The sequence below is a fragment of the Poromitra crassiceps genome (genome assembly GCF_964638095.1).
Source record: "Poromitra crassiceps genome assembly, chromosome: 4".
In the NCBI taxonomy this organism is placed as follows: Eukaryota; Metazoa; Chordata; class Actinopteri; order Beryciformes; family Melamphaidae; genus Poromitra; species Poromitra crassiceps.
In genome coordinates, this window is record NC_139626.1 from 55,331,205 (window position 1) to 55,475,383 (window position 144,179).

At 44.0% G+C, this 144,179-nt stretch overlaps 1 protein-coding gene across 1 annotated transcript; it reads right to left on the bottom strand.

The window, feature by feature from the left end:
- Positions 1 to 13,196: 13,196 nt before the first annotated feature.
- On the bottom strand, positions 13,197 to 108,057 carry LOC310775850 (venom factor-like; the record flags this gene model as incomplete). The annotated part of the gene is made up of 40 exons (XM_083635977.1): positions 13,197 to 13,880; positions 14,631 to 14,778; positions 15,492 to 15,572; positions 16,551 to 16,639; positions 19,959 to 20,043; positions 20,582 to 20,687; positions 21,653 to 21,742; positions 25,471 to 25,558; positions 28,955 to 29,006; positions 29,359 to 29,449; positions 29,726 to 29,785; positions 30,066 to 30,221; positions 31,301 to 31,464; positions 39,261 to 39,405; positions 40,451 to 40,558; positions 41,262 to 41,424; positions 41,843 to 41,918; positions 43,522 to 43,725; positions 46,142 to 46,225; positions 46,384 to 46,444; positions 47,834 to 48,046; positions 48,289 to 48,428; positions 49,302 to 49,387; positions 55,534 to 56,026; positions 56,799 to 56,867; positions 62,242 to 62,371; positions 62,917 to 63,072; positions 64,047 to 64,247; positions 65,375 to 65,590; positions 67,433 to 67,582; positions 67,969 to 68,084; positions 68,238 to 68,352; positions 79,961 to 80,063; positions 80,869 to 80,956; positions 81,194 to 81,276; positions 85,855 to 85,889; positions 86,374 to 86,444; positions 88,771 to 88,936; positions 90,349 to 90,538; positions 108,047 to 108,057. 40 exons carry the CDS (start codon positions 108,055 to 108,057, stop codon positions 13,736 to 13,738), a joined length of 5,028 nt encoding a protein of 1,675 aa, XP_083492103.1. The 3' UTR covers positions 13,197 to 13,735.
- Positions 108,058 to 144,179: the final 36,122 nt, after the last annotated feature.

Here is a 144,179-nt window from a genome sequence, read left to right on the forward strand (position 1 = left end):
GTATGCAGAGAACATTCATCATTTTACAGGACACAGGTGTAAGAGAGGGAGGGAAAGAGACCCAGAGAGAGACACACACATACAGGCGGGCAGACGGGTTGTCATGCCGTTTGCGATAACCCCCCCCCCCCCCCCCCCCAATAACAAAACTCCACAATACAATGCTGATTAACATTATAACCAGTGTTTTAAATACTATAGCGGCAGTAGCCTATTTATAAGCCTACCATTTACAAGTACTCACAACAGTTTATCTGGCAACAAGAATGAATGCAGGCAGCAGCCCAGAGCAGCAGAACGGTGAAGTTTCACTTTCTCGTCCTTCCAAACTTCAGCTTCAAAACGATATTTAGCGTTCAAATTTCACAATAATCTTTATACAGAATGAAAGCCCAGGCTTTATTTGACTAAAATCAGGTGAAACCCGAAAACAGCCGACATCAATATTTTCTCATAAAATCGCCTGTCTAGACAAACGGCAGGTTGCGACATCCGACTCATTTTGATAGCGATTTTGATTTACATATTGTAAAGCTCTTTGGATAAAAGCTCTAAATAAATGCAGTCCATTTACCATTTGTACAGATATTGATGAACATCAGGCAATGATCTTTCTGAACAGCTGACATGACTACAGTGAAGCTTATTCCACTGTTCCACTCAATGTAAATTGTTGTGGCTTAACACATTCAGTGCCAGCGACGCCATATGGCGTCATTAGAAATTTACCGTACAGTGCCAGCGACGCCAAATGGCGTCATAACTCGATTTTTTTTTTTTGACGGGGGGGTGTCGATCTATGCCTCTTACATCGCCTCTTACAATATTCAGAGGTATTGAATGTGTCTAACCTATTTTACAGAACCCTTAGGTGGCGACAGCGCTCTCCAGATGAGAGAACGTGGAGTGAAACACACAGAAGAAGTCATTGGGGGGAAGGAAATCGCATCGCATCCGTCCGTATGCAGCGGCTTCATTGAAGCAACGTTTAGCTGTGCCCCTGCAGCAGCCAATCTGCTATCACAATTGAGCACCTCGATGTCCGCTGCAACAGCCTCCGTGTCCGCTGCAACACATGATCAGCCGTGGATTTGTTATTATTCTCAACTCGAAGCATGGGAGCTGGTACACGCGGCTGTAAAAAAGCAGGATCTAGCTGACTTTTTCAGTGCTGAGCACAGGCAGAGAAAACGAGAAAACAGCAGAGCAGAGAGACACTCCGCCCACAACGGGGGGGGGGGGGAGGAGGAGGGGGGGAGGTGGGCACGCAGAGCCAAGTACACAACACAGACCCAGACAGCAGGACAGGGTTGGCAAACGCAAGCCAGAATATCCGATGCCCACCAGCAGCAAAAGATCAGCAAGAAGCTGCAACCAGCAGCGCATGCAGGCGCCAGCGCTGCTGGTTTCAGCTAAAAATATTATTCTTCCAAACAAAATTCCCTTGCCTTCACTGTTTTATTGAAGGAAATTATTTTTGAGGTGTGACTACATCAGAAAATTAGCTTCAGAGTCAGTGATGTGCTTGAAATGTTTAATTTCACAAAAGGCTCATTATCTCAGCTCGTAGAAAAAAAGCTCTGTTTTTCGTTCGATCAAGCTATCTTCTCCGGCTCATAACTAAAGAACGGAAAATGGGATCAATAAACTTTTTTTTGCAGGTGATAGAAGAGAGTCTCATCGTTATTTGTGCGTGTTCAGTGTTTACATAGTAATTATTAAAGAAATTATATGACTGTTTTAAAATGCATTGCGGCCTATGTGGCACAGCAAGCAACCTTTTGCCCAAGGGCCGTGGCACTGAAAGTGTTAATGTAAGCAAAATGTATAAAGTGGGAATGTAATGACACGATACCTGAGACAGACAGAAGGAAGAGAAGAAATCCACTTCCTGCGGATCGGATCTCATAGCTGGTCATCTCCTCTCTTTGTTCAGGCTATGGACAGTCAAACACATCACCAGGCACATCATGGACATAACATGAGAATATCAGTCACATCAAAAACACACCTCTAATATTTAGCTGGCAATGCCCTGCCCACTCTGCACTATGAAGGATGTGGTCTTGCAGAGGAAATTGTTGTGCGCACATTGGCCCTATCGTTGCATCGGCGCTGTTTCTAGGCCGAGCGCCTGGCGCAGCGCAAATCAGTGGGCGTGGACCAGCGCACTTGATATCGTCGTGCTGGCGCTACACGCAGCCTAAAGCATTACAACCACGCCTTTTAAGCGTAAAATTATGCACCGTCATGCTCATTGGATAACTGCAATAAACGAATCGCACGCTTGCCTTTTTAGCTCCAATTCCAGTGATCCCGCAAAACCAGACGAAAGCCAAACGCTCTGCCCCCCCCCCCTCCCTTCATCCAGTCTGTCTGTCTCCATTATAGGCTATTATTCCATATTATTATGCTTCTCAAACCAATCTAACTGCAGTTTAAATACTGCAAGCATGTAAATACGCTACACTATAGCAAGATCAAAGTGAAAAGAATGTTCTAAAGGCATCAGCTAGAAAAATATAGCCTATCCCTATATGATGAGATTAATTTTATATTGGTGAAAGTTTGTTCAGAACGATATCGTTTTCTCTCCCCTGCTGCAGGTAGAATGATGCACATAAATATACCCTACATTATGTAAAGTCATTGCATAAATGTGTTTTTATTGTAAAACTAAATGTGAAGTTGGGCCAAGTTATTGGAGCGGACATCACAGTATAGCACATGACAGTAGAACCGCGTTCCGAAGCGTGTTCCGCTAACACTTATCTAAATGACGTTAAATCGACAAAGGATATATATAGGCCCAGGAGGACATAATATATGTTTCACTTAGGGTGGTGTTTAATTTCGATGATTTATTTGGTCCAATATTGAAATGTTCTACAATTGCAGGCTGTGTTACCATTACACATTATTTTAGATCGACCTTTTATATCTATTTCGCCTCATTTGGTTGCTATTTAGTAGCGAAATGGAGTACCCAATTGCATGCTGGGACATTCACAGGCAGTCAGAGAGAGACAGTCGTATTGTGCCTGTCAGACTGCCTGCAGCCTCAAAGCGGTACACGGAGTTGTTTTACCCAGGCTGGACGCGTTGTCACACAGGCTTGTGACAGTAACTCAACGCGGAAGGATTTATTTCACAATAAACTGGTAAACGCACACCAATGCCTGCTCCTGTCAGTAGGAGAGAGGGAGAGAGTGACACAGAGAAGGGTGACAGAGGAGAGAGCCAGAGGGGAGGGAGAGAGCCAGAGGGGAGCGCTCCGCGCAACTGGCCCACTGAATAGGCCTGCTTTTCAAAGGCGCAAGGCGCTAAATTAACGCCAGGTCGGAAGATATCAGTAGGCCGGTATTTAGCGCCGACACGCCCACTTCTGGGACTGTGCCACGCCCATTCGGCCTAAAGCGCATTTGGCAGCGTAAAGCCATATTGATATCGTCCCAAAACAGGCGCAAGGCACGTTTTTTTGCGTTTAAGGCCCGCTTTAGCGCCGAAGGCCTGTGGGAGAATAGGGGCCGATATGTGCTCAACACAACTGCTAGAATACAGGTTTCCTTTCTGAAACAGTGAAGGTGACTGCATGCATCACTTTGTTGCAGACTGTGTGTATGTCAGAGAGACACACAGGGAGCCTTGCCTTGGTTCCAGCATCACATCAGTATTGTAGCCGAGTATTCTGGTCCGCCTATTACTCACAATTGGATAATAAAATAATAAAAAGAGAGTCAGACTGTAACAGTATAACACGCGTCCATCTTGTTGTTGTAACTGTACTCACATTACTTTTGTCGGTAACGAGTAGTGTAAGGCACTACTGTCCCTAAGTGCAGTGATCACATTACAGTTACTAATCAAACACTTAACTTGTTACTTGCGTTACTTGCGTAGTAGCAAGATAAGTATAGAGAGAAAAGGGTAACACCTTACAATAACGTACACAAATAATGTAGTAGCTACTAGTAAACTAATCATTAACTAATAATAATAATAATAATAACTTTAATTTATATAGCGCCTTTCATAAAACCCAAGGTCGCTTCACAAGAGTGGGATACAGATAGGGGAGAGAGGGGGAGGAAAACAAACAAACAAACAAAACAAACAACAGGGATGGTTGAACTAAACTGAACTAACTAATGTGGAAAGGCCATGGAAAAGAGGTGTGTCTTGAGGTGTGTTTTGAAACTGTTCAGGGTCGGGGCATTACGGATTTTGGCAGGGAGAGCGTTCCAGAGGGTGGGGGCAGCCACGCTGAAGGCTCTGTCCCCAAAGGTTTTGAGTCTGGTACAGGGGATGGACAACAGTCCTGTGTCTGAAGACCGCAGGTCCCGGGATGGAGTGTGTTGGTGAAGGAGGTCGGACAGGTATTGGGGGGCGAGTGCGTGAAGGGATTGTAGGTCAGAAGGAGGAGTTTGTACAGGATGCGGAACTTTACCGGGAGCCAGTGGAGGTGGATGAGGGTGGGGGTGATGTGCTGCCAGGGCTTGGTGTGAGTGAGAACCCTGGCAGCTGAGTTCTGCACATACTGGAGCCTGTCCAGGGCTTTGCTTGGAACCCCGGACAGGACTCCATTACAGTAGTCGAGCCGGGAGGTGATGATTAACTAATAGTTAGTTGGTAGTTACCACAGTTGGTAGGCCTCATGAAAAATGATTTAGATTAATTCCCGTGAAGATATTGTAAGTAAGTGGTACCTTGAGGTTGGATAATCTTTACTGGCAAGGTTCTCACCAAGTGAAACGAAATGATTATTGAAGTTGTTGGCTAGACGGTGAATATTTTTACTGGCATTTCCGTAGGAGTCAGGAAGCACAGTGTCTTTGAGCCCCCTGTCAAGTACTTCGTTCAGTATCTGCCAAGTCTTCTTGGAGTCACCCTGAGTTGATATCATGCGTTCAGTGTAATGATCTCTTTTACTTTTGCGTATGATTAGTGTGAGTTTATTCCTATTGTCTCCATTCACTGGACACTTTGTATCATCATGGTGCTCTGAGATCTGTTTTATAGTGTTTTAATCCTGTTTCGCCTAGTACCAGCCCCGACTAGGCAAACTGTTAGCGGATAGTCTGATAGGCTAATCTGCTAACGCGTGGACCCAGAGCCGAAATCTCTTTGTTACAGAGCGGAACTCTCTATTTTTATCGCCGGTTTTCCCTCCATTGCTGGCCTGCCTGTCTGCCCTGCTACGGCCGGGTGTTTGTGGTGTCCTCAGCGGTGGGGTTTGCCCTTAACCCAGGATCCGTGGAGGACGTACCGCTCCTTTTCCGACTACAGCAAGCAGGGCCCGACGCTGAAGCTAAGTTGAGCTAGGTTAGCTCATGGGCTAACTCAGGCGGCTTCCCCCCGGAGCTGCCAACTAAGACCTGCGGCGGGAAGACACTGGCCTCTACAGCAGCGGGGTCTACCCTGCCCTCGACCGGGAGTTTGCAACGTCTACTATGGTGGGGTTCGCCTTCAACCCAGGATCCGTGGTGGACGTGCCACTCCTATCCGGCAACATCAAGCGGGGCCTGTCGCGGAAACTAAGTGGAGCTACCTTGGGGCTACTAGCTCAAGGCGGCTCCCCCGGAGCAGCTAGCTTCTACCAGCGGCAGGAAGTATCGGCTCCTGCATCGGCGGGTTTCGCTTTCAACCTACAGTAGATCCGTTCAGGGTGCCAGCGCCATAAGTTGGGGAAGAGCCGGAAACCTCTGATCCCCTCCCAGAGCTGGAACCCTCCTCCCAGTAGCCGCTATCCTAGCGAGGTGGCGGGCTACCTCGTATCGGCTCCAGCGGCCTACTCCGGAGGCTATAGCTAGCCTCGTATCTTTTGATACATCCCTGGTAAGAGGCTAAAGCTAACGACGCACCTCAGCTACAGCCCAGCACACCCAGGCTTCAGCCGGACTTGAGTGCCACACTACCAGCATCGCTTTTCGACAGTTACCGTGGTCTAGCTATGGCCCAATTCAACATGGTTTGCTTTATTTTAGCTTTTCTCACCATGATTTCTCCACCCGTTGTGCATATAAATTATCTGTACGTCCCTGCTCATTTACCTAGTGATAAAACGGACACTGTCAGTCAAGTTAACTCTAACTTTACAACGGATGGTCTTTTTAATTTACTTATAGTGGATCACATAAGAACTGTTTGTCCTCCTGCTCTACTGGTGTTAAAATCTATTATCCTGCATGAATCTGTGTCTGTAGGAACATGTATTGCCAAGGTTAAACGGCCAAATAACGGTATCAAAAATGCCTTAACCCGATCCGCAATTTTATTACTCCTGTTAGTATCTGGTAACATAAATGTTAATCCAGGCCCCTTAGCTCAGATGGAGAGCCTAACCCATTTTTCCACCCCAATCCCCCCACCCTCGTCAGACAGTTTGTGCATGTCCATGGACAGGCTGTGGTCGGCTCGAGGGTTGCATATTATCCACCTCAATGTTAGGAGTCTTGTAAACAAGATAGATGAAATTAGGCTGCTGTTTGCGAGCAACAAGGCTCATATTATTTTGTTCTCCGAAACGTGGCTGGATAGCGATTGGGAGATTGAAATACAAAATTATTCAATTATAAGGAAAGATAGAAACAGAAGAGGGGGTGGGGTGTGCGGGTACATTCGATCGGACATTTGTTTCAATGTAAGGTCGGATCTGGAAAATGCCCATTTAGAGGCGGTTTGACTGGATATTTTAATGCCCAAAACCAAACCCCTTTTAGTCTGGATTTTATACCGTCCACCGACCCAGTCAGACTTTTATGAGTATCTGGAAGAGTCTTTTTCCAACGCTATTGACCACGGTAAACGCGAAACAATTCTCATTGGAGATTTGAACACAAATATGCTAAAACATGACTCCTCTAGTTTCAAAGCCTTTAAGGCTTTTTGCAAACTTTTTAGTCTCCACCAGTTAACACGTTCACTGCCAATGACGTATTAATACGTCAAAAAAAATCCAACCGTTCACTGCCAACGACGTATTAATACGTCAAAAAAATTTTTTTTTTTTTTTTGACCGTGGGATGTGCATCTAACCCTTTTACATCTCTTATATAAGTATTGGACGTGTACAACGTGTACAACCCATTCCACCGACCCACTAAGTGGCGACAAGGAAGGAGGAAGGCAAGCAAAAAGCAGTGTGACGAAGCCATTCTCATGAAAATGGATTGGCGAAAACGCTTTCGTTTTCGCGCTGATTGCTGGCAGTGCGGGATTGCAAATTTGCATAATAGATTACGGATGGAACACACTTTGAAACACGCAGCATAAATATGACCAGAATCGCAAAAGCTTCATCAAAGCTCTCAACCAAAACTCTAAGAAGCGAGCGAGTCCAACCAGACTTCCTCAAAGAGCGGCCGCGCAGACAGGCACAGCCGCACAGCAGCAGCAAAGCAGTGAGACTGGTGACAAGCTTGTGACACGGCCGCTGCAGCCAAGAAGAACGCCCACGGAGGGAGGAGTTGGAAGCAGAGGGGAGTTTCCTGCTGTTATGGAAATTACTGTTCAAAACTATTGTTTAGGTCTTACTGATGCCAAAAATGAATGGTTAAAGTGACTGTTCTATCGAATTTCACAAAAAGCCGTTTATCTCTGAATAATTTTTCTGACGCTGAAACCATGCTGTATTCAACTGCTAATGCTTACATAACTACTAACTCTACAAACTAACTCTTTTAGACAGAGAAAGCACACATTCTATTAGTTCTTTTGAGATATTGTGTGTTCACAAAATCTTAGCAGAAAAGAATCCTCGGGTCTTGAAAGATGAGCCAGAATCCTCAAAAAAACCCTCTGGCAGAACCTACCTACAGTAAAAAAAAAATGGCTGGCAGTGAATGTGTTAATTTCTCAGTTTACTAGAGTATCCCCCACGTCACAATCTATTATTGATCTTGTGCTTACTTCTGACAAGTCCAATATTTCCAACAGCGGTGTAATTGATTATGGCATAAGTGATCATTCATTCATTTATTGTACACGTAAAACTCAGAGACCGGTGATAAACTGCCACCACACGGTCAAAAGTAGATCCATGAGGAACTATAATAAGGAGTCCTTAGAACACGAGCTTGGAAAATCGGACTTGTCACGGGTGCTCAACATGTCAGCGGCAGAGGATGCATGCTTGTTTAAGGGTTCATTTCTAGGGGTTATTAACCAGCTGGCCCCGGTCAAATCGGTCAGGTTTAAAACTAGAACTGAACCCTGGATCAATGCAGCAATCATTGAAGCCATTACGGTTAGAAATGATAGCCTGCAGAAATTCAAGAAGATAAAACATGAAGCTTCTTTCGGCTTGTTTAAAAAGCACCGAAATGAAGTAAATAGGTTGATCAAAAAGGCCAAATTAGAGTTCTATAATGAGGTTATTGCATAAGGAGAATAAGGATGATCCTCAAAAGCTCTGGAAATCTTTAAAACAATTGGGCTACAATAACAAACTTAAAACAAGATCACTCAACTTGAACTTAAACTCTGAAGGCACCCTAACATCTGATAAATCCCTTGTCGCTGGCATCTTTAACCCTGTAAGACCCACGGTTGTAATATTACAACATTTGTATTTTATAAAAAAAAGGGTATAAATCATTTGTTTTCTTGTTCTTTTTTCACCTAAACATCATCATTGGATCCTATTGTTTAGTCTTGCAATGCTATTGGCCAGGATATTTGCATATAAGTACCCCCCACAGGGCCAGGACACATCACAACTTCAAAATTGTTGACGGAGCAACAACTCTCTTTTTCACTGGACGGAATTCCTCACAAAGAAGTAAGTAAAATGCCTGTAATATTTTTTTGGGTGATCATTAGAATGTCTAGAACATGTACATATGTTATTATTGTGAAACATATCCCCCAAATGTAAATTAGAGCATGTTTTATAGCGGTTGCAATTTTACAACGGTGGGGCAGTGTGGTAGCAAATATCCAGGTGGTACTGTTAGTTTACATACCTGGCTAAGTGGAGTCTTATAGTTTTCACAATACATTTATACAGTTATATGTGTATTTTCCCCACATTGCATACCTACATATATATATAGTGTAGGCTATATGTGCATTTTTACTTTAATTTCTAATTTCCAATAATATTTGTAACCAATTGTACTCAAAGACAAATATACTGCATAACATGTAATTGCTTACAATGTTTTAGTATTCACTTTCAACAGATCAGTTCCTACTTCTGTTTGTAATCATGTTTATTTGGTTTAAGTTAGTTCCTGGAGGATTCCATGTGGTAATTGTTCATGTGGGGGTTGCACACATAGGACCATCATCATTGTTCATGTGAGGGCTGGTGGGGGTTGCCCACTTAGGACCATCATCCCTTTGTGAGGATAAGCAAAGCACAATAGGTTGGCCAGACAGTATTGTGTGACTTGTGAAATGTGTACTGCAGTGAGATGTGTAAACACTACTAATGTACTAAAGTTATTTCTTTATTTTCATTTCAGAATGCCACAAGCAAGGAGACTGGAAGAGAGTCCAAACCGCACTCCACCCAAGGCACCACGTCAACATCCGCCATCGGATGTGCGCCAGGACCAAGTTGGACATCTCCCACGAAAGACACAGAGAGGGCGCTGCAGGAATGGTGGCTGTTCAGGGTACACCAACTTACTATGCCACAAGTGTGATGTTTGTCTGTGTATTTCAGGTGACAGGAACTGTTTCTGGGACTATCACTGCAAATAAGCGTAAGCAATTGATTGTAAATGGTGTTCAAAGTGATTTGCAGTCACTTGGAGTATGAGAGGGGGGTGCCTGTTACATTTTGCGGAGTAATTAGGTTTCTTTAGTACATTTATTGTATGTATTGTTTTTCATTTTGTTGTTCTTTTAATAAAATCACAATTCTTAAAAATATGGCTTACATTGATGTTATTATTCATAATGTATACTGTTCTGAGGCCAAATATTATTCATAATGTATACTGTTCTGAGGCCAAATAATAAACCATAACCATATAAATTAACCCTTACATTGTTTTAATGAAGTATATATACATTTGCCATGTTATTCTGACAATGAGTAAAAATGGCCTATAGGAAATTCTGCTACCCGATTGACCCTACGTTGTGATATTACAACATTTCCATAAAACCTTACAAAAACTTTTTTTTTTTTTAAACACTATATTTTCTTCTCCAAAGTACTCCTACAACACCATCAGAAAGGTTGATTATTTTTTTTTGCAAGTAGAAATATATCCGGGTCTTACAGGGTTTACAACCATTGCGAGCACCTTGGTTAGTAAACTACCCTCCCACTCTGGACGGTATGGTAAAGACCACATTGAGAGCTTTTACTCGAATTTAGGAGTACGGTCGGACGACTTCCAGTTTCAGGAGGTGTCAGAGGAGGTGGTGCTGTTGAAGCTCAGGGCCTTTAAGCCGTCTAAAGCTACAGGTATTGATAACATCCCAAGCAGGTTCATCCGAGATGCAGCTGATTTGATTTCACCTTATATTACTCATATAATCAATCTGTCTATTAGAGAAGGTCATGTCCCCCATGATTTCAAACAAGCCAGGGTAATCCCCCTTCATAAAAAAGGAAGTAAACTAGAACCAGGAAATTATCGCCCAGTCTCAATTCTCTCTTCCATATCTAAGTTAATGGAAAGAGTCATTTTTGAACAAATTGACAGTTACCTTGCATCTCGGGAGCTCCTGTTTAAATTTCAGTCTGGATTCAGAAAATCACATTCAACTGACACCTGTTTGCTTTTTCTAACCGATCACATCAGAAAGGAAGTAGACTCTGGTAAATACTGTGGTATGGTCATGCTGGACCTTCAAAAAGCTTTTGACACCGTTAACTCATTCATGGCCAAAGACGTCTTTAACGTGTTATCAGGAATGTGCCTCCCAGCCAAAGACGTGTTTGACGTGTTTTTGTTTTTATTAGTGCAGCGCGTAGTTCAAAGACTTCCCCAGCCTGTGACATGGTATCAGGTCCCTGGCCTCAAAGTCAAGCCGACAACACGTGAACAAACACATACCGCAGCTGTTGTTTTGAAATTGAGCAGGAGGAAAGAACAGAAAACGGAGAAACGCTTCCTTGTGCAGAGAGGAGAAACGCCATTGAAACGCCCCTCGGCGCGCTGCACGAGCTGGTCGCCTTGCTGCAGGGCAGCGGACATGGATCAGTTGTTCGCGGTAGTCAAACCCGTGACCAACATGATCGATCCTGGTCCCTGGACCCCGTTCCTGTGTGCCAGCCCGAAAGAGACGAGACAGAGTCACAACTTTGTGAGGAGGAGAACAGCAGCCTCGCCACAGAAATTGCTTTCACACAGAGCCAAGCAGCACGGCCACTTTCCATGTGAGGGCGAGGAAGACTGGACTCCAATGCAACATTTTTTGTTGTTATTTAAATAACCATTCAGTCAATGACTAATCAGTCATTGAGTGTATGGTTGTGTTGTAAAATGTTTTCATTGTTTGTGTTTGTTGCCCGCGCACACACGCGCTCATACCTGCACACATATTCACTCCACTTGTCCCACACAAAGGACCACAATGGAAACAAGCCCTTGGGCTTTATTGTGTTTTATTCCTTTTGATCAATATTTTTGTTGTTTTGTCTTGTACAATTCTGCTCTTATTGAATCAATAAAGTTATCAATCAATCAATCAATATAAGCATGCCCCTGTGTATTGTCTCCATTCACTGGACACTGTGTATCACAGTGCTCTGAGATCTGTTGTATAAACATGCCCCTGTGTATTGTCTCCATTCACTGGACACTGTGTATCACAGTGCTCTGAGATCTGTTGTATAAACATGCCCCTGTGTATTGTCTCTATTCACTGGACACTTTGGATCATCATGGTGCTCTGAGATCTGTTGTATAAACATGCCCTGTGTAGTGTCTCCATTCACTGGACACTTTGTATCATCATGGTGCTCTGAGATCTGTTGTATAAGCATGCCCCTGTGTATTGTCTCCATTCACTGGACACTGTGTATCACAGTGCTCTGAGATCTGTTGTATAAACATGCCCCTGTGTAGTGTCTCCATTCACTGGACATTTTGTATCATCATGGTGCTCTGAGATCTGTTGTATAAACATGCCCCTGTGTATTGTCTCCATTCACTGGACACTTTGTATCATGGTGCACTGAGATCTGTTGTATAAACAAGTCAAGTTTATTTGTATAGCCCTAATTCACAAGCATGTCTCAGAGGGCTTCACAGAAAATATGTTTAGCTAATTCTAGCTGACACAATAGTAGCAAATTACAGTAGTAATAATAACACATTGAACAATCTAAAGCAAAGTTGCCCATCCATGGGTTACGGCATGACAATATTTATTCGGCCCCCGGCAACAATCTGGGTATCTCATGTGGCCCCCCATGAAAAATAGTTGCCCACCCCTGCTTTAGAGTGTGAGAGAGGAGAAAGCAGGAAAAGGGGGGGAGCAAATCAGACAATCTGACTACTCTAGCCATTAACCGGAACTAACTACTAGAACACAGGGATCTAGCTAATCTACAGCCTAGTCTGCCCTGGCCTATTCTGCTCGAGTCTGATTTTATAGCCTCAACACTATAACAGGTCAGTGGAACTGAGGGGTTCCACTGTTTTATCCTATCCAGCAGAATCCCTTCTAACTTTCACATAAGCTGGCCAAGCTATGACCTATTAGATGTGTAGGTTACTTTACCAGCTTTGACCTTGATGACAGCATGCCATGATTAAACTAGTAAACAATAGCAAGGAGAGGAGCCATCCTCAACATGAAGGTGTTCCAGCAGAAAAACGACTAGCCGCTAGTTTTGTTATCGAATATCTTGTTCATGCTCTTCAGGGGGGACTCGGCAGACAAGGAACTCTAACAGACTGGCCATTCCAAGATGTCACACGGAGAAATACAGAAGGTCACCTATCCACTATTATGTGTATTCTCCTAAATCAAGGGTTCCCAAACTCTTCAGGCGCCGACCCCCAAAACAACGGTGCCAGGCCCCCACTATCCCCGGAGGTGGTGCCAGACCCCCACTATCCCCGGAGGTGGTGCCAGACCCCCACTATCCCCGGAGGTGGTGCCAGACCCCCACTATCCCCGGAGGTGGTTGGAGCATGCAAACATTTATGTGCACATAGGAATTTCATAAACAAAACACACACAAAACGAACAATTAGGATTAAAATGTGCTCTTTTTAATCACATGTATTTGTATTTGACACATTTTGTATTTAACACATTCTTTAGGCCAATTTCACACATTCTGGAAATCAGAACCCCCCCGACCCCTGCTTTGGGAACGACTGTGCTAAATGACAGTGGATTTTCGACTTGAAACATGATGAACATTGGGATTTTATACGGAAGCGTATTGCATTCACTTGAGAAATACAAAATCACCCAGTTTTTCTGAATTAATGAGATAAGTTTTCATTAAAAAATATATTTTCTGCTCTGTTTTTCTGGATTAACAAGTCTGTCTGTCTGTCTGTCTGTCTATCTATCTATAAAAGCCATAATATTATTGAGGACATTCTTAACTGTGATTATGGGTACTGAAGTGTTGTTGGTGGTACTCAGTACCACCTCATACCAATTGCATCAGTTCTCTTTTTCCCAAAGACACAACAAAAACGTTTAAGCTGTCAAGATTTCAAATGTCCTTGACTGAATTCAAACTGATGTGTTCAGCCTCTACAGCCTGCAGGCGTTAACAGACAGTTCAAACTGATGTGTTCAGCCTCTACAGCCTGCAGGCGTTAACAGACAGTTCAATGGCAGTTTCCTCCAGCGCCGTGCATTTAGCCTGGAGGCTGGAGTTGCTGGAGCACTCTGCAGATGAAGGCCAGCGCTCCACCCAGGTGTTCTTACCCAACATGTAGATGAAGCTGACGGACAGGAAGAGAGAAAGGAAGACGTTCATTTCCAAGGTCCTTGATTCAACAGATTTGAGTTTGAAAGATCAGAGGGGGCTGAAAATGTAATAACATAATAACTTGTGTTTGTGTTTACTGAGTCATATAGGAGCTCTACTTAGTTGACTTGCTCCTCTGTATTGTGAAAATGTGTCTTTATCATAGGGCTGGCTGGGCGATATGGACAAAATCAAATATCACAATGCTTTTGACCAAATACTTATCGATATTGCGACAATATTGGTGCTTTCACGACATATTGACACAATGAGATTTTCGATAAATAATCGTCAGTAATGTGGATATAATGAATAAGTGGGTAAAGGCAAATGATACAACAGCTAAAACATTCTGCTAGGTTCAGAAACTTACATCGGTTTACTGTAATGCAGCCTTTAAAACCAGGAAAAGACAACACTTATGGCATATCACAATATGATATTCAAAACCAAGATGATATCTACTCTCATGATATCAATATAATATTGATGTATTGCCCAGACCAACTTTATCATTTTCAGGTTCAGGTTCAGGTTAAACTTCAGTTGTCAGTTACAAGTCGCTGCATGTCACTCAAGGGCACAGGAAGGAACGGGGTGTGAGTGGATGTTAAAACAGGATGTGGGGGCAGGACATAATGCAGGGAGGGATCATTCAAAACTGTAAACCAATATCTAATATCTGGATTGAAATTTGCTGATCTCTGACACTTCTCCTCCTTACCTGTTGGTGTCGCTGTCTACGGTCCACTGGTCCTCTTTGGGGCCGATGACGAGGTACTGGGAGCCCTGCTGCAGGTTGAGGCCATCTCTGCAGCCTCCATGAGACATAAAGAGCCTCTTCTGACCTGCCTCCACCCCAGCCTCCACCCCTGGGTGGAGGGAAGGAGAGAGTTGGAAATATTTACAACATAACTCTGCATAACTAAACACTATATAACACAATATCAGATATTTACAGTCATGCTGTCCACTGCTGATAAGATGGAGGTGTCATTTTCCAACAATCTGGAAAATGTGCAGTGAAATCTGGTTTTCTTTGTTCTTTCTTTCTTTTCTTTCTTTATTAAATGAATGTGTCAGTGTTTGTTTTTCCCACAGCGCAGCCGAGAGCATCACAAGACTAATTCTGGTCAGACAGGCAGTCAGTTTCCCATACAGAGGCTTCTTCCCAACTGCCATCGGCCTCTTCAACTAGGCCCGAAAGCCCCCCACAGCCGCCTCAACAACAGACCAGAACCCACTGACTGACATTAACCAACCCCCCCTCCCCATCATATGTCACTATGGACTCCAGCTTAGATCTTTGTGTGTGTGATTGTCTTTCTGTATCGTCTTTGTCTTCTGACTAATTGATGTGACCGCTACACGGCATACTGCATACACACACTAAATCAAATTCATTGTATGTAATCTGATTACCTACTGTTTCTATTAAAGTGCATCTGAATCTGAATATTAAGTTGGTCAGTGTATAGACATTGGTCTAAATGGATCTCTGATGTGCTCCTCATGTCATGTGGAGATGCACAGAGCAGCAGCATTGTACTCGAGCGTGTGTAAGAGACCAAGTCCAGTGACTCACCCAGCTTGATAACGTGTGTGATCTCCATCTCGTACTGGTCATAGTAACTCTGGGTGACATTCAGCACCTTCACCTGGAAGACTGGAGGACAGGAACACCACTGTCATTTTTTATATCACCTCCTAAATGGTTTGCCATGTAGTTTATGATCCGATGCTGGCGTTGGAGTTGTCATGACAACACTCTGCCCTCCATGAAACCAGAGCATCATCAGCATGCTGGACAGTTTGGCCTGTTCACAATCAACAACAATGAAGCGTCTATCATGTTTCACAAAGTTACCTAGTTCCTTTTTGTTTGATGGGCACTTGCCATGATTAGGATCCTGACACTTCTAATGTTCCCCTGTTGTCTGTAGATTGCAGGAACATCTCAAAGTTAAGGAATCATTATTTAATATGTGAAGTAACTCCACTTCCCTGCTGAATAAAGGGGCAGTTATGTTAAAATTCAAGCTGTTTGGAGGATTATAACATGCTGAATTTAGCACAACACCCGACAGTAATAAAATGTCTAATTGTTCCGTTAATGTGCTGATAATGAATTTGTTTTTGAATGCAGGAATGTCTGCAGCATGCGCTGCTGTTCACTGTGTTTCAGGAAGCTGTGCTGATATTCCTCTGCAACTCTGTTCTTCATCTACAGCGTCTTCTGTTTATTTCTCATCTTTCTTCCCCCTCTTCTAGCCTACTTCCTCTCTGCGGTATCAATATGAGTCAAGATAACGTACAGGATGTGTGTGTGCGTGTGACGGTGTGTGTGTGTGTGTGTGTGTGTGTGTGTGTGTGTGTGTGTGTGTGTGTGTGTGTGTGTGAGTGTGCGTGCGTGCGTGCGTGCGTGCGTGCGTGTGTGCGTGTGTGTGTGCGTGCGTGCGTGCGTGCATGCGTGTGTGTGTGTGTGTGTGTGTGTGTGTGTGCATGCGTGTCTGTGCGTGCGTGCGTGTGTGTGTGTGTGTGTGCGTGCGTGTGTGTGTGTGTGTGTGCATGTGTGTGTGTGTGTGCATGTGTGTCTGTGCGTGCGTGTGTGTGTGCGTGCGTGTTGGTTGAGGGTGCATCGTACCATGGTGTAAGGTCTCACAGGCAAACGTCTCTCTTGTATTGCTGGGGAAGGTTTGGGTGTCGCTCTTGGAGACGCAGCAGTCACCTAGAGATTAAAATACAGCCAGAGTTAAAACTTAATTTGTATTGATATTGATGCCATTTTCGAGTCTGCTTAATGAACCGGGTCCTTATCGGGTCCACTATCCATACTTTTCTTTTGTATTATTTGGTGGAAAGACATGACGGCAAATTTTGTTGTTGTTACCGTAAATTCCGCACTATAAGCCGCACCGGAGTATAAGCCGCAGCAGCAAAATTGCCTGTTTGTTACATATATAAGCCGCACCGGACTATAAGCCGCAGGTGTTTTAATGTTTTTTTTTTTTTTTTTTTTTTTTTTTTTTTGGGTTTTAATGTTTAATTACCATATGTAAGGGTTCATGCACAGAGGGGATTGTCGGGAAAGAGATGGCTGTTTGAGGAAGCTCCCATTTATTAACATTTCAACAAAACAACATAACACAACACCACCTGTGTTTTTTTTTTTTTTTTTTTTTTTTTTTAATCCATAGATAAGCCGCACCGTTATATAAGCCGCAGGGCCAAAAAACGGGGGGAAAGCCGCGGCTTATAGTCCGAAATTTATGGTACATAATTGTTTTTTGTATTGCTTAACTGTGAGTCTGTGTCTGTTTTATTTGTGAACGGAAGGATTAGCCTCGCCTCCAATAAACAAAAACTGCTGATGCTGTTGCTGTGCATTTATTTGAAAAGGAATAGGGCCCACATGATGACATGCAAATAGTAAAATAATATCAGCAGCACAGACATCAGCACTCAGCAACAATTTTTCCAACAATAAAGAAAATAAATGTTATTCACATACCGAGTAACTGTTATCCTTACACCACTATGATTTGTTTCCAGACTTTTCAAGATGTGCTCTGTACTGATACTGAACCAGTGGAAACAACTATTATGAAATGAATGGTTGTATTTTAATTTAAATATTTGCTTTGATTGAAACAAAAATCTTGGCATTAGTATTATTTTTATAGCCTATAACAAGCTGTTAGGAGTTAAACAGGTCATAATTCCCTCTCTCAATTTTATATTGCTGTGAAAACACAAGCACTGCAAACTATTTGGGCTTATTTTTTTTGTTTTTTTACGGAATACACGTGTGAATATCCACACTGGGTAGACTAGCCTCTATACCTAATATATACAATCAATGCTCTATAGCCACGTCACCTATTTAGGGTGACCAGATCCCAGCAAACCAAATGTGGGACAAAGATCTAGAGTATACTTGTGTGGGACATTGTGGGACAGCATTACCGATGCTGCGAGGTAGTCTAAATTGAGAGATATATACATGACAGGACAGGTTGCTGATATGGGATGCATGGCTTCTGTTCAGATATGAAAGACATGTTTGTGCCTTCCAACCATAGCATTAAAGTTAGTCAGGCTTTTCTAGTAGAACAATGTACTATAGCTTATAGTGAAGTAGAACCATACCTGTAGTAGCCTAGGCTACATTACTGGTTAATTTGAACAAAACATTAAGAATATGAGCAGCTTATGGAATTTATAAATGTCCTTTGTAACAGCAGTGTAGAGAAATATCTGCAAATTACATCTCTAAGACAGGATGCTGTTGAGAAATATTTGAGGCTGTCTTCAATTAACAACATTAGAGAGCTTTGTGCAAAGAAGACACTGTTGCATTAATATTGGTATCCTATTTTTTATCCAACTTTTTTTTAAAGTAGCCTATATTTGCATGCCATTGGTATTGTTATTTTTTACTGGGAGTAGCCTACTCACGGCTGCAGTAGCTAGTGTCGTTAAGTGAAGTTAACGAGCAGGCCTGGGTGCTGTGTGCTCTCTCTCCCTGTCTCGTCTCTCTCTCTCTCCCTCTCTGTCTCTCACGCTCCCTCTCTTCATCGCTCTCTCCCTCTCTATCTGCCTCCATCTCTCGCTCTCTCCCTCTCTATCTGCCTCCATCTCTCGCTCTCTCCCTCTCTATCTGCCTCCATCTCTCGCTCTCTCCCTCTCTAACTGCCTCGGTCTCGCTCTCTATCTCGCGCAAATGCGGGACATCGTCTCAATTTGCGGGACGCGTGAAAAGTGATGAAAATGCGGTGCAGTCCCGCACATAGTGGGACATCTGGTCACCCTACACCTATTATGCTACATTGCCACCTGCCCTCCTAATATGGTCGGACAACGGTACATGTCATGACGTGTCACAGAGCAGGACGCATGGCACAAGGAACTTTCATCACTGCCTGGGCCCGCATATTTGGGGATTATTTTATCAAGTGCATTATGTCAACGAACGGGACTTGCGTGGCGTCCGTGAACAATGCATACATTGGGTGGCATTTGGCTCCAGGTTTGTCTTTCACTTTGGTGAAGGGTATCCAAGCTTTTGATCATTTAACGCGTTCAGCATCCTGTCGCTTGTGTCGACTGGTCTGTCACGCAAGTTCACAACCAAATGAAATGAATGATCAAATGAGCAGTGAACAAGGGGGCGTGTCGCGTCACGCGTGATGCACGTGATTCAAGTCTTAATCAAATGAAAAGTGTTATTTAGACAGTCACTCACTGCACGGCACGGCAGCACACAGGCTTGAGTCAGTGACAGCCTCAGGGCGCTTGACAGCGAATTCAGCACACAGATCCGAGAGGGGAAAGACCAGCGGGGGGGAATTCATGGACCAACGGCCGCTACTCGATAACAGTATCGATAAGGTCGGACCTTATTGATTTTCGCGTTATCGATACCCGGGTCCCATCCCTAACACACGCACGCACGCACGCACATGCACACCCACACATGCACATGCACGCCCACACAGGCACGTGCACGCCCACACAGGCACATGCACACCCACACATGCACGTGCACGCCCACACAGGCACATGCACACCCACACATGCACGCCCACACAGGCACATGCACACCCACACATGCATGTCCACACAGGCACGTGCACGTCCACACAGGCACGTGCACACCCACACATGCACACACGCACAGGCACATGCACACCCACACATGCACGCCCACACAGGCACGTGCACGTCCACACAGGCACGTGCACGCCCACACATGCACGCCCACAGGCATGTGCACGTCCACACAGGCACGTGCACACCCACACATGCACGCACGCACAGGCACATGCACACCCACACATGCACGCCCACACAGGCACGTCCACGTCCACACAGGCACATGCACACCCACACAGGCACGTGCACGCCCACACAGGCACATGCACACCCACACATGCACGTGCACACCCACACGTGCACATGCACACCCACACATGCACATGCACGCCCTCACAGGCACATGCACACCCACACATGCACGTGCACGTGCACACAGGCACGTGCATGCCCTCACCCTGTGTGGCAGACGTTGTCCCTGCAGATCTGAGTGAGCTCCGCCCTATCCTCGCTGGGCGTGTAGGTACGACTGCAGCGATGATCTGAGAGAGAGAGAGAGAGAGAGAGAGAGAGAGAGGGAGAGAGGGAGGGGGACAGAGAGAGGGAGACAGAGTGAGAGAGGAAGAGGGAGACAGAGAGAGGGAGACAGAGTGAGCGAGAGAGAGAGAGAGAGAGGGGAGGGAGACAGAGAGGGAGACAGAGGGAGACAGAGAGAGAGAGAGAGAGGGGAGGGAGACAGAGGGAGACACAGAGAGAGAGGGGGAAAGAGAGTATGCAGGGACAATAGACTTGACACCAAAATATTCAAAGTAGCAAATTGCGCAACATTTTCTGTGGGCGTGGCCAGTGGTGGTATCCTGCAGCTCAGGGGGAGGTTAGTGGGACTTCCTGCTTCAAGGCAAAAAGTAGAGCAAATAACTTTAAAAGAACAGCTTCAGTTTGTGGTTTAGCGGTGGCTACAGTAGCAGCATATCATGCTGTCTCTTTTGGGCAAAAAAAGGCAGCCTAATATTGACTGACTGATTTAGTGACTTTCATCAGTGAATCTTTTTCAACAGTAACTTCTGTGTGTTTTCCTACCTGGGTTGTAATACTCATAGACAGTGACTGAGGAAGGCTGCAGGAGGCCGACCTTAAAGTTCTGCTGAAGCCTGAAGATCAGGATCTCTGGCTCTTTGTGAGACACCTGAGAGGAGAGGAGGGGAAGGAGGGGAGAGAGGGAGGAGGGGAGAGGAGAGGAGAGAGGGAGGAGGGGAGAGGAGATAGGAGAGGAGAGGAGAAGAGAGGAGAGGAGAGGAGGGGAGGGGAGGGGAGGGGAGGGGAGGGGAGGGGAGGGGAGGGGAGGGGAGGGGAGGGGAGGGGAGGGGAGGGGAGAGGAGAGGAAAGGAGAGAGGAGAGGAGGGGAGAGGAAAGGAGAGAGGAGAGGAGGGGAGAGGAAAGGAGAGAGGAGAGGAGGGGAGAGGAGAGTAAAGGAGAGTGGAATGTCAGGGAGTATAGTGGAAACAGTGTAAAGTAAAAGATTAGAAGGTCATAGAGCAGAACAAAACCATAGAGTAGAGCAGAGCAGATAGAGAAGAGTTGAGTAGAGTAGAATAGACCAGAGTGGAATGTGGCAGAATAGAGCGCAGAGCAGGGTGGAATAGGGTAGGCATCAGTAGAGTATGCACAACAGAGTAGAGCGCAGTAGAGCAGGGCAGAAGAGAGTACAGTAAAGTAACACAGTAGATTACGCAGAGTAAAGAGAGAATAGAATGGTGTAGAAAAGAGTAGGGCAGAGCAGAGTAAGGTTGAGCAGCGTAGAGTAGGACACAATAGAGCAGGGTGAGTAGAATAGAGTTGATAGAGTAGGACAGAAGCAAGCACAGGTGAGTAGAGTGTAGAGCAAAATAAAGTAGAGTACAACAGAATGCAGTAGAGACACAAATACATAAAGCCTGATTTATATTCCAGTCAAAGCCCTGATCCTGCTTCTGTACATTCATATAAATAACCAAATAAATAACCAAATAAATAACCAAATAAATAAATAAATAAATAAATAAATAAATAAATAAATAAATAAATAAATAAATAAATAAAATAATTTAAAAAAGTATACCATGTATACATGTAACGTGTTGTAATGTGTTATAACGTGTTGTAAGATGTTACCTTGAAGAGGTGTAGGATCAGGGAGCCTCTGTCACTCAGGTTGTCAACGATCTGGAAGTTACTGATGTAACTATCTACTGAGTTGGACAGCTGCACACACGCGCACACACACACGCACGCACGCACGCACGCACGCACGCACGCACGCACACACACACACACACACACACACACACACACACACACGCACGCACGCACGCACACACACACACACACACACACACACACACACACACACGACAGTAAGCAGCACTAGCCTGGATGTGATCAGGGCAGCACTTTAGAGAACATATAGCTATTGCAAGTCAACTTGTCTAGTATACTATAGTATACTGTAGAACATGTCTAGTATACTATAGTATACTGTAGAACATGTCTAGTATACTATAGTATACTGTAGAAGTCAACATGTCTAGTATACTATAGTATACTAGACATGTTCTACAGTATACTATAGTATACTGTAGAACATGTCTAGTATACTATAGTATACTGTAGAACATGTCTAGTATACTATAGTATACTGTAGAACATGTCTAGTATACTATAGTATACTGTAGAACATGTCTAGTATACTATAGTATACTGTAGAACATGTCTAGTATACTATAGTATACTGTAGAAGTCAACATGTCTAGTATACTATAGTATACTGTAGAACATATCTAGTATACTATAGTATACTGTAGAACATGTCTAGTATACTATAGTATACTGTAGAACATGTCTAGTATACTATAGTATACTGTAGAACATGTCTAGTATACTATCGTATACTGTATAACATGTCTAGTATACTATAGTATACTGTATAACATGTCTAGTATACTATAGTATACTGTATAACATGTCTAGTATACTATAGTATACTGTAGAACATGTCTAGTATACTATAGTATACTGTATAACATGTCTAGTATACTATAGTATACTGTAGAACATGTCTAGTATACTATACTGTAGAAGTCAACATGTCTAGTATACTATAGTATACTGTAGAAGTCAACATGTCTAGAATGCTATGGTATACTGTAGAAGTCAACATGTCTAGTATACTATAGTATACTGTAGAAGTCAACATGTCTAGAATACTATAGTATACTGTAGAAGTCAACATGTCTAGTATACTATAGTATACTGTAGAACACGTCTAGTATACTATAGTATACTGTAGAATTCAGCATGTCTAGAATACTATTATACTGTAGAAGTCAACATGTCTAGTATACAGTATACTGTAGAACATGTCTAGTATACTATAGTATACTGTAGAAGTCAACATGTCTAGTATACTATAGTATACTGTAGAACATGTCGAGTATACTATAGTATACTGTAGAAGTCGAGCATGTCTAGTATACTATAGTATACTGTAGAAGTCAACATGTCTAGAATACTATTATACTGTAGAAGTCAACATGTCTAGTATACAGTATACTGTAGAACATGTCTAGAATACTATAGTATACTGTAGAAGTCAACATGTCTAGTATACTATAGTATACTGTAGAACATGTCTAGTATACTATAGTATACTGTAGAAGTCAGCATGTCTAGTATACTATAGTATACTGTAGAAGTCAACATGTCTAGTATACTATAGTATACTGTAGAAGTCAACGGGCCCTATCTTCGTACAGGTGATATCCTGTGTATACTAGACATGTTCTACAGTATACTATAGTATACTAGACATGTTCTACAGTATACTATAGTATACTATAATGTTCTACAGTATACTATAGTATACTAGACATGTTGGGCCCTATCTTCCGACAGGCGATATCCCCTATTAGCGCTTGCCCACCTGTTTGCGCGTGCCTTAAGGCAGGAAAGATACCGGTCTGCCTTGCGCATTTGTCCAAGTGGTATGCCGAGTTTTGCACCCCCGCCCCGGCAGCAAAAAAAAAAGCATCCTTACCTCACGGGAGCATAATTGTAATGATTTATACAGAAACATAACTGTTTAAAAATGATAACAGGCATGCGCTTGTCCCTGCCCCCAATTTGCATTGCGCACGGTATTAAACAAGTGCAAACGCTAAATTACCGCTTTTGGGAAGATAGGGCCCCTTCTCTTTTCGCCTCGCTCGGCGCGCCTTGGCCCCCACAACTCCCATTGACTTCACGCCTGGCAACTTCAGGCTTCACGCATCATGCTTGGAAGATAGGAATGAATCCTGAATGATCGCTTGAGCGTGCTTTGAGGAAGGCACATGCACGGCTAGGTGTGAATGGCTTCGCCTGTTAACAAGGATGGCGAAATGAAACTTGTGGGTTCAGCGTAGGTTGAGCGTTGCTTCGGCGTATGGTGTGAACAGGCTGTAATGCTGGATATGGCTTACTCTGTATGCTAGTCACCAGGGCTGGACTGCAATGTAATTCTACCGGTGCAATGGCCGGTGGGCCGCTGGCTAGTGGGCCGGTCAGGTTGGTGAAAAAGTATGTATTATGTATTTGATTGGGCCGGTAGCGGCCCATTCAGGCGTCAATAATGAATGATTCTGGAGTGAGACCGGCCCTCTAACCAATCAGCGTTGGTCCACGTGGGTCTGGGCCGGCCGTCAGCGGCCCATTCAGGCGTCAATCATGAATGACTCTGGTCTCTGGAGTGAGACCGGCGGCCCTCTAACCAATCAACGTTGGTCCACGTACAATTGGGCCAGCCCATTGCAACTGTCTGTCACTTCAATCACAGTGTTTGAAAAGTGGCGCTGCATCATGGCACCACCGTCCACCTAAACGGATTAAAATCACTGACTTCACATCGACGTCGTCGTCTGCGTCTCACTCGTTTGAGGTAAGTGTGGCAGCTATTTGAATTTGACCAAGCGATAGGATTCTGGCTTGTAGCCTTGACGCGGTACACGCCAAACTCTATTAGAAAATGTGGCAATTTAACACACTGCCTTCCTAGATATCGGCAATCGCACCTACCTGGTAGAAAACTACCTAAAGGCCTTCACAAATTCGTAGAGCCTGCTGGTAAATTCGGCGTACATATGATCGACCAAGCACTACTTAATTTCAACAAAATGACAACTTTTAGGATTGGTGCACACTGCTAGGTAATCGATGAGTGAGCTAGCTAACGTAACGTTATTCATGGTGGTAGCCAGGTGGGTTAAACGGCAACAACGACGTTATGATTTTCACGTTTTTATAACGTTTAGATTAATATCTAAACTGTGCTTATTAGAGTAACTTATAAACAATATTTCATTTCCAATGACTTGCTTGCTTGCTCCATCAAACACAGGCATGGAATGAGTTGAGTTGTAACAGACTATGGGGAAAGATACATCAGACATATGGGAAATGTTTGTGTGGCTATATTATGTCTAAAGTAATCTACTCTATATTTTTTGGTTTTGAGTATCTAAGTTTTAGTTTTATAGTTTCACCTATAACAATACTGATTCCTAGTGGTAGGGACGCCAACATGACAACAATCAATACACTTGTATTTGCGTAAAAAAAAAAGATCAGTGTTGTTATGTTTAGTACTGTACTTATGTCTATTTAATAAGTAAACGTTGAGTTCTCACTGGGCACGTTTATTCAATGCTGCAACATCATTACACCTAAAACCCCTAGACCGGGTCGTAACATGTGGCTTTATAAGTAAATCCCCAACCCATGTGAGCGCGAGCGAAGCGAGCGCGAGCTTGAAAAATTGGGCCGATTCGAAATTGTGGGCCTGTCTGAGCCACATGGCAGGTAGCTTTTTTGGTCCCAGTCCAGCCCTGCTAGTCACCCACTTTACCTCTCTATAGGCATTCTTATTATTTAGAGCACTAGTGGGCGGTGTTGCTTACCATCTCCAGGTCAGAGTTTTCTGGGGTGAAGCCGGTCGGCAGGTTGATATCCAGAACCACCATCCTGACATATCTGGGTCCTAAAGCCCTGTGGAAAGAGAAGGGAACAGAGATGGGTCAGGATACCAAACATGAGAGGAACCACATGGAGAGATGACAAGCCTCCTATTTAGTGTCAACAGAGCAGCATGGAAAGATTAGAATATTCAGGGCATAATAAGAATAGCACGGGTAAATCGAGTCGTAAGTTAAAGGTGTGCTCACTAATGATACAAGAACCCATTGGGACAATCAGTAACAACTAACAAGATGCATCATCATTCCTCCAAGCAGTTATGGCCTTTCAAAAGATTTTAAAATGTTGCCTCTGTAGCACCCCCATTTGGCCAATCAGTGTAATGTCTTAATGCCAGAAGAATGGCTCAATGCAGGGCCAGTTCCAGAACAAGATGACTAGGGATGCATCCTAGATAGGAAGGGAGATGCCCGGCTGGCCGCCCGAAAAATCTGACATGTTATTTTACTAAAAATAATGCATTTTACCATCATTTCAAGTAGAATGATACCACCCAAGCAAGAATATTTCAAGTGTTTCAAGTGCTTTACTGAAATATTTGGACCATATAATGATAAAACAATTATCTCAACCTTAAAAGGTTACATATAGGTGCCAAAAAGCCATAAATTCACATCAAAGAACAAAGAAAAACAACAATTATAATTCAAGTTGAAACAGTAAGTTTGCAGCTGCAGCATTTATTATTATTATTATTATTATTATTATTATTATTATTATTATTATTATTATTTTTTTTACTTTTCAACTGAGCATGCAGACAATTAAAATAAGGGTGCAATGCATGCTTTTGCACCCCCGTAGAACCAGGCCTGGCTCAATGACCAAAGGCCTGTGGTTATACTGGCTAGTTCCTGTTTGGTAACGTGTGTACTTCTGAGAGTGTGTCTCAAGTCACTGATGAAAACATTTCAGTCTGCCAACTCATGTATTGAATGCAAATATAGTTGCAGAGACTATTGTAAGTCACTTTGGACAAAAAATATATTTTCAAAGTGGGGGCCGGGGCCCCAGGGACCGCCAGAGGGCATTAGGGGGGCCTCAGCAAATTCATGGAAATGCTTAAAAAAAAACATCTTTATGGGGAAGAAAATAACCCTAATCCTAGTTACATTTGTTAAAGGAGAATTTCGTTTTTTTTTAACCTGGACCCCTCTCCTCACATTAATTATGATCTGACGACTCACCCAGTGATCTCCGCGGCGTTTTTGTCCGTCCTACGCGTTGTTGTGATCGAAATAGTGTACAAGCCAGTCCTAGAATGTAGCTCCGTGGGGGCCAAGTGGCAGCGTGTTTTCCTCTATCTAAATAGACAGTTTTATTCCCGTTTTCGACGCATATCGTCATAAACTGTTCCCTAAGGAACGATCAGACTGCAATTCCCCCCCGGGGTCTTTTCACTGGTGGTTGCAGGCATCCCATTTTTGCCTGTCGGGTCAGTGAGACACAACTCTCCTCAGGAAAGTCTCACTGACCCGACAGGCGGAAATGGGATGCCTGGAATTCCTGGCATGCCTGTAACAACTACCGCTCGGCGCTCTTTACCGCTGTAAAGAGCCCGGGGGAAAATAGCAGTCTGGTGGTTGTTGAGGGATGAGATTATGACGATATGTGGTGAAAACGGGAATAAAACTGTCTATTTAGATCGAGGAAATACACGCTGCCACTTGGCCCCCACGGAGCTCCATTCTACGCCTGGCTTGGAGAGTATTGATCTCAAAACAATGCGTAGGACGGCCAGAAACGCTGCGGAGATCACTGGGTGAGTCGTCAGATCATAATTAATGTGAGGAGAGGGGTCCAGGTAAAAAAAAAACGAAATTATCCTTTAATACTACAGTTTAATAAATAAAGATCATATATTTGTATTATTATAAATATATTTACTGTATTGTTTACAAACAAAAAAATCATATTTGCCATGCCCATCTGTCTGATTGCCTGCCAGTCATCACATTCATTGTCATTTCCCCCTGGTGTGATACAGTAGTCTGAGTCTGACTCTGGAACAATGTTTATAATGGACAACAGAAAAGACAAGATTATTAGGTTATTACATTAATAAAAGTAAGGAAATATATTCATAGGTTGTATGGATGTGATTTTTGACATCTTCAATAGTATTGTCAATGGGTTTTTAAAAACATCTTGCAATGGGGGGGGGGACAAAGGCTAATGCTATTTGGGGGACCTTGGTATGGAAAAGTTTGGGAACCCCTGTGCTAAATGACATAATGTCATGTCATGTTATGTATTGTAATGTTGTGTCATGTCATGTTGTGTCATGTCATGTTGTGTCATGTCATGTCATGTCATGTCATGTCATGTCATGTCATGTCATGTCATGTTGTGTCATGTCATGTCATGTCATGTCATGTCATGTCATGTCATGTGTCTGATCCTGTCATTCCCTGCAGCAGACAACTAGCTAGACAAATGAGAGCAGGGAGTGATGATTACATGGCTTAAATACACTCATGTATCTGTGAGCATGCATCTACAGGATGTAGGATGCGTGTGATGTGAATAACTATACTTTTGTAAATGTTCATGTGTACTTATTTGTGTATAATTTCAACCCGATATTTTACAATTGTCTGTGAGACTGTGATGATAATTTACTCTTTTACTTGGCTTTTAATTGTATTCTATGCTTTCTCTCTTGTACAGCACTTTGTAACTATAGTTTTCGTAAATGATTTATTTACTTACTTAGGGGACATTCACACCCAAAGCGCTTTTGGAGCTGCCAGTGTCTTTCTGCAATTCATTCTCTGTGTAAAGACGCGCTAGACGTGCTCCTTTTTTAATGAACGCACCTGGCGTTTAAACGCTGTGGCGTCTCGTCTTTTTGGCGGAGCGCTCTGGGCGTTTTAAAGCTGAAAAAGGTGAACATTTGGAGTCTTTTTACTCCTCCTACATTTTCTCCTCCCAGAGGGATCCTCAACCTCGCTGCTGCCAGAATTGGCAATAATCTGGCTTTCATGTTGACAGTGAACAACATCAAACAAGACAAAACCAGGTAGCTCCCGTCCGTGTGGTCGTTGTGTGCTCAACTCTAGTGCGCGCGACTGCAAGGGGAAATAAAACTAAGCGCAAAAAAAAACGCTCTGTGCGCTGTGTTTTGTGCACAATTGAAGCGCTCTCAACATGATTTTCATAGCGTTCTGTCCGGAAAAAAAATGCTTTTGGTGTGAATGTCCCCTTACTAGACTGCCTTATTGAGAGGGGATACTGGATACAGTAAGAGTGGCTGTGAGTATCACGTATCTGCAGTGTGACTTGAGTTGTCCACCTGAACTATAGTCTCACAGGCTTCACTTCATTTCCTCGTTCTCAGCTTTGTCCGTTTAAATAAAATGTAAACCAAACACACAAACACAAATGAGTCATGAAGCAATAACTCACCTCACTCTGATGGTGATCCGGTAGGACTTCTCCACATCTGCTGGAGGCTTCTCTGTTATGGGAGGAAAACACAAAATATGCTTTGGTCTGTCATGGATGAGGATCTCGTGCTGTGAATGTACATTAGGTTAGGTCACTGCTGCACCCTCCACTAACTATCTGCTGGGTTTTATTGTCATTGCACTACAGTTTGTTATGCTATTGTAATAATATTGTAATAACTTGTCAATCACTGGAATTAAATTGTCTTCTCACTTGTATCACTTGATGTAGGTTACATTATATTTTGTACATTATTTTATGTCATGTTTTAGGTTATCTTATGCTACATTATGTCACATTATGCTATAGATTATGTTGTTGTTATAAGTTGTGATATGGGGAAGTGTGAGAGTTGGAGCTACCGCTGGATTCTTCAATAGTGACGTTGAGGTAAAAGTCCTTGCAGGGTCTTTTCTCATCCACCTCGTGCAGCTGGTTGTAGTAGGTCACGACCTGAGGTCAAAGTTCACAGGATCAGGAAGTGAGCCCACATGTAAAACAAATGCGATGAAATGATTAGTATCAGTAAAATATTGGTAGAGCAGCTGAAAATAACACCCATTCAAGTATTATAATGCCCCCCTGTCATAGGTTTCTAATGGATTTCATGAGCTTCTTGGTCATGAAACTAGCTCTACCTCCCAGCAAGGACCATCAAAATAAAAACATCAAAAGTTGGAGTTGTAACAGCAGCAATATTGGTCTACAAAGGTGTTCATGTGCTCAAACCTCCAGTATTCCCTGTCCGTTCCCTCGAGCCTCCACTTCAAACTCCTGGTCCAGGGCCACCTAGAAAAACACCAGAGAAGAAGAAATTGCAGATGAAATACAACTGAACAAAGAGACGTAAAGTTAGCACCAACTTATTGTTTATTAGAATCGCTGTTAAACTACAAGGGCGTTTGAATGCATGAAGGATGATGGCAACTTCCACACACATGCACACACACACGTGCACACACACACAGACACACACACACACACACACACACACACACACACACACACACACACACACGCTCAGCTAAATGCCTGAAATATGAATGTGAAGCAGTTTCGTCTCTCTTACCTTGGAGGAGCGAGCCATATAGGAGGTCTTGGGGTCAAAATGGTAGCGGGCGTCACTGCGCCCCGCAATCTTGAGGTCCACCTGCAGGCTGAGGTCCTGTGGAGGAGGCTTCTGGACCAGGTACTCTGACAGCGCCTGGAGCACCACCATGGTGGACTGGGGGGGGGGGGGGGGGGGGGGGGGGGGTAGGGAAGGAAGGGGGAGCAGATGTTTTTTTATATTTATTATTATAAATGTCTCTGTGGTGACAAACTCAAAACAGATATTTATGTTTGGTTTCCAGGGTCAGTGCTCTTCAGCAGATTCCCAATATTGTGAAACAGAGATTGTTGGCATTGGTTCCCTGAGCAGGTAGCGATCCCAAAGAAGATCTGAGGGTCTCATTGCTGCTTTGATACTTTTTACCAGCTTGGATGCACTTTAGCCATCTTTTTGTCCGAGCTAAAATCTGTCATCATTTCATCATTGCTATTTAGCCTAAACAGCTATGAACCATTTAGACAACTGAATCTATCCCATTCAGTCACAATCAATGTACATCACATCTCTCACATCTCCAGCGTCGCACCCGGCTGTCCGCTTTTCCATGTCTTCACAATTGCACAGCCTATAGCACAGTTTTGCAAGCAGAAGCACTGTAAGGATGATCTGTCTCATCTTCACTCAAATTGCTCTTTTTGGTGTAAACGCTTATGTTGTTTGCAAAACATTAAAAAAAAACATTTTGGAGAGAGGTTATAGTATTCATAAATGTATCAGCCACTCACACAGTTGACCACCTAAAACGTCATCCCTGTAACACAATCTTCACACATTTTACTAGTTACAGTATATTATTATTATTATTTTGATAGCTCATAATTCAATAGTCAGTTGTGAATGGATTTGAATGGACTTCGGCCCCACCATGACATGACAGAATAGTCAGTGCTGAATGAGGTTTAAGGAATTATGCACTAATCCAAGCCTGGAGGACAACGGACATGAGTTAACTTCAAGAGACTGTTCTTAATATTCTGTTCCATTAACACGGCCATTTTGCTGGAGAGATAACGGATGATTGTAATAAATCAACAAGTGATTATAATCAAATGAGAGCCACAGCCAATGAGCTGCGTATATTGTAAAGCACTGTATTGGTAGTTAAATGTGTGTGACGCTGTGGGAATTCTATGAATAACAAGTTGACTGAGCTGCAGCTTCCAGCTGGGCTACCCGGCGCCCCCTGCTGGTACCTGAGTGGAACCGAAGCCTCCTCCTCTCCTCCGCTGGCTGTTCAGCCATTTGAAGGGTGCTTCAGCCTCTTGCAGCCGCCCGCTCTTTAACAGGGCCAGCAGGGCGTAGCCGGTCGCCTCCAGAGTGAACAGGTGGTTTCCTGTGTCAGGCCACTGGCTACCTCCTGGAGGGGAGGGGGGGGAGAGAGAGAGAGAGAGAGAGAGAGATGTGGGTGGGAAAGGGAGGTGGTGGGAGAGGGAGAGAGGTGGGTGGGAGAGAGAGATAGACACAGAGAGAGGTAGGTGGGAGAGAGATGAATGACTTCAAAACCGTCATCTAGTTTGACAGTTATTGAGAGTTGATTTGAGTTAATGAGTATTAATTGGAGTTAGTGTGGACCAGTGATGTCACTGGTCCACACTTTAACACTCAATAACTGTCAAATTAAATGACAGACTTCAAAACCGTTTACAGTTTTCTGATATATAGTCCATGGGCCAGACCAGATATCGGTATCACTCAAGGTGGCAAAATCTAGTCACATTTTTTGAAAAGGTACATGTCCATATATGATATTTTGGTATGATAACCTTTGCTAAGTGGTAGCTTTGTCACAGTTATCAGCACATGAAGTTAACCACCCCCTACAATAAATTGGTATCTTAGGCGCTGGTGCATATCCTACTTTAGGCTCATTTTCAGGACCTTTACTCATGTTTTATGAAGGCATGTTTGGTCTAATTTTAAAGGGTAGACTCATACATTCATTTAAGCACAGTTGTGAGTTTGTCTAATAAACATAGAGGTCACATGGGCTCTTCAAAGTGTCAACAACATTCGTTTTTGCACCATTTCCGCCTAAACTATAGTCTTTATTTGAGCATTATGACATGTAGGAACATCACTGACACAAATAACAAAACCTGAAATACTCACAGGACTGTAACAATTGAGGAAATGTATAATCTTCCCATATTATCCCACCATGAAGGCTGATTGTGGGCCTTAAAGTAGAATATGAACCCGGGCCAGAATTTTCACTAATTGGTACCATCCAAGTTGACAAATTCTAGTTTTGTATTTTGAAAAGGTCTGTACCTTTAGATGATATTTCAACTTGATAAACCTTCCCAAGTGGTATCTTAGTCACAGTTAACCCTCAATTACACCAAACGTTGATCCAAAGAAAGAGACAATCGTGTCCCTTTATTTGAACAGAACATGTGATAGAAAAAAAATCAAGAATTCTAACTTATCATTTATTTAACCAATGATCTTTATCATCACCACTATCACAAATATAATATTAAACAGTATTCATATTCTGTTTTATTCATCATCATCATTATCATCATAGTCATCCAGGGTCACGGCCTCCTCATGGGAAGACTTTAGCTCTTCAACATTACAATCTTTTTTGTTGAGACAATAGCATGTCTCTCCACAGGTTGCAAATAGCTGCTTGTCCTGAAGCTTTGCCCAGTTCTGTGGTAGCTTTCACTGGTCCACGATGAATGTTATCAAGGCAGTTTTGCTGTCTGGATTACTAAAAAGCTTTCTCCACTGCACGACATTGTGTCCTGGGGCAATGTTCTTCCATTGAGTGCTACTACTTGCTGAACCACAACTGCATCTCTCGGCATTCTTGATTGATGTTTTCCAGTACACATCAAACACCACATCTATTCAGTTACTGAGTAACTGAAAGAAAGGGAAAGAGTAACTACACTTTCTCCTTCATGCAACGCTAGGTTCAACACAGAACCAGCAATCTCTCCAAAAGTCTTGCCATCATCTTTCAGCATGAGTGTCTCCAATATCCTCAACTGCTAATGTTGATTTCTCTAACTCGCTAGCGAGTGCAGCGGCTTTGTTGGTTTTCCGCAATGAGACATCTGGGTTGAAAGTGACCAAGGCAGTGGACCATGAGCCAGGACATCTTCAATGTGCAGATCTTTACTTTGCGAAGCAATGATCATATGCCCAAAAATATTTCTATCTTCTTTCAAGACCAGCTCCTTGTTTTGTGTTTGGTTTCCTCTATCTCTTTTTGTGATGCCTGAGAATGTCTTCAGATTTTTTTTTCCCACTTTGTCATGGAACTTGGTTGCTGGTTAGTCTTTCTCTATCATATGATTGTTCAATGTGTTATTATTACTACTGTAATTGCTACTGTTGTGGTAGCTAGAATTAGCTAGACATATTTTATGTGAAGTCCTGAGACATGCTTGTGAATTAGGGCTATACAAATACACTTGACTTGACTGACTTGACTTGGTGACACAGCAATTCCTGTGGAAAGGCTGATGATATTAGACTGATCTGGACCTAGAGGGTTTACCCAGCTTTTCTCCATAAGCTCTACAAAGGAATTCACATCTGCCCTATCCTTCTCTATTCTCGGCTTCTGTAGATCGTGATGACTGAAACAGTCTGTGGACTTGTTGCCTGTTCCTGAGCTGCCTCAGATACTGACTTCTGTCTGAAGTGACTGCACCAGCTTTCAGGCTGAAACCCTTGGTTCCTCCAGCAGTCTGATTGTCCTTGTTTATGGTCTCCTCAATTGTCTGGTCTACCATAATCTTTCCAATATGGAATAATTTGTCTGCAGGACGTATGCACCGTCATCCAGTGTCTGTGATGCCAACAATCTTTGCTACCTGCTGTTCTGCACCAAATGTCCTCGAGTGCCCACCGCCTGGGTGGGGTCGTCAAAAGGGCCTTTCTGTGTGGAGTTTGCATGTTCTCTCCGTGCCCCCTGGGAGTTTCCTTCATATAGGAACCCCTCACCAAAACATGCAATATCCTGGTCACTGAAGTGGTGCCTCCTCTGGTCGTTCGGAGGGAGGGGAACTCATTGGAATAGCGTGATCATCCCACGTGCTATGTCCTACCGGTGAAGCTTCCCCTGTCAGGTGAAAAGAAGCGACTTGCTACACTGCCCATGTCTCTGAGGAAGCATGGAGCCAGTTTCAGCTCTCCCCAGATCGGCAGAGGGTGGAGCAGCAACCAGGATAAATAAATTAAAAATTAGCACTAATGGGGGATACAAATGTTGGGAAAAAAGAAATAGATAGACTTAGATAGAAAAAAAATAGACTGTTTAATATTATATTTGTGATAGTGGTGTTCTGTTCAAATAAAGTGACAAGATTGTCTCTTTCTTTGGATCAACGTTTGGTGTCATTGAGGGTTAACTGTGACTAAGATACCACTTGGGAAGGTTTATCAAGTTGAAATATCATCTAAAGCAGGGGTGCCCAACCTTTTTTGACCGAAGATCTACTTTTCAAGTAGCCAGCCTCCCAAGATCTACCAGTCCAGTTTCAACATCGCTAACGCACACACATCGTTTCCAGCCTGCAGTAACTAACCTCGCAACACTTTCTCGTTGTTCCACAACCACTTGACATTAGGGCTGTGAATATTCACTGGCCTCACGATTCGATTCGATTACGATTCAGAGGGCTACGATTCAATTCGATTACGATTATCGGTGCATCTCGATGCATCTCGATGCATCTTAAATCGATGCATCACTTTTTTTCCCCAATACATGATTTATTTTTTCTCACTTTATTTTTTCTCACTGTGTGGCTACTTTTAATATGGAATTGCATTGTATTATGATCCATAATTAAAATAAACAACTGCATGTACTTCCATTATATTTTATTTGATTATTATTTTTATTTTTTTTAAATAATCGATTTTTGACGCGATCGACCTGGGGTCAGTCCGCGGTCGACCAGTAGACCGCGATCGACTGGTTGGGCACCACTGATCTAAAGGTACAGACCTTTTCAAAATACAAAATTAGAATTTGCCAACTTGGGTGGTACCAATTAGTGAAAATTCTGGCCCGGGTTCATATTCTGCTTTAAGGCCCACAATCAGCCTTCATGGTGGGATAATATGGGAAGATTATTCATTTCCTCAATTGTTACAGTCCTGTGAGTATTTCAGGTTTTGTTATTTGTGACAGTGATGTTCCTACATGTCACAATGCTCAAATAAAGACTATAGTTTAGGCGGAAATGGTGGAAAAACGAATGTTGTTGACACTTTGAAGAGCCCATGTGACCTCTATGTTTATTAGACAAACTCACAACTGTGCTTAAATGAATCTATGAGTCTACCCTTTAAAATTAGACCAAACATGTCTTCATAAAACATGAGTAAAGGTCCTGAAAATGAGCCTAAAGTAGGATATGCACCAGCACCTAAATACCAATTTATTGTAGGGGGTGGTTAACTTCATGTGCTGATAACTGTGACAAAGCTACCACTTAGCAAAGGTTATCATACCAAAATATCATCTATGGACATGTGCCTTTTCAAAAAATGTGACTAGATTTTGCCACCTTGAGTGATACCAATAAGTGAAATTTTGGGCTTTGGCCCATGGACTAATACTACTGATGTTCTAATGATACAAAGCTGGTTGAAAATGGGCAGAGTGTTCCTTTAAGAGAGTAGATAGTAGTGTAATACATATGCATCCACCTGTAGATGTTAAGAGAGTAGATAGTAGTGTAATATGTATGCATCCACCTGTAGATGTTAAGAGAGTAGATAGTAGTGTAATATGTATGTAATAGTGGTGTAATACATAATGTAATAGTAGTGTAATACATATGCATCCACCTGTAGACATTAAGAGAGTAGATAGTAGTGTAATATGTATGCATCCACCTGTAGATGTTAAGAGAGTAGATAGTAGTGTAATATGTATGCATCCACCTGTAGATGTTAAAAGAGTAGATAGTAGTGTAATATGTATGCATCCACCTGTAGATGTTAAAAGAGTAGATAGTAGTGTAATATGTATGCATCCACCTGTAGATGTTAAAAGAGTAGATAGTAGTGTAATATGTATGCATCCACCTGTAGATGTTAAGAGAGTAGATAGTAGTGTAATATGTATGCATCCACCTGTAGATGTTAAAAGAGTAGATAGTAGTGTAATATGTATGCATCCACCTGTAGATGTTAAAAGAGTAGATAGTAGTGTAATATGTATGCATCCACCTGTAGATGTTAAGAGAGTAGATAGTAGTGTAATATGTATGCATCCACCTGTAGATGTTAAAAGAGTAGATAGTAGTGTAATATGTATGCATCCACCTGTAGATGTTAAAAGAGTAGATAGTAGTGTAATATGTATGCATCCACCTGTAGATGTTAAAAGAGTAGATAGTAGTGTAATATGTATGCATCCACCTGTAGATGTTAAAAGAGTAGATAGTAGTGTAATATGTATGCATCCACCTGTAGATGTTAAAAGAGTAGATAGTAGTGTAATATGTATGCATCCACCTGTAGATGTTAAAAGAGTAGATAGTAGTGTAATACATATGTATCCACCTGTAGATGTTAAAAGAGTAGATAGTAGTGTAATATGTATGCATCCACCTGTAGATGTTAAAAGAGTAGATAGTAGTGTAATACATATGTATCCACCTGTAGATGTTAAAAGAGTAGATAGTAGTGTAATATGTATGCATCCACCTGTAGATGTTAAAAGAGTAGATAGTAGTGTAATATGTATGCATCCACCTGTAGATGTTAAAAGAGTAGATAGTAGTGTAATACATATGTATCCACCTGTAGTGGACTTTTTTCAGAGGCAGATCTGCACTGGAGACAGAACTCATTTCATGGGTTGAGTCAAACCACAGTGCACAGTGGGAAGGGAGGAATGGAATGGAGATGTATGTTCTTGAATGAAATGTCCAAAACAGTATAGTAACTTTAGTCCTTGGTTGACAAAATCTTTATAGGTGATATCCTCTTCATTTCCTGAGTGAAAAGATGCAGAGTGAACAGATACAGTACCTTGAGATGCAGCTGAGAGTAAGACAGAGTGAACAGATACAGTACCTTGAGATACAGCTGTGAGTAAGACAGAGTGAACAGATACAGTACCTTGAGATACAGCTGAGAGTAAGACAGAGTGAACAGATACAGTACCTTGAGATGCAGCTGAGAGTAAGACAGAGTGAACAGATACAGTACCTTGAGATGCAGCTGAGAGTAAGACAGAGTGAACAGATACAGTACCTTGAGATGCAGCTGAGAGTAAGACAGAGTGAACAGATACAGTACCTTGAGATGCAGCTGAGAGTAAGACAGAGAGAAAAGATGCAGAGTGAACAGATACAGTACCTTGAGATGCAGCTGTGAGTAAGACAGAGTGAAAAGATGCAGTACCTTGAGATACAGCTGTGAGTAAGACAGAGTGAACAGATACAGTACCTTGAGATACAGCTGTGAGTAAGACAGAGTGAACAGATACAGTACCTTGATATGCAGCTGTGAGTAAGACAGAGTGAACAGATACAGTACCTTGAGATACAGCTGAGAGTAAGACAGAGAGAAAAGATGCAGAGTGAACAGATACAGTACCTTGAGATGCAGCTGTGAGTAAGACAGAGTGAACAGATACAGTACCTTGAGATACAGCTGAGAGTAAGACAGAGTGAACAGATACAGTACCTTGAGATACAGCTGAGAGTAAGACAGAGTGAACAGATACAGTACCTTGAGATGCAGCTGTGAGTAAGACAGAGTGAAAAGATGCAGTACCTTGAGATACAGCTGAGAGTAAGACAGAGTGAACACATACAGTACCTTGAGATGCAGCTGTGAGTAAGACAGAGTGAACAGATACAGTACCTTGAGATACAGCTGTGAGTAAGACAGAGTGAACAGATACAGTACCTTGAGATACAGCTGTGAGTAAGACAGAGTGAACAGATACAGTACCTTGAGATGCAGCTGTGAGTAAGACAGAGTGAACAGATACAGTACCTTGAGATGCAGCTGTGAGTAAGACAGAGTGAACAGATACAGTACCTTGAGATACAGCTGTGAGTAAGGCAGAGTGAACAGATACAGCACCTTGAGATACAGCTGAGAGTAAGACAGAGTGAACAGATACAGTACCTTGAGATGCAGCTGAGAGTAAGACAGAGTGAACAGATACAGTACCTTGAGATGCAGCTGATAGTAAGACAGAGTGAACAGATACAGTACCTTGAGATACAGCTGTGAGTAAGACAGAGTGAACAGATACAGTACCTTGAGATACAGCTGTGAGTAAGACAGAGTGAACAGATACAGTACCTTGAGATACAGCTGTGAGTAAGACAGAGTGAACAGATACAGTACCTTGAGATACAGCTGCGAGTAAGACAGAGTGAAAAGATGCAGTACCTTGAGATGCAGCTGTGAGTAAGACAGAGTGAACAGATACAGTACCTTGAGATACAGCTGAGAGTAAGACAGAGTGAACAGATACAGTACCTTGAGATACAGCTGAGAGTAAAGGTGCTCTTATGCTCGAGCAAAGCTCCGTGGGGGTGGGGCCCCGCGAGTCTCCGTGAGTCACCGTGCAGACCTCGCGCTGGGGCAGATGCCATTATACTCAGAAAGTGATCAGCATGTATTGTGTGCATTGTACAATGGTGAAAACAGCCCGTGAAAAGTCGCAATGAAACGCTGTGCAGTACTGAGTGCGCTTTCACTCTCAAACGACCGCACATCAGCACATGAAGGACTCACCAAACTTGTTTTTACTGAAAGCCGTTTTTACTACTCAGCCCTGATAGCCTACTACTCTGTGCTGCTTTTAATCTCTCTCAATAATGCTCTCAACACAACACATTTACTTGGTGAAATGACTAAAAACGAACAGTTGCAAATCTAAGTTTATAGCCTACCACATTGGTCAAGAAATGTGGCGAAAACACAGCTCAGTGTTCAGGGCTCAATGATTTGAATGCGGCCATGTTTGGAGAGAAGCTCGCGCTGTTAGAAAAAAAGTCAGGCACAACGCGAGCGGCCGCTGGAGCTAGCGAATAACCACGCCCAACAAATTTACGTAATTTGACGCGCCCGCCCCTCGCTCCACCCCCGCGCCCTTCACGGCAGGGTGAGCATAATTCAGCCTTAAGACAGAGTGAACAGATACAGTACCTTGAGATGCAGCTGAGAGTAAGACAGAGTGATCTTGCCCCAGCAGAGCCAGAGCGTAGGAGGTGATGGCCACAGTGTACGGCCTCCTCAGCTGTCTCCTCAGTGACCTCAACCTCAGGTGCCTGGCGGCCTTACGGGTGGCAGCCTACAGAGAAGATGGTATACCTATTAAGGGCAGTTTAGAGTCCAGCGATTTATCATAGCCGGACGGGCATCGCTGAACGTGATGTCCTTTCCAGTATCGCTCAACGCTGATTTGGGATGCTGTCGATCGTAAAAAGTATAAACACCCAGGCGATAGGAGAACGCATCGCAGAGGCGCATCGCAGGATATTTTCACATGGATTAATGCCGGGCGGACAGATAGAGAAGCTAGCCAGTCAAGGCATAACGTTACCGTTTTGATTGCAACATTACAAAACTAGTCTATCTGCTTGCTAACATGCTGTATGATTATCCATGCTAACGATGTGTTAGCTGTTACTTACCGTCTGCGTTGAGAATGTCTGCTTTCCAGGCATTTGCCTTTTTAACAGCATCTTTATAATCTGCCCGGTCGTTAGCCCAAACGCACGGGAACCGTGTCATCTTTATTAAGTTTTCGACAAATATGTGATCTTCTTCCATTGTTAATTCAACTAGCTAACTAACTAGTGGCTTCAGAAACTGCGGTAGGAGAGAAGAAAATGGTGGTTGTCATGACAACGGAGCCAACGATGGGGTCAAAGTTGAATCCAGATGAAGTCTTGACGATGGTCATCACAAAGATGGGATATCGCCCGTCGCTGGAAGTATAAACACTTCGTCGTTATCACCAACGATGGAATGTGATCATGGTCGGTCGCAACGACCATAAATCGCTGGGCTCTAAACTGCCCTTTAATACTGCTATGACTATATGGGGCTCACCTGGTAGAGCGCATACCACAAAGGGTTAGTCCTTCCCGCGGCCGACCCGGGTTCAAATCAGACTGTCCTATCAAATAAAGGCAACAACCCCCCCCCCCCCCCCCCCCCCCCACCACCAAAAAAAAAAAAAAAAAAAAAGAAAAAGAAAAGACTATCGATTATTTATTTATTTTTGGGTTTGCTCAGGATTCTGGTACTTTTACAGTTGCTGTCCTTTTGTCTTTTATTGTATGGTCTCTAAAGCCCTTTGTAAACATATACACATTTTGAGTGTGTGTTACCTCCAGATCAGTGTTAGTACAGTGGATCCCTGCCTCTTTGGCCTCAGCCAGCGCTATGAGGACGAAGGCTGTCAGAGTTGTCTTAGGCTCATCGCCATGGAGACCGCCCTGGTGACACACACAGGAAGAGAGGATTTCACCAAAATCAGTTAAAAAAAACATTTGTTTTTTGAAGATTTCACTGACACTGTTATACAGCCGACAGTATCATCATCAATGTATCAAGTTTAATATATTCCAGGAGTTATTTCATAATGAAGTGTGTGTGTGTGTGTGTGTGTGTGTGTGTGTGTGTGTGTGTGTGTGTGTGTGTGTGTGTGTGTGTGTGTGTGTGTGTGTGTGTGTGTGTGTGTGTGTGTGTGTGTGTGTGTGAATCTACTTTCTCTCAATCTACTTACGTTAGAGACTTCCTACAATTCCCAGAATGCCCTTTGACAACCCCCTCCAAGAGAATGGGCATACTCTTGTATTCAGCTTTAGGTTTCACATATACAGTAGGTGGAGAGACTGATAGCAATAGCTGAGTCTTGTGAGAGAAAGTCCCTTGCTCAAAATACTAAATGTTATGTTGCTGCAATGCATTCTGGTTTATTGAGGCTATTGAGGGAGAATTTGGTCTCTCTGCCTCTTCTATGATGATTTCTCCCTGACTGTGTTCACACACACATCCATAGTGTGAATGAGTCAGAGTGTGTGTGTGTGTGTGTGTGTGTGTGTGTGTGTGTGTGTGTGTGTGTGTGTGTGTGTGTGTGTGTGTGTGTGTGTGTGTGTGTGTGTGTGTGGGAAGTGTCTGTGTGTTTGTGTGTCATACAATCATGGTGGTTTCGTAGACTGGGTTGTCCTCTATGAAATTCCCAGAAAACATCTGTTTCTTCATCAGGTAGAGCAGAGCGTCGCACACTTGCTGCTCATCGACGTCAATGCCGACGATAGAATGAGCCATGGAGAAAACCTTCACCACGTAGGCTGTGATCCTGAGATTTAATTTCACTTTGATTAGCCTATATTTATTGGCCTTTTAAGCAGATTATCTGATTTTACAAAAAAAAAAAATTACTTCATAAAGTCACTTTTATTACTTTTTTAAGGAGTAATGAGTAACTAATTACATTTTCAGAGTAACTTGCCCAGTAACACTGTAAGCAAGTGCAACCACCTATAGAATACCAAACTTCATCAACAGAAAACTCAAGCTCCTCCCCCACACTGTTTGATTGACAGGGAACACAACTGCAATGAACGCTTAACATCAAAGACAGAGATGAAATAATAAACAGCAACAATTAATGAGTGCTTACAATTTTACAAACATTTTACAAAAAAGAGAGTAAAACTAAAACATTGCCACTTTATGAGGGTCCATCAAAATATAATGTAATGACTGTACTGTACCATGTACTAGCGCCTTGGTTCCTGTAGGGGGGGTAGGAGCCATCACTCTTACGGTACACCAGCTGCTTTTCATAACCTGGGAATACACAGCAACATGGAGCAATGTCCAGACGGCATGTAAAGAGTCAGACCTACACACTAATACACAGCAACATGGAGCCCCGTCCACTGCTGTGCATATGTAACCGAGGTGAATCAGCGCGGATTCCTCGTGAGTCCCGAGTGGTAGCGAGTGGATTGGTTAAACTCACTCCCCAGTATAAAGGCATGTTAATCAGCTCCGCCAAGGCAGCTAGCTCTCTTGGCATTGCGGTTAACATGTCGGACTCCCAAGCTGAAGGTCGGCAGTTTGTATCCCACCCCTGGGCAAGCCCTTAAGATGGGTTGCTGCAAGTACCACCTACACAACACCGTTACACATAATCCACTCCAGCTTTTGACAACTCTCCAAGGTGCTGAAGCCCTGAAGGGGACTTTGAACTCTAAAGCTAGTTTTGCCTCTTGGGATTTGAACTCTGAACTGTAGGACCTTGTGTTTATCTTTCAGTCAGTAAAGACTTTAAACGCACATTTTGTCTCTGTCTCCTGCATCCTTGGGTCCAGCTATTACACAGCGATTACACCTTTAGCCTCTGTAAGAGACGCACCGGGCTTTTCAACTAACCAGAATAAAATAAAAAAAACACGATTTCAGACGGAAGCCCGTCTTTATTGTCACACGAACACTACAACACATGCATGCTGACGGTGGCCGGTGAAATATGTCCTCTGCATTTGACCCATCCAGGCTTGTCCTTTCCTCCAGGGGGCAGGCCAGGAGCAGTGGTCCCTTTTTCTTTCCAGCGCCCGGGGACCAACTTCAGATGTTGTCGTCACTGGTCAGATGATGATCTTCTGCATGTTTTTAGTGGGGGGTTATGTACGGAGGAACCCCCTGGGGGCTACGGGAAGAACATGCAAACTCCACACAGAAAGGCCCTTTCGACGAGATAGCCCACCTGGGCAGTAGGCACTGAAGATATGGGGGGGTCACAACTCGAGCGCCCACAGCGTCCCAGGCGAGAATCAAACTCAGGACCATCTAGCTGTGAGGCGACAGCGCTACTGACTGCGCCACCGTACCCCCCACCGTAATATAAATCCATCAGCAACATTATTAGACACCACTGCTTCCACCATCCATTCAGAAACTTTCACACCACGGGAGAAAGAACACTTCTGCCAGTAAGCGGGTTGTGGTCGGGCTGGAAGGAGGGCATACACACTTGCCTTTCATTCTGGAGACCGGTGTTTGCGTACGATAAGTTAGAACTCAAACGAAAACGCTAACCTTAACCAAGTTGTTTTACCATAGGCCCCTGAACACAACCATTACGCTCTCGTGAAAAGGTGGTGTCCGGTGGCGTCGGAAAATGGGGAAAAGCGTACCCAGGGTGTTAAAAAGTCAAAGTTAAAAAGTGACGCGAAGGGTCGTGACAAAGCGGCGGAATTTGACACCCTGGGATGAGAACGTGTTGGCAGGCATCCATCTACAGTACACACCATCAATTAGCCATTGTTTCCTATCCAGCGTGTGCATCTCTCTGCCTCCAGACTCACACCTCTATCTTAGCCATGTCTCCTAACCATCCATCCATTCATCATCCATCTATCGTCTATTCCCTCCTCGTCCCCCTCACCTCTCCTGATGTATCGGAGGGCCTTTGACTTGCGCTGCACCCCCACGCTCTCCCAGTCATTGGCTCGGTCCAGATAGAGCGTGGCGATGAGCGGTAGCGTGATGCTGGCCAGGTTCTGCTCCACACAACCGCCGGGCATCCGGATCAGAGAGGCCAGAGAGTCTTCGCTGATGGAGTTCTCTATACTGTCTGCCAACACATTACCTGAGAGGACAGGAGAGGAGGAGATGAGGACAGGAGAGGAGAGAAAAACTGTATCATCAAATGGCCCAAAAAATAGGACAGGATACAAACCAACTACAAGAAAATATCAATTCAAAAATGAATAAAAATAAAAAATAAAATAAAAATATAAATAAATGAATTTAACTGGTGGTGGGGGGGGGAGCGGGCCCGCTATGGCCCCTTTTCCCTAGCCCCGCTCCTTTCCTGACCATGCCCCTCCCACAACCCAGATACACTTAGCCACTCCGCCTACACAACCTTCGAAACTCGACTCACAACAACAACCTTCCTATTCCTAGCTACCGCCCCTTTTCCCTAGCCACGCCCCCTTCCGTGACCCAAATCTGATCCGATCAGCTCCAACATGTAGTGGGTTCTTCCTTGGCCCATGCTACAGCTTTCAATGTTTTTGCACCAAAAACATTGGTGCCAAACTCATAAAAGTGGTCCTCATGTGTGAAGATTATCCTGCTGAACACTGGTTCGCGTTTGAATAAGCTTGCGTTAACCACAGACCTTATTTGAAGCATCGCGCCAAAAACAGTGAAGAACCCGGAAGTGTTAGCATCGATGTTTTCTGGACTCATTCCTGCGGCTCTCTATTGTACTGGGCATAGGCGTGCCACATGCCAAAGCAGGCGTTTCAGCGCTAAAATGTGGGGATAGATGGCATTATCCTATCGTCAGCAGCGCGCAATTACTTTGCGCTAGGAGCTTTGAAAAGGACATCTTACGCGCAAATACCATACAACCATAATCTCCGTGCTGCGCAGCGCAGTGCAAAGTAAAATTCCTTTTGGATATGTCATTACGCACAGCCTTGGCACGCGTGGACATCAAATTCTGCTGCTAAAATTGGGTATTAGCAGATAATTCAGTGAGGCAATCAACTATAACTCACTGAGAAACTTTTATCACATCGCAAAGAGGGAAATTAATTGAGAAAACTTTTTGGACAATGGACATAGGCTATTTATCTTCATAACCCGGAGGGTCATTGGCACAACAGACGATCTGTCCTCACACAAGTGAGTACACTCTATTACGCATGGAGAGAATTACAGCATACTGCATGCCTCGCACAAACAACCATTGTGAGACGGTAATCTGATTGGTTTTGATTGAGGTAATGCCCAGCATTGCCTGGCCACACCTGTGAATAATTCTGGTACTTAAAACCGCTCAAATCCCGTTTGCGCAGGCATTTTGGGGCGCAGATGATTTTGACACGGCTCTAATTTGCGCCTGCGACACGTGCCGTGAACCTTTCCGCATCCCCGCCGAGAATTGCATCCCAAACATATTTTGGGGCTGTTTTAACTTAGAAATCAGGGAGGTCACGTCTACCAGGCAATTATATCACTTTTAAACAGTTAAATGTCTGTATAAATCATTACAATATGCTCCCGTGAGGTGGGGATGCTGCCGCCGCTGGGGTGCAAGACTCGGCATAACACCTGGACAGCGAACTGCAATCTTCCCTGCTTTAAGGCACGTGCAAACAGGGGATATCGCTTCTACGAAGATATGGCCCCTTGACATGACAATATATTACAACTCGCCTGGCCATAGAATGGGCAAGATACATCGGAAATATTACTTTGACCCATCTAAAATCATGTAACTCATGACCCGTCTCTGACCTACTTCCAGTGTCCACCTGTTGCTCTCTTCTGTTATTTCCATCATCTTTCCATCGTCTTTTGTGTTGCTGCCTTCGGCTCTGGTGAAATAAAATTGATCTCCTTGCTCAGCTTTAACATGACGGTGGTTTTCAATTGTTTTGAGAGAGAAAAAGTCCGCTACTCAGGAAGCCCTTTTATTTGTGTGTTTACGTTGGCTCCGCTAGGCCGGAGGCGGGGGTTTAGCGAAGCCGCGGTCTTGCCTGGTGAGTGGCCGGCCGGGGTGGTGGCTTCCCTTTTCCCCGTAGCGTGTAACGCTAAATAACAACAAATTGATATCCATTCTCCTGGCCGATGGTCTCATTGCCCATGTAGGTCATAGAGGCAACAGGATTTCATAACCATGTTTAAAAGTTCCGTGTATGGATTAAATTTTAACCTTATACGTTATAGCCTACTTGGGCTATGGGCGGAGGGCAGATGTGCGGTCGCTATGACGACCAGCCGGGGCTGGTGACATAAGTCACATGATTTTAGATGGGTCAAAGTAATATTTCTGATGTATTTTGCCCATTCTATGGCCAGGCGAGTTGCAATTTGTCATGTGATGGTGTTTTGGGGTCATTAATAAATGAGATTGATTCTGTTATTTAAAAAATAATAATTGGTAGTGCTATTTTACATTGAAGTCAATGGGGCGAGGCTTGTGTTTTCCCCCTAAAATGGGGCGGGGCCTAATTGCAGATCTGATGTATGACTCTGCAGTGTCTCACCTCTGATATTGATGAGCGTTACTGGCTGGGAGTTCGGCACAACTGATTCCAGTTCCACCTTGGGATGATGAACTGTCTGTGTCCCTGCACCAGGCACAAACACAGAGGCTCTGGATGACAGTGTCAACTACTGTAAATACGTAGAACTTAAGGATAAAATCCCATAAATGTGGCATGTTAATACCGTTAACAGCAGAGCACTGAAAATGTGCTCTGCTGTAATGTCATTACAATCTTCTTACCGCCTTCTGCAGATGGGTTCAACACCAAACTCCAAACTTCAGTCTTCTGCACTCCTTCCATCTGTTTGGGTTCAGAAAATAGCTTTGCTTAGTGAAAATCAAACTAAACTAAAAAGGTTGAAACTCATTTCAACCTTAATAAGTGTCTATGATATCTTCTTAGTTAAAATTGGCTAAGTGAGCGGTGTCTGTCTGTCTGTCTGTCTGTCTGTCTGTCTGTGGGGTCCTGTCAGTCACAATTTGTGATGGAAGTGATTTAATCAGTGATGTCACTTGAACAATTGTGATGTCATCACTGTAGTCCACTCAAGCAAATGTGATGCCATCAGTGATGTCACTCAAGCAACTTCTTCTTCTGTGGTGTTTCATGGCAGTTGGCATCCTTTATGTTGCATTGCCGCCTCCCATGCCGCACCGGCTTCCCACCCGCAGACACGGCCAAATGTGTCTGTAGGAACGTCTGACCAAGCCGGAAGTAATGCTGCCGGGAATTGAACCCGGGTCCCCACGGTGGTAGGCGAGTGCTTTTACCTCTACACACTACCCAGACACCCCTCACTCAAGCAACTGATTGCCCAACTGTGATGTCACTCGAGCTGTGATGTAGTTCTCTCACCACAACAAGAGAGGCATCTTACCATGGAGTCATTACGCCACAGAACTAGTTGCCATGCTGCCATGCCATAGAATGAGTTGCCATGCCATTTCATGCCATAGATCTAATCGCCATGTCATTCGTGAATAAAGCTCGCTACTAAATGGTAAATGGCATGCATTTATATAGCGCTTTTATCCAAAGCGCTTTACAGTCAGTAGGTACATTCACCCATTCACACACCGATGGCGGCAGGTTACCATGCAGGGTGCTGGCACACCAACGGGAGCAATTTTGGGGTTCAGTGTCTTGCCCAAGGACACTTCGACATGCAGACTGGAGGAGCCGGGAATCGAACCACCGACCTCTTTTATCCAAGGCGATTAGTGGACGACCCGCTCTACCTCCCGAGCTACAGCCGCCCCCTGTAGTATGTAGTATGTAGTATGAGCCGATGGCACCAAGTCAATGGCGCCGTGGTGGGTGGGCAGTGCCTGTCTGTCTGTCAGTTATGATTTTGGGAGCCAGCAGAGCGGGCGATTTCCATAACTGCAGCCATGGCGCATTGCACGATGGCGCACAGTTGCACGGGTATTTTGTTTTTAGCTTTAACCCTGTTTTTAATGTCCAATTTATGTCTGATTTTTGTATGTTTTTTTTTTTTTCTTGGTGACGTTTTCTTGTCTGTGAAGCATTTAATGTTTTGTCTGAACTTCACCATCATGGCTAGTAAATTCCAAAACACACCATTGAGCTTCACTATTTTACCAGTTGACTCGTTTGTTAAAACAATATAGGAACACCAAATGATGGCTGGTGTATCACCGTTATATATTCTCATTAAAAGTGACTCACCACCACCCGCAGCAGTTTCTGGACGCGGTCCCCTACCAACACGTCCCCCCTGCCTAGCACCATCACCTCCACAGGGAGTTTCCCCACCACCAGCGGTACAATGGCATAAGGCAGCACCAGAGAAGCACCGGCCGGCAGAGTCACTTCCTGTGTGTGTCTCTCTTTGAAGGCGATGCTGCACATGCCCACTGTCTTCATCAGCACCACTCTCACCTGGGTACAAAACAGCCGCAGAACAGTCACAAATGCTCATAGTTTATTTAATGTATGTCATGTTATTGTATAACTTCTGTGGAGAGAGATTAGTGCCAGGAGAAATTGTATTTGAACTGTATACACATTTTCTTAAAGCCCCTGGAAACCCAAATCCACATAAAATGTGGGTGAGTTGTGAGCTGGTCAGGTGACTGAGGAGGAAGTGTGTGTGCTGTGGGTGAGTTGTGAGCTGGTCTTACTTGCAGGTCTTCCTGGCCGTAGTTGTGCAGCACAGCTTTAATCACCACCTGTTCGTTCCTCGCTACTGAATAAGGCAGCTTCAGGTCCACAAAGAACTGCTTCCATGCTTTGACGTTGTACGGCTCGGCAACACAGAAACCTACAAGCATTTAGAAGCACACACATTAGTTGTGTGTGTGTGTGTGTGTGTGTGTGTGTGTGTATGTGTGTGTGTGTGTGTGTGTGTGTGTGTGTGTGTGTGTGTGTGTGTGTGTGTGTGCGCGCGCGCGCGTGCGTGCGTGCGTGCTTGTGTATGAATATGTGTGGATCGAGTCAGACTCGACCACTATATCAGAGCCTCTCGCACATAATACTGTAGCTTGGTATGAATAAAGCAACCCACTAAGAAATTTAGCAGAATTTGACAACAAATTTCAGAAAAGAGGTGAGAACTGCAACACAGCATGTGTGGATATTGGTTTATATCATTATGTGTCAGGGAATAAATGTAGTAATGGGAGGTCCTCACAAGTATAGTAAAACAAACATGTCTGTAGAGGTTTATGCGCTAGGCAAAAGGGAGACATTTTGAAAGATCGATGGTAGAAGCGAGAGAAACCGTGTACATACAGATCCAAATCTATGATTTAAAATCTATAATAACTCCCACCTCTCTCCAAATCTATGATTTAAAATCTACAGTATATTAACTGCCACCTCTCTCCAAATCTATGATTTAAAATCTACAGTATATTAACTCCCACCTCTCTCCAAATCTATGATTTAAAATCTATATTAACTCCCACCTCTCTCCAAATCTATGATTTAAAATCTATATTAACTCCCACCTCTCTCCAAATCTATGATTTAAAATCTATATTAACTCCCACCTCTCTCCAAATCTATGATTTAAAATCTATATTAACTCCCACCTCTCTCCAAATCTATGATTTAAAATCTATATTAACTCCCACCTCTCTCCAAATCTATGATTTAAAATCTATATTAAGTCCCACCTCTCTCCCCCTCCTACCTGTCTCAGGTGATGCGCTGATGCCCATCACACCCCACTCTGTGATGCTGTCAGGTAAGATGGAGTCTACAGTGACAGACGACAACCTGTTGATCAGATTCATGTTAGCAAATACAGTAATCACTGAGGAGGTCAAAGTTCAGAGCCACTCCTCCCTGACAAGATGTCATAAATAATCCTGTGTGTATTAGTGTAACCGAGGTGAATCAGCGCGGATTCCTCGTGAGTCCCGAGTGGTAGAGAGTGGATTGGTTAAACTCACTCCCCAGTAGAAAGGCATGTTAATCAGCCCCGCCAAGGGAGCTAGCTCTCTTGGTGTTGCGGTTAACATGTCGGACTCCCAAGCCGAAGGTCGGCGGTTCGTACCCACCCCTGGACAAGCCCTTAACTCATTGAGTGCCAGCCACTTTTGGAGAACGGACGCTCCCAGTGCCAGAGTTTCAGAGCGTTTTCAGTGATTTCTCGAGGCCCACAGAATATTGTGTGATATTACTATGTAAACACCGAACACGCACAAAGAACAAGGAGACTCTATTGTATCATCAGCAAAAAAAAGTTTATTGATACCATTTTCCGTTCTTTAGTTATGAGCCGGAGAAGATAGGTTGATTTCAGCGTTTTCAGGCGTTTCAAATTAGAAGCTGAGTTATTCAGCATTTTGTGAAATTAAGCATTTCAAGCACATTCACTGACTCTAGCTAATATTTTCTGATGTAGTGACGTGGTGTAGTTGTGTGGTGCCCTGCGTGCCCCACCCCCCTCTCCCCCCCCTCAGCTGCAAACTCCTCCCCACACTAACACACAGCCTCACGCACCCAGCGTCTATTTTCGGAGTGCTCCGTTTTTGTGTGCCGGCTCCCAGCGCGACACGGAAAAGCCAAACCGGACTGCTGAGAATGGTTTGGCTTTTCAGTGTCGGGTGCTGCTTTTCTGGCGGCTAATCGTGTGGAGAAACTATGCAGACACACAGACAGACAGACAGAGGCAGAGGGGCTCAGTTGTGGGAGCGGATTGACTGCTGTTCGCAGCCAACGTCAGCTGCAGCCAGAGCAATCTATACGGCTCTGGCTGCAGCATGAGCGGTTTCTCTTTCATCACAGGGCTTTTTCCTGCTGTTTTCCTGACCTTTCTCTAATCTGGAGAGCACTGTCACCACCTAATGAGTCCGTAAAATAGGTTATACACCTTCAATAGCTACAATATTTGTACAGGAGATGCAGGAGGCTTTGATCCATGTCCCACCGCCAAAAAACGCATTTGACGTCGATCGACGTCATTGGCACTCTACGTCACTATTTACTTTGACGTCGATCGACGTCATTGGCACTCAATGAGTTAACATGTGTTGCTTGCTGCAAGTACCACCTACACAATGCCGTTACCTTAGCAAGCATGATCTGTACTGTTTACCACACCCGTGTTTGGCAAGTAAAATAATGAAGAGCTAAGATAAAATGACAACCCTAAACTTTCTTTATTTGTTTTATTTTTTTTATTTTTGTTCATCAAAGTACAGGACCAGTCAAACTACCGGTCAAGCATTTGGACACACCTGAGTGATGACACACCTGATTCATCATCCTAAAGAGAATTTGATCTAAAGGCTTATGCTTAAAGGCTAGTTTCTTAGACAACTATAAATAGTAAGGCTATTAAAGTAAATAAAAAGCAAGTTAACTGATATTATAACTTATACTAAATTATATAACTGATATTAACTCATTGAGTGCCAGCCACTTTTGGAGAACGGACGCTCCCAGTGCCAGAGTTTCAGAGCGTTTTCAGTGATTTCTCGAGGCCCACAGAATATTGTGTGATATTACTATGTAAACACCGAACACGCAAAAAGAACGACGAGACTCTCTTCTATCATCAGCAAAAACAGGTTTATTGATATCATTTTCCGTTCTTTAGTTATCAGCCGGAGAAGATAGCTTGATTTAACCAAAAGCAGCCGTTTTTTTCTAGAAGCTGAGATAATGAGCCTTTTGTGAAATTAAACATTTCATGCACATCACTGACTGAAGCTAATATTTTCTGATGTAGTCACACCTCAAAAATAATTTCCTTCAATAGAACAGCGAAAACCAAGGAATTTTGTTTGGCAAAACAATATTTCTTAGCTGCAACCAGCAGCGCTGGCCCCTGCGTGCGCTGCTGGTTGCAGCTTCTTGCTGGTCTTGATTTAATGCTGGTGGGCATCAGATATTCTAGCTTGCGTTTGCCAATCCTGTCCTGCTGTCTGGGTCTGTCTGGGTCAGTGTTGTGTGCTGCTCTGCGTGCCCCCCCCCCCTCAACTGCACACTCTTCCTCCGTATGGGAGTGTCTCTGGGGCTTTCTGCTGCGTTTGCTCTGCACTGAAAAGTCTGCTACATCCAGCTTTTTTACAGCGTTCCGCGTGTATTTGTCACCGGCTCCCATGCTTCCAGTTGAGAATAATAACAACTAATAACAAAATCATGCGGATGGGCTATCGCAGCGGACACGGAGATGCTCAATTGTGGCAGCAGATTGGCTGCTGCAGGCACAGCTAACGTTATGCTTCATGCATATCGATGCATACGGATGCGATGCGATTTCCGTTTCCCCAACGACTCGCCTTTCTGTAATCTGGAGAGCACTGTCGCCACCTAATGGGTCCCTAAAATAGCTTTTACACATTCAACAGCCACCATACTTTCACAGGAGATGGATCTGGCTTTGATGCACGTCCCACCGTCAAAAAACGCAATTGTCGAACATACTCGTCCTTGGCACTCTACGTTACTAAACCAATTGACGAACATACTCGTCCATGGCACTCAATGAGTTAAGTTAACTAAATATTATATATATATATATATATATATATATATAATATTTAGCCTACATATATTTATAACAGTCATATCACAGTTATTGTTGGCCTATATAATATACAATATGTGTGATGTAGTGACCGTTATAAATATATGTAGGCCTATAGGAGGAATGATCATTATAGCTACTGTACGTATATTATAGTTAGGTCAATTAGGATTATAGTGCAACCATAGGATATAGCCTATATAGAAAACAATCAGTAGCAGGCATATAGAGTAGGCTACTGCAGGGTTGACACATTAAGCGGCCTGTCCAGTAAAGTATTTCACCGTTATAAACCGTGATGATAGCCTACTCTTGCAGTTACCCCAAAAATGGACTTGGAAGGATCATTACCACAGGAGGTTTTTCTAGTGAGGCACGGGAGGATGGACCTCCCTTGTTTTTTTAGAAGAGATGGGGGATTTTATATAATAATATATATATTTTTAATAAAATATCAATCAAATGTGTTTTTTCTTAATAAAAATCATGCTATTCTTAAAATGCTTCAACAACAGTGACACCTGTAGGGCACTGATGGAGCGGCATGCAGACAGAGTCTGTGCCAGGTCTGTGCCAGTGGGTCTGTCCTTCAGGGGTACAGTAGAAAAACATTCCCCCATAGGGCGTTTCATTTCCTCGGCAATTTATCTAATGCTAAATATGATTGGTTGAAAAACACATGCACTTCACAGGGAACAGTGAAGCCTAAACCACCCTCACCAATCACTACCAATCAATTCATTTATTCAACCTAATTGGTTGTTGATTGGGTAGATCGGTAAGATTGACATTGTATTGTTCAATGTCTGATGAATGAGTCTCAAAATCTTGTTGAATCCAGCGCCGTTGTCTAGGAAGTGAATGCTGACATCAAGATTCCACTTTGCTGTGATGACATGACACAGATTTACACAGTAGCAGCATATTATATTTTCCTCTTCCTCTTTCTATTATTTTTTGTCAAGCAGTAAGTTAGCTCACACGCCAGACAGTTGTTGCATTGCATTACACGAGCCAACATGAGTTAGAGCGGGCAGCCGCGGTACGCGCGGCGGACACAAATCTCCGCAAACACTGGGATATATGCAACGTTTACTTGTAAAATGCCAATAGGGTTTATTGCAAGTTTTGATAATATACAACTCGCCCGTCTGGTGACACAACTAAACAAGTCAACTCGATGCAGTGTGACGCTGCACGTTTTTAGACAAACATTGGCATTGCATCAAACTCAATCACAATAAAACGTGGCGGCATCTAACAATTAAAACGCAAACACTGTGTAAAAACAATTAGCACATTATCAAGTTTTAGTCAGCTCACTAGATCCCAGTATATTAATGTGATGTCACGAAATCAATTTCTATCATAGCACCATCATAACAAGGCGCTCAACAAATACCCAAGTAGACTTTGGAAACAGTATTTCAGCTATTTTACTGCATAGGTATGTGCCATTTTAAACAATGAAACCATTTTGAGATTAGAGAAAATAATATTTTAAATGACTAATAACAATAAGCGATGGGGTCTAGCATTTTGATGAAGAAGGACACAGATATCTTTACAAGCTGTCTCAGTTTATTATAACGACAACAATAATCAACAAAATCCTCCGATCAATCCTCCTGACCCATAGCCTGGTCAATCCTCCTGACCCATAGCCTGGTCAATCCTCCTGACCCATAGCCTGGTCAATCCTCCTGACCCATAGCCTGGTCAATCCTCCTGACCCATGGCCTGGGCGTCAACAGACGGGAGTGGACAGCAGCTGTCCTCCCGGATTCACCTGAGGAAACGGAAAAAAAAAACGCTAACGTTAATCTCATCAAGATTACAGCTCAATTGTAGCTTTTTTGTTGCTCCATTTTTTGACAATAATGTTCGTAAAGTGGCAGTTATTGAAACCTACTACCCTGCTTGTAGGCATCAAAAGTCCTCAGAAATTAATTTTGTGTTGAAATAAGTTTAAATTGTAAAAAACTTACTTATGGCGTGTTCTCTGCTGCGTTCAGCTCTGCTCACATAGCACACATGCGCACATCCCTTGGGCCCAATGGCAGCCTCCGTAACCGGGAAGAAAACCACTTCAATTTGCTTAATGCGCCAATGATATTCCCAATTTCCCCCCGGGGATCATGAAAGTCTTTCTGATTCTGATGAGCAGCCTTCATTCAAATGAATGGGTGGGCGTGGACTTCCCCTCATCCACCTGTGCCTGTATCAAAGACAAACTGCCCACAATCTGTTCAAATCGGGACACACAGCTCCTCCACCCTGACGCTTAGCACCGGCTCCCCACAGGGCCACGTATTGAGCCCGCTCCTGTATGGCATCTACACCCATGACTGCACTCCCACCCACCCCGCCAACACCATCATCAAATTCGCGGACGACACCACCCTGGTGGGGTTCATAACGAATGACGACGAGACGGCGTACAGGGACGAGGTGCAGCGGCTGGTGGAGTGGTGTGCCAGCAACAATCTCTCCCTCAACACCAAGCAAACCAAGGAGGTGGTCATTGACTACAGGAAGAATAAGACCCCTGTCCCGCTCTACATCAATGGGGACTGTGTGGAGAGGGTCCCCCATTTTAAGTTCCTGGGGGCACACATCTCTGAGGACCTCGCCTGGTCAGTCAACACCGCAGCGGTGGTAAAGAATGCCCAGCAGCGACTCCACTTCCTGAGAGTACTCAGACGGAACAATTTGGAGGAGAAGCTGCTGGTAACCTTCTACCGCTCCACCATCGAAAGCGTACTGGCGTATGCCATCACAGTGTGTATACGCTCCACCGCAGCTGACAGGAAGAGGCTACAGAGGGTGATTAGGTCAGCCGAGAGGATAACTGACTGTCCCCTCCCCTCCCAAGATGACATAGCCAGCTCTGCCAGCGCTGTCTCTCCAGGGCAGAGCGGATCATCCGCGACCACCTCCACCCTGGTCATCACCTGCTCAGCCTGCTGCCCTCGGGCAGGAGGTACAGGAGCATCAAGAGCCGCACAATGGGCCGTCCGGACTCTAAACAATCACAGCAGCCGTTAACTCTCTCATGCAGTGCAATACATGAACTTGTGCAATATATCAAAACGTTGTGCAATATTCTTTTTACTACCTCAGCAGTATTTTATTAGTCTTTTATTATTGTTTTTGTGTTTCTGTTTTTTTGCCCCCCCCCCCCCCCCCCGTATAGGTGTCATGTGTCATCCTTATCTGTTCTTAATGTTTTTTTTCTTAAATGTTTTTTAATGTCAGCTTAATGCACTGTCAGATGAAGCACTCTTAATTTCGTTGTATGGGGAACTGTATGGGACTCATGGTAAGGCAGGAAGTGACGTCCACTTTGGCTCTCTATAAATCAATATTCCCATCTAGCACTCACCCGTCCGTGCTGTCGGCTGTGCTGGGCAGGTTCACATCCCTCCACAGCCAAGACTCATAGAACTTGGAGCGCAGATACACCTCAGTCTCATCCAGGTACTCTTCTTCTTCTTCCTCAAACCAGTCTTCCTCCATTGCCCCTCCAAACCAGTTGTCCTCCATATTTACAGAATTCACTGAGAATCGAGGTTGTTCAGGAAAGTAATCATAATCTATGGGGAATCTAGCTGGAATTATTATGTAGTATTGGCCGGTGATGGTGGGGAGAGGCGTGGTGGTGGGAGGCGGGGTGGTGGTCAGCGGTGGGGGGTCGGTGGGCCGCCTGGTGTCCAGCTCCTGGTCCCGGTAGTGGGCGCAGCAGTAGCGGAATGCCTGCATGCACTCCCAGCCCTCGGTGATGTAGAGGGAGCGCCGGGTGCAGGAGTACGGCATGGGGATCTCCCTCAGGCCGTCCTTGCAGCACCGATGCTGCAGCTTCTCCTTGTAGTGACTCTCTGGAGACACAAGGGGGAGTAGGTGGTTAAGGTCAGGTGCATCACCAGCCATTGAAAGAGGGAGATTTAGTAATACAGCTGAATATGAAAGACTACTAATGATAAGGAAGAAGAAGATGAGGGACGGTATAGGTTTGTTTGTTGATTGCATTTATTTAGCGCTCGTCAAGGCACCCAAAGCTCTCAGTGTGTGTGTGTGTGTGTGTGTGTGTGTGTGTGTGTGTGTGTGTGTGTGTGTGTGTGTGTGTGTGAAGCAGTTAGCGAAGTATTGTTCAATATCTGCTACTATCGGTAGCCGCTCAATATGGAGGAGGCGCTGCTTTTTGTACCCATGAAGTGGATACTGACCGTTATCTTGTCTTACAGTATAACGGTATCTGTTAACCTGTCATTGTCATCATCCTGTGTGTTGTTATCCTATTGTGTATGCATTACTGTGGTTACCGATTGGGCACTCATGTAACTGACTGACTCCCATCTGATTGCATTATTAGTGTTTATGTCCTTTGCATACTTGTATTTATGTGGACATAAATATGTCATTCAAATGTATGTGTGTGTGTGTGTGTGTGTGTGTGTGTGTGTGTGTGTGTGTGTGTGTGTGTGTGTGTGTGTGTGTGTGTGTGTGTGTGCGTGCGTGCGTGCATCTGGGTGTGTGTGTGCGCGCACGGGTGTGTGTGTGTGCGCGCGCGTGGGGGGGACTCTTCTACTAAATCCATCGCCGATGATGTGTAGCACCCACCTGTGTCTATTATTTGGATTTGACACTCACCCAGCTGGGATCGACGCTGTAACTGTTCAGCAGAGCGCCTCCTTCTGGCACTGCCTGGACACTGCAGAGCTGAGGAGAGGAGAGAGGTGAAAAACATCTGTAACCATAATAGAGCGGAACAGTCATGTGACATTTCTTGCCCCGGAAGAGAGTTCCCCATTAATTTGTCCATAGGCCTTTCGAAAAAAATCTTATATAATGAGTTTTAAGGCTGGAACCGCTAACCCGTGAGCCGTGACCTACTGAATCTTGAGTGACCATAAAACATTTCAGTTCGAGCAAAAACACAAAATAAAAGACGACGAAAAATTGAAAACTAGATTTTCCCCTCCATTGTTAGTTTTTGTTTTTGCTCCAATTGAAATGTTTTATCCACCTTATTTCTAGCTGCCATGTTGCCTTATGGGTGCTATCTTCCTAATCCTCCCAGCCAACTGCAACTTGATTGTTGCAGCTTGCGACATTTCCTCGTTAATAACGAGGAAATGTGCAAGCTGCAACAATCAAGACACGTTAAACCGGACCTTCTACCCATAATTATTTTACAGCGGGGCATTCAAAAATAAGGTGGATGGTCACTCACGATTCAGTAGGTAACGGGTTGGCTTGGTGGCAGCCTTAAAACTCGTTATATACAGATTTTTCTAAGGTGCCGCGTCTATGTGCCGACAGGTCGCAATGCCGATAGCCCACAAGCAGAACCAGCTGAGCGAGGTGGCGCGCAGCGTGTCGGTGGAGCTAACCTCTCCCAGCCCCCACGCCAAACCTAACCTCCCCCCATGCCTAAACCTAACCTCCCCCAGACCCTAACCCAAAAACTAACCTCTCCCAGCCCCCACGCCAAACCTAACCTCCCCCCATGCCTAAACCTAACCTCCCCCAGACCCCAAAACCTAACCTCTCCCAACCCCACGCCTAAACCTAAGGTCGGCATTGCGGGTGGTCGGCATTGCGGGTGGTCGGCATAGCGGGTGGACCCCTTTTTCTAAATGGCTTGGGCAAGAGATGTCATGTGTCATGTGTTCAGCTCTAGGAACAATTGTTGATAAACCTTATCTGAAATCTTTTTATCATGCATGATTATTCAATAGACTAGTCAGAATTCTGACTTTAATCTTAATACTGCACCAATTTCAAAAACTTCTGTTCACATTACTTAGTTTATATACAAAAAAAAAGGTCCAGGTTGAAAAATCCCAAAATTCTCCTTTAAATACCAGGCTTTACTAGCCTGGTAAACCAGCCGGTCACGTGAACTCACATTTCATTTTGTTCTACCAGACCATCTGGCCTCCAGCCCTGGGAGGGCTTCTGCAGAAACTGCAATGCGTACGAGCCAATCAGCGACCCGCCTCGTAGTTGACATCGTAACCGGCCAATCAGGAACGCCGCTGGGAAAACAATAATGGCTGCCTCATTGCCTGTGCGCCTCGAGGAGTAACGTCAACCAATATCCGTTGAGTTTAAACATAAAGGGCTCTATCTTGCGACAGGCGCTATCCCTAAATAGCGATTTGTGCACTGTTTGCGCGTACCTTAAGCCATGGAAGATAGCATACCGCCTTGCGCCGTCCACCAGGTGTTCTGCCGAGTTTTGCTCCCCCGCAGAGCAGCAAAAAAAGCATCCCCACCTCACGGGAGCATATACTTGTAATGATTTATAAGAAATATAACTGTTTAAAAGTGATATAATTGTCTGGTAGACGTGACCTCCCTGATTTCTAAGTTAAAACAGCCCCGAAATATGTTGGGGCTACAATTCTCGGCGGGCATGCAGAAACGTTCATGGCACCTGTCGCAAGCGCAAATTAGAGCCGTGGCAATTCTGCCAAAACTCATCTGCGCCCCAAAATGCCTGCGCAAACGGGATTTGGGCGGTCTTAACACGTTCACTGCCAATGACGAGTTGAGTCGTCAAACACAATCCAACCGTTCACTGCCAATGACGAGTTGAGTCGTCAAAATTATTATTATTATTTTTTGAAGGTGCTACGTGGATCAATGCCCCCCGCGTCTCCTATGGAGATATTGGAAGTATTGAATGTGTATAATCTATTTTACCGACCAGCTAGGTGGCGACGGTGCTCTCCCGACAGAGAGAAAGTCAACCAAAAGCAGCCGCGGGAGGAAGCCAGCCATTCTCAAGGAAATGGCTTGGCGATTTTACAGTCATCAGTCACCAGACTCGCCCGAGAGCGGCCGCGCCAGCAGCAGCACACCAGGATTGCAAATTTGCATAATAGATTATGGGTGAAACACACTTTGAAACGCCCGCAGAAAGGCCAGAATCGCACGCATTCCGAAAACCCAGAAACGAACGAGCCTCATTCTCATACTGTAGGCGGGGACGCTTTCGCGCTGCTGCGCACGGGCGCACGGCGGTGGGGGGTTCCAGAAATGGACTGGGTGGGCAGCATAAAGCCTAGAGTCGCACGGGGCTTCATCGGGGCTCTCAAACCCAAGAGACGAGTGAGCCCTATCCACACTCGCTGCCAGGGAGGGAGGCTGCTCAAACTCGCAGGAGCAGCAGCAGCAGCAGCAGAGCACTCGCTTGTGACAAACGCAGGCTGAAAGCCACCAGACACGCCCACGGGGGGAGGAGTTTGAAGGAGAGGGCGTTCGGAACTATATTGTTTGGATGTCTGATCTCTCACTGATGCCAAAAATAAATGGTTAAAGTGACTGTTCTGCCTGTTTGATTGAATTTCACAAAACTGCGATTATCTCAGCTTTCACTCTCAGACGCTGAAACCATGCTGTACTCAACGGCTAATATCTACATAACTACTAACTCTACAAACTAACTCTTTTAGACAGAGAAAGCACACATTCTATTAGTACTTTTGTGAACTTTGTGTTCACAAACTCCAAGCAGAAAAGAATCCTCGGCTCTTGCAAAATGAGCCAGAATCCTCAAAAAACGGCTTGGCAGAAGCTACCTACAGCAAAAAAAAAACGGCTGGCAGTCAATGTGTTAACTACCATAATTATTCACAGGCGTGGCCAGGCAAGGCTGGGCATTACGTCAATCAAAACCAATCAGATTCCCGTCTTGGTTGTTTGTGCGAGGCAAGCAATATGCTGTAATTCTCTCCATGCGTAATAGAGTGTACTCACTCGTGCGAGGACAGAGGGAGCTTATTGACAGATCGTCTGTGGTGCCAACGACCCTTCGGGTTATGAAGGTAAATAGCCTATGTCCATTGTCCAACAAGTGTTTTCTCAATTAATTTCCCTCTTTGCGATGTGATAAAAGTTTCTCAGTGAGTTATAGTTGATTGCCTCACTGAATTATCTGCTAATACCCAATTTTAGCAGCATAATTTGATGTCTTGGCGTGGCATTCCACTTTCCACTGCACAAATACCTCTCTGCGCTGGGAGCGCAGCCATAATCTCCGTGCACCGCACCCAGCGCAGAGAGGTATTTGCGCGTAAGAGGTCCTTTTCAAAGCTCTTAGCGCAAAGTAATTGCGCGCTGCTGACGATAGGATAACGCCATCTATCCCACATTTTAGCGCTGAAACCCCTGCTTTGGCATGGGGCAGCCAATGCCCAGTACAATTATCACAGGCATGCGCTTGTGTCTGCCCCCAATTTGCATTGCGCACGGCGTTAAACGAGCGCAAATGCTAAATTAGCGCTTTTGGGAAGTTAGAGGGCAAAGTCATAAAGTGCAGTTATTGCAGAAATCTCTTTGCACTGGTGGTTGCAGGCAGCCCATTTTTGCCTGTCGGGTCAGCTCTCAGGCGGAAATGGGATGCCTGGAATTCCTGGCATGCCTGTACCCACTACTGCTCGGCGCCCGGGGACAATTGCAGTCTGATCGTTCCTTAGGGAACAGTTTATGACGATATGCGTCGAAAACGGGAATAAAACTGTCTATTTAAATGGAGGAAAAGCATGCTGCCACTTGGCCCCACGGAGATCCATTCTAGGACTAGCTTGGACGCTATTGATCTCAAAACAACGCCTAGGACCACAAAAACGCTGCGGAGAGCACTGGGTGAGTCGTCAGATCATAATTAATGTGAGGAGAGGGCTGCAGGTTAAAAAAAATGAAATTCTCCTTTAACTCATTGAGTGCCATTGACGTCTAAAGACGTCAATTGCGTTTTTTGACGGTGGGACGTGGATCAAAGCCTGATGCATCTCCTGTAAAAATATGGGGGATTTTGAAGGTGTATAAGCTATTTTACGGACCCATTAGGTGGTGACAGTGCTCTCCGGATTAGAGAAAGGTGAGGAAAAAACAGAGAAGAAGCCGTGGGGAAACGGAAACCGATGCATGCTGGCGCTAACGTTAGCTGTGCCTGTGAACAGCAGCCAATCTGCTCCCACAATTGAGCCTTTCTGAGTCTGTTGCGATAGTTTCTCCATATGATTAGTTGCCAGAAAAGGAGCACCTGACACCAGCGTCTTTCTGAAAAGATAAATTATTCTCAGCTGGAAGCGCTGGGAGCCGGCGCACAAAAACGGCGGAGCGCTGTGAAAATATACGCTGGGTGCAGCGCACTTTGAAACGTGCAGCAGAAAATTCAGAGCAGCAGAGAGCCACCAGAGACACTCCCACGGAGGAGTTTGCAGTTGAGGGGGGTGAGGCACGCAGGGCAGCATACAACACCGACCCAGACAGCAGGAGGCTCGATGGACAGATTGGCAAACACAAGCTGGAATACCTGTTGCCCACCAGCAGTAAATCAAGACCAGCAGGAAGGTGTAGGGTCTGCGCACGCAGGGGCCAGCGCTGCTGGTTGCAGCTAAAAAATATTATTTTGCCATCAAAATTCCTTTGTTTTCGCTGTTTTATTGAAGGAAATTATTTTTGAGGTGTCACTACATCAGAAAATATTAGCTTCAGAGTCAGTGATGTGCTTGAAATGCTTCATTTCACAAAAGGCTCATTATCTCAGGTTCTAGTTTGAAACATCTGTTTTTGGTGAAACCAACCTATCTTCTACTGCTGCTGATAACTAAAGAACGGAAAATGATATAAATAAACTTTTTTTTGCTGATGATACAAGAGAGTCTCATCGTTCTTTGGGCGTGTTCGGTGTTTACATAGTAATATCACACAATATTCTGTGGGTCTTGAGAAATCACTGAAAACGCTCTGAAAGGGCTGGCACTGGGAGCGTCCGTTTTCCAGAAATGGCTGGCAGCCAATGAGTTAAGCATTGCTTCACTTTCAGCAAATACACCTGCAGTGTAAACATGGCCTTCAGCTGCTAGCGTGGGAGGAGGGACTCTCAGAGAGCAAAGATGATCTTTGATCATCTCCAGCCACATTTTGGCTCCGCCCCCAAGATGGAATTGATTGAAGAACCAAGTTTTGATCTCAACATTTATTGTGACAAAAAGTAACTCTGATGCTGTTTCAGTCTGTAGTTGCCTGAACCTTATATGGCCTGAGGGGGGCAGCAGTCGCTGCCTGCTGTCAGTACCTTGTCTGGTTTGGGTCTCGACCCCAGAGTTGGAGGTGAAGAGCAGTCCTGCATCTGTGAACACCCCCATGTTGTTTTGTCCCCCCCCTCGGGTGCAGCCGATATCTCCCTTCTCCACCACGTTCCAGATCTGAGCACAAAGTCCAGCTAAGGTCAAAGGTCAGTTGGAGAGGTTTGTGCTATTCTGAGTTTTGGTACAAACTAGCCTACACTAACAATGGTTATTTGTATAGCTCAAACTCTATACTATTTGTGAGTAGTTTTTGGGGTGACTTGCACAAAATAAGTACTCCATTATGTATGTTGCCTAAAAAAAGTATTCTGATTACCGTACACTAGGGGATTACTTTTGGAAATACTTTGAAAGTGAACGGAGAGATGCGTTACGCCATTTGAATAGTAGCAGGTTTTCTCCATCTTTAAATAATATAAATTTCCTATACTGTCATATTTCACTTTTTTTTCTTTGTACCTCAAATAAGTAAATAAGTAAATAAGTAATCTGAAAGTCATCTGATTGTATATTATTAAAATTGATTACAGTTTTGATGAGGTAACTAGTAACCTTTGTTTGTTTTACACGGACTAGGGTTAATACACAAACACACAGAAATGCACTCCCCACACACACACACACACACACACACACACACACACACACACACACACACACACCTTGCTCTGTGTGAGTCTCTGCTTGCTAAGCAGATACACAGCATTATCCACAGCCACCAGGTTGACCTTTGCCCCCGGGTCACCTCTGACCCTGAAACTGATGGGCTTTCCAGGACTGTAGTCTCGATGCCTGCCGTCCACCGGCCCCACACTCAGCTAGGAAGGCAGAGGGGGCAGGTCATTCATAAAAACGTAGTGAAACAATGATTAAAACAACTAAAACGAAAACAAATACTGATTTGTGACCACACACACACACACACACACACACACACACACACACACACACACACACACACACACACACACACACCCATGCTGGGCAGGTTGTGAACTCACAACCTGATGCGCCAGATGGTTTGTTACACAGATCTTGTTTTTGGAAACTATTTGGAAAAGGGCGGGCACTTTCAAAAATACTTGGGAGGTGATTGGATGCACAATCTGTCTATCACGAGGGGCACAGTGGCTCAGCTGTCGCCTCACAGCTAGAAGCTGGGTTCAATATCCCACCTGTGAGCGCTGAAGGAGTGCGTGCCCATCCGCATGTCCTCGAGTGCCCACCGCCCGGGTGGGGTCGTCAAAAGGGCCTTTCTGTGTGGAGTTTGCATGTTCTCCCCGTGCCCCCTGGGGGGTTTCCTTCATATAGGAACCCCACACCAAAACATGCAATATCAATATCCTGGTCGCTGATGTGGTGCCTCCTCTGGTCATTCTCTGGCCTGTTCGGAGGGAGGGGAACTCGTTGGAATAGCGTGATCCTCCCACGTGCTATGTCCTACCGGTGAAGCTTCCCCCTGTGAGGTGAAAAGAAGCAGCTGGCTACTGCACATGTCTCAGAGGAAGCATGGAGCCAGTTTTGGCTCTCTCCCGATCGACAGAGGGTGGAGCAGCAACCAGGATAAATAAATAAAAAATGAGCACTAATGGGGGTACGAAATGGGATAAAAAATCCGGGGGGGTTGGGGGGTATTAAAAAACAAAACAAAAACAATCTGTCTATCACGGCCTAACTTCAACCACTTAGGAATGCCTTCTACGTCCTCGGATGCTGATTGGTCGGCAAGATGGATTTCTGGCATGATCATGATGTCATGAATCCAGATGCCTCGGAAGGTTAGTGGACTCACCCCTCCTAGACAGGAATCTGCCACATCTACCCAGATGGAGTCAGCCACCACCTCTGACCGCCCTGCCCAGCGAATTGTGTAGAACGCCACGAAACGGAACGAGGGCATCATCTCCGTGGTAACCGCCAGCCCAACGGCGGTGATCGTCTGACCGGTCACATCCAGTCGCTTAGCAACGATGATTTTTCCTTTGTTGAGCACCTGAGAAAGTTGATGTTTGGGGAAGAAGCCAAGAAGAATATTTAATCATTTTCACATTTTGATATTTTCAGTTTGGATTCAAGCAAACGAGCAATCATGGTGTGACATTTGGTGGTAAAAGTAGAGATTTTAGAACCACATGATCCCTATCTGGAACCAACTACCACTCACAGTCAGAAGCCACTTCAGTTGAAATGTTCAAATCTCGACTCAAAACTCTATTCACAATCATATGACTTTTGAGCTCGTCGACACGGTCCTTTCACTTATAGCTTTCTGCCTGTCTGTCTGTCTGTCTGTCTGTCTGTCTCTCTGTCTGTCTGCCTGCCTGCCTGCCTGCCTGTCTGTCTGTCTGTCTGTCTGTCTCTCTGCCTGCCTGCCTGCCTGCCTGTCTGTCTGTCTGTCTGTCTGCCTGCCTGTCTGTCTGTCTGCCTGTCTGTCTGTCTGCCTGCCTGCCTGTCTGCCTGTCTGTCTGCATGTCAGCCTGTCTGTCTGTCTGTCTGTCTGTCTGCCTGCCTGTCTGCCTGCCTGTCTGTCTGTCTGTCTGTCTCTCTGTCTGCCTGCATGTATGTCTGCCTGCCTGTGTGTCTATCTGTCTGTCTGAATGCCTGCCTGCCTGTTGGTCTGTCTGTCTGTCTGTCTGTCGGTCTGTCTGTCTGTCTGTCTGTCTGTCTGTCTGCCTGCCTGTCGGTCTGTCTGTCTGTCTGTCTGTCTGTCTGTCTGTCTGTCTGCCTGCCTGTATGTCTGCCTGTCTGTCTGTCTGTCTGTCTGCCTGCCTGTATGTCTGCCTGCCTGTCTGTCTGTCTGCCTGCCTGCCTGTCAGTCAGTCTGTCTGTCTGTCTGTCTGTCTGTCTGTCTGTCTGTCTGCCTGCCTGCCCTAGCTTCTGTCCTTTCTCTTACCCTACGCTACATTCACTTTTTTCAAATGTTTTTTCTTTCCTGTATTAACTTTGAGTTTGTATTATTCATTGTTCATCGTTCATTGTCTCTTCTTGATTCGTTTAATGCTTTGTTGTTTATTGGAAAGTTTACTGAGACTGATTGATTGATTGATTGATTGATTGATTGATTGATTGATTGATGGATGGATGGAGGATGGACATATTTTGCTACAGTGCTGGTCTCACCAGGTAGGTGAGGTGTGTGATGAATTGTCTGTGGGTCAGGTCCGCAGTGTTGATGGTCAGCTTCAGGGCCATCGTGTCTCCTACAGACACCATGTTTGTGCCTGTGGAGATGTACAGGTAGTTTGGGTGGCGTGCGCTGTGGGAGCGGTAGGGATACACAGTGGCCTGGTGTTTGGCCTGCTGCTTTGGCTTCAAGTCTGCCTGAGCGGTCTCAGCCTAGGACACAATAGAACAAAACATGTCATTAATTCATATGGATGAAGATTCACAATTTAGCAGTGAAAGATCATAGTTCATCTTCATCTGTTCATACTCCCCCTCGGTCACATCATCCGCAAATTCAACCTGGACTTCCACTGCTACGCCGACGACACCCAGATCTACATCAGCACAAAATCCACTCAGAACCCGGCCCTCACCCACATCGAAACCTGCATTTCCGCAATAAAAACCTGGCTGACCAACAACTTCCTCAAACTCAACAGTGACAAGATATACTATCTGGACTATTGCAACTCCCGTCTCACCGGCATCAACTCCCGCTCCCTCCATAGACTCCAAATGGTTCAGAACTCAGCCGCCCGCCTGCTCACAAACACCCAGTCCCGTGATCACATCACTCCTGTCCTCCATTCCCTCCACTGGCTCCCCATCAAAGAAGGCATGAACTTCAAACTACTTCTCCTCACCTTCAAAGCCCTCCATAGCCCCGCTTATCTGACTGACCTCCTTCTCCCCCATCGCCCTAATGGTACCCTCCAATCCTCATCCACTGTTCCACCATCCAAACTGAAAAGCTTTGGAGATCAAGCATTCTCGAGAGCTGCACCCCGACTCTGGAATTTCCTCCCCCAGCCTATCAGAGACTCACCTTCACTCCCCACTTTTAAATCTCGACTCAAAACCTACCTGTTCTCCCAAGCCTACAACCTCGCCTACCCTTAACCACCTCTTCCTACCTCGCCACCTCCCATTTTTCCCCACCTCCCTCTCTTCTGTGTGCCCCCTGTCCTTGACCTTGCCACACTCTCCCCCCTTCCCCTCTGTTTCCATAGATCCCTGATCGATGTGTTAATTGTTACCTGTATCTGTTGCCTGTTGTTATCTTGTTTTCTATGTACTCATACTGTGTCAGCGTCTTTGGGTCATTGAAAAGCGCTTTATAACATGAATGAATTATTAAATTCTTATTAATAATTCATCATTTAACTTTGAAACATTTTCATTAATTCCATATACTGCTCAATAAAGATCAGAGAATTTGTAGAAAATGGTTTTCTCAAGTGCCAAAGCTGCCAGATCTAGAGGAGTGAAGTGTCAAATTAATTTGATTTGATGAGAGAAAATAGATACAGTACTACAGATGCAGTACAATAGATACAATCCATATTGTACAGCTTTCTTTGGTTTCTTGTACTTTTGACTGCATGTATAGACCTTATTCGATTGACGTAACTCGCGTACGGGCACGCCCACCGCCGCCATGTCCTTGACATAACGCTGCAGCTCTCAAGTGACAGCCTATGTAAGAGCAGCGTTTATAGGAAGCTAGGCGCTGTTATCGTTACCTGTATCGTTCCTGTTGTGTTCGGATGGTGACCTGCGTTATACATGGCTGTAGTAATGACAGCAATAAAGTCCCCGTGGTCTGTTTCTATCTCGTCCACAGACGTGAGGGGAGCGAGACTGAGGATATGTCAGCACAGGAGATGTGTGGATAGTTGGGCGAGACAAGTGACACTTTCTGACAGCTCCTCACAGCAAAGTCTGTTCACCTCGTTTTTTCTTTTGTTTATTATTACAGGCATTAACGGCAGCATACAAACAACAACTCTGGGTTTTTTATTGCTGTCATTACCATCGCTGTTTTGTAATGGAACAGAAACGACAATAAGGCTGTTACTAGCGCTGTGTTTGCGCAGGACGGTATGTCAACAATATGGCGCCGTCCAGGGTTAGCGAATAAGGTCTATTGCCAAAGATGCACGGTGAACAGCAGGTGGGAACCATCCTGTGTAACTTGAATGACAGAATGAATCAGCATGCAGGTATACTAACAGTGATGCGCAGTTTGCGCTGCTGGTGATTCTTGGGCATGTTGATGGTGACTCTGCTGGGGCCGGAGGAGACGATCAGAGGCGTATCCAGAAGATTCAGCCTGACCACGACGTTACGGGCTGGGGAACCGTCATGGTGGCTCACCTGGACCTGGGGAAGTTGGGGAGAACATCTCTTCAAGGGACACTTCACCAAAAAAACAATTCTAATTTATGATCTCACACATAACTGAAAACTAAACCGTTTTGCAGACAATCGTTTAGTTTGACAGTTATTGAGAGTTGACTTGAGTTCAATCTGGACCAGTGATCTCGTAACAGTGGGTCAGTGCCTTCTGATGACATCAGTTAACTCAATTCAACTGTCAATAAACTGTTTGATGTTTAGAATGAGTGAGCAAATGAAGGGTCAATACAACACATGACTGTGTTTGGACAAAAGCCTCAGTCTGCCTTTTATTTACAGGACTGCAAAATGAATATGTCCAGTTTTATGGTTAAATTAAACAGATTGAAACAATAGACGCTGGTCCTTACTGTGAAGTCAAAGGGCAAGCCTGGCTTGAAGAATTTGGACATGTCTCTGAAGGACAGGATGTAGGGAGACGTCACAATCTTAATGCCAGTCTTCTCTGCTTCAACCAGGTCACTGCCTACACAGGAGAAAAGAGAAGAAAGCATTGACACAAGAACATGATGTTAATATCCCTTGTCCCATAATCCAAGGTGAGCAAAGACTAGTCACTGCTCCGCTCCTGGGCATTACTATACACACAGTGTATGTATGTAGGCCTACAGTAACTTACCTGAGGTGGTGAGGACAGAGGCCTTGACATACACAGAGCTTCCCACCACAGATCTGATGTTGGGGTAGGCGCTCCGGAGCTCCTCCATGCTGAGTCTGACAACTCCTCCATTCAACTGCAGGACACCAACATGGCAGTCAGTACAGTGCAAAACACAACAGTCTCACCCATTCAACGCTCCTGGATGGTCAGAGCAGGGTTTTGTTCCATGAAGTTTTTTTGGTTGGCCAATTCTGGGGAGAGGCGTAGATGCTTTCTCCGATACATGTGCAGTTGCCAGCCACTTCTGTCCACCTGACAGCGAGGGGTTTCACCGTGATAAGATAATGCTATTACCCCCAGTTCCCCTCCCCCAATGGAACAGAGGAGACACTAGTGCAGCTTTAATGCTTTTGTCAATAAACAGATTCCCATCAAAGATACGCTTGTTGTTATTATCTGTATGTATCTGTAAATAATGTGATTAGCGCATTAGTCGTCTGGTCAGAGCACGGTCAGAGGCATGAAATAAGATGGTGATATACAATAAAGATTATTAACACATTCACTGCCAACAGTTTTTTTTTTACTGTAGGTAGCTTCTGCCAAGGCGTTTTTTTGAGGATTCTGGCTCATCTTTCAAGAGCCGAGGATTCTTTTCTGTTAGGATTTTGTGAACACAAAATATCTCAAAAGAACTAATAGAATGTGTGCTTTCTCTGTCTAAAAGAGTTAGTTTGTAGAGTTAGTAGTTATGTAGGCATTAGCAGTTGAATACAGCATGGTTTCAGAGATTTTCAGAGAGTTTTGAGATAAATGGATTTTTAGAACCACCTCACGTGCCTGTGATTATGGGTGCCCTTGGGCAAGTGTGTATACTGTATTGTGTGTGTGTGTGTGTGTGTGTGTGTGTGTGTGTGTGTGTGTGTGTGTGTGTGTGCGTGCGTGCGTGCGTGCGTGCGTGCGTGCGTGCGTGATTCGATAGAACAGGCAGAACAGTCACTTTAACCATTTATTTTTGGCATCAGTGAGACATCAGACATCTAAACAATATCGTTCTGAACAGTCATTTCCTCCATAGCAGCACCCGCACCCATGGCCGTAACTAGCTATGAGGACGGGGAGGTCCGGACCTCCCCTAATATTTCAGAGTTTTTTTTTTTTTTTTTATAAAACAATCTGCATGGAAAAGCATGAAAAACACGGGATCGCTTTTATTTTGAAACGAAAGACAGGTCAGGCAGGAAGTCATCTGACGCCGCGTCCGCGGTAACTTGATTCCGAGAGAGCAGCAGCATGGTGGTGAGTGATGACTGTCTGTCTGCCTGGCGAGATAATTGAAGGTGAGCAAGCTGCGAGACAGTGAGCGAGTGAACGACAGAAAGTGAGTGACACTGACAGATTTTTTAGCAACAACCAAGAAAGTAAGTGTCTAGTCTGTCTCTTAAGTAATGTTACCTGTGTGACACGTTGGGATGCTACTGGCTAATCATGCATGATGCCAATTGCCAAGCTCCCGAAGTCAGGTATGCAGGTGGCTATATGCATGGTTTCAGTTTCATGACCCAATAAGTAACAAAAAGAGGTGGTGTAAAGTTAAAAACAACATAATATATTTTATTTTATTTTTCAATCGTTCCTATCAGGAATAAATAAATGTCCCTCTGTATGTTTTTTTTATTATCGATGATGACTTTGTGTGTTGTGTACGGCTTGGGTTGTGTACCTGTGTTTGTAGGTGTCATTTTGATATGAATTTGGCTAAAACATTTTGTGTTTGTTAGTTACAATTATGTTAACAGGAGAGCTGAGCAGGTGGTGACATGAAAGAGAATATACTGAATAATGACATCACAACAGTATAATCCTAATGTTGATTTAAAATTATATATTACTCTAAGTATGGCTAAAAAAGGGGGAAAAAAAACCTCAAATTCTTTTTCGGCGGCGCCCTTGAGGGCGCCGCCGAATCCGCCTCCCCTTGCTGGACCTCCCCTATTTCGGAACCCTGGTTACGGCCCTGCCCGCACCCCCCTCTCCTTCAAACTCCTCCCTCCGTAGGTGTGTCTCTGGTGGCTTTGCAGTGTTTGTTACAGGCGAGTTTCTGCTGCCTGTCTGTCTGTGCTGCTGCTGCTGGCCCGGCCGCTCGTCGGGCGAGTCTGGATTAGACTGTAAAATCGGGCTCGTTCGTTTCTGGGTTTTCGGTTGTGAGCTTTGATGAAGTTGCGTGCGATTCTGGCCTTTCTGCTGGTGTTTCAAAGTGTGTTGCACCCATAATCTATTATGCAAATTTGCAATCCCCCACCGCCAGCTCCCAGCGCGAAAGCGAAAGCGTTTTCGCCAATCCATTTTCATGAGAATGGCTTCCTCACGCTGCTGTTTTTTCTTGGCTTTCTGCTGCTCTGGAGAGCACTGTCGCCACTTAGTGGGTCGGTGGAATGGGTTGTACACGTTCGGTGGCTCCCATATTTATATAGGAGATGTAGGCGGCTATGATCAACGTCCCACCGTCAAATTTTTTTTTTTTTTTTTTTTGACGAGTTGACTCGTCATTGGCAGTCAACCGTTGGTTTCTGCTTGACGAGTTGACTTGTCAACGGCAGTGAACGTGTTAAAGTGTAACTAAACCCGAAAACACTTTTTTCAGCTTTTAACCAATAGTATATATGGCTTTTGAGGTGGTGTGTGAAGGATTCTGGTCAAAATCTCAACATCACAGACGTAAAATGTGCCCAAGTGATGAGCTCTGAAGCCGGCTTGCAGCTGAGAATGGTAGCTGGACTGTTTGGACCCTGTTTCTCAAAAATCAGATTTCGAAGTAGGTGTTATTTTGATAAACTGACCTCATAACGGGGGTCTACATGGGGTCTATACTGTTACGTTAAAAGATCATAAAGCTAACGCTGTTTCTGATAGTTTACTACTAATTTAAGGCTAATGTTGCTGAGGTAGGGTAGCCTGGCAGCTGGCTGTGTTGTTGTGTGACGCAATACTGCCCTACAAATCCTATCCGCAGTAACTACGCTAACAATGAAACTGAGCAAAATGGCTTTAAAGTTTTTTGACTGTCCAGCCAAATGAGTTATAGGTTGAAAAGCGATAATGTGCTTATTAAATATGTATACATTAAGTATTTTTGATGGCTAAAGACCATGATCAATTACTTGCCTATATGACCCCAAAAATTCAGATACTGCAATCTGTCTGTGTACCTTACCTTAAACAGATATAGTACAAATGCAAAGCGCAGTAACTACAATCTAGTGTCATTTTCCTGTCTTGTTTTTCATGAGAAAATCGTAATCTGCTTGTTTAAAATGTTTAAATAGATGAGTAACAGAGACATTCAAGGAATCCTGATTGGATTGTATAACTACAGAGGGATTCACAGTGAGAAGAACAAATGTGCCTTGGTGATTATTATGATGTGAGAGGTATCGAAGCCTTCAGGGAGCAAGTAGAAAAGTATAGGCTGACACTTCCGGTTGAGACATGTAGCGGACGGACGCGTGGTACGCAGCTCCTGCTTTTTTGATGGTTGACTTTTGCTAGATACGCCTGCATGTTTCATTCTTAGTGCGACGAGTTACTAGAACGACACTCGAGCGTTTCGCGCGGTATGAGCGGCAACAAAAGGACTCGTAAAGCCTTGAAACAGTCTCAGTTACAGCCCTGCCTTCTCTTAACAAGTGAAGCTAAAGTTAGCACTCGCGCAGCCAAGATGGCATCTGACTCTCCTCTTACTCTGCAAACGCTAATTGACGAGTTAGAGAAATCCAGAAGAAGCATGGCCACTGAGTTTACTGCCTCCCTGAATGCGGCGCTCGCCCCAATTCATTCTTCCTTGGAAATTATTAACAGCACGGTGGCGAAGCACACTGCTACTATTGTGGATATGGAAAAGGCCCTCACGGCGCACTCAGACGACATCACAAGCCTACAGAAAGAAGTAGTGGAGCTGCGGGTAAAGACGACCTCAATGGCGGAGAAGCAGGTTCTGCTTCGGTCTACTGTAAATTACTTGATTTGTCGTTCAAAACGGCAGAACCTGCGGGTTATTGGCGTACCGGAGGGGGCCGAAGGTGGAGACACAAGACTTTTCATGGCTAACTTATTCAAGGAAGTAGCCGGTGAAGTGGTTTCGGGAGACCTCGAATTGGACCGAGCCCATCGGGTGCTCAGACGCAAGCTTCAAGGATCTCGCCCTGTGATTGTGCGTTTTCACCGTTACGTTGATAAAGAGAGAATACTGCGGTGGGCCAAGGACCATCGTGATGTCGTCTACAGAGGCAACAGCGTCAAATTCTACGAGGACTTCAGTGCAGAGGTGGCTAACAATAGAGCCGCTTTCAACAAGGTAAAATCACTGCTTTACAAGAAAGGCATACGGTTTGGTATGATGTACCCGGCTCGACTGCGGGTGACCTTCCACGGTACGGATCACTACTTTGCTTCTCCTGATCAAGCTGTGCTTTTCTACCAGGAACGTGTACACAACTCTGAATAAGTTGGTCAGGTGAAGCGGGCCCTGTTTTGTTTTTCTGGACCACTCCTTTCTTTTTCTTTTTCTTTTTCTTTTTTTTTTCTCCCCCGCTGGACACACTACAGGTGAGGCACGCGCGGTGTTCCGCAGCTTGGTATGTATTGCTTTCTGCGATTCGGACGTTGCGTTGGTTCTCCTGTGCAGGCTGTGCACCTATGCCGGGAGCGTGTGCTTAACTTTGGATTACCTGGCCGTGTGAAGCGGGTCTCGTTTTTGGTTCGTTTGGACCGGTAACCCCCCCCCCCCCCCCCCCCCCCCCCGCTGGACGCACTGCATTGGACCAACGACTCTGGGCTTCTCTCTTTCTCTCTTGTTAATATGACGGTCCTAATGCCTTCTGTTGAATATGGACATTCGATCTTGCCTAGTTCCACTAGGACTTGAGTCTTTGGTTGGTTCATGTTCTTTTGTCCCATTTAAAAGTGAAGAGTATTTAGTTTTTGTGTGGATATGTTCTATTTGTTTAGGTGTGTGTGTGTGTGTGTGTGTATAGTGCGTGCGTGTGTGCGTGCGTGTGTGTGTGAGTGTGTGTGTGTGTGCTTATGTGTGTGTGTTTTTCTTTTTTTCTTTTTCTCTCCCATCCATTTATTTATTTATGTATTTATTTTTTTGGGGGGTATTTTTCGATATATTTATTTTAAGCGTTGCTAATTTTCTTCTTTCCCCCACTCTGATATTATATGGGCAATGCTTACCTCTCAAATAGGCTTTGATGTCATTGTACTGTCTCAGTATTATGAGAAGTCAGTTTTGGCATAAATGTATATTTTTCAAATAGGCTTCACATCATTGCACCATTTTGCCAAGTGGAGAGAAGCCAATTAATCAGGCTTATTCAACTCCATTACATGCTAATATGGACAGTTTTATATACATTTTAGTTGGTGGCCTGCTTGCCTTGTGTATTAAGCTCCTTCTCAGATCTTTGTATTAGGACTCCATACTTTGAGATGTTGTTGCCATGTGAACTTAAATTCAAAATCAAGCACATGAGCTGCGCAAATTGACATGTATTAACCAATGGCATTGTGTGGAAAAGAGAGGTCTATTACTCTGTCAAATTTAACCTATGCACTGGTACTCGCATGTCATTGATGCGGGTGTACTCATACACAGAAGCATACAGGTACTGAAAGCACTTATTTTATGTATACACATTTGAGTGCCAACTGCACACTGGACATTTACTATAGATCACCTATATAGTCAGAGCATATACATGATGGCGTTGTTGTTATTGCTGTTGCTTTTGTTTGTTCTTTTCTGCTTTTCCCTCTTTCCTCCCCCCCCCCCCCCATTAAGAAGTTAAACCCAACATGATTTGACTTAATGACTTTAAACTGACGGAGTGCCCTTCTTTTGAAATATGCATAGCCCTTACCATTTTTCCATTTTATTTTTTAATTTTGTATCACAACAATATCACTGGTCTAATTTACCTGCTTCTTGATTTGTATATGGTGTTGCTGGTCAATGATTGCGAGTATTCACATGGCGTAGATTACGTTCCATCAGGAGGTGAACTCCACTGCATAGTAAACTGGTTGTATTTAGACCAATCCTGCAACTTGTCTGGTTTCGAAATGACAAGTTTAGGAAACCAATTAGTAAGTGGTTTTGAATTTTCTTACTATCAAAGTTTTAAATTATGTGTTTTTTGTTTATTTGTTATTGTCGCTGGGGGGACAGGTGCGATGATGTTTTTTTTTGATGCTCAGGGTGTCCATCTCCTTTTCATCTCTGTCATTAATTATTTCTCTGTCACAGACACGATCAATGGTTAACCCAACTGTACACCAGAGGACAACTGAGGGGTCTCCTATTAGGTTGGTGAGTTGGAATGTCCGTGGACTGGGGGGCCCAATAAAACGGTCCAGAGTGTTTTCCCATCTTAAAGCTCTTAACACGAGTATCGCCTTCTTACAAGAGACTCATATGCGGGTGAGTGATCAGAATAGAATGCGTAAACCTTGGGTTGGGCAAATATTCCATTCAGCTCTCAACAGTAGATCCAGAGGAGTTGCCATTCTAATCAGTAAACATATACAGTTCTCCCCCGAACAGATTATATCGGACCCTAATGGGCGCTACATCATAGTGAGTGGTGCTTTATACCAAACCCCAGTTGTACTAGTCTGTGTTTACGCCCCTAATTGGGATAGCCCGAATTTTATGACCTCCCTTTTTTCTGAGATTCCTAATCTTGACTCTCACCGTCTTATTTTAGGGGGCGACTTAAATCTAGTAGTTGAGCCACAACTAGATCGCTCACACCCTAAGTCAATTATACCATCTGGAATGTCTAAGGCCTTGTCGTCTCTCGCGAGTCAGTTGGGTTGCATTGATCCGTGGCGTTTCCTTTATCCTACTGCAAAATAGTTTTCATATTTTTCGAATGTACATCAAGCTTACTCCCGTCTTGATTACTTTTTTATAGATAGGACTTTGTTATCTGTCGTCAAATCTATTTCTTACTCTGCTATTGTGATCTCTGACCACGCCCCACTGATTTTGGACTTAGCTCTCTCACCACCTGTTACCAATAGGCAGTGGAGGCTAAACACAGGTCTTTTATCCAATGATAAATTCTGTGACTTTATTTCTAGTAAAATAAACATGTTCCTTGAAACTAACAGGAACGAATCAACTTCGCCCTCACTCCTATGGGAAACTTTCAAGGTCGTGGTGCGTGGAGAGATCATCTCCTTTAGCTCTCATTTAACCAAGGAGACTAAACGAAAGCAACAAAATATAATAGACGCAATCCTCAGTATAGATGGGGAGTATTCCATCTCTCCCAGTCCAGCTCTATATGCTAGAAGGGTTCAATTACAATCTGAATTTGATTTGCTTTCTACAGGCAAAGCAGAGTATCTTATCAGACGGACTAAAGCTTCATATTACGAGCATGGTGACAAGGCCAGCCGTCTCTTAGCCTCCCAACTTAAACGTCAAGCTGCCCCTCGATTTATATCTAGAGTTTTTGATGCTGCACATTCCTCAGTTACCGAACCATCTGAAATAAATAAAGTTTTCACTACATTCTATTCTAATCTTTATCAATCTGAGCCCCCTATAAACAATATAGCTATGAATAATTTTTTTGAAAATTTAGATATTCCTGTCATTAACAATTATAATAAACAAAATTTAGATAGCCCCTTTCAATTAGAAGAAATTAGTACTTGTCTTAAATTAATGCAAAATAATAAAGCCCCGGGACCAGACGGGTTCCCGGCCGACTTCTACAAAAGATTTTCTCATTTGCTAGCCCCTTTATTATTAGATATGTTTAATGACTCATTGGAATGTGGCTCTCTCCCTCCAACATTAAATCAAGCTTCAATTTCACTTATACTGAAAAAAGACAAAAACCCTGAGGAATGTGGTAGTTGGAGACCGATTAGTCTGTTAAACTCAGATGTTAAGCTCTTAGCTAAAGTCCTGGCAAGCCGGATAGACCCGTGCCTACCTAGCATCATCTCAGATGATCAAACAGGTTTTGTCAGGGGACGGCAGTTGCCGTGGAACATAAGGAAACTTTTGAATATTGTTCTTTTCCCCAGTTCCACACCAGCTGCCGAAATGGTCATTTCATTAGATGCAGAGAAAGCATTTGATCGTGTAGAGTGGGAGTATCTGTTCTCCGTCTTGGGGAAATTCGGCTTTGGCCCTAAAATTATTTCTTGGATACAATTACTATACTCCGCCCCCACTGCTTCAGTGATGACTAATTCTCAGAAATCAGATTACTTTTCGCTATCAAGAGGGACCCGTCAAGGTTGCCCTATCTCTCCTCTTCTCTTCGTTCTAGCTATAGAGCCTCTTTCTATAGCTCTTAGATCCTCAACACTTTTTACTGGTATTTATAGAGCTGGACTGGAACATCGTGTATCTCTTTTTGCTGATGACCTTTTGTTGTACATTAGTGAACCTGAAAAATGTGTCGATGACATCTTACACATTTTAACATCTTTCGGTTCATTCTCTGGTTACAAGCTAAACATCGGCAAAAGCGAGTGCTTCCCCATCAACGAAGCAGCGAAGCAAATTCCGCCAGGCATGCTACCATTCCGACTAGCTCATTCTAATTTTCGTTACTTAGGAATCAGCATTTCCCACTCTCTTTCTTCTCTCTTTAAGGATAATTTTGCAAAGTTAGTGGGTGATATTAAATCTGACCTCGAACGTTGGGATTTTCTTCCTTTGTCACTAATGGGTAGAATCAACTCTGTTAAAATGAATATTCTCCCTCGCTTTTTATTTCTTTTCCAATGTCTTCCAATTTTTATACCAAAGTCATTCTTTCAAAACTTGGACAAAATTATTTCCAGGTTTATCTGGGCTGGTAAAAACCAGAGGGCCCGTAGAGAAGTTCTCCAAAGAGACAAGCAAGATGGGGGCCTTGCCCTGCCTAATTTTTTATTTTATTATTGGGCGGCCAATTTTGTAAATATTCATGCGTGGTGTAATTCACCCGCTCTCAATTGGTGTGTAATTGAAGACATCTCTTCTCGACCTTCTTCTCTTTCAGCTTTAGTCTGTGCCCCTTTAGACTCTCGCCCTCCCCAATTTATTAAAAACCCTATAGTTCTCTCTTCTTTAAAAATATGGAAACAGTTTAGGCGTCATTTCAATCTGTCTGCCCCTTCCCCACATAGTCCTATATGCCATAATCACTTATTTTCTCCTTCTCACCTAGATGCATTTTTTAGTTTGTGGAGAGAGAAGGGTCTAGTTTGCTTTTCAGATTTATACTTACAGGGGATATTTGCCTCTTTTGAGAACCTCCGTGTACAATATAATCTACCACACTCCCACTTGTTTAAATATATGCAGGCTCGTAATTACGCTCGCACGCATTTTACATCTTTTCCGCTACTCCCGGCAACCTCTTTTCTAACCGATATTTTGTCTCTTCCTGAAACACGAGGTTTAATTTCAGTCATGTATAACCTCATACTGAACTCGAACACGATCTCTCTTGCGAGAGTTAGGGGTAAGTGGGAGGAGGAGTTTGGACAAGAACTGTCTGATGAATGTTGGGAGGAGGCACTAGCTAGAGTAAACTCCTCATCCTCATGTTCTCGTTTAACCTTAATCCAGTTCAAGGTTCTTCATAGGGTTCACTACACAAATGCTAAGCTTAGTAGGCTGTTCCCTGACACGAATGACATCTGTGATCGATGCGGCTTTTCTCCTGCTGACCATACTCATATGTTTTTCCTTTGTCCAAAGCTGTCTGATTTTTGGTCATGTTTTTTTGGAACATTAAGTGAAGCCCTTAATATTACACTGAAGCCATGTCCGTTTATTTCCATTTTTGGGGTGCCCTCTACATTAGTTAATCTCTCTAAAACTGAATCTGATGTTGTCGCTTTTGCATCACTCATAGCCCGTAGACGTATTCTGTTGCATTGGAAAAGTCAAAATCCCCCTCCCTCCACATCCTGGCTGAGTGATTTAATGTCTTTCCTGTCTTTGGAGAAAATTGGGCACTCCGTGAGAGGATCAATTGCTAATTTTGACAGAAGATGGCAGCCTATTATCTCCCATGTCAACTCGCTCTTGTCTTTGGACCCAAACTGACCTTTATTTTATTATTTTCTGAGATGGACGCCCTGAGCATACTCTACTCACTCTACTCTTTTTACTTTTGATTTATTTCTTATTTTTTATATACTTCTCACTTTCAGTTAGTTGCTCATCACCCCCCATGCGACCTATGCCTGATTTGTGTGTTATTATTATTATTATTTTTTATTTTTTATTTTTTTCTTTGTTTTGTCTGTTTGTTTGTTTCATTGTTGTTTTAGTTTTCTTTCTGTTTGTGCCTTTGTCAATTTGAGATTGTATAAGAAAAGGTTGTGCTCCAGTCTGTGACTGGTGCATCCCAAGAAAAAGAGAGAGAAGAAATATCACTGCTCTGTGTGTACCTTGTATGTAACTTTGCAAAATTCCAATCTCAAATAAATATATAAAAAAAAAAAAAAAAAGAAAAGTATAGGCTCATATTTCCTTACGATTTTCTGGAAATTTGCATTTCAAAGCAAGCTATATCCACTATTATTTCCCCCCAGGATTGTGCCATTATGAGTGATTGATATGTTGGGCTTCGTTATGGAAAGAGCGGGAAAATTAAAAACGACAAAATCCAACCAAAAACCAATGCAAACCGCAGTAACTACACCTCGAAGTGTAGTTAATGCGATTTATCTTTGTTTAAGTCCAGCTGAAGCTCTGGTTTTTGGTTGGATTTCGTAGTTACTGCAATTTTTATACTTCCGTTTTTTTTGTCACATGATAAAACATATATCTAAAAGTTCTCAATTTTGACCAAAATTGTAGTTACTGTGGTTTGGATTTGGAGGGCAGAATAGAGTTCAACAGTCACGTTATTTTCCATGACATCTCCAGCCCCGGAAGTGAGTTCCCCATTCATTTTCCCATTTTGAAAAATCCTTATAATGAGTTCCAATTATTTATCATCTATTTTCTTTGATGGGGCCATAATTTAGAAAACGGAGAACATGAAAGCATGAAAAATACTTTAAATTGTTGATTCATACCATAAACCTATTTGGAAAGTGTTTGTTAAGACATAGACCAAGAGAAGTCAGGTAATTTCCCCATTGACTCCAATGTTAAATGCCTTCTTTTTTTGCAATAGATCACGACAGGCCATGGTATATGCTCATTGTACCACAGCTGTGAGCCAATCGGATTGCTTGATTTGAGAGAGACGTTTTATAATTGGTAAGTTGTCACATTTTATTCATTTAATGTTAGTCTTACATTTTTGGCACGAGCCAAAACTCAATAGAAAACAGTGGCAAGGCTGTTCTATCCATTCAAGTTCTGTGGTGCAGAATTTTTTTCATTTATCTCTATGCCAATGGCCAGAAATACAGCTCAATTATGTCAATGTCAGATGTCTGAAGCAAATGTACAAATTGCATAGCAGATGATGATTTGATTGCTGCCTGCATTCCTGAACTGAACGAAGTAACATTCAATCTATAATTTCTTTCACAAAATATCTGCACCACTGAATTTGCCTACACCCATTTCCACACCCACGTTGTCAGTGGACACTCACTGTAGTGTAACCAGTAATAAGTTGAACATTCTCTGTCCTACATATCTATTTTTCTGGTCAGTGAGAGTAACTGGTGAATGTTGGGATGTAGCATTGACTTACATCAGACACCTGCTTCACAGTGGGTAACCTCCTCATCTCTTTGTTGATCTGCACCCCAAACACCACATAGGCCGTCCCCTGGACTGGCTCCCCATACAGGTACCTGAAACACACATTGAGACAACAGTTAGTCAACAGTGAATGGTTTGTGTTTGCTCTAGCTGTCTATATTTAAACATCTCTGGTGAGGATGTTATGGTGATGATTTAGATTTAAGGTTAAATATAGAATCAGGTTTAGTTCAGGTTATTAAAGGGATAGTTCGGTTTGTTTGAAGTGGGGTCCTATATCAGCTAGTTGCATACACTAACTGAAATATAGTGCAGGAGTTTAGCGGAGGAATACGGTAGTTGTACGGTTGGGAGAAAAAGCAGTGCCGAATGAGACGGCTGTTTGGCGGAAAAGTAAAGCGCTGAAATTTGTCAAAATAGAGCGTACATGTACACAGATATCGATTTGTTTAGGTGGCCGTTGTTTTAGGTGGCTAAATTACGTTTTAGTTCTTGGCCCCGTGTACTAGAGAGACAGAGCTGTGGAGGCTGTTGCTTGGAGTGTTGGGTCTCGATAAACGGTGCGCTCAGCTCCCAGAACACTGTACCTATTTCAGTTAGTGTATCGAACTAGCTGATCGAACTATCCCTTTAATAATGGGTACAAATGTTGGTGAGTTGAGATTAGGGGTATGGGAATGACCATAGTTGATAAAGAAAGGTCCTTACAAATTACAAACCTACATGTGTGTGTGTGTGTGTGTGTGTGTGTGTGTGTGTGTGTGTGTGTGTGTGTGTGTGTGTGTGTGTGTGTGTGTGTGTGTGTGTGTGTGTGTGTGTGTGTGTGCGTGTCATACGTGCATGCGTATCTGTGTGCATGTGTGTGTGCGCACGTGCGTGCGTGTGTACTGTACTGACCTGGCTGAGATCTCTACCTCCAGTTCTGTGTCGTCCAGCTTGAAGAAGGACTTCCTGGGAGTCAAAGTCACATTGAAGGCGGGGAGCACTGAAACACAACACGCCATATAAATATACAGCATTATACAGTTACAGAGCATGTTGTAAACAGCTTCACTCCAAAATGACATATATACAGTTGGACAAATGTAATGCCTACTCTGACAAAATTAATAAAAACCAAACTCACCATTGAATGTTACTGTTATGTTATTACAGTAGCTACTGTACCACGATCAATTTACACAAATACACACTATACCAAGATTGCTTAAACTTGACCTACCATATTTCTTCACCTCAAACTGGGCACTGAAATAATTCTGCCCTCTGTGGTCAAACTTGGCAACCACCCTCCATGTTCCTTCACTGCCAGAGTCAGACACGTAAACAGGAGGAAACACACAATATTCGATTTACATGTAGCATTTTAAACAACAATAGATCATTGTCAAATTAATTATGACACCTTGGTATAATTGCTGTTAACAAATGAGACCATGGCCAAGACAATTGCTAGCCTCTATATCTCAAATCAGTGTTAGTGTTTCTCAAAAGGAAGATTTTGTGTGTCTGATTTTTGTGTCTGATGTATTTCATGCCTTACCTCCTGTTTTGTGTGTCTGATGCGTTCCATGCCTTACGTCCTGTTTTGTGTGTCTGATGTGTTTCATGCCTTACGTCCTGTTTTGTGTGTCTGATGTGTTTCATGCCTTACCTCCTGTTTTGTGTGTCTGATGTGTTTCATGCCTTACGTCCTGTTTTGTGTGTCTGATGTGTTTCATGCCTTACGTCCTGTTTTGTGTGTCTGATGTGTTCCATCCCTTACGTCCTGTTTTATGTGTCTGATGTGTTCCATCCCTTACGTCCTGTTTTATGTGGCTGATGCGTTTCATGCCTTACCTCCTGTTTTGTGTGTCTGATGCGTTTCATGCCTTACCTCCTGTTTTGTGTGTCTGATGCGTTTCATGCCTTACATCCTGCTTTGTGTGTCTGATGCATTTCATGCCTTACCTCCTGTTTTGTGTGTCTGATGTGTTCCATCTGACACATTAATCAATAAGCTATAGGCCTATTTGCATACGCATAATTATGCTATAAGTTCCATGCCATTTGACACATAGACTCACACTGACATTTCACCCAGAGCAGAGGACTTCTCGTTGCTGAAACCTTGGACAGTGCGTGATGTTCCAATAACATCTGATACAGACAGGCAGCCCTGTAGGCTCCAAGTCAAGTCATCATCCCCTCCTCTCTGCCTTTTTCCTCTTCTCCTCCTCTGCCTATAAATCTATGTTACACTGTCGGCCATTGGCTGAATATTTGACTCTGTATGACATATCAGAATGTGTACATTGAGATTCATGCCCTCTGTCAATATACATGTATTGCAGAGAATGTATGGTATTAAATATACTTTTATGTTAAATCTTCCTGGACTCAAGGCCTCAATTCATTTGGTTAGATAAGCTGTTAATTATCACATTTAGCGGATGTATAGAATATAATTTATTCTCTATCACATGCCTTACATCCTGTTTTGTGTGTCTGATGCGTTTCATGCCTTACATCCTGCTTTGTGTGTCTGATGCGTTTCATGCCTTACCTCCTGTTTTGTGTGTCTGATGCGTTTCATGCCTTACCTCCTGTTTTGTGTGTCTGATGCGTTTCATGCCTTACATCCTGCTTTGTGTGTCTGATGCGTTTCATGCCTTACATCCTGCTTTGTGTGTCTGATGCGTTTCATGCCTTACCTCCTGTTTTGTGTGTCTGATGTGTTTCATGCCTTACCTCCTGTTTTGTGTGTCTGATGTGTTTCATGCCTTACATCCTGCTTTGTGTGTCTGATGCGTTTCATGCCTTACCTCCTGTTTTGTGTGTCTGATGCGTTTCATGCCTTACATCCTGCTTTGTGTGTCTGATGCGTTTCATGCCTTACATCCTGCTTTGTGTGTCTGATGCGTTTCATGCCTTACCTCCTGTTTTGTGTGTCTGATGCGTTTCATGCCTTACATCCTGCTTTGTGTGTCTGATGCGTTTCATGCCTTACATCCTGCTTTGTGTGTCTGATGCGTTTCATGCCTTACCTCCTGTTTTGTGTGTCTGATGTGTTTCATGCCTTACATCCTGTTTTGTGTGTCTGATGTGTTTCATGCCTTACCTCCTGTTTTGTGTGTCTGATGCATTTCATGCCTTACCTCCTGTTTTGTGTGTCTGATGTGTTTCATGCCTTACCTCCTGTTTTGTGTGTCTGATGTGTTTCATGCCTTACCTCCTGTTTTGTGTGTCTGATGTGTTTCATGCCTTACCTCCTGTTTTGTGTGTCTGATGCATTTCATGCCTTACCTCCTGTTTTGTGTGTCTGATGTGTTTCATGCCTTACATCCTGCTTTGTGTGTCTGATGTGTTTCATGCCTTACATCCTGCTTTGTGTGTCTGATGCGTTTCATGCCTTACCTCCTGTTTTGTGTGTCTGATGTGTTTCATGCCTTACCTCCTGTTTTGTGTGTCTGATGTGTTTCATGCCTTACCTCCTGTTTTGTGTGTCTGATGTGTTTCATGCCTTACATCCTGTTTTGTGTGTCTGATGTGTTTCATGCCTTACATCCTGCTTTGTGTGTCTGATGTGTTTCATGCCTTACATCCTGTTTTGTGTGTCTGATGTGTTTCATGCCTTACCTCCTGTTTTGTGTGTCTGATGTGTTTCATGCCTTACATCCTGCTTTGTGTGTCTGATGTGTTTCATGCCTTACATCCTGCTTTGTGTGTCTGATGCGTTTCATGCCTTACCTCCTGTTTTGTGTGTCTGATGTGTTTCATGCCTTACCTCCTGTTTTGTGTGTCTGATGTGTTTCATGCCTTACATCCTGTTTTGTGTGTCTGATGCGTTTCATGCCTTACATCCTGCTTTGTGTGTCTGATGCGTTTCATGCCTTACCTCCTGTTTTGTGTGTCTGATGCATTTCATGCCTTACCTCCTGTTTTGTGTGTCTGATGCGTTTCATGCCTTACCTCCTGTTTTGTGTGGCTGATGCGTTTCATGTCTCACTTCCTGTTTTGTGTGTCTGATGCGTTTCATGCCTTACCTCCTGTTTTGTGTGTCTGATGCATGTCTCGGCAGCTCACATTGGGTCATCTCATCACTTTTTGACTTTACGAAAGCCTTGACCTAAACCTAACCATAACCGCAGTGACACCATGCATAAACCAAACCACCTCCTCTGCTGTGAAATGGCATGTTTTTAATAAAGTCCCTTTGTCTTCACTTGTGTTAGCGTGTTGAGAGCTTTGTTGTTCCTGACCTTTGAACCGTACAAATGGATCCAAGAATATAGATTTGAATAGAAAAGAATGTCCCTAGGATCAAATCATGGGAAGGCCGCATTCACCCACTATGCTTCTGCTAGCTGGAACAAACTGCCTGAAGACCTCAGATCTGCCCCAACTTTACTTACTTTTAAAAATAGACTAAATACTTTTATGTTTAGCATCGCTTTTAACTGCTGACAGCTGTTTTTCAGGAGATGTGTGTGGCCTATAAAGTTCGAGTCCAACTATTATAAAGGTTATGGACATTGTTAACTGCTGCGCCTATTGCTTAACTCATTTAGTGCCAGCCACTTTTGGAGAACGGACGCTCCCAGTGCCAGAGTTTCAGAGCGTTTTCAGTGATTTCTCGAGGCCCACAGAATATTGTGTGATATTACTATGTAAACACCGAACACGCAAAAAGAACAAGGAGACTCTATTGTATCATCAGCAAAAAAAAGTTTATTGATACCATTTTCCGTTCTTTAGTTATCAGCCGGAGAAGATAGGTCAAAAACAGCAAAAATATGCTTTTCTATCAGGAAGCTGAGATATTCACCCTTTTGTGAAATGCAGCATTTCAAGCACATTCACTGACTCTAGATAATATCTTCTGATGATGTGACCTGGTTTAGTTCTGTGGTGCATGCGTGCCCCACCCCCCTCTCCCCCTCTCTCCCCCCCTGAGCTGGAAACTCCTCCCCACACGCACAAAGTCTATTTTCGGAGCCGCTTTTTGCGCCGCGCGGCTCCTGGCAGCTCACAGCAGCAACGAGGAAATGCCTAACGCTACTGCAGGTAAGGGTTGGCCCTTCGGCATTGGGTGCTGCCTTTCTGGTGGGTAATCGTGTGAAGAAACTATGCAGACAGACAGACAGGCAGAGGAGCTCAGTTGTGTGCGCGGATTGATTGCTGTTGGCAAGCAGCCCAGAGCCATCTACATGATGGCTCTGCGCTGCAGCATGAGCGCGGTTTCTCTTTGATCACGGCTTTGTCAGGCTGTATTCCTGACATTTCTGTCATCTGGAGAGCACTGTCGCCACCTAATGGCTCGGTAAAATAGGTTATAGACATTCAACATGTCCCAGAATTTTACAGGACATAGATCTGGCTTCGATGGACATCCCCCCGTCAAAAAACGCAATTGACGACAATCGTCGTCTTTGGCACTCTACGTCAGTATTTGAATTGACGACAGCTGTCGTCATTGGCACTCAATGAGTTAATGCACTTTTTATGCTCTTTCTCTGTTGTGATGCTTTTAAATGCATATTTTATCTTCTTATTCTTTTATTAAAGGGGCGGCTTTAGCTCAGGAGGTAGAGCGGGTCGGCCAATGACGCAAGGGTTGGCGGTTCGATCCCCGCTCCCTCCCAGCTGCTGTCGTTGTGTCCTTGGGCAAGACACTTAACCCTCCTTGCTCCCGATGGTGCGTGGCAGCCTGCCGCCATTGGTGTATGAATGGGTGAATGTAGACTATCTGCTGATTGTAAAGCGCTTTGGATAAAAGCGCTATAAATGCAGGCCATTTACCATTTTAGGCCAATTTCCTTGTGTCAACCATTTTATGTGAAGCACTTTGAATTGCCTCTGTGTATGAAATGTGCTATACAAATAAACTTGACTTGACTTGACTATATCCACTGATGTTCTGTGTTCTCTCCTCTCACCTGTAGGAGTCAGTAGAGAGTATGGAAGGAGAGATAAGATCATCTTACTTGACAATCTCTGTGAGAGGGAGAATTTCAGCAAAGACGCCATCAGTGGGTCGTGTCCGAGAGATTTGTTTGACCACAACACCCTCTGGATCCTGAAACACACACACACACACACACACACACACACACACAGACACACAGACACACAGACACACAGACACACACACACCCACACACCCACACACAGACAAACCACCATCATGATCATCATCATCGTCATCATCCTTACCCAAAATAAATGTGAGCTAAACACACATAATTAAATAGTGAAGACCCAAATGAATCATTCTGACTGTCATTTTGTAGGCTACACCGTTTACATCTCGATATTGATGACGGGGTTAGGGGTTATCATATTTGAAAATAATATTTATTATTATTATTATTATTATTATTAGTAGTAGTAGTAGTAGTAGTAGTAGTAGTATTCTTTAACCTGGAATTCCACTGTGATGGAGCTGTTAAAGGCCTTGAAGGATGGAGATGACACAAAGGCTCTGCACCGCACTGGAGAGAGAGAGGGAGAGAGAGAAAGAGAGAGAGAGAGAGAGAGAGAGAGAGAGAGAGGAAAGATACAGAGGACAAAATGGTAAATAGTAAATGGTGAGCTGACATTTAAGTGAACATTTGGTTTGATTTTGATGTCACGGAACATTAACTTAGTTGTTTCAGCCTGAAACTACTTAGCTAACATTAGTTTGAAGCACAATAAGATAGCAAGCTCAAAGTTAGTTAGTTGGCCAGCTGTTGGATCTCTACAAAAATGTTGCTGTATATTTCATACCAATTATAAATATTATAGTGTGATTATATGTGAAAATACTTATTGTGCTTATATTGGCTGTAGCAGAGGCTGGAAGTGACTGGTCTCTGGTCCCAAGTAATCTGAGCAGAGGCAGAGAGGAATGTATTTGATGTAGGTAGATCTCAGTGACCTCTGCTCTAAAGTAAACTGACCATAGCCTAAATGACAGTCAAAAAGGGGTCTACTGATAACCAGGATAATTTCCAGATGGTGGTTTTATTATCTTTAACCCTAGAACACTAACGTAATTTAAAGTCACACCATCACTAACGTTGGGTGTATTTCACCCGATGCAATATACCCCATAAAACATACTCATCAAAATATCTTAAAGTACAACAATACATGGCAAATTGAGGTACTCTTCTTTTGTTTTTAAATGTGAAATATCACAAAAAACACAAAAAAGTTTATTATGGGGGACACTATAAAAAATATGTCAAATTCAGGAAAAATGAGGTAATCATTATAAACCCCCCCCCCCCCCCAAAAAAAAACAGGAGCTCCCAACTTCTCCTTTGGTCCACCCATTCATGGGACTTGTGTGGTGAAAAAAAAAAAAAGTCACCACAATACCATTAACCCTAACCCGAAGATATTTTACCCTCTATCACTAACGTCGGGTGAAAATCACCCGAACACGTAGCCAGTAGAAAAAACCATGAATGGGAGCAGGGAAACAAACCTACATTTAATGACGTCAGTGAGCATCCTGAAGGTACCTAAGGACCCGCCCACCTCAGACAGCAGCAAGACAATGAAAATCACGTGAATTCAATTGTCCGGGTGAAAATCACCCGACGTTAGTGTTCTAGGGTTAAAGTAAGATGGGTTGATAAATGGGCCTAAATGACAGTCAAAAAGGGGTCTACTGATAACCAGGATAATTTCCAGATGGTGGTTTTATTATCTTTAAAGTAAGATGGGTTGATAGATGGGCATGCAACTGTCAGAAGTGGCGCCGAGGCACGGCACAGACAACTACACTGACCATTTGACCATCTGGTAAAGATAAGACCTTTTAGGGCAAAGTCAGCTAACTGTGACATCATTTACTGGCGGTAAAAACCTTCTATAAGACTGTCTGTTAAAGCCAGGAAGGCAGACTTGACCATTCGGCCCCATCTCGTCTCCTCAGCGTCTGCAGCGTTGTGATGTGATACCAGTTGTTGACAAAGAATAAACCATTCTGTTTGCATCAAACTGTGTGTCGCCGGAGCTTCATTTCATCTCAGAGAACCAGATTCAACACTGTCAATTTCACAAGCTAATTGATAGATAGCGTGCTAATGTTACCAATCCTGATAAATGAGTGGTACTGTCTTCAGTTCACACCAAGACGAAATTTGCAAATTCGTGGGATGATCACATAAAGTCAATGCAAACAGGCGAGCAGAAGCCGTTTCGCCCCGGTCTATGCAAATCAGACGAATGATGCAGCGTAACAAGATATTTGCGATATTCGCCTCAGTCGCCCATTCGCTCGAGTTGAACATTTTCCAACTTTGCAGAATAATTCACGTGGCCAAACTCGAGCGAGTGAAGGCTTTTTTCCGCCGTGAACAATTAATGAATACAATTCGATGTGGGCTTCAATAATCTCCAGCAATCATACCTGAAATTGTTTGTGAGCATTCAGCTGAATGTATTGCAGCTGAAAGACTTGATTTTAGGTGAACATTATGATCGCATTTACCATGTTAGAAGAGATGGGGGGCTCAAAGCATTGATCTATGTTATGTAGCTAGCTAGATAAATAAGCTAACACCCACTTCCAGTAACAAGCTTTCAAATGTATTATATACACATTTACAAACTGTGCTGTAACTGTTATTCAACAAGTTGTGTGTTTTATGTGGATTTTCCAAGTGCAGGGAAAACATGCAAAGACTGTTTTGGACTGAAAATGAGGTCCCATAGGCCTCAAAAGGCGTGTTTGCCGGGTTGTGCTCTTCCTGGTCATTGTTGTTAGTGCCGTTATGTTATTTCTCAATGTGGTGTTCGAGCTCCAGTTTCTCCAGTTCTCACCAGTATCACCAGGGTTATAGACGGGTTTATCAGTCTGGATGAAGATGTAGCCAGTGTGAAAGGACACCATCAGCACCCTCTCCTCGAAGTGGTGCCCCTCAAAGGTCACCTTCAGGTACACAAACTTTTTCCTGTGCTCGTTTCGCTTCAGAAGCTCTGAGGGAAGCTGGGATGACATGAGGTGGATAGTCAGGAGGATTAGAATAGAACAGAGTGCCAAAGTCACACCCTCTTCTGGGGATTTCATCCGCCATTTATTTTTTCCAAAGACATTTTGTTTCCCCCCCCCAATTCTAATTGGCTGTCCCTGTCCTTGCTTCACTCCATCTGCCGATCTGGAGGGAGTTGTAGACGAGCACATGCTTTCTCCGATACATGTGCAGTCGCCAGCCCCTTCTTTTCACCTGACAGCGAGGAGTTTCACCGGCAGGACGTAGTGTGTGAGAGGATCACATTATTCACCCCAGTTCCCCTCCCCTGCAAACAGACCGACCAGAGGACGAACTAGTGGAGTGACCAGGCCACATACCCTTATTAATCTGGCTTCCCACCCGCAGACACGTCCATATGTGCTACTGCCTGTATGGACGCCGGAACAAGCCGGATAACACGGGGGCAGGCTAGCCAGTATCAATGACTACCATTCATTGTGCTAAGCTAAGTAGCAGGATGGGCAAGTCGCTATTTTTCTACTACAATCAAAGAGAAAAGAAGGGAATCTATCTTCTCATCTTACTATCATGAAGATGGCAAATAGGAAAATATCCCAAAATGTCGGTGCCTTCCTTTAAGTGGCAGCCGTGACCCTGGCAAATCACCTGTATAGTCTTGAGAGTATGGAAGCTGTTATCAAATCACCTGTATAGTCTTGAGAGTATGGAAGCTGTTATCAAATCACCTGTATAGTCTTGAGAGTATGGAAGCTGTTATCAAATCACCTGTATAGTCTTGAGAGTATGGAAGCTGTTATTAAATCACCTGTATAGTCTTGAGAGTATGGAAGCTGTTATTAAATCACCTGTATAGTCTTAAGAGTATGGAATCTGTTATCAAATCACCTGTATAGTCTTGAGAGTATGGAAGCTGTTATCAAATCACCTGTATAGTCTTGAGAGTATGGAAGCTGTTATCAAATCACCTGTATAGTCTTGAGAGTATGGAAGCTGTTATTAAATCACCTGTATAGTCTTGAGAGTATGGAAGCTGTTATCAAATCACCTGTATAGTCTTGAGAGTATGGAAGCTGTTATCAAATCACCTGTATAGTCTTGAGAGTATGGAAGCTGTTATTAAATCACCTGTATAGTCTTGAGAGTATGGAAGCTGTTATCAAATCACCTGTATAGTCTTGAGAGTATGGAAGCTGTTATCAAATCACCTGTATAGTCTTGAGAGTATGGAAGCTGTTATTAAATCACCTGTATAGTCTTGAGAGTATGGAAGCTGTTATTAAATCACCTGTATAGTCTTGAGAGTATGGAAGCTGTTATTAAATCACCTGTATAGTCTTGAGAGTATGGAAGCTGTTATCAAATCACCTGTATAGTCTTGAGAGTATGGAAGCTGTTATCAAATCACCTGTATAGTCTTGAGAGTATGGAAGCTGTTATCTGGGCCCAGTGTGAGGGAGTCATGCAGCAGCTGGGACGTCTGGCTGAAGTCCTGGATGCTGATGGAGACGTTGAGGGGGTCAGACAGACCACTGGCCTCCAGGTAGATGTTCTCCTGACTGTCGGCTCTCAGCAGGTCCGGAGCCAGCACAGTGAACCTTCAGGAGGGGTCAGACACTTGATTCATACTGCTGCTACTTACACCACTACTATTACTATTTGACTACCATTGGCACCAGTATTACTTCAAAACTACTACTACTACTACTACTAATACATCAACTAGTGCTTGTACTATTTGTATGACTTCTACATGTACAACTTCTACCACTACTAATAGGCCTACCATTACCTCCACTGCTACTAAGACCAAATAAGCCTACTGTTATTCTACTAAAATGTCCTGTGACCAGTGTCTCAGGACGTTTTACTCTCTGGTAGCAATACATGTTTATTAAGGACACTCAAACGCTTGGTGAACCCTATGACACATCAATAGCCATAGCTTGCTTAGTCTCGCTGGCCAGCCTCCCCTCACTTCCGTGAGAGGAGTCTGGCAGCGCTGGTCACCATTCTAGAATTGCGATGGGCGGCGCTTAGCGGCAGTGCCCTTGAGAAATAGTTTCCAACAATCCAACTCGCGATTTTCAGCGTGTAGCAACGAGCTAGCATGTAGGTTTCTGCCGTTAGCTTGCTAGGCGGCAGGGCACTATTTGCAGCGACACACAGGGAGATTGATTGATTGACATGGTTGGAGCCAATGACAGAGCTTGTAAGCGGGGAGCGTAAATCCCAGCAGCGACTGAAACAGTTGCTCCAATGGGAGAGCAGCTGTAGAGCAGGGGAGGCTGGCAAGCGAGACCATAGCTTCAATATGTTCTCATGAGCTTTTATTTTATTCTTAATTTCTGTTTTAGTTTAATGTTATTCTATATATAATTTCTTGTATATTTTTGTGAATTATATATTGCTATGTGCCAATTATCCTTTATGCCGACGAGAGGACCCAGCGTACAAGCATTTCATACACTATTTCATACACATATTGCATACACTAACTATAAAAGGGAATCGTAGCAGAATCTCCACATATGTGACTGGTATCTCACAGTTTTTAAAATTAGAAAGAAAGTCACACACTCAAAAATTCTCCTCTGCTGTGTTTAATACCACACTATTATGTTTTGGCGGAATATGCCTTCGTCAGGGTATATCAGGGTCAGGGTATATCATATACCCTGACAAAGGCATATTCTGCTGAAAATGTTGGTCAAATGTGGTAAAACAGAGCAGAGGAGAATTTTTGAGTGTGCGACTTTCTTCATTTATATTATTTTCGATGTTTCGTTAGTCTGCACCTCTTCAACTTTTTTTGGGGTGTGCTCCACTCTGTATATATAGGAGCAAAAGAGACGGACTAAAACATAGCCAACATGTCGACGACTATTTTTGGGCTAAATCATGGCCACAACGGACCGACCGGATTTAGCCATAAAAGCAACGTCCGTGGACATCGCTGGGTGGGTACTGTTAAAACAGCAAACAGAAATTGCAATAAAGCGTAATATCGAATCGTAATACTTGTAATCACAATACAATCGAATCGGCACCCAAGTATCGTGATCTCAAATCGGGAGATGAGCATATCATCCCTGCCCTATAGTGTGCAGGGTAAGTCTCACTAAATATCATATCTGTGCCAGCCCGTTTCACTTTTGATTCAAAAATGCTTCCACCAGATTAAAGAAGAGGTTGGGCTCTATAGTCGCAATGGCGGTAATTTTGCGTTAGCGCCCGTTTTGCGCTCGAACAGCACTGCGCGCAGCGCTAATTGTGGGCGTGTTGGTGTTGCCCCTCTACGCTTTGCGTCAACTCAGCGCAAACCTCCATATAGGCGTGTTTAAGCCCACAATTATTCACAGGTGTGATCCACCCCCCTTAAAAGCCACAGTGTCACGTATGTGACAGCAGCTTCCTCCTCGCTGAGTGGGCAAGCAGAGGGGCAGAGTGAGAGAGAGAAAGAGAGAGATCGACAGAGAAAAGAGAGATGGGAAGAAAGAGAGAGGGGAGAGAACGAGAGAGGGGAGAGAGAGAGGGACAGAATTGGAGGATGAACATGTTCGGATTCAACTAATACAAAATTGTGATAACGAAAATTGGTGCTGATGGAACGATATTCCATTTGAAACACACCAAAGGGCTGCCGCGCACTTACGCAGTCCCAAAGCGTGCGCTTACTGTAATTAGACGTTTCGTTCATATAGGATATAACATACACATGTAAAAAATATTTGTTTCTTTAATAGGGTAGGGATGTGTGAGAATTTAATTCTAGCCTATTTCAATAGCCTATATCAGAATTGTCCACTTGGGTTAAGCTATTGACTGCAGTCACGCCATCCACGCTGTGGAGGAGCGTGGTCTTGCATGCGTGCAATTGCAGGGAAAGAGGTTACTGTGACATCACTTGCCACCCAGAAATGCGGAACCCCGCGGCAGTTAATAGTATGAGTTGTGCCAAAACAAACATTAATATCTCAAAAACTATACATCACATCGCTTATATTTTGACATTCTGAGTGAGAGCAGAATTAGCTCAAGAGTTTGATGTATAATATACATGTATGCATGTCGTGTTAAAGATGTGTGAACTGTCGCAGTTTTTTAAATTTAAACAAAGTTAACCGGCTAGAGTCAGACACTCAAGCCTCGCGCCACAATTGCCCCCTCAGTTACAATGGGCATGATGCTTAGAGCCCACTTTACACTGTTTACAGAGCTTGTGATGCTTGTTAAAGCCTTGATCGTTGTGGGATTATTACACTTGAGAGACAGACAGACCCGGCAGGGCCGGCGCCAGGATGAAATGACTGAGGGGGCGGTTATAACTGGGGAGGGGGCTGATTTTTTTTTTTTTTTTTTATAGTAAAACATAGGTTATATACCCGCTATGCCATTTTCTGGACTTTTTAACCATAATAACCTCTGAAAAGCGCAATAACAACACAAGAAAGACTACTATTCAAAATCAAATAAAACATTTATTTCACAGCAGCAGATTAAGGCATTAATAGAGCTGAGCTTTGCATAATGTGAAATGCGGGACCTGTCTGGAGCACTCTGAACATATATGTCTATATGAAAATTCATAGAATAAACAATTGCTGCAAAAATCAACAAAAAGATAAACAAAATAATAGCCAGTCAGTGCCAGGTCCATTAAATTAAAGAAATAAAGTGATCAGATGCGTTGTCTTCATCTTTCTGCTCATGGCATGCTGTGTGCTTGGGTGCAGCTGATTTCTCTCTCTCTCTCTCTCTGTGTGTGTGTGTGTGTGTGTGTGTGTGTGTGTGTGTTTTAATCACATCATGATCACTACAACATGCAGTGAGGTTCAAATTTAATAAATAGCTACATCTCTGACACCTTGTGGCAACCAAAGCACAGCAAATAGTGCTTCCCTGCCAATTTTGAAACAACAGAGCTATGTTTATAGGGGGTAGCCCTATAACTTAAACTGATCAAATTTGATGAAGAATGCAGAAACAGCAGCCGAAACATGTCAGGTACAAACATTGCCTAACTGGCCTTTATAGATGAACTATTCTATATAAAAAAAAGGGGGGAAAAAGAAGGAGAATTTTGTTTTTGTTTTAACCTGGAGCCCTCTCCTCACCCAGTGTTCTCCGCAGCGTTTTTGTCCATCTTAGGCGTTGTTGATCGAAATAGTGTGCAAGCCAGACCTAGAATGGAGCTCCGTGGGGGCCACTTGGCAGCGTGGTTTTCCTCCATGTAAATAGACAGTTTTATTCCCGTTTTCGACCCATATCGTCATAATCTGATCCCTAAAGAACCATCAGACTGCTATTGTCCCCCGGGCTATTTGCAGCAGTAGTTACAGGCATCCCATTTCCTCCTGTCGGGTCAGTGAGACCAACTCTCGTCAAGTCAGTCCACAGGCCAGCGGCAGGAAAGTCTCGCGGGACTTGACGAGAGTTGGTCTCACTGACCCGACAGGAGGAAATGGGATGCCTGTAACTACCGCTGTAGTTCGAGGAGTGCGCTTAGCTCAAGGAGGTGCAGGAAGCTGAATTGTGTGCAATTTGGCATAGCGCCACCTACTGGCAAGACAAAAAGCGCTTTATCTCGATAGCCATTCATCTGTTCGACTTCAAACTTGGTAAGTGTGCTGCTGGGAACCTGACATAGAGCAGTGCAGAATTTTGTGCAATTCGGCACAGCGCCACCTACTGGCAACACAAAAATTGGGGAGTGTGCTCCTGGGAACTCGAAGTAGTGCAGTGCTGAATTTCTTGCAATTTGACATAGTACCACCTACTGGAAACACAAAAAGCAGTTTATCTCGAGAAACATTTGTCCGATTGTGAGTTCAAACTTTGGGAGTGCGCTGCTCGGACCCCGAGGGAGTGCGGTGCCGCATTTCATGCAATTTGGACTTATTCCAGGACTGTCTGTTTGTCTGTCCTTCGCGTAGCTCAAGAACCGTTTGTCGGATCGACTTCAAACCAGGGGCGTAGGCAGAAATTCAATTATGGGTGGGCCTGGATAAAATTGGGTGGGCCTAGATAAAATCGGTGGGGCAATTGCATGACGAAATTTTTCGCGGGAAGCACGCAAAATTCCTGGATGTCATGAAGTCGTCATGCATTAGACTCTGGAGATGATGTGCCCTGCGTTTTTAAGCTACAAAACCATTAGCTAGCAAGGCAGCAGCAAGTTTGCCTCTAGAAAACAACCAATGTTTTTTTTTTTTTTTTGGGTGGGCCAGGGCAAGAAGTGGGTGGGCCTGTGCCTACCCAGGCCCACCCGTAGAAACGCCCCTGCTTCAAACTTGTGCTTAGGGGGACCTGACAGAGTGCAGTGTGTGTGCGGGGAGGAAGCGCCCACGGGGTGGTGCATGGGGGAACGGGCACTGCACTAGTAATAATAATAATAATAACAACAACAACAACAACAACAACAACAACAACAATTAACAGAGTTCATACAGACATTACAGAATGAAATTCAAGGACTTTAAAGTACTTTTTCAAGCACTGTTTTTTCATTTTCAAAGGACTTCACACAAAGCAAATAATTAATTTTCAAATGTAAATTTGCCCCAAAGGGGAATCAAATTTGCATTATATTTTAGATTGTGTCTTTAGCAAGTCAATTCTACTATCAATCCCATGAATAATATTGAGTTAAAAGGGTGTCTTCGGGTATAAACATGTTAATTTTAATACTTTTTGAAGATCTTTTATTAAATGAAATTGAACACCAAGCTTGCGATGGGATTTACACACCAAAAGCGAAAATAACTAATTCCAAGTAAACCCATTATGTCATTTCAAAAGGACAAGCTTAGATTACAGTAATTGGTTGAATTTAAAAACTGTCGAAATAAACTGACTGAATGATTGACAGGTATCGATCTCTGTCATGATCAGCTCTTTTTTTGAGGGGAGAGCTTATCTCCACAAGCTTATGAAACATCCTATTGCCTCCTGACCTCTGCAGCATTAACTGTAAACAACTAACCAAAACGCACACACACACACGCATGCACACATGCACGTAGGTGTGTGCGCGAGCACGCAAACACACACACACATGCACGCACGCACGCACGCACGCACGCACGCACGCACACACACACACACACACACACACCTTTATTCAGCAGCCTATAACACTTTTAGCTCGTTGAAGAAAAATATAGCCTACTCACCCAGGACAGGGAACATCAACAGGGCTGGAGGAGTTACTGGATATCCTCTGGCACCTCTTGTGGACCCTGTAATAATAACAATAACAATAACAATAACAATAACAATAATAACAATAATAACAATAATAATAATAGTATTAATAATACTAATAATAATACTAATAATAATAATTATAATAATAATAATAATCACCTTCACCTATCCCAAATTTTAGACCCACCCCCCCCCTTCCCCCCGGGTCTTTATTCATTTTTTGGGTCCAAGTGAAATGTTTTATTCATTCATTCATGATACAGTAGGTCACAGGGTGGCTTGGTTCCAGCCTTAAAACTCGTTATACAAGTTTTTGTTTTTTATGTCTATGGAGAGAATGAATGGGAAACTCTCTCCCGGGGTGAGAAATGTCACGTGACTGTTGAGCTCTATGGGGTTTTAGAATGTGGATTTCACTTTAAATGCATCAAATAATGTCTGTGGTTCAACATGTGATGAAACTGCGGCCTTTGTGTCAGAACCATAATCTTCACAGAAATCGCAATAAAAACAAACAACGCATTTACGTTTCAAAAGTCATAAAGGTGGTGGTCGTTTGTGAAGATTATCGCGCTCACACAAACCACAGACCTTATTTGATGCATTTAAGCGAGATCCCCCAAATCCCCATAGACTTTTCCCCTGACGAACCCAAGTGCTACTTCCGGACTCAATCCTGCGGTGCTCTATAAAGGAACAGAATTCACGGGGAGAATAAAACGGTCTGCAGTTTATGATCAAATCAGCACTGTTGGAAACATATTACATGTAATATATTACTTTTAGAAGTAACTCAGTAATATAACTTATTACTTATAGGATTTCAGTTATACCAGTTACTTTGTCAAGTAACTCAAGTTCCAAATGAGTTACTTTTTTAAATCAAAGCACATAGGCTAATTTAAATAAAGATACAATCATTTCCTAATCAAAGTAACTAGTAATATGTAGTATATTACATTTTGAAAGTAACTTGCCCAACACTGCAAATCAGATCGGGAGAACAGGTTTGTGAAATCACTTTCGCGTCATTACACCAGTCAGCCAGCTGTACAGCAGAGTCAAAGTAGAATAAAACAGGCGAACGCTATAGCAGGAAATGTGTCAAAAACACATTACACTGATTACATCACATAGAATGGAAGAGAGATTGGAGAAAATGATTGTTGTATCAATTGTTTTGCAGGAGTAGGTCATTACCATTTCAAAAGGCATGTATATTTCATTTTTGAGCCAAACTTGTAACAGTCTGCATTAATTTGACAAGTAAGTAGCACTACATGTACCTTAGACGTTGCCTGATGATGCCATGGTATTGCAGGTATTGGTTGAAATTGCAGAAAAATAAAATGAATAAAATGTATTGTAGTGTCACTGTCCACTGAGGCATGTTGACCGACTGGAGTCTGGCTGGACTGATGGGAAGCCAGTCTGCTTCCACACACGCACACACGCACGCAGGCACGCACGCACACACGCACGCATGCACGCACGCACGCCACACACACACACACACACACACACACACACACACACACACACACACACACACACACACACACACACACACACACACACACACACACACATCAATAGAGAGGTGTGGTTTTGGTGGGCCAGCAGGCACTCCACTCCCAGTGCAGTTGTTGCCAAACTGTTGTGTTGTGGAATTGTGTTGAGGATAGACTCTGACAGGGACAATTTAAATCACATTAGCCTTTATTTGGACAATCACTAGTTATTAATATATTCATATAACATACACTTTCATTTAAGTGACACATAGTTAGGCTAATACACAGAGTTATTGTGCATACACAGACAGACAGGCACCATGGCCCCTATCGTTGCATCAGCGCAGTTTCTAGGCCGAGCGGCAGGCGCAGATCAAAGCAGTGGGCGTGGAAAGGCGCACTTGATATCGTCGTGCTGGCGCTAGATGCAGCCCAAAGCATTACAACCACGCCTTTTAGGCGTAAAATTATGCACCGTCATGCTCATTGGATAAGTGCAATAAACGAATCGCACGCTTGCCTTTTTAGCTCCAATTCCAGTGATCCCGCAAAACCAGACGAAAGCCAAACGCTCTGCCCCCCCCCCCCTTCATCCAGCCTGTCTGTCTGCATTATAGGCTATTATTCCATATTATTATGCTTCTCAAACCAATCTAACTGCAGTTTCAATACTGCAAGCATGTAAATACGCTACACTATAGCAAGATCAAAGTGAAAATAATGTTCTATGCATCAGCTAGAAAAATATAGCCTATTAGATTGGTGAAAGTTTGTCCAGAAAGATATCATTTTCTCTCGCCTGCTGCAGGAAGGATGATGCACATAAATATACCCTACATTATGTCAAGTCATTGCATAAATGTGTTTTTATTGTAAAACTAAATGTGAAATAGGGCCAAGTTATTGGACAGACATCACAGTATAGCAGATGCCATTAGAAGCGCGTTCCGAAGCGCGTTCCGCTGTTACTTCTCTAAATCACGTTAACTCGACAAGGGGTATATATATGCCCAGGAGGACATATATGTTTCACATAGGGTGGTGTTTTCATTTCGAGGTTTTATTTGGTCCAATATTGAAATGTTGACAATGGCAGGCTGTGTTACCATTACACATTAATTTAGAACTACCTTTTATATCTATTTTGGCTCATTTGGTGGCTATTTAGTAGCGAAATGAAGAAACACAATGCATGCTGGGAACTCAGAGAGAGAGAGAGAGAAGGGTGACAGAGAAGAAGCAGTGAAGGCAAAGAATAGGCCTGCTTTTGAAAAGCGCAAAGCGCTAAATGTAGGCCAGCTCCCAAGATATGACTAGGCTGGTATTTAGCGCCGACACGCCCACTTTGGGACTGCGCCACGCCCATTCGGCCTAAAGCGCATTTGGCAGCCTAAAGCCTATTGCTATCTTGCCGAAACAGGCGCAAGGCACGTTTTTTTGCGGTTAAGGCCCGTAATAGCGCCGATGGCCTGTGGGAGAATAGAGCCCCATATTCCTATATCTCACAGGGAGCCCTGTCATGGTGCTCTTTGCAGGGCCAGAAGAATGCTAGGTCATCTGCAGAAAGCTAGGTTGTCTAAAGAATCCCTGCCATTATGTCAACGTCATGTCTGCAGAATGCCTTCAAAATATGTGACAGGGCTGATGTCACCTGATGTGGGTCCTATACATGTCTGTGACTTTCTGTTCATTGTATGTAAAGCCTGTGTATCCATCCGTGAATATACAGGAGTGCATCTCTTGGCCAAGATCTATGTGAAATACATCATATCAGATGACTTCTTCTGACTCCTGGCTCCATCATTTCATTTCAACTGGTTTTCTTCAAGTGGTTCACTGTTTACCTTTTGGCTGTGGAATTCCATTCTATATCAGACTCCAATACATCAAGGCCAGAAACGCACTGACTAAAGAGATCAGGGGAGCTAAGAGGCGCTAGGTTTTCAGACAATGACCCGGCGTCAGTGTGGAGAGGCCTAAAGGAAATCATTAACTACAAGAAGCCATCACCCCCCACTGCACAGAGCCCTCAGCTTGCAGAACAGCTGAATGGATTTTACTGGTCTTTTGATAAGCCTTTCACATCTATCTATATCTATATGATTCTATCATATCTAAGGGTAAAAGGGCGACCGTGACAATCTTCAACAGATCACTGGAGCTGTAACTATGGTATGCTAACGGTATCGAAGAAGGATTAAATGACTACAGAGCCATTGTCCTGACGTCTGTGGTGAAATCCTTTGAGAGGCTGGTGTTGTCCCACCTGAAGGACGCTACAGGTCACCTGATGGACCCCCTGCAGTTTGCCCATGAGCTGTTGCCTCTGTGTAGAACTACTCTATTTCAGGGAACAGTTCATTAGCAAGCAATTATGGTGGCGTGGGATTCATAAATATATATATATATTTCACAAAGTAATACACGTTTTTACAAAAAACTAAAATTGTATTTGTTTACACAAGGACTAGTGTAAAAACATAACTTTTGTTTTGAGCTATTCATTTCATCACACTTTTACTTTATTTGATTTCTGATTCAGTGGATGAGTTACAACGTGATTTTTTTCTCACTTAGTCAAAAGATTAAATTATTATAGGGCTATTGTATGTATTAGATGGCTTTGAGTTAGCTGTGTTATGTGTTTTGTTGTTTTTTGCATGTCTAAGTGGTTGTGGGACATGTTTATTGTTTATTGTTTATTGTGGATCCCCATTAGTCTGCACCAAGGTGAGACTACTCTTCCTGGGGTCCAAACCGAAACACAGTCTCACAGAAAATTGTATAATACCAACGTTTTGGACCAACGTTGCTATTTTACAATTTCGGCTCGAAAATTGTAAAATAGTAACGTTCTGAGATTTTAGGGTTAGGATTAGAGTAGGGGGAGGGGTTAGAAACAGAAAATCTCCGTAAAACACGCCCAAACCACGCCCACCGCTGTAGACACATACGTTACCATTTTACAATTTCTTAGCCGAAATTGTAAAATAGCAACGTTTGTCCACAAACGTTGCTATTTTACAATTTTTTTCCAAACACATAACATAAAAACATAATACAGTAACATTGCTGATAATTTTAACAACAAAGACAAAAAAGAGAGTGCATCAGCTCACTCTATTACAAATCATACATTTTAGAAGTTCATGAATTAGTACAGTGTAGTGTTATATAATATAACATAGCATATTGCAGTACAATACAATACAATTCAACATATGTGTACAATAATTAATAACCCAAAGTATCACATTATTCATCACTGCATGTTTTAACTTTTTTTTAAACAAAAATGTGTTACTTGCCACCGTTATATTACTAGGTAGATTATTCCAATACGCAGCTCTTATTACCGTTCTTTTCAGAGCATTGCTTTTTGGTAGAGGTAGAGTGAATTGAGCATCTACTGCCTGTCTTGTAGTATAGCCATGTCTACTCTTAGTGGGGTACAGTTGTGAATGTAAGCCCTGTAGTTTCCCAGTGTTCCAGATGTTAAACAGAAAGGTTACCAAGCTGCATGCTATTCTTTGTTCCACTTTGATCCATGACAGTGCGGCATGCATCCCCTCTACACTGCTCCTCATAGAGCAGTGGAGAGTGAGGCGTGCCGCCCTGTTCTGGGCCAGCTGGAGTTTGGCCAGGTCTTGTTTAGAGGCGCTAGACCATACTGTTGGGCAGTAGTCTAGGCGGGATAAGACTAAAGATTGTGTCACCAGTTTAGCTGTACTACGAGTCAACATCAGATTAGCACACCTTCTGATCATTGAAGTAGTGCTGCTCATTCTAGATACCATGCAATTAATTTGTTTTGACCAAGAAAGCGTTTCATCAATTACCACCCCAATAATTTAGCATCTCTGACCTGTTCAATATCATCACTATCCAGAGTAAGATGTAGTTTTGGATTTGTTCTTAATGTGTATTTGGATGTAATCATTATACTCTTGGTTTTCCCAACATTTAACTTTAACTTATTTTCACTTACCCAGTTTGACACAATCTTTAACTCATCCTGCAGCATTTTATTAACAGACTCAGGATTCTTTGCCGCTATGTACATGGTAGTGTCGTCTGCAAAGATCTCCATTGCTGCATTATTCAGAATCAGAGGTAAATTGTTCACAAAAATGGAATACAGTAATGGACCAAGGCAACTTCCTTGGGGCACTCCAGCATGGAGGTTCCTCATCTCAGACAGTGTTCCATTGAACATTACGCATTGTAACTTACTTACCAAATAATTTCTCAACAATTTAATGGAGCTTCCTTTGAATTTATATGCTGCAAGTTTCATCAGCAGAAGCTCATGATCAATAATGTCAAACACTGTGCTAAAGTCCAGAAGTACAGCACCAACCATTGACTTCTTGTCTATATGTTTAAGCCAGTTGTCAGTAAGTGATGTGAGTGTGATGTATGAGTATGAATGATACATGTGTATTTGTAAATGTGTATTTGTGTATATAATGTATTTTCTGAATTGAGGTATTGTAAAATATTAATCTGGACCCCAGGAAGAGTAGCTATACTGTTACAATACAGTAGCTATGGGGATCGAAACAAACAAACCAACAAACAAACCAACAAACAAACCTATATTATTCAACCATCCTGCAATGTGCTGCAAAATCAACATGGCTGCCCTGCAATTTGGTGATTTTCATTTGATCACCCTACACCCAAACAAGTTAGTGTGGACCTTGCACCCTAGCTTAAAGTGATAATACGGAAGACAACACCTACGGCCATGAGCAATAATTGCAGATGGGATCCACAGAGTGGCGCATATGTGACATGAAGGGTTTCTTCTTCTTCTTCTTCTTGTTAATACATTCAAGTAGGCCAGTGGGGGCGGTAATGCAACGCTTGGACGCCAACCGCGCACACATCTCAAAAGAAGAAGAAGTTGGTCTGCGGTAGTTAGCAGAGCTATATAATAGAAGAGTTGCGACATCTCATTCACTCAGTAGTGGAGGGTACACCGGGGGAGAGGGTGCGCCCGCCCTGGGCCCAATCCATAGTGGGCCCCCATAATTTTTTTTTTTTTTTTTTTTTTTTTTGCAGGCCAGGCCAGGCCACCGGGCATCAGCCCGATGTGCCCGATTATGCAGTCCGCGCCTGTCTGTGTGTGAGAGAGGGAGACAAGGGGCAGACAGGGTGCTGTCTGTGACAGCCTGTCGCTGTCCATCTGCGGTGGTGCTGAACCGAGGGCTGTGCCTCGGTGCTGAAACATCTGAAGAGGCCTGGCTGGCAACCTGTGTTTTTCTTTTTCTTCTTCAGAACAAGCTTGTCTGCAAAGTGGCTTCACTGTAGGCTTTCTTTTTACTTGGCTCAATGAGTGACAAATTGGGTTTTCGGATATAGGGGCTATCAGCTATTTTACAGTTGTGACTTAAAATGACTTTATTTAATAAAGTCAGTGGTTTGAGTGTGAGAGGAATTCAATCAATAGACAATAACATTGGTGTGTTTAAAATGAGATATTCCACTAAATATGGCTAAAACATGCAAAAAAGGCAAATTTGTCTTCGCCTTGCGGCCAGCGGCGTGGGCCCCCCTAAAAGCTTCGCCGCCTCTGGGCTGATAGGGTCGCTCCGCCCCTGCATTCACTCCAATGGACCCGTTTTTGGATTAAGCAGCGCTGTCGGGTTGCAGCAGAATGGACAATGTGTGATGTACTTTTGAAAGGGTAACATGTTTAAAGAATCAAATTGTATATTATCAGCTTTATATTATGCATTAAAACGTAGCATGAGAGCCCTTCCCGGCTATACCCCCGCTATGTGAGTCATGCATTTTGGCCAAGGCCGTAGCCACCGATTCAACATTGGGGGGGGACGTCTGCTGGCTTCCGAAGGGCGGCGGCGAAAAATTTGGCCACTTTGTCGCCAAATTAGAGGAATATTAACATTAAGATTAGACTGTTGTGATGTCATTATTCACCTTTTCTCACTCACCTCCATGTCACCTCTCCCTCCCTGCCTGGGTTGTAGTAGCGGGCTCATTTTTAAAGCTAGAGCGAAGCTACTGATATCATATGAAACTAGAAGATCTAAGGCATCCATTGATACCAACCAGGACATGCTACCTTGGCAGCAAGGGGGGTAAATACCGCTCCAAACTTAGACAAAATTTTGGAAAGGGAAAAACGGACATGGCCATATTCAAAGGGGTCCCATGACCTGTCACCTCAAGATATCTGAATAATAATGGGTTCTATTGGTACCCCAGTCTCCCTTTACAGACATGCCCACTTTATGCTTATCCATTTTATTCTTCCCAAAAAAATGCATGCATTATAAATGTGTTATTTTTGCCTATTCTGAATATTTCTGCATATAGGACCCCTAAACAATATTGGAATTGTCGATTGTATTCATGTGTGATGATGTTAGTCCACATATACATATGTGTCTTGTGTCTGGTATGTGTGTGTGTTGAGGCTCTACTTTAGCAATACACTCATGTAAATTGGTGGTATTTATTGCCATAGTAAATTTCACTTTGTATGTGTGTGTGTGTGGGGGGGGGCACTTAAAGTCTGGGTCACCTCGGGGCATCACACAGTGTTAATCCGGCCCTGATGATGAGCACATCTGAAATAGCTAGTCAGAGATGGGCGAAAATACATCATAAAGTATTTTGATACAAATTACAAATACTTGCTCAAAAAATGTATCACAATACAAATTCAATAATGAGAGACTAGTAGAAAGTATAACAAGCTTTAATGATACAACATATTAATTTTGGCGTATGACTCCATGATATGATGACGCTCTCCTGAGATGATGAGAGGGCGTCGTCAGTGAAGAATAGGATAGGAAATCCCCCATAGGGAATTCTTCGATCAGGAGTCATGACCGATGGTGGTGGTCAGGGGAGGAGGTGGGGCGAAAACAACTGCTTCAGCGATGATGATCAGCAACTGAGAATGACACATACACAGCACATAGCAAACAGAGTAAACATGGACCCTGATATACTACGCTGATTAGGTGATTGGGATCAGCTGGAGAGGAATACCTTGGGCTGATTGGTTATTGCCACATGTGTGGTAAACTGTGAATGGGTGAGGAGACAGCATCAGAGAAAGGGGGCGAGCCTAACAATGAATGGGTTATACATCCTCAAAGCAAGGGGGCGTGCACTGTGATATGACGAGACTGGGCGTTGGCTGTTAAGTAGTCTTCATTATTGAAAATAGTCCAAGACTTCATTACAAAATACCTGTCTGAAAATGTATTTGAGATACAAATACGTATTTTGTATTTTGAAAATACATGAAAATACATTTTATAAAAACTTATAAAGAGCTGCAACGATTAGTCAATTCATAGATGAATTGCCAAATATTAAATTAATTGCCTATTTTGATGATCTATTAATCATTTAGAGACATTTCTTTAAGGAAAATGTCCTAATTCTCTGATTTCAGCTATTCAAAAGTGAAATTTTCTGGTTTCCTTAGACAATAAATCCTCTCTTTAGTCCTCTGTCACAGTATGTGTACTCCCTAACACACTGCAGTTCTTCCATTTTAGTTTTAGTTGTTTTTCAGTAGAACTAATTTCTCCTTCAGCTCAGCTGTTAATCACCTTCTGTGAGGGCTTTTGACTTAAAGGCAGCATTTCTGCATGTTAACCTCAAGTTTTGGAACTTTGAAGTTTAGCCATAGATATCTGACATCATAACACAATATATAAATAACTGAAATAGGTAAAAGGCATAGTAGGTCCCCTTTAAACAACTTCACATTCACCACCATGTCAGTAACTTGTCGTCACAGTATTTATTTAACGTGCAAACATATTTATACAACTAGAAAAGGTTACATTTCAGGAATTGAATGCCCTGATGCACATCCTGTCTAAGGTTGTGAAATTGTGAATCGGTGAGAGGAACGATGAGAAACTGCATCTCAAACAAAAAAGGCCTTCCATGAAATTGGACTCTTGTTCAAATCCTTACATCCTTAAAATGACTTCCCCTCCTTCTGCTTCATAAACAAAATCCAAAACAACCTGGCTATCTAGAACATAATTACTAAAGAACAATCACTCACTGAATACAACTTTTCACTATCAGCAGTGGTAACACCATTCTAGTGTCAAAATCTGCACAGCCATCATTATGCACAGTGAAGCTCAGACATCCTTGTAGCAACAGAAAGACATTTTTGATTTTCATTAGGGTACTTTGGTGTTCAGTTATAGTTTTTCAGTATAACTAATTTCTCCATCTATTCAAATCAGGTTTATGACAGTTAGTTGTTTTTCAGTACAACTAATTTCTCCTATTCGAATCAGGTTTCAGTTTAGTTCAGTTAGGGTTTTTTTCAGTACAACTTATTTCTCAATCTATTCATATCAGGTTTTAGTATAGTTCAGTTAGTTTTTTTTTTTTTCCAGTACAACTTATTTCTTCAGCTATTCACATCAGGTTTCAGTTTAGTTCAGTTAGTTAGTTTTTCAATACAACTTCTTTCTCAATCTATTCTGAATCATATCAGCTTTCAGTTTAGTTCAGTTAGTTGTTTTTCAGTACAACTTATTTCTCTATCTATTCTGAATCATATCAGGTTTCAGTTTAGTTCAGTTAGTTGTTTTTTCAACTTATTTCTCCATCTATTCATATCAGGTTTCAGTTTAGTTCTTTTTAGTACAACTAATTTCTCCATCTTTTCACATCAGGTTTCAGTTCAGTTTAGTTCACTTAGTTGTTTTTAGTACAACTAATTTCTCCTATTCAAATCGGGTTTCAGTTCAGTCCAGTTAGTTGTTTTTTAGTACAAGTAATTTCTCTGTTTATTCATATCAGGTTTCAGTTTAGTTCACTTAGTTGTTTTTAGTACAACTAATTTCTCCATCTTTTCACATCAGGTTTCAGTTAAGTTAGTTGTTTTTCAATACACCTTATTTCTCCATCTTTTCATATCAGGTTTCAGTTCAGTTTAGTTCACTTAGTTGTTTTTAGTACAACTAATTTCTCCTATTCAAATCAGGTTTCAGTTCAGTCCAGTTAGTTGTTTTTTAGTACAAGTAATTTCTCTGTTTATTCATAGGTTTCAGTTTAGTTCACTTAGTTGTTTTTAGTACAACTAATTTCTCCATCTTTAGTTTAAACCTGTGTCAATGTTTACATGTGTCAATTTGAGAATAAAAAGAAAAATGTATTTTATGTATTTGAAATACACAAAATACAAGATCTAAAAGTATCTTGATACAAATTACATCTCATTTTTCTCTGCCCAGCCAAATACAAATTACAAAATACAAAAAAGTAGTTGAAATACGTATTTCAAATACAAGTATTTCAAATACTGCCCATCTCTGTAGCTAGTCAGCATCTAACAAATCAACACAAGGTATCAGTTTACATAATAAGGATAGAACAATAGCCATCAAGAAAAGCACAGCAGCTCACAGTATGAATGAATGAACTGCCCCTAATCAGACACACAGACTGGTGCGCATTTTCCAACATAACTAACAAGACCAACATCAGGACATCCAAACAAGTTCTGACAGAGAGCAATGTGATTGGACCACATTGGACAAATACATTTGCATACTTCTCCCAGGACGCATTGCTGCTTCTTCCTTCCTCCGCCTTTTTTGGACGTATTTTTGCCATATTTAGAGGCTGTTTGAAGTTACATCCCCCCACAGATTCAATGGGCATGACCCTCTGCATCCTCTCTCATTCTCTTTGTGAATCTTGTAATCTTTATATCTTTGTCACTTGTCATCTTTATATCTTTATCTTTGTCACTTGTAATCTTCATAATCATATCTTTATCTTTGTCATCTTTATATCTTTATCACTTGTAATCTTCATAATCATATCTTTATCTTTGTCACTTGTCATCTTTATACAGTAAACCAAATATAGATCACTCATTCAACTCAACATCAATCTACAAATAAACATCAATGTGTAAATAATAAGTAAACAATAAGGCACTCCCACAATACAAAGAAACATCAATAACTCAAATGAAGGCACTATCAGTGGACAGCGAACGGGCACTGCAATTTAGCATGAACAAGGAGCCACATGGCGGACGAATCCACCGCATGTAGAACACAGTATAAACGTCATTCCACACAGACAACAACAAATAATAACACTCACTTGTTCCTTGGACTAGAGATGTCAACGGTTAACCGTTAATCGATTAACCGTCGCTAACGTCGTTGTTCGGTTATTGCTGTCGGTCTATCAGTTAATATAAAAAAAAAAAAAAAAAAAAAAAAATTCTGCGAGGCCCTCTAGTGGACGGGGCTCCAGGCGGCTGCCTGTTCGGCCTGGTTCAAGGACCGCCTCTGGCTTCTGTCAGGGATCAGAGAGGACTCTGACCCCATCGAGACCTCTCACCTGACATTCATTGTTTCATAAAACCTGGGTTATATTCATAACCCAGAGTTTTACAGTGTAATACTACTCAGGACGCCTTTCTTGGAAATGAGAATAACTTTATTTATTAAAATTTTAATTAGAATCATGAACAATGAGGAAGAAATAATCAAACCGTAAAAACGTATAATCAAATCATTCAGAAACATCAAACATTACACACAATGAGTGATCAAAGAACTACAACTTTTGATAGGAGTAAAAAAAATGATCAAACATAAAAAATCAAATCTTTCAGAAACATCATCAAACATTACAAACCGTACAAGGGTTATGTGTGGTAGCCTGCAAAAACCCTTTACATGATGAAAATTTGACGTTTTATTTCTTTCCCCATAGAAACTCTCCCCTATATATAACTTTTAGAATGACTGAGATAGCTCTCTCAGATCAAAACGTATAAGTATGTTAATCGGTTATGTGTCTAAAAGTAAAAAAACTACCTTTAAACATTCCCAAAAAAACAAATTTACCACGAGAGGAAGGGGGTTGTTGGCTGATTTACCACGGGTACAGGGTTGTGGCACGAGGCGAAGCCGAGTGCTATAAACCCTGTACCCGTGGTAAATCAGCCAACAACCCCCGACCTCGAGTGGTAAATTTGTTTTCTACAACAGCTACCAAATAATATAAAAAATACACAATTGTAACATCCAATTCATTTATTTATAATCATTACTGGTTTCAGAATACATTTATCCTTCCGCCACAGAATATAGTTCCATACACAAGATCAATGATTGCACTAAACATTTAGTTGCCTTTGAGCCAAAAAACAACTAACCTATTCCTTAACGGGATTCACAGTTATTGATACATTGCCTGTAAAAGTACAGTTATTTAAACAGTTATCTAAAGCAGCCTGTTTTGGTGGTGGTGTGTTGATATCTGGTGACGGCAGAGGGCGTTTGTTTGTTTGACAGTCCCAGGTTCGGGGTCCGGGCGCTAGTCGGACCTCCCGCTAGTCCGACCTCCCGCTAGTCCGAACTCGTGACAACTCAAGCTCAGCCAGTTCTCTCTCCCCAATTTCACCATGTCGTTCTTTGTTCACTTCACCTTCATCTTCATCTAACCACTGCTCAAAACTCAATCCACCCAGTAAATCAAATGTTACTACGAAATCGGACATTTCCTTGTGTTAGAGATGGCCATTTCCTTGTTGAAGATTTGCAGACTGCAGGCGAACAGTGGGCGGAGTCAGCACAGGGAACGGAGTCAGCGGAGTGATACTGCGGTTGGAGCCGAACTGTAGATTGTTGCCCAATTTACCACTGTTGCTAGCCAATCAGAATCCAGTATTCACTCATGCTGTTGTAGAACATTCTATTTTATACCGTGGTATTCCACCAAAGCCATCTTAAAATAAATAATTTCCCCTTATGCAAATAATGATTCAATATTCACCATGATGTACTACGGAAATGAAAGTAACCAAATCACTCAAAATCTCAAAATACCTGCAAAACTAATTTTCGACCTCCTTGGGCTCATTACCAACAATGTGTGGCAGCGACATGTGAAGGGTTCTCCCACACCACCACATATATCAAACACACAAAAATGTTGAATACAAATCAGACATGTTTCGACTGTAACACTTCCGTCTTCGTCAGAGGCGTCACTAGGTGATGTGTGACGACGTGAGATCTAGTGACGTGTGTGAAGTGTTACCGTCGAAACATGTCAGGTAGGAATGACAAATCTGATATATAAGAATAATCTACACTCTAATTACAGTATAAAAACAATGAACCCTTTTGGATTATTACATACATCATGTTTAAAAAAAAAAGTGATCAAAGAACTACAACTTTTGATGATTAAAAGAATGATCAAACATAAAAAATCGAATCATTCAGAAACATCAAACGTCTACTAAATACAACATGTGGTGAACAGGTCATGTACGTTTGATCACCTTTATGGCATGAGTCAAAACTGTGGTTCCTAATTATATTATATATTATTAATGTACTTTAATATACATTTAATGTAAAACTGTGCATCTTCAGTGGTGACCTCATGCTGCACCAGCGGGCATGAATCAAATCTCCAACTAATAAAAGACAACGGTCAAAGATGAATACTTCTGTCAGTGCTCCTGACCAAGGCACTGGGAAAAAGAACTGGAGTTGGTCCCCGGGCGCTGCACTGCGGCTGCCAACAGCTCCTGGTTCTAGGAAGGTTCCTAGTAGAGGGATGGGTCAAATGCAGAGGATGAATATCCCCATGGGGACAATAAAGGATAACATAACTAACCTAAAATATAATATAGATTTTTTTTTTACAATCCCGCCCCTCTACTCTTCCCATCCCTTAAAATGGCCGTTCTTTCCCTAACCTATCTCCCATCAGTGATGATGACATCAGTGATGTCATCCGTGATGATGTCATCCGTGATGATGTCATGGGGCAAGGCCGTGTAGCGGCCAAGCTGCATATGCGACGCGCAGTGGGCGAGCTGCAGGGCGGGTGAGGCCGTGAGCCTTCACAGCGGTCGAGACTATGAATCGAGCGTGCGAGATTGCTAGTATAAATAAAAACTACATACATAGTTTTTACAACATAAATAGTTTAATGTTTGGACTTCCAGACATTTTTTCATAAAACCATGAATTCTATGATATTAGCCATTCATCCTGGAGTTAAGGCTTCCAATTTGCAGATTTTACTGGTTTCCACTTGATTTCCTCAGCATATGGATCTATTACATGAAATTGATCCCTATACTGTACCAAACATGGGTAAATGGTGGGAAATGGTAGCCTGGGTCCAGACCCTTGAATCCGCCCACTCCACGGAGTTGAGTTTGGCTGCTCTTGGTCTGGCATCGTCATATACAAATGCCTTTCCTCTGGCTTTCCAACCCTCCGAGCCAATAAGCACCGAGTGGGACTAACGATTGGCCAATCAGCATCAATAAATAGCCCAAAGGGCGGGACCGGCCATTGTCAAGTACGGTTGTCAAGATTGCGCCGAGGAGTAAACAACAATGGCTGCGGCCGTTCCCTGCTGTCGAGGCTGTTTTATATTGATTACAAGTACCAATTACTTTGAAATCTGAGCGGCACACTGCTTGGAGGGCATTGATTCAAAGGGGGGATGTTTTGGTAACGCTTTATATTAAGGTTATATTAATAAGCGTTAATTAATAGGTAATAAGGGGTGAAAGTGGATTGAAATTCTTGCCGGTACTACTACCCCAACCTTCATCGCGTCATTGTTCGCGTCCCGCCCCAGCTTCATGCGTCCCTGAACACACGCATATATTTTAACACCTGTATGGTGTAGAAATTAGAAACACGTGACATCATAGTCTAGACCAAATTTTTTTTTTTAAATGGTGCATGTTACTATTTAATCTGTATAGTGTGGCACCCTTGTGCTTGTGCTTGTAAGGTCGTAAATTAATTGTGAAAATGAATAAGCTCCAAAATAGCTCTTCTTGCATTTGTGTGGACTTTATCATTGGGATTTTCCTTTAAATTTGACACTGCACAAAGGAAATGGATCAAAACGGATCAAACTCAATCTTGTTGCTAATATTTTAGATACCACACTGTGAGAATCCCACCCAACAAGAAAATAACTTTGCATTCACTGTGAAACACAGTGAAAAACATTGTTGTTTACATAAAACAAACCGGCATTTAAAGGGTTAAAATTCTGAAAATGAATAAACATTGATGAGATGAGCAACCGCGCTGGAAAGGGGGAGCTGCCGGGGCTGCAGCCCCCCCTGGTGGCGGCCTCAGCCCCTGCACCTTCCTGACGCAGCCCCCCCCAGCCCCCCCCAGCCCCACCCTCATTTGGCGAAACTTCAGTGACTGTCACAGGCATCTCTCTCTCTCTCTCTCTCTCTCTCTCTCCCCTCATTTCCCCGTGGGTGCTCTGCTCTGGGCTCTAGGCTGTGGCTCTCTTTACATTGATTTGATAGCAAACTCCTCCACCCGAGGCCCGCTGGCGGCCTCGGGTTACAAAACGAGTTGATCAAAACATAGCCCAATCTGATTGGCTGCATGAGTCAGTGCACTCTACCCTGCTGACGTAGTGAGTAAACACACTTGTGCATTGAGCGGTATCAGAGAGAGAGTGACAGACTGACACAGCTTCGGTCGCTTGTTCCTATTCTGTCGAACTGAAGTGGTGTGTGAAGTGTGTGTGTGTGTGTGTGTGTGTGTGTGTGTGTGTGTGTGTGTGTGTGTGTGTGTGTGTGTAGGTCGCTGTTAAATCTCCTATGGTGCGTTTGCGTCAGCTTTATCGCTTTATCGGGGGATGGGTTGGGCGACGGGCATGCGCAAGCATGGGCACGCACTGGCACAGACATAAATCGGCACCCCTGATTCCATTCAAGTTTTAAGACAATAAATTGTGCATTACAAGTGCCAACTTCACGCAGCATGCTCGCACAAGGCCGCGCCGCGCAGCGCACTTTGCGTGTGCTCGCACCTCGCACGTGCACGCGCACGCACCTCACACGTGCACGCGCAAGCGCGCCGCGCAAGTCCGAGTATATGCTTCAGACCCCCTCGTGGGAGATAGCTTCCCGCGCGCCTGGAGATGAGTATGTTGAGATCTGAAGTTGTACTTAAAAGATGTAGCCCCCCAAAAATGGAAGAATCATTTTTCACCCTCCCTCGTCCTTCGTTAATTAAGAGCGTGACTGCATGGGTTACCTAACCAACGACAGTAACAATAGATGCAAAAAAAAGTCACCTGCAAGTTTATGGTTGCCGAGTTTCCCCTGGTGTTCGAACCTGTGGACAGACAGCACAAAGGTTGTGTGTGTGTGTGTGTGTGTGTGTGTGTGTGTGGGTGGGCGCACGCACGCACGCGTGTGTGTGGTAGCCTCGCTTGCCAGACTCTCCCTACAACTGTGTGTGTGTGGGTGGGCGCACGCGCGCACGCGTGTGTGTGGTAGCCTCGCTTGCCAGACTCTCCCTACAACGGGGTAGAGTCTGGCTGCTCCTCTACCTCCGCTACCTCCACTCTGGTATAGCGGGTGGAAATGGCTCTGTTTACCTTTACAACTATCCACCAAAAGTACCAATAGTCAGGGATCCAGTCACCCAAAATTTGAGAGGACCTGACATGGCATGCTATACTTTTTGTCTGTGTTTTATCTATTCATTTGGACATTAAGGTCCACTGAATGAGAGGTCTGCTCTGCCGGAAACCTCGCGAAAAAAAGTTGTGGCCATTTTTGGATATGAAGCCTTCATTTTTTGACCGAAAAATGTGAAAGAGTTTTTTTTCCTCAAAGTCCTCAGTGGGTTGCGTAGGCTGTCAATAAATTCATCCCAGGTACACAGAACATGTGTGTTGACAACACCAAGTTAAGAAATACACTTACAAAACCTTTCCAAATGATTTATAGCCATTTTCTATTACAAAAAAGCACTCGTTTTTTGAATTTTCTCCATTATTTTCATCTTTACTTTGTTAGTAAGCAATTATATCCTGAAATATGACATCAGCCAATGTGTCATTCTTTTCAGCAGATATTATAGTCATTCCACACTAAAGATGATTAAAATCAACTCAAAATCAATGGATCTGTGGTGATTTTATTACCTTTATGCTCGAAATTCCTCGAAACATGTTTTTAGTTTTAACAAAACCCTGTACCCCAAAGACAATACTTGTAACTCAAGAAATTCAAAACAACAAAATGATTTTAATCACAAAATGTACACTGGATGACAAGCCAACAAAACAATTATTGTTATACAGCTTAATTTGGATAGATTGTGACCAGAATCTAGAAAACATTAAATTAAACATTAGCTGCACAAAATTATTGAACACAACACAAGAACACAAGAAAAAAGACTGGCAACAAGGTCTATAATATAACAAAATTAACTTTGCAATGAACACAATAACTCAATCACTGTCACTGTCTTCAAGTGTGAGAAATAACTCAATCACTGTCACTGTCTTCAAGTGTGAGTTCAATCCTTGAACATTTGTTGGGGTCCCCAGTGCAGAGACATGCGATGACACACTTGACATTGGCTCTCACACAAGAGCATCCTCGGGCACACATGCTTTTCTTGCAGTGACAGTATTTCGTGTGTTTGAATTCTGCAGGTTTTGCCTCCTTCAGCATCATGGTTGCCATCAGCTCCTTTGATATTGCCAAAGAGATGGGCTCGCAGTGCATCCAAATTACCACTGAAGTCACTCCTCTCATACAGTGACACCATGTACCGCCTAGCCGCTGTCTCAACATCTTCTTTAACATCCAGGCTTTCCCCAGGGTTACCGTATCTGCACAGGGGCAGAAGGTCTTCCAGGTGATCAACGGCAGTTTTGTAGGCGTGCTTTTTTCCTCTTCTGTAGAGCTTTTTTAATGTGTTGTGTTCAATAATTTTGTTCAGCTAATGTTTAATTTAATGTTTTCTAGATACTGGTCACAATCTATCCAAAGCTGTATAACAATAATTGTTTTCTTGGCTTGTCATGCAGTGTACATTTTGTGATTAAAATGAGGACTTTGAGGAAAGAAAACTCTTTCACATTTTTCGGTCAAAAAATAAAGGCTTCATATCCAAAAATGGCCACAACTTTTTTTCGCGAGGTTTCCGGCAGAGCAGACCTCTCATTCAGTGGACCTTAATGTCCAAATGAATAGATAAAACACCAAAAAAAAGTATATGTCAGGTTCAACCCATTTTCTTGAGCTTTTGGGCCTGTGGATCCCTGACTACAAGCAGGCCTCATTGTACAATCCAGATTCAATCGTTTCCAGCATGTAGCAACGAGCTAGCATTGTTGCAGATGTTTCACAGCGGCGCAGGCATTTGAGGTGGACAGATTCGTCACGGCGGGAGTGGAAAGGAAATCCATAAATGGTCACAGCCGGTCAGTCAGAGTGGGTTGGAGCCAATGGCAGAGCTTGCAGGGAGCGGAAACGGATTTTCCTCCGCTGCCGACTGAAATGGTCGGCACCAATGGCAGAGCTTATACCAGCAGTCTGTTTCCATGCCAGACTTGTCACGGCAGGGAGGGAAGTCTGGCAAGCGAGACTAGTGTCTGTGTGTGTGTGTGTGTGTGTGTGTGTGTGTGTGTGTGTGTGTGTGTGTGGTAACTCACCCTCACGTTCCCTCTTTGTCTTCCATTTGTAGAGCAGCAGCAGACTGACAGACAGCAGCCCAACGGCCACAGCCACAGTCACACCCACGACCAACAACAGAAATCTGGGCTCACCTGGGCGAGAGAGATAGAGGGTGAGTGGAGAGGAGGAGAGAGAGAGGTTGGGAGAATGACAGCAAGTCAGAAAGAGAGAGAGAGAGAGAGAGAGCAGGAGATGGTTTCAAAGTGGGAGGCGGGCCTCCAGGGGGGCTACAAACAGTTTCAGGGGAGGCTCAGTGATTAGAAGTGAAAAAATATTACATTACATTAGTTATCAAAAGGAGATCACATAGAACAGCCAAAATGAGTGTGATTTGATTAAACAGATTATTAAGAGTTATAGTAGTTTTGTAGAATTTTACTGTTTTTCCCACTTCCCCAGAGTCAGAAACAAATAAATGCCTTCCCAGAAAACATTTGCGACGTCACCAGACAAGCAAATTCCAGTCCGTCATCTACCCAGAAAGTCATGCCGCTGCTGGCCACAAGGTGACGTTGTCTCCACGTTCCCTCAAAGTACAGACTATCTTTCTTAATTATTTTTTAATAACTCTACCTGCTAGAGCGATTAGATGGGTAGGAGAAGTTGTAGCTCCTAATGGGTTCCTGGCCTCACAGTAATATTCTCCACTGTGCTCAGATGTGATATCAGTGATGGTGAAGGTCTGTCCTGATGCTTTTGGAGAGGCGTCATTCTTCTTGTACCAGGTGTAGGTAGCTGCTGGGTTGGCATCACTGCTGCAGCTCAGAGTCACTGAAGTGCCCTCCAGTGTTTCACCAGAGGGACTCACCAACACTGAGGGGACCTTTGGACCATCTCAAGAAGAAAATGTATGCAGGCACAATTCATTATTATTTACTGAAAGATATGGACAGAAATTTGGATTGTAAATTATCTTATTGCATGGCTTTATAGAAACATAATTTTTTTATCTGCATGTTCATTGAGGTTTCTTATTTCTGCACAAGTGTGCTTGGACTTTTTAGGTTCTCAGGGGGTTTGCATGACAGGAATGTCATAATGTTCTTGTAAAGTCATTATGGCCCTAAGAGATCTGCGAATGTTTCCTACTTACATTGGACATCTATGAGTAGAGAGGAAGAGTTGAGCTGTCTGTATTGATTCTCAGCTTGACAGTGGTACGTCCCGCTGTCCTCAGAGCTGATGGAGGTGAAACTGTAACTTTCCTCTGGTCCTTGATGCAGTGTTCGGTTCTCCTTGTACCAGGTGTAAGTAGCTGCTGGGTTGGCATCACTGCTGCAGCTCAGAGTCACTGAACTGCCCTCCACTGTTTCACCAGAGGGACTCGCCAACACTGAGGTGTTCCTGGGACCATCTGGAGAACATGGATTAACATGGATTATATAAAATAAGGAAGTGTTTTAACAATGACACATACTGTAATTAGTAGTAAAGATGTGGGAGGCAACATCTGAACATTTGGAAGTCAGCTTGTGACTGGAAGTCTGATGGTTTGAATCCACAGAATAGCTGGGAAAGTCTTGTTGACAACAGTGAATTATGTAATGCTCTCCTGCCCCTCAACATCTGCTGTCACTGTACCCTTGAGCAAGGCACTTCATCTCCAAGTGCTGCAGTGGAGCTGCTCAGTGAACTACAGTCACACATTGTGTTTGTACTGGGCAGCTCACAGTTGTGAAAGTGAAGCAGAAAAAAACATACATGCTGAGCTAAACCTTTCCCTGGTTAATAACGGTTAAAATGATTTTACATATTAAAAATGTTTGTTTGTTTGTTTGTGGTTTGTTTGTTTTTAGTTTCACTCACATGTCACATTGACAGAGACAGAGGCAGACCTCTTTGTCCCCAGCTCATTCTCAGCTTCACAGTGATACTCTCCAGAGTCAGAGGACTGGATGGAAACCAAGTCAAGCTGTGCTCCTGTTTTCAAAGGTTTCTGCTCTGGATCTCCATTCTCCTTGTACCAGGTGTAAGTAGCTGCTGGGTTGGCATCACTGCTGCAGCTCAGAGTCACTGAACTGCCCTCCACTGTTTCACCAGAGGGACTCACCAACACTGAGGGAACCTTTGGACCATCTGAAGGAGAACATTTATAGAGGCACAATTCATTAGTATTTACTGAATGATATGGAAAGAAATTTGGATTGTAAATTATCTTATTACATGGCTTTATAGAAACATTTTGATCTGCATGTTCGCTGAGGTTTCTTATTTTTGCACAAGTGTGCTTGAACTTTTTAGGTTCTCAGGGGGTTTGGATGACAGGAATGTCATAATGTTCTTGTAAAGTCATTATCGGCCTAAGAGATCTGCGAATGTTTTCTACTTACATTGGACATGTATGAATAGAGAGGAAGAGTTGAGCTGTCCGTAATGATTCTCAGCTTGACAGTGGTACGTCCCGCTGTCCTCAGAGCTGATGGAGGTGAAACTGCAACTTTTCTCTGGTCCTTGATGCAGTGTTCGGTTCTCCTTGTACCAGGTGTAAGTAGCTGCTGGGTTGGCATCACTGCTGCAGGTCAGAGTCACTGAAGTGCCCTCCACTGTTTCACCAGAGGGACTCACCAACACTGAGGTGTTCCTGGGACCATCTGGAGAACATGGATTAAATAAATAAGAATGTGTTTTAGCAATGACACATTCTGTAATTAAACAATTAGTAGTACAGATGTGGGAGGCAACAACTGAACATTTGGAACTCGGCTTGTGACTGGAAGTCTGATGGTTTGAATGCCCAGAACAGCTGAATATACAGTGAATATGTAACACTCTCCTGCCCCTCAACATCTGCTGTCACTGTACCCTTGAGCAAGGCACCATCTCCAAGTGCTGCAGTGGAGCTGCTCAGTGAACTACAGTCACACACTGTGGTGTTGGGTTGTACTGGGCAGCTCTGCGTTGTGAAAGTGAAGCAGTAAAAAACATACATGCTGACCTAAACCTGTGAGTGAAAAAATATTGATTTATTGTTGATTGATTGATCTAACAAAGCACTCTGTTTTTGCGACAACAAACCTCTCCCTGGTTAATAAAGGTTAAAATAATTTGACATATTAAAGATGTTTGTTTGTTTGTCTGTTTGTTTGTTTGTTTGTTTGTGTGTTTGTTGCAGGAGTTTACTCCTGGACACTAGGGGGCAGTGCAGTACTGCCTGTGGAACAGTCTAGGTTAGAGTGTGTTGTTGTTGCCACGTCCTTTTCCTTCCGGTCCTGTGCAAGTGTGCACTTTGTCTCTCCTCTCTCTTCAGCATGTGATTGCTTGTTTGATGTAAGTCTGCTAATATTTATACGCTTTATGTGACAAGATTTATGTTAACAATGTTCACTCATGTTATAGTGCTATGTCATGCATTCGTTCATTATGTTGTTATGTCACCCGCAGGGTGTTGTCATCTTTGTCGGAAATAAAATTGCTAGCAGACATTGAGGAGTCTTTCTTCATGACAACACCATCATGCTGGTCAAATGCCCCTTCCCCGGCTGCGACTTTGAGACCGGAGACGTCTCAGAGGGACTTGCCATCGCGCTGCTGACGACCCACGGACATGCCCATCGGGATGCAGCGGCCCGGCCCCCAGCTCACCAAGGCCCGAAGCTGGAGCGGCCTAGAGTCGACACCGGCATCTCGACAGAGGAATGGAATGTGTTCGCCCGGCGTTGGAATGTCTTCTGCACAGGCTCGGGCATAGGAGCAGCCCAGGCCCCGTTCCAGCTGTTTCAGTGTGCGGGGCCCGAACTTGGTGACAGCCTACTGAAAGCGGACCCGGATGCCGCCTCCGGGACTTTGGCTGACCTACTCGCCGCTATGCGCTCGCTGGCCGTTGTCCCGGTCGCCACATGCGTCCTGCGCACAGAGCTGCTTCAGGTGCGTCAGGAACGCGATGAGACATTCCGCGCTTTTACCGCCAGAGTGCGTGGGAAGGCAGAGACATGTTCCTACGTTGCTGTCTGTGAATGCGGCAGGGATGTGAGCTACACCGATCACATCATCCGCGATGTCCTTGTCAATGGGATCTACGACTCAGACATACGCCGCGAGGCGCTAGGCACACCTGACATTCTCACGAAGCCAGTGAACGATGTGATCGCACTCGTTGAGGGCAAGGAGATGGCTCGTAACGCCCTCCCGTCATCCGCCCTGTCGGCTGTCTCCTCATTCCAGCGCTCGAGGAAGAGCCCACAGCTGAGCCCACAGCCAAGCCCACAGCGGAGCCCCTCCTTGGCCCCGAGCCCAGCTGATATGGCGAGACGAGCCGCGTCCAGGATGTCAGAACACCTTTCCTGTCTTCACAGAGGGGTCTCGTGGATGGAATACCAAGCCTCACCAGCTCTGTATCGACTGTTTCAGGGCCCGCCGACGCAAGCGGCGGCCGCCACCATTTGACGGTCAGCAGGCCACCATGGGGTCCGAGGAGCGGTTGCAGACGCCGTCTGACGGTCAACAGGCCGCCCTGGAGTCGGAGCCGATCTCCCAGCTCTCGACCATTCAGTCTGAGGCGCACCCAGGCCACTATCACGGGAGCCGTCGCCAACGGCGCACGGCAGCACCAGTCAGACTCGAGCACCATATCTTCTCCAAGGGCAAATGGAGGCGGGCCAGGCTGAGGGAACACGCCCGGGCACTGATCACCGTCTCGGTTGACAATCCGGTCAGTCAGGGGGACGGCGCCGGCCGTCGGCCATCGGGGATCAAGGTGAAGGTGTCTGCTATCGCAGACACAGGTGCGCAGTCAGACATTTGGTCTCTAGAGGAGTACCTCGCCTGCGGATTCTCGCGTGACGACCTACGCCCTGTCAGCCTCAGCCTCTCGGCTGCCAACCGCTCCCCCATAGCCATTGATGGCGCATTCTTCGCTAGACTCTCTGCGGTCCCCAAGAGCGGCGGGGGGTCGTCCTGCCGCTCCATGGTGTATGTAAGCAGCTCGGTCCGGGGCATGTACCTCTCCTATGGGTCGCTGCTCAACCTCGGCCTCCTGCCCAAGGACTTCCCGACAGGTGGTGCGGGGCAACCCAGGGACGAGCGTGATTCCGCCACCCCTTCCTCGCCGGACCTGCCCTTGTCTGTCAATGCAGTGAGGTACGCCAACGGCGGCTGCGACGGCCATGACCCCCATGGCGCCCGGTGCGCGTGCCCACAGCGCGCTGTCCCTCCGTCGCGCCCCGCGGCACTGCCATTCCCCTGCACGCCTGAGAACAACGACCAGATGAAGAGGTGGTTGTTTGAGAGGTACGCCTCGTCCACGTTTAACACGTGCCCCCATCGGGCGCTGCCTTGCATGGAGGGGCCGCCCATCGAGATGCACGTGGACCCTGCCGCCACTCCTACAGCATGCCACACCGCAGCCGGTGTGCCTCTCCACTGGCAGCACAGGGTCCGCGATGACCTTCTCCGGGACGAGGCCCTCGGTGTCATCGAGCGCGTGCCATACGGCGAGCCGGTTACATGGTGCCACCGTATGGTGGTTACCCGGAAGCACGACGGGTCCCCCCGCAGAACCGTGGACCTTTCCCCTCTCAATAAGTTCTGCCAGCGTGAGACTTTCGCAACTGAGTCCCCATTCCACCTTGCACGTCGTGTTCCGAAGGGCACCTGTAAGACGGTCACGGACGCTTGGAATGGTTATCACAGTGTGCCCCTGCGCGAGTCTGATCGTCATCTGACAACCTTCATCACTCCCTTTGGCCGGTGGCGTTACACCAGGGCGCCACAGGGTTTCCTGTCGTCGGGTGATGGCTACAATCGCCGCTTCGATGCTGTCCTCTCAGACTTTGAACGCAAGGAACGTTGCGTGGATGACACGGTCCACTACGACACAGACCTGGAGCAGCACTGGTGGAGGACCATCGACTTCCTGATACGTGTCGGGCGGTCGGGCGTCGTGTTGAACCCGGACAAGTTCCAATTTGCGCAGAGGAGCGTTGATTTTGCTGGCTTCAGGGTGTCGGAGGCGACCATCGAGCCACTTCCCAAATACCTGGATGCCATTCGGGACTTCCCCCGCCCGGTCTCCACGACGGATATCAGGAGCTGGTTCGGCCTCGTCAACCAGGTGACTAACTACGCCCAGTTGCGCGACACTATGGCCCCCTTCAAGCCCTTCCTCAGCCCACGCTGCAAGTTCTTGTGGTCACCTGAGCTGGAGGAGGCCTTCCAGGCGTCCAAGCATGTCATAATTGGGGCCATTCGCGAAGGTGTGGAGATCTACGACATGCAGAAGCGCACCTGCCTCCGCCCCGACTGGTCCAGGCGAGGCATTGGCTACTTCCTTCTCCAACAGCATTGCAGCTGTGCCTCAGGCGTGCCGGACTGCTGCCCGGGGGGTTGGAGAATCACACTCGCTGGGTCGCGCTTCCTGTCCCCGGCGGAGCAGCGATATGCGGCTATTGAAGGGGAGGCCCTGGCCGTGGCCTGGGGCCTGGAGCAGACACGATACTTCACGCAGGGATGCGACAACCTCGTCGTGGTCACCGACCACAAGCCCCTGGTGAAGATCTTCGGGGACCGCACTCTCGACGAGATCACGAACTCACGCCTGTTCAGGCTGAAGCAGCGTACCCTCCCGTGGCGTTTCGAGGTTGTGCACCTTCCTGGCAAGAGCAACCATGCCGCTGACGCTGCCTCGAGGCACCCTTCCCCCTCGGGCTCGGCTAACGGCCTCTCTCTGGAACCGCCGGGCGTGCCTGACGCCGTGGAATTGGCGCTCATGGCTTCGATCCGCACCGATGCTCAGCTGACGCGTCCCTCGGCCGCCTACTGGGCATGATTGAGCACGGGAACGGGGTGGACGCGCATGACCCTGCCGTGGCGAGTTTGTCACCGGCCTGTGACTCCTTCTATGCGCAGGACGGGGTCTTGCTGTACCAAGATCGCATCGTGGTACCCCTGTCCCTCCGCGAGAGGGTCCTTCGGCACCTTCATGCCGCCCACCAGGGGGTTTCAGCGATGGAGCAGCACGCCCGGGCCATAGTCTACTGGCCACGCCCCCCCTGCCATCTCCGCCACCGTCGGCCCCATTTGAGGTTTTTTAGCTGACTTCTTTGACTACGGGGGCCGCCACTACCTGGTAGTCGGGGATCGGCTCTCGGGTTGGGTGGAGGTCCTGGGCGCTGCGGCCGCGACTGATGCTGGAGGCGCGGCTGGCCTCGTTCGCCACCTCCGCTCATTCTTCCGTACCTTTGGTGTGCCTGAGGAGCTTTCGAGCGATGGCGGCCCAGAGTTCATGGCGAGCCACACTCAGGACTTCCTCCACCTGTGGCAGATCAGGCATCGTGTGTCATCCGTCAGTTTCCCGCAGTCCAACGGGAGAGCAGAGGTCGCTGTCAAGACTGCGAAGCGCCTTCTCGTGTCCAACATTGGCCCGGCGGGCAGTCTCGACCAGGATCGCTTCCTGCGCGCGATGATACAGCTGCGCAACACACCTGACCCGGACTGCAACCTCTCACCGGCGCAGATCATCTTCGGTCACCCCCTTCGAGGGTCGCTCTCCTCCGTCAACCGGCTTGAGAAGTTTTCGAACCCACATATCCGTCCGCTCTGGCGTCAGGCATGGGCTGCAAAGGAGGATGCCCTTCGTACGCGGATGTCCCGCACTACCGAGACTCTGGGGGCTCATTCGAGACCGCTCCGCCCTCTGGCTCTCGGTGAGAGGGTGTTCGTCCAGAATCAGCAGGGCCCGAGCCCCAACAAGTGGGACAGATCCGGGGTGGTGGTAGAGTCGCTTGGCCACGATCAGTATCGGGTGAGAGTCGATGGTTCAGGACGTCTGAATTTGCGCAATCGGCGGTTCCTCCGTGGCTATACACCGGTCGCCCCCTATACCCAGCAGCTGCCGTCGCCGCCTCCTCCGCTTCCTCCCTCCCTGGAATGTCTGCCCCCGGCTACCCCCCCTGGCCCGGTGGTGCCCCAGGGTGACGCACGGCAGTGGACAGACGGGCCCTGTGATGCAGATTTGGGCCCCTCTCTGCTGGCGCCCTCAGGCGGGGCGACGTCTCTCCCCGCGCCCCTTGTTCCCGCTGGTGTGGCCCCTGCCGCAATTCTCCCAGCACCGTCGCCAGTGCGGCCCACCCCTGCTGCATCTCTTCCTGCGCCGTCGCCGCTACGGCCCGCCCACCCGGCCCGTGCTAGGGGGCCGCCCAAGCGTTACGAGCCGGAGACCGGCCGATGGACTTTGAACTGAGACCGTTAACCCGCGGTGGTTCGTGGCTTCCCGGTCTGGGGGGGATGCAGGAGTTTACTCCCAGACACTAGGGGGCAGTGCAGTACTGCCTGTGGAACAGTCTAGGTTAGAGTGTGTTGTTGTTGCCACGTCCTTTTCCTTCCGGTCCTGTGCAAGTGTGCACTTTGTCTCTCCTCTCTCTTCAGCATGTGATTGCTTGTTTGATGTAAGTCTGCTAATATTTATACGCTTTATGTGACAAGATTTATGTTAACAATGTTCACTCATGTTATAGTGCTATGTCATGCATTCGTTCATTATGTTGTTATGTCACCCGCAGGGTGTTGTCATCTTTGTCGGAAATAAAATTGCTAGCAGACATTGAGGAGTCTTTCTTCATTTGTGTTTTGTTGCTTTTAGTTTCACTCACATGTCACATTGATAGAGACAGAGGCAGACCTCTTTGTCCCCAGTTTATTCTCAGCTTCACAGTGATACTCTCCAGAGTCAGAGGACTGGATGGAAACCAAGTCAAGGTGTGCTCCTGATTTCAAAGCTTTCTGCTCTGGATCTTCATTCTCCTTGTACCAGGTGTAAGTAGCTGCTGGGTTGGCATCACTGCTGCAGGTCAGAGTCACTGAACTGCCCTCCATTGTTTCACCAGAGGGACTCACCAACACTGAGGGAACTTTCGGACCATCTGAAGAAGAAAATTTATGCAAGCACAATTCATTATTATTTACTGAAAGATATGGAAAGAAATTTGGATTGTAAATGATCTTATTACATGGCTTTATAGAAACATCATTTTTGATTAATGCATGTTTGCCGAGTTTGTTTGTTTTTTCTGCACAAGTGTGTTTGAACTTTTTAGGTTCTCAGGGGGTTTGCATGACAGGAATGTCATAATGTTCTTGTAAAGTCATTATGGACCTAAGAGATCTGCGAATGTTTTCTACTTACATTGGACATCTATGAGTAGAGAGGAAGAGTTGAGCTGTCCGTATTGATTCTCAGCTTGACAGTGGTACGTCCCGCTGTCCTCAGAGCTGATGGAGGTGAAACTGTAACTTTCCTCTGGTCCTTGATGCAGTGTTTGATTATTCTTGTACCAGGTGTAAGTAGCTGCTGGGTTGGCATCATTGCTGCAGCTCAGAGTCACTGAAGTGCCCTCCAGTGTTTCACCAGAGGGAGTCACCAACACTGAGGTGTTCCTGGGACCATCTGGAGAACATGGATTAACATGGATGATATAAAATAAGAATTTGTTTTAATAATGACACATACTGTAATGAAACAATTAGTAGTAAAGATGTGGGAGGCAACAACTGCACATTTGGAAGTCAGCTTGTGACTGGAAGTCTGTTGGTTTGAATCCCCAGAACAGCTGGGAAGATATTGTTGACAACAGTGAATTATGTAATATCTGTCCTGCCCCTCAACATCTGCTGTCACTGTACCCTTGAGCAAGGCACTTCATCTCCAAGTGTTGCAGGGGAGCTGCTCAGTCAACTACAGTCACACACTGTGGTTGTACTGGGCAGCTCCCAGTTGTGAAAGTGAAGCAGGAAAAAACATACATGCTCAGCTAAACCTTTCCCTGGTTAATAACGGTTAAAATAATTTGACATGTTAAAAATGTGCATTTGTTTGTTTGTGGTTTGTTTGTTTTTAGTTTGACTCACATGTCACATTGACAGAGACAGAGGCAGACCTCTTTGTCCCCAGCTCATTCTCAGCTGCACAGTGATACTCTCCAGAGTCAGAGGACTGGATGGAAACCAAGTCAAGCTGTGCTCCTGATTTCAAAGTTTTCTGCTCTGGATCATCATTCTTCTTGTAGGCTACCAGGTGTAAGTAGCTGCTGGGTTGGCATCACTGCTGCAGCTCAGAGTCACTGAACTGCCCACCTCTGTTTCACTAGAGGGACTCACCAACACTGAGGGAACCTTTGGACCATCTGAAGGAGAACATTTATAGAGGCACAATTCATTAGTATTTACTGAATGATATGGAAAGAAATTTGGATTGTAAATTATCTTATTACATGGCTTTATAGACACATTTTGATCTGCATGTTCGCTGAGGTTTCTTATTTCTGCACAAGTGCTTGAACTTTTTAGGTTCTCAGGGGGTTTGCATGACAGGAATGTCATAATGTTCTTGTAAAGTCATTATCGGCCTAAGAGATCTGCGAATGTTTCCTACTTACATTGGACATGTATGAATAGAGAGGAAGAGTTGAGCTGTCCATATTGATTCTCAGCTTGACAGTGGTACGTCCCGTTGTCCTCAGAGCTGATGGAGGTGAAACTGTAACTTTCCTCTGGTCCTTGATGCAGTGTTCGGTTTCACTGCATCTCAGAGTCACCGAAGTGCCCTCCACTGCTTCACCTGAGGGACTCACCAACACTGAGGGAACCTTCGGAACATCTGGAAGAAATATCAACATACAACTAAGTGTGTGTTTTATCATGTATTTTATCTGGCTCCACCAGGAGGCTTTATGTCAGTGAGGAGTAAACTCACACACTGAAGGAGAGCAGAAAGCCTCATATCCTTCTACAGCACAGGAGTAGCTGTCTTCAGGACCAAAGTTGGCTGGATAAGAAGAAGAACTTTCTTCCTCTATTCTCTGTCCGTTGTTGTACCAGACGTAAGAAAGACGACCAGCTAGATGACAGCTGCTGTGACACTTCAGCTCTACCTGGGTAGAGAACTGAGATCTGGTCACCTGCACCTGGAGATCTGGATATGTGAACATGGAGCAGAAATGTCATTAGACACTAAACCTTCAATCACACACACACACACACACACACACACACACACACACACACACACACACACACACACACACACACACACACACACACACACACACACACACACACACACACACACATTTGACATATGACATATGTCCACATAAATACAAGTATGCAAAGGACATAAACAGTAATAGTGCAGTCAAATGCTGGGAGTCAGTCTGTTACATGAGTGCCCAGACGGCAACCACAATAATGCATACACATAAGAAACACACAGGATGATAACATGGCAGGTTGATATATAGAGTTATACTGTAATGCAAGATAGCGGTCAGTATCCACTTCATGGGTACAAAAAGCAGCGCCTCCTCCATATTGAGCGGCTGCCGATAATAGTAGATATTGAACAATATCTCGCTAACTGCTTGGCCCTTCTCTTTGGGAGACCAGCCATCTGAAGGCCTCTCACAACCAGCTTATGGACATGACTACCAAATATGAAAACCTGTAGCCCAGCTGTGAAATGGTCTGTTCTAGCTGTTGGTATTTCATCATTTTGGTTAGAAAGGCCTCCTCTAGGCTGTGGTCAAAGGTACAGCCAACCTCTAGAACAAACACCTCTCTACGATTTTCATTGAAAACAACAACATCAGGAGTGTTAGCTGGAATATTCAAGAACACATCTGAATCGTCACTACACAGACTGAACATGCTCGGCTTCACAATAGAATGTTTAAAAAGCGATATTGAAGACCCGAAAATAGAAGAGATATCTTTTGATATCAGATCCACTAATCTGTCATGCCTACATATGTAAAGCCATTTGTATGCATAGCAACCATTTAAGATGTGAGCCATGGTTTCAGTTATCTGTTCATGACCATGATGTATACAGTGAGCATGACTGTCAGGAGGCCAGATGGAAAGATTGAGCTTGGTTGGTAAAACTTGCAGTCTTGCTTTTAGAGTGAAGATGATAATGCTCTCATCCAGAGCGACACTTTTAAACACTGCATGAGAAACAGAGTGATCTGCTGCAGGGAGACATGCAAGTTTCCCTTGGAGTTTTAACTCAGTCCTGTGTTGTCGTTGTCTTTGTTGTAGCGCCCTCATGAGGTGACCTCGGGCATTCGTTAGAGGGAGATGATGATCTACTCCACAGATATTCACGGTTGCTCTCACACACACACACACACACACACACACACACACACACACACACACACACACACATACACACACACACACACACACACACACACACATACAGAGGTTGGCAATGTCCTAATAATTTCCCTAATGTCGTGGAAAGAACCATGAAATAATGTTCTCATTATGAGGAAAATAGCCTATCCACCTCATTTCTAGCCTGTTACATCTTTGGCGGTAGGTTGCCTAAAGGTTCTTGGTTTGGGGATGGGGATTAAGTTGCATTATATTCTAACACTAAACTGTTCCACTAGGTGTCCACATTGTGCTGTGGGTAACCTAGTAAGTATGAACTTTCACTCAGGGGACAGGCCAATGTTTACAAAACTCCTATTATTAAAACTATTTGCAAACTAACTATGTACATACAAACTAACTATTTACAAAACTGTTATTATATTCACAAGACTTTTAGTCTTAAAAGTGAAAAGAAAACAACTTTGAAAGCAGATTGATTTACCATAAAACTTAAAAACATCCTTCATCCATAATTTCAATAATCAACTCCATAAGAGTTATTTTCATTGGATGACCTTATTTCTCAAATAAAATTAAAGCTATAACTACTGTTATGTGCCCTAAACTAACTAACCCAGTGGTCTCCAACCTTCGGGTCGCAACCCTAAGTGGGGTCGCCTGGAATTCAAAAAGGGTCCCCTTTTTTTTGGGTGGGCAAGATTCAGTTTTTGGGTGGGCATAGCCCACCCCTGCCCCCTCTAGATCCAGCCCTGCACCCAATACATTCAATGTTATACTTTTGTTGTAAGCAAATCTGGGTTCTTCTGGGTTTTGTTCTATCAGACAATTAAACAGTAAAGACTTGACTAGGATTGGTTAAAGTTAGGGTAAGAATATCAGGGCAAGCCAATCAGAGGCAGCGTTGGCCTTGTGTCAAGAAGTACAGTAACGTTAGTTTTTACAAGCTCTGTCATTGGCTTCGACCATGTCAATCAGAGCGGCTTCCGCTCCCTCCTCCCTGTGTGTCGCTGTGCCCTGCCGCCTCAGTGAAAACAGCTAACTAGCTAGCAAGCTAATGGCAGAAACCTACACACTAGCTCGTTGCTACACGCTGAAAATGGCAAGTTGGATTGTTGGAAACTATTTTCCAAGGGCACTGCCGCTAAGCGGCGCCCATCGCAATCCCACTATGGAGACCTGCGCTGCCAGACTCATCTCACGGTAGGGAGGGGAGGGTGGCCAGCGAGACTAGGGCGAGCCTAAATCAAGCGAGCGTAGCGCGCGAGATGCCTAGTAGTATGCGTATGCCTAGTAGTATGGCTTGAATATCTGTATCTTGAATAAGTGTAACTGTCACCCATGTCAGCAGTTGACCTGGGTGGATCGAGCTCTTCTAAAAAAGTGTAGTCACCTGCAGGTCAGCAGTTGACCTGGGCAAATGTCATGCAATTGCCCGACTGTGATCTAATCAGTCTCCTAGGGACATTAGGGAGCAGTGATGTCATCAGTGATGTGACATATTGATGACATCATCAGTAGTGTCACACTACTGATTACATAATTAGGGAGCAATGGCTTCCCAAGCAGCTACATCTCAAACTGTAGCTGGATGTCACCACTGATGATGTCACAATGTGATGATGTCATATACCTTATGCTAATGAAGTCATAGAGACTGATGATGTCATCAATATGTCACATCACTGATGACATCACTGCTCCCAAATGATGTAGTCACCTGTCACCTGTAGGCCAGGTGACTACTGATGATGTCATAGACATTGTGACATCATTGGAATGTCATCAGTGAGTGATGTCATCAGTGATGCAAAGTTGGTTAATTGTGCACTGCATGCCAAAGAGCAGAGATGATGTCATAGGCACTGATGATGTCACAATGCCATCAGTGATGTCACTCGAGCAATTGTGGTTTTTGGTTACACTCGGGCAATTCTGGCATCACTGATGCTATCATCAGACATTGTTTCAAAAGTAGGCCTGTGCACATCCCACCTTCATCCAGGTGCAGGGCAAAGGCGTGATATTCAGTAGGAGAGAATGAATGTCCGCACACCGGTTAAGCTCCCATAATTTAATAATTGAAATAGCGCAACGTTTCGACCCCACACGGGTCTTCTTCAGGCAATCAATCAACAAAGCACAGACAGGAAAAAGGCAGTTAATATAGCTGTTCAGGTGATTAGTTAATGGTAAACACCTGCCCATCAGCTGATCCGGCCTGTACAACAATTTTTTTTATAAAATTGGTTTAAAACCCCAAGAAAGTGGCATAGGCTACATTCAACATATCACAATATGAAAGTTAATAATACATTAATATTTCCATCAATAAACCACACCCTTGTTGCAGAAAATAAAATAAAATGAGGAAAGGGGAAAGAAAACCAACAGCCAGTGAGCTGAGCTTAAAGGGACAATTCACACTTTTTCGCTTACTTCACAAATTCACAAATTAATGCACAGACCTCAGCCTACCATATTACAGAAATGGTTTTATATCAAATTCTTCATTCAGTCCATGAGGGGACATGGTTTTTAAATAAAATATCCAAAATGTTTCCCGTTGGAGGAGTCTTTTATCATGATCGCCACCTCTAGGTGGTTTTTGGACTCTCTCCACCCCAATATACCTCAGGGCACTGACATTATGACCGGCTGCTTTGAAATGAGCAGCAACTGGGCTGCGTTCATCCCCGGTTCTAATGCAGCTCCGGTGTTCACTGATTCTGGTGCGCAGGGGTCGCGTCGTCTTGCCTATATAGGCTAACCCACAGGGACAGCGGATAAGATACACAACGTGTGTCGTACTGCATGTGATGGCCCCTTTAATAGAAATGTTCTGGCCAGTGTGTGGGTGATTAAAGATTTTACATTTGTGTGTGTATGAACATTGTGCGCAATTTCCGCACCGGTAGTTACCATCTGACATAACTGGTAGGTCTGTGGTTGGGTGGGGGTGCACTACATTTTTAACCAAACGGTCTCTCAGGTTTGGCGCACGTTTAAACACCAACATTGGTTTTTCTGTGAAAACTGTTTTTAACTTGGGGTCCGACTCAATAATGTGCCAGTGCTTATTGACTGCTTTTCTAAAGTCAGACACCAGAGAAGAATACTTAATACAGCACATAGGAGATTTTCTAAGATCTTTTTTCCTCTCCTTAGGTCTTAGACATTCTTCTTGTGTTAACTGGTCAAACCGCTGCTTGGCCACATCAATCCATTCTTGCTTATAGCCTCTATTGAGGAATCTATTAGATAGGTCTGCAGCCTGCGCAGAGTAGTCTGCGTCCTCACTACAGATTCTACGTACCCGGTGAAATTGACTGATGGGTAAACTTTTGACCAGTGGTCTCGGATGGAAACTGTCCCCACGTAATATAGTGTTACGGTCGGTGGGTTTTCGAAACAGATCAGTTTTAATACTCAGTCCATCTTTGTATATCTACATCCAGAAAACTTATGCGATGCATGTCATATTCTAACGTGAACATCAGGTGTTCATTACAAGAATTCAAATACTCATGGAAACTCAATAATTCCTCCGCTGTGGAGTCCGCTGCCCTGAGGTTCTGTGGAGAAAAAGGGATTGGCTGGGTTTAATACATATGTATTAAACCCAGCCAATCCCTTTTTCTCAAAAATCTTATTCTACAAAAGATTCATTGATGATATCTTTCTAATTTTTGACTCCACAGCGGAGGAATTATTGAGTTTCCATGAGTATTTGAATTATTCAGCTCTCACGTAACAAGTGGCCAGGTTAGCCTAACAAGCTGATGGCGAGAAACGGCTGTCTACCACTGTGAGATCTCTAACCAATCATGGTCAAGTGTTCAATCAGTCTCCCTCACAGGTCTGGGCACACTTCCTGTTTTTTCCAACTTTTGCTGAGGCTATTTTGTCTTCAGTTCTCACTCTGGTTGCTGTATAGGGGACGTCTGACTTTTGAAAATAATTTAGTTAAATATAGAAGAATGACTGTTGTGATAGTTTCTGTTCTCTCTATAGCGTCAGTCATTGAACTCTGGACAAATTCATGTCAGAAATATTCAGATTTTGGTTTGAGAATCATTGGCCTAGGTCAGTGGTTCTCAACCTTTTTGAGCTGTGTGTGACCCCCAAAAAACTTTAGGCTGGGGTTGATCATGCGAGCTTGCCCCCTGCGAGCGATGTTACACAGCTTTTCATGTTGCTTGCCGACAGATTTTCGATGCAAGTCCAAAGTCTGTCTCGAGAGATTACCTGAAGGGTAGGTGGGTGTATGCTCACACTTCCTGCTAGCTCCCCTACCAGTAATGTCATGTGCTTGTAGGCCTACTGAATGAATGTTGTCAATAAAAAAAATGACCACAAAAAAAGATTTACAGATTTACAGGTCCTATGCGTAAGTTTGGCCGGAAAATAAATATTCACAAAGTGTTTTCTATTACCCATTAGTGAATGCGCCGTTCCGTAAGTTTAAAAAATAGCCCAGCCGCGTCTCTGCGTTCACCCATTGCAAAGATATTGCAGGATTTTCATGCTGGTCACAGGTCATACTTTCCCGGGAAATTTGGCGGATGTGACGAATGTGATGAAGAAGATGGCTAACAGGAAGTGGCTAATGTTATGTGGCTAACACATGTTACGTTCGTCGCTAGCTGCCAGCAAAAACAAACAACACAGACTCCAGAAAAAAGTCCACACAAAAATAAATAAATATGTATCTAGTGAAGCCCGTCTGGCCAGACAGCAGCAATGTGACCGACATCGGGGGGAAACTAGAGTCGGGACTGTGTTTTCGGTTCATGGAGGGACCTTGTTGCTTGTAGCTGCTGTAATGTTGTTTTGGCCAATAACATTAGCTGCTTGCTAATGGATTTACCACCTTTTCAGAAACTCCACTAACATTACCGTCTTGTGTGAAGTCATGCAACAGTCACAAATATGCTTAACATTACTACCATTATGCTCATGGAACATTGTTTGACTGACTGCAGTTAGCTGCGGTGGTGAGACTGCCTACTGTAATATTGTTCGCTTGATGCTATACGCGGGTAACTAATAGATTTACTAATGACATTTATAGAAATTACCACCCAGCCCCACTAATAACGTTTCCATCTTGTGTTGATAATGAATGTAACAGTCGCAAATATGCCTAACGTTACTGTCATGCTTATGGAACATTGTTTGACTGTTCAGTTTGGTCAATTCCAGGCATTAGACGGTAGCTACCGTATAATACAGAGGAAGCAGGGTAATTCCTAGCTCCCGCTTACGTGAATATCCTTTCCCCGCAGCCAATGCAAGCCAAAACACGACCAAATAACGTCCGATAATTCGTCCATGCTTATGGAACATTGACTGTTCAGTTTGGTCAACTCCAGGCATTAGACGGTACCGGGGGAGCAGGCTCTGACTGCAGTTAGCTGCAGTGAGACTGCACATCGCGGCTAACTAATATTGATTTACAGATTTACATTTCTAGAAATTACCACCCAGCTCCACTAATAACGTTAAAGCCAAGCCACGTCAAGCCAAAACATGACCAAACATGCCACAATAAATTGATAAATTAATCATCCAGTTCATCTCTGAATGAGCTGAACACAAATTCATATAATCTCTATCAATTTGACATGAAACTGTTCTCACAATATTCAATATTGTCCACATTCAGATGTCATCAATTAGTTTGAATGTACCATGGTGTTGTATATATCAGTTTGTGTTCAACATACCTGTGACGCTCAGAGTTGTTCCAGGAAAATCACTTCCCCAGTAACTACCGTACTGCTCTTTGAATGTGAAGCGATACTGGTGTGAATCGCTCTCTCTCAGGTCAGTGATTGTCAGAATGGAGCGTCTTCTCTTTGCTGTCTCCTCTATGTCAATCAGCTGAACACGACCTGCAAACTCTGAGTCCTCACTAAGGTCCTCAGGTTCTGAGGAATCCTGCCATCGATGACTATGTGTGGGCCGGAACCAGAATTTAGAAACAACATCATCTAAATAACTGCTGTATGTGCAAGAAATGTTCACTGATGAGCCCTTCAAGGCACAGATGTGTGTGTTGCTGTAAGTCACTCTGTGGCAGGTTTGACCGTCGACACCTGAAAGATGAAAGAGTTTTTAAACAGCACTGTTAAATGACATATTTTAAATACATGCAGTCATGGTACAGTGCACTAGGTAAAGGTGTCCTGGAGTAAACTCACACACTGCAGGAGAGCGGAAATCCTCAAGTCCTTTTACAGCGCAGGAATAGCTGTCTGAAGGTCTAAAGTGGACTGTATAAGAAGAAGTTTTTTCATATCGTCTGTCTCCACTCCTGTACCAGACGTAGGAAGGATGACCAGCTAGACGACAGCTGCTGTGACACTTCAGATCTATCACCTTATATCCCATATCATCATGTCTGACTGTTGATCTGCTCACCTGCACCTGGAGATCTGATATGTGAACATGGAACAGAAATGTCATAGAGACTAAACATTCAATATCTCACACACACACACAGAGTTATGGGGGGCTTGGCTCCCATCGAGAGAGTCTGAGCCCCCATGAACAAGAACACCTGTGGGGGTCTCTAATATAACTCATTCCCCCCCCCCCCCCCCCCCCCAAATGAGATGTCCAGCATTTTATGCTTGAGAGCGAGAGAGGGGGGGAGACAGCCTTTCTCCTGTCTCTCATGTGCTCTCTCTCTCTCTCTCTCTCTCTCTCTCTTCTCAGCAGCCTCCAATCTTTGATATTTAGTCTTCACTAAACACTGCTGCTACAGTCTATCAAAGCACATTTAATGATCTATTCCATGTTTTTATTTAGATTTAGTGAAAAATCCACTTTCAAACAAATAAAGAAGACAAACAGACATTATTACATTTGTCGTCTGGCACCTGCAGGCAGCAGACTTTGAGAAACTCCACATCTCTGTGATTCTGAGCTGTGCTCTTATTGTAACATCATGTTCTGTTCAGATCAGCCAGTTATTTTGTAGCCTACTACTACAGTATATGGTTCTACTTCAATATGTGGTTCAGTATTTGTTCTAGAAAAGTCTGACTAACTTTAATGTGATGGCGTTTGGAAAGCACAAACATGCCATGTGTTCATATCTGTTGTTGGAGAAAATATAGGCAGGTCATCCCCTATGTAAAGCCTTTTAAAACACTATACTTGAAAGAAGGTGAGTGAGAAAATGAGCTATATATATATATATATATATATATATATATATATATATATATATATATTGTTGGTTAATAGTAAGACTGAATAATGACATCACAACAGTCTACCGTAAATTCCGGACTATAAGGCGCACCGGTGTATAAGCCGCACCTTCAAAGTTGACTATTTTTTTCTTATATAAGCCGCACCGGACTATAAGCCGCGGGTGTTTTAATGGTATTTTTTTTTTTTTTTTACAGTGCACACAGTGTCCGCGGTGTGGTGAAAAGAGGGCAAGAGAGGAAATTAAAACAGAAGTGGATTTATAGTTAGAAAGAGTGCTAAAGAAGAGAGAATTCAGTTTTTTATTTTTTTATTTTAGTTACTCACAGTACTATTGACCAGTCCAACTCAAAAGATATTCGGCAGTTTCACTTTGAGCTCTTGTTCCGCCGCTGTCCATCAATGGTTATGACGAGTCTCGCTGGGTACAGTACGCCAAAGCGATATCCATTGACTTTAACCTTTTCGATGATGCTGTTGTATGTTGCGCGTTTCTGTTGCACCAACGCGGAGAGGTCCTGCCGGACGAAAAAGCGCGTACCCTCCCAGGTGAGGGGCTTCTTCCCCGCAGCCTGGAGGATGAGTTGACGGTCGGGCCAGCGGAGTAGGCAGATGAAGATGGCCCTCGGTGGCAGGCCGGGGTCTGGACGTGGCCGAGGCGCCCGGTGTGCCCTGTCCACCTCTGGTGGTTTCTCGCCTTCCTTCAGGTCCAGGATGTAACACAGGATTTTGCCACGAAAGCGTCCATGTCACCAATCTCAGCTCCCTCTTTTACATTGATCAGGCGAATGTTATTTCTTTTACTCCTGCTGATTAAGTCATCAACCTGCGTGTGCAGGGTTTCGATTTGTTTTTGCATTTTATCCACTTTCGGACTCACTGTGTTGTTTTTGTCCTCCAGTGCGCTGATGCGCTTTTCCGCATTAGAAACTCTGTTCGCTTATTTTCTTTAGTGAGTGAGTGGATGGACTTCTGCACGTTTTCAAACTTGTTTTCAAGCTGCTCAAACCTCTGAGCGATGTCGGACTTAATCGATAGTGTTTCACGGAGTAAAAGTTTAGCCCAAGCCGTGTATCTCCAGCCTCCAGCAGGTGAGTCATTTCCTCATTCATGGCGGTGATTGCTTCGTCTTTTTCTTTCTGCTTACCTGTGTTGTGTTATGTTATGTTATGTTATGTTATGTTGTTAAAAGAGGGCAAGAGAGGAAATTAAAACAGAAGTGGATTTATAGTTAGAAAGAGTGCTAAAAAAGAGAGATTTTTTTTTTTTTTTTTTTTTTTAATCCATAGATAAGCCGCACCGTTATATAAGCCGCAGGGGCCAAAAAAGGCCAAAAAACTGGAAAAAAGCCGCGGCTTATAGTCCGGAATTTACGGTAATCCTAATGTTAATTTAAAATGAGATATTCCTCTAAATCTGGCTTCAAATGGCCACAAGTTGAGAAAAATTGCCAAAATGTTCCCTGAGGTCACTGCTGAGGGACTCCCACAATTAGCTCAGATTGCCTGGCCTAGAACAAACATCTCTCTCTCTCTCTCTAGCCTCTTCTAAACATGAAGTCTGGATCATGTCCGGCTAGCCAGAGCAGGATATTTTCCGGTTTTACCTTTCTAGACATGAGGAGTCTTTGTTTATTAACAGCTGGAAATGGTCCGTATTCTCTCTGCCGATAGTGAGTAGAGTGGGCGGGGGGAACCAAACTCAATTCAAAAATGCATTCCGACGCATTCAGGCGATAACGTGGGATGGCAATGTGCCAGAAAAAGTGAGCGTTTGCCTTTGTTACACCGCCCAAAAGCCGCCAGTCAAAATAGTGGTCGCACCGTCGCACTAACATTAACTGTGGATGATTTTACAAGTAGCATTCAAGTCATATCTGACTAGTTTTCAATTTATTATCGAGACATAGCCTATAGCCTAACAAAAGTTAGGCTATATGTCTCGATATATAGGCTGATGCAACTCTTGCCATTTAACCAACTGCCCATTCAGACATACATGATCCGGGACATGAGCTGCCGGTGTTAAACAACAGCCGTTTTTCCAATAATGCGGATCCTGTACTAGGGTATCAGATGGTGATGATCCGCACTCGCGGGAGTGCGCATAAGGCGGCTAATTGTTTCTAAACATGCAGCCCGACCGGCTAGCAGCTGGTTATAATCCGGATTTCACTGCATGTTTAGAAGGGGCTTCTCTGTCACACACACAGACATTTGGAACTGGGGAGCGGCACCATGGGGATGGTGGTAGCAAGCTAATTTTGAAAGCTAGAGTTAAGCTAATTTCCGAGGGGGAAACTGGCATGGCCATTTTCAAAGGGGTCCCTTGACCTCTCACCTCAAGATCTGAATGAAAATGAGTTCTATGGGTACTCACAAGTCTCCCATTTACAGACATGCAGACTTTATGCTAATCCCATGAGGGTTTTTGGCAGTTTTATTTTGACCTATTCTATTTGAATATTTCTGCATACTGGGGTCCATAAACAGTCTTGGAATTGGATAAATTGGGTATGACTGGAAAGCTGAGACTCTTGTGTATTCAATGATCCAAACTGTATTCATGTATGGTGATGTTAGTCCCTATAATAGCCATTTCATTGGAGTGAGACTTTTTTTTATCTTGACCTGTATAAAATGATATGACCTATTGTGACCTATATGACCAATATGACCTGCCACATCCCACAACACATCAGAGGAATGATCACGAGTCAAACTGCGATTCAAGACAGCCAACTTTACCACCCAGTGGCAGGCATAACACCATCATAACAGGATGTACAGTCTCCCCCATCTTGTTCATCATGAGGATGAACCTTCTCAGCACTGCTGCAAGGAAGGAATCCCCAGGGCCGGTGATGGAATCAGGAGCCAGGCAACCGCCAATAGGAGGTTTCATGGACAACCTCACCATTACAAACTGATCCCATGTACAGGCAAGGTGGGTCTTAAAGACACTTGGGGACTTGGCATCATGGGCAAGGATGACATTCAAACCAAAGAAGCATGGTGATCAGGAGAGGAAAACTGACCAACAAGTTCGAGCTCCAGGTCCAGGGGGAGGTCATTCCATCAATAGGCGAGAATCCGATCAAGTGCCTGGGAAAGTGCTACGATCAGTGACAGAAACAATGTAGCCAGTACTGAAAAGCAGGCAGATGAATGGCTGAGAAGAATCGAAAGATCAGGACTGCCAGGAAAGTTTACCAGCACGGTCTGCTACCGACACAGATGTGGCTACTGACAGTACAGTATATGAAGTGCCAATGACAGCTGTGGAAGGAGTGGCGAGAAGAGTGACCAAGCACCTCAGAAGGTGGCTCGGAATTCCCCCTAGCTTCACATCAGTAGGGCTCTATATCAGATCCGGTCAGCTCCAGCTCCCCCTTTCATCTGTAGTGGAAGAGTTCAAGGTGGCAAAGTGCAGGGTAGCAATGATGTACAGAGAATCAAACGATGAGCAGGTCAGAAGTGCAGGTGTCACGACAAGATCAGGGCGCAAGTGGACAGAGGACGCATCGATGGCACAAGCAGAAAGTGCACTTAAGTTGAGGGACATCATTGGAAATCCATGCATGGGAAGACAGGGGCTGGGAACCACCCACTTCCAGCAATGGGGAAAGGCAGATGCTGGAGAGAGGAGAGAGATGATCCAGGCCAAAGTAGGACATCTTGAGGAGGAAAACCGGAGGGCAAGAGCAGTGGAACTGGTATCTCAGGGACAAAGTGGGACCTTCCAAAGGGGAAAGTCTCATGGGCCGAACTCTGGAGGTTGGAGCCCTTCTGGATTTCTTTTCTGTTGCGATCTGTATACGACACCCTCCCATCACCATCACCAGCAAACCTGCACAGAGAAGATCCACTGTGCAAGCTCTGCGGAAAGAAAGGCACAATGGCCCAGATCTTGTCAGGTTGCAACACCGCACTCGCCCAAGGGAGATACAGATGGCGGCATGACAAAGTGCTCCTGGCTCTAGCTAACATCTTGGAGCAGGAGAGACGGAAGAAACGGCAAACCCATGGGACAGTAGAACCGGCCATCAAGTTCATCAGAGCAGGGGAGAAGAAAGACCAGGAACAACATCCTCCACAAGGCACAAGAGTGGGAGATGAGGGTGGACTTGGCAAGGAAGCTGAAGTTCCCCACAGTTGTGCAAACATCCCTCAGGCCAGATGTGGTCATCTGGTCAGAGGAGGCGAGGAAGATAATCCTGATTGAACTGACTGTACCATGGGAGGAAGGCTGTGAAGAGGCATATGAAAGGAAAGCCACCAAGTACCAGGACCTGGTCCAAGAATGCAAGAACAAAGGATGGCAGGCCTGGCTATTCCCAGTTGAGGTTGGATGCAGAGGATTCCCAGCACAATCAGTTTGGAAGATGCTCTTGGGAATTGCAGGAAAGGAGAGGAAGACGGGTTGGGGGAGGCAGCAGAACGAGCCTCATGTTGGCTATGGAGCAGAAGGGAGGAGATAAGCTGGAGGTTTGGAGCTGATGGGCAGTGATTTGGACCACCACTGCCGACCCGCCAACAGGAGGGTGTTACGGTTAAGGGTTGAAACGCCCGGTGAAGGTTGGGCACCATCTGACGACATCAGCTCCAGGCCAAAGGCTCCAGTCACAGCATGAGTGACTGCAGATGAGGCATCCCATGATGTATTGAAGAATGACCTCTAGGATATTCACAGTGTCATGAAACTTTACAACCACAAACTAGAGACCTCTAAGGCAGGCCTGTATCAGTGTCTCTCTCTCTCTCTCTCTCTCTCTCTCTCTCTCTCTCTCTCTTGGTCTTTCTCTCTTTCTCTCACCTCCCCCCCTCGTGCATTTTCCAATTGCGTTTGATAGCGAGCGCCATGTGAGCAATCCCTGTCGGCTTTCACATCCATGCACACTCTAACTTGCTCTACTGAACTCTCTCTCCCCCTCTCTGTCTCTCTCTCTCTCTCTCTCTCTCTGTCTCTCTCCCCTCTCTCTCTCTCTGTCTCTCTCGCCCTCTCTCTCCCCTCTCTCTCCCCCTCTCTCTCTCTCTCTCTCTGTATCTCTCGCCCTCTCTCTCTCTCTCTCTCTCTCTCTGTCTCTCTCCCCTCTCTCTCCCCTATCTCAATGACACACAGAGGCTTCACCAGCAGATACAAATCAAGTGCTGTTTCTGTTTTTCATCTGTGGATTTTGATGTGGATTTGTTTCATTTCTGTTTCTGGAAAAAAAGAGAATTACCAAAATAAGTTGGGAGAAGAAATCAAAACATGGACCATGAGACTGTGATTAGGTGACTTTTGTAATGTAGTCAAATCAAATATTTGAAGTTGTGGTGGTGCTGATGATAATAATAGTTCACGGAAATGTCCGGGCCCCGGGCTCTTATAGCTTTCTGACAATGTGGCCCTCTGAACATAATAGTTCTGACCTATAGGCATTCAGGGGATGTACAGTATGGCTTTCCTAGGTATATTTACAATAAGGGGTTTCTGAGCAATTACCAAAAATAGAAGTTCCACCGTAAAATTCTAAGTCCTTATACACTCTAAACTTTCAACATTTGAATAGAGCCCTAACCAAAACACAATGTTTATTACATATTTATGACTAGAAAAACTTGGCCTATAGTGCTGATAAACTGTCTTACGATATAAAAATAATTGCCCCGCCCTCACACTTTAACTGCCCCTCAGTCACTTGATTGTGGAGCTGTTTGTAACTGAAGTAACAAATGATCTGATCAAAGAGTTACCTGTGACAGTCAGAGTGACTCCAGGTGAAGCAGTATGGCTCCCAGCTGAATGGTTTGTTGTGAAGCTGAACTTGTACACAGCTGAGTCACTCTCTCTCTCAGGTCTGTGATTCTCAGGCTGCAGTTCTTCTGATCAGCACCATACTCCACACGACCTGCATACTCTGAGTCTGTTGTCACATCCACAGGTTCACCAGCACCCTCCTCTTTAAACCACAACGTCTTCTTAACCGTGACAGTAAGGTCATCTAGGTAGGCTGGGTATGTGTAGGAGCAGAGTATGTCCACTGTTGATCCTTTGATGGCACAGATCTCAGTAGGAGTGTAAGTCACTCCCCAGTCATCCTGAGCCGCCTGGACCACTGTAACACAGAGCACATCACAAACCATATTCACATTCACAAACACTTTACAGGACAGACTTTCATCTGTAGTGGAGCTGCTGTGGAGTAGAACTGAACCACAACATTATATATATAGATATAGATATATATATAGATATATAGATATAGATTTAGATAGAGATAGATATAGATGTAGATGTATAAAGTGTGAATGTAATGGTACAATACCTGACACAGACAGAAGGATGAGAAGAAATCCACTGGCTGTTGCTGTGAACCGCATAGCTCCTCTCTCTGTCCAGGCTTCAGAGACGGTCAAACACATCAGCAGGACATAACATGAGAATATAGTCAGATCAAAAACACCTCTAATATTTAGCTGACAATGCCCTGCCCACTCTGCACGTGTATGAAGGATGTGGTCTCGCTGCAGAGGAAATTGTTGTGAGGGCCGCTGGAAGTAAGGGTAATAAGTAAATAAGGGGGTGGTGCAAGGAAGGGACTTTTAGATGTTTGGAGAGAAACATTTGGACGTTTTTTGGATGTTTGGATGTTTTTTAGCCATATTTAGAGGAATATCTCATTTTAAACTAACATTAGGATTATACTGTTGTCATGTCATTATTCAGTATTTTCTCCTTTTCTCACTCACTTTCATGTCACCACCTGGTCTCCCTTTAAAGGAGAAATTCGTTTTTTTTTAACCTGGACCCCTCTCCTCACATTAATTATGATCTGACGACTCACCCAATGATCTCCGCAGCGTTTCTGGCCGTCCTACGTGTTGTTTTGAGATCAATACTCTCCAATCCAGTCGTAAAATAGAGCTCCGTGGGGGCCAAGTGCCAGCCTGTCTTTCCTGCATCTAAATAGACAGTTTTATTCCCGTTTTCGCCACATATCGTTATAATCTCATCCCTCAACAACCACCAGACGGACATTTCCCGTCTACCTGGAGTTGGCCAGCCGGCAGGAGAGTATTGCGGGACTTGATGAGACTTGGTGACCGAGATCACGAATGAGGTAATTTGATCCCTGGGAGACTCCAGGGAACAGCCCGGGGGGAAATATCAGTCTGGTGGTTGTTGAGGGATGAGATTATGACGATATGTGAACACAGGCAGGCAGAAACACTGAACTTATTATTATATTTTATTATCTTATTATTATGAATCTTCAACTAAACCCTAAATATCGCAGTATAAAACATACAAAACACATTTCAGAATCATATATATATATATATATATATGTGTGTGTGTGTGTGTGTGTGTGTGTGTGTGTGTTTATTGACATTGCAATTCCAATACTAAACAGCAGAGGGTGTAGCCCCACTTCCCGCTGCCCTGGTGGGCACATAATGTGTTCAACAAGAGACACAGGGCCCATCTTCGCTTTATCATCTTCAATTTATCTAACATCTTCAATTCAGCATTTGCGCTTGTTTAATGCCCTGTGCAATGCAAATTGGGGGCGGGCACAAGTGCATGCATGTTATAATTGTACTGGGCATAGGCGTGCCACATGCCAAAGCAGGCGTTTCGGGGCTAAAACGTGGGGATGGCAATATCCTATCGGCAGCAGCGTGCAATCACTTTGCGCTTTGAAAAGCACCTCTTACGCGCTAAATACCTCGCCGCGCTGGAGCGCACCATAGTCTCCGTGCTGCGCAGCGCAGTGCAAAGTAACATTCCTTTTGGATATGTCATTACGCACAGCCTTGCCAGGACATCAAATTCTGCTGCTAAAATTGGGTATTAGCAGATAATTCAGTGAGGCAATCAACTATAACTGACTGAGAAACTTTTATCACACCGCAAAGAGGGAAATGAATTGAGAAAACTTGTTGGACAATGGACATAGGCTATTTACCGTCATAACCCGGAGGGTCGTTGGCACCACAGACGATCTGTCAATAAGCTCTCTCCATCTCTCTCTCTTCCCGGCACGAGTGAGTCCACTCTATTAAGCATGGAGAGAATTACAAACAGCGATCGCAAGATGGGAATCTGATTGATTTTGATTGACGTAATGCCCAGCATTGCCTAGCCACACCTGTGAATAATTCTGGTACTTAAGACCGCGCAAGACCGCATTTTGAGGGCGCAGATGATTTTGGCACAGCTCTAATTTGCGCCTGCAGCACGTGCCGTGAACGTTTCCGCATCCCCACCGAGAATTGCATCCCTGTTTTAACTTAGAAATCAGGGAGGTCACGTCTACCCAGACAATTATATCACTTTTTAACAGTTACATTTCTGTATAAATCATTAAAATGCTCGCATGAGGTGTGGATGCTGCCGGGCGGGGGTGCAAAACTCGGCATAACACCTTGACAAATGCGGAGGGCAGACCGCTATCTTCCCGGTCTTAAGACACGCGCAAACAGGTGCGCAAGCGCAAATAGGGGCGATATGCCTGTACCAAGATAGAGCCCACAAACTGCTAAAAATACAGGTTCCCTTCCTGTAACAGTGCAGGTGACTGCATCACTTTGTTGCAGAAAATAAACTTCTCTCCCCAGACTCAAATATTATGTTGAATCGCTGCGCTCCGCATACTACATAAATGAGTACCACTTCACAGCCACTGCTGGGGTTTGGTGGGTGCGTCTAGGGGGGTGAAATTGAATGAGTGACAGGTCGTAGCACCAATGAGAGAGTGGTTCAAAAAATGGGCTGCGCCTCCCGTGTTGTCTGATCGCAAAGTCGTTACTGATTGGGCAGGACTTTATCCATCCCTGGCATATATGACTGACCAAGTGAACGGTTCCCTCCCATTACCAGCCGGCTGGGGGGAAGCGTCCCAGACCCAGAAAGAGCTCTGCAGCATGCAGTAACGTAGTGTATCAGCGTAAGGGCAATATAGTCTCATGGGTCTGGCGTCGAGACTACAGGGAGCCTTCCCTTGGTTCCAGATAGCATCACATCAGTATCATTCACAGGACTGAGACCAAATGTCTCCACCAATACAACACATCTGTTTCTGAAAATACTTTTACACAGAAACATGTGTTTAATCTCTGTTGGAGACATTCATATCATTGTAGACCCTGGGCAGACAGTACAGTGAAATTATTTTACATTTTTTTTTTTTTAATTTTCAGTGCAGTTAATCACTTTTAAAGTTTAAAGTTTAAAGGTGAAGCACATGTGGAAGCTCGAGTGGCGAAGGCTGGATGCTACATCACAGAGAAAATAATGGACATAAACAAACAAAGACCACCTTTTTTGTTGGTTTGTTTGTTGGTTTGTTTGTTTGTTGGTTTGTTTGTTTATGTCCATTATTTTTCAGTGGAGTGTCCCTTTAAGTCTTAAAGGGACACTCCACCGAAAAACAATGCTGATTTATTTTGCACATAATCTCACACATAGCCTATCCAAAAACTCTTAACAGTTTTGCAGGCATTCAATTAGTTTGACAGTTATATTGACAGTTTATTTGAGTTAAATTGTGATTTGTGAATGACATCACTGGTCCAAAACTTATTTCAAATAAACCCTCAATAACTGAAATGAATGAACTAAATGAATGCCTGCAAAACGGTTTACATTTTT